This window comes from Schistocerca cancellata, chromosome 10 (genome assembly GCF_023864275.1).
Source record: "Schistocerca cancellata isolate TAMUIC-IGC-003103 chromosome 10, iqSchCanc2.1, whole genome shotgun sequence".
NCBI lineage: Eukaryota > Metazoa > Arthropoda > Insecta > Orthoptera > Acrididae > Schistocerca > Schistocerca cancellata.
Genome location: NC_064635.1, coordinates 71,882,247 through 72,025,057, shown reverse-complemented (window position 1 = coordinate 72,025,057; position 142,811 = coordinate 71,882,247). Strand labels below are relative to the sequence as shown.

Sequence of the window (142,811 nt, the reverse complement as noted above, 5' to 3'; positions counted from 1 at the left end):
CCGCACATGTTATAACTGGAATAAGCATTTGATGGTGTACAGCAACCAGCCACAAATTTGTTTTAGGTTACTTTATTTAAAAAGTTTCGAATTTTTCAAAATTCATCATCAGACTGTTTCTTTCGTGCTTTCATAAACACAAATTATATATTGGTTTCCTGTGAGATGCCTTTTTTTTTGGTCATCAGTCTACTGACGGGTTTGATGTGGCCCGCCACGAATTCCTTTCCTGTGCTAACCTCTTCATCTCAGAGTAGCACTTGCAACCTACGTCCTCACTTATTTGCTTGACGTATTCCAATCTCTGTCTTCCTCTACAGTTTTTGCCCTCTACAGCTCCTTCTAGTACCATGGAAGTCATTCCCTCATGTCTTAGCAGATGTTCTATCATCCTGTCCCTTCTCCTTATCAGTGTTTTCCACATATTCCTTTCCTCTCCGATTCTGCGCAGAACCTCCTCATTCCTTACCTTATCAGTCCACCTAATTTTCAACATTCGTCTATAGCACCACATCTCAAATGCTTCCATTCTCTTCTGTTCCGGTTTTCCCACAGTCCATGTTTCACTACCATACAATGCTGTACTCCAGACGTACATCCTCAGAAATTTCTTCCTCAAATTAAGGCCAGTATTTGATATTAGTAGACTTCTCTTGGCCAGAAATGCCTTTTTTGCCATAGCGAGTCTGCTTTTGATGTCCTCCTTGCTCCGTCCCTCATTGGTTATTTTACTGCCTAGGTAGCAGAATTCCTTAACTTCATTGACTTCGTGACCATCAATCCTGATGTTAAGTTTCTCGCTGTTCTCATTTCTACTACTTCTCATTACCTTCGTCTTTCTCCGATTTACTCTCAAACCATACTGCGTACTCATTAGACTGTTCATTCCGTTCAGCAGATCATTTAATTCTTTTTCACTTTCACTCAGGATAGCAATGTCATCAGCGAATCGTATCATTTATATCCTTTCACCTTGTATTTTAATTCCACTCCTGAAGCTTTCTTTTATTTCCATCATTGCTTCCTCGATGTACAGATTGAAGAGTAGGGGCGAAAGCCTACAGCCTTGTCTTACACCCTTCTTAATACGAGCACTTCGTTCTTGATCGTCCACTCTTATTATTCCCTCTTGGTTGTTGTACACATTGTACATGACCCGTCTCTCCCTATAGCTTACCCCTACTTTTTTCAGAATCTCGAACAGCTTGCACCATTTTATATTGTCAAACGCTTTTTTCAGGTCGACAAATCCTATGAAAGAGTCTTGATTTTTCTTTAGCCTTGCTTCCATTATTAGCCGTAACGTCAGAATTGCCTCTCTCGTCCCTTTACTTTTCCTAAAGCCAAACTGATCGTCACCTAGCGCATTCTCAATTTTCTTTTCCATTCTTCTGTATATTATTCTTGTAAGCACCTTCGATGCATGAACTGTTAAGCTGATTGTGCGATAATTCTCGAACTTGTCAGCTCTTGCCGTCTTCGGAATTGTGTGGATGATGCTTTTCCGAAAGTCAGATGGTATATCGCCAGACTCATATAGTCTACACACCAACGTGAATAGTCGTTTTGTTGCCCCTTCCCCCAATGATTTTAGAAATTCTGATGGAATGTTATCTATCCCTTCTGCCTTATTTGACCGTAAGTTCTCCAAAGCTCTTTTAAATTCCGATTCTAATACTGGATCCCCTATCTGTTCTAAATCGACTCCTGTTTCTTCATCTATCACACCAGACAAATCTTCACCCTCATAGAGGCTTTCAATGTATTCTTTCCACCTATCTGCTCTCTCCTCTGCATTTAACAGTGGAATTCCCGTTGCACTCTTAATGTCACCACCGTTGCTTTTAATGTCACCAAATGTTGTTCTGACTTTCCTGTATGCTGAGTCTGTCCTTCCGACAAACATATCTTTTTCGATGTCTTCACATTTTTCCTGCAGCCATTTCGTCTTAGCTTCCCTGCACTTCCTATTTATTTCATTCGTGAGCGACTTGTATTTCTGTATTCCTGATTATCCCATAGCATGTATGTACTTCCTCCTTTCATCAATCAACTGAAGTATTTCTTCTGTTACCCATGGTTTCTTCGCAGCTACCTTCTTTGTACCTATGTTTTCCTTCCCAAATTCTGTGATGGCCCTTTTTAGAGATGTCCATTCCTCTTCAATTGTACTGCCTACTGCGCTATTCCTTATTGCTGTATCTATAGCGTTAGAGAACTTCAAACGTATCTCGTCATCCTTAGTACTTCCGTATCCCACTTCTTTGCGTTTTGATTCTTCCTGACTAATGTCTTGAACTTCAGCCTACTCTTCATCACTACTATATTGTGATCTGAGTCTATATCTGCTCCTGGGTACGCCTTACAATCCAGTATCTGATTTCGGAATCTCTGTCTGACCATGATCTAATCTAATTGAAATCTTCCCGTATATCCCGGCCTTTTCCAAGTATACCTCCTCCTCTTGTGATTCTTGAACAGGGTATTCGCTATTACTAGCTGAAACTTGTTACAGAACTCAATTAGTCTTTCTCCTCTTTCATTCCTTGTCCCAATCCCATATTCTCCTGCAACCTTTTCTTCTACTCCTTCCCCTACAACTGCATTCCAGTCGCCCATGACTATTAGATTTTCGTCACCCTTTACATACTTCATTACCCTTTCAATATCCTCATACACTTTCTCTATCTGTTCATCTTCAGCTTGCGACGTCGGCATGTATACCTGAACTATCGTTGTCGGTGTTGGTCTGCTGTGGATTCTGATTAGAACAACCCGATCACTGAACTGTTCACAGTAACACACCCTCTGCCCTACCTTCCTATTCATAACGAATCCTACACCTGTTATACCATTTTCTGCTGCTGTTGATATTACCCGATACTCATCTGACCAGAAATCCCTGTCTTCCTTCCAGTAAAACACAAATAATTGTCGCAGTTATTAATTTATGACGTTTCGTTTCCAGTCAGCGCATTAGTGTATTACAAGTAATTACACTCTAACCCCTAAACCTAGTTACAGAATTGCGGATAAGACTCACTGACGTGTAGTGAGGATTTCCGGCCCTTGCCACCCACAACTTTGAGACGAAGCTATAGTCACTTCCGAGATTACTCACAGAACACATCAGCTGGTATCCTTAGTGGTAGTAGAATTGAAACTTGGCAACAAGGCATAATATGTTTGGCAACTCTGTGACTGGCGAGTTACTTCCTTGATGGCACAGAACTATCCCACTATTTTCTCTTCATGTTATCGTGTCATTTCAATTTTCTCTTGAGATGTGATATAAGGATATCAGTTAATACTTTTGAGTCAACGAAAATCGTACCACACGGGAAATACAGCTGCTCTCGTCTCTTATGTTGCGATTTATCTGTCATAGCGGCTACTGAGTTAATAAGTAAGAGAGATGGCCTGCACCTGTTCGCTAGCTCCGAGGTAATGTGCTAACCTACCACACGCAAGCTACTTTCGTTCGCCTTTTGAGACTCGCTGAAAGCCATTTCTTTCATTCTTTTATAGCAGACCTACTAGCAGTCAGATAGAAACTCAATAAGGGAATCGTAAGACAACGGTCGAGCAAAATTCGTCTTGTTACTTTCAGTACCCCTTAGTGTCAGAGCGGAAACCTTATGGTACTGCAAAATTCATAATGCCATTTTTGTTTTGCCGACATATTTTTTGTTGTTGTGAATGCATAATTTTATCTATGAACTGCCACATTTTCATAACACTTGAGTACGATACTTGAAGTAATACAGATCTATTTGAAGTCAAAAGTCGCTAACATCCTACTAATTGTCAAAGCTTCACCCTCCATTGCCGCTGGGACACAGCGTGTATCGAAAACCAACACACATGGACCGATACCTGCACAAACTGTCAAACCACCACCCAAGCCAGAAAAGAGGCATGATTAGTACGCTCGTAACGAGAGCAGGACGAATATGTGAGCTGCAACACCTCAAACGAGAAATGCAACTCCTGGAAACTGTCCTGAGGAGCAATGGGTACTCCAAAAATTATACAGGGTTATTACAAATGATTGAAGCGATTTCACAGCTCTACAATAACTTTATTATCTGAGATATTTTCACAATGCTTTACACACACATACAAAAACTCAAAAAGTTTTTTAGGCATTCACAAATGTTCGGTATGTGCCCCTTTAGTGATTCGGCAGACATCAAGCCGATAATCAAGTTCCTCCCACACCCGGCGCAGCATGTCCCCATCAATGAGTTCCAAAGCATCGTTGATGCGAGCTCACAGTTCTGGCACGTTTCTTGGTAGAGGAGGTTTAAACACTGAGTCTTTCACATAACCCCACAGAAAGAAATCGCATGGGGTTAAGTCGGGAGAGCGTGGAGGCCATGACATGAATTGCTGATCATGATCTCCACCACGACCGATCCATCGGTTTTCCAATCTCCAGTTTAAGAAATGCCGAACATCATGATGGAAGTGCGGTGGAGCACCATCCTGTTGAAAGATGAAGTCGGCGCTGTCGGTCTCCAGTTGTGGCATGTGCCAGTTTTCCAGCATGTCCAGATACACGTGTCCTGTAACGTTTTTTTTTCGCAGAAGAAAAAGGGGCTGTAAACTTTAAACCATGAGATTTCACAAAACACGTTAACTTTTGTTGAATTGCGAATTTGCTGCACGAATGTGTGAGGATTCTCCACCGCCCAGATTCGCACATTGTGTCTGTTCACTTCATCATTAAGAAAAAATGTTGCTTCATCACTGAAAACAAGTTTTGCACTGAACGCATCCTCTTCCATGAGCTGTTGCAACCGCGCCGAAAATTCAAAGCGTTTGACTTTGTCATCGGGTGTCAGGGCTTGTAGCAATTGTAAACGGTAAGGCTTCTGCTTTAGCCTTTCCCGTAAGATTTTCCAAACCGTCGCCTGTGGTACGTTTAGCTCCCTGCTTGCTTTATTCGTCGACTTCCGCGGCTACGCGTGAAACTGGCCCGCACGCGTTCAACCGTTTCTTCGCTCACTGCAGGCCGACCCGTTGATTTCCCCTTACAGATGCCTCCAGAAGCTTTAAACTGCGCATACCATCGCCAAATGGAGTTAGCAGTTGGTGGATCTTTGTTGAACTTCATCCTGAAGTGTCGTTGCACTGTTATGACTGACTGATGTGAGTGCATTTCAAGCACGACATACGCTTTCTCGGCTCCTGTCGCCATTTTGTCTCACTGCGCTTTCGAGCGCTCTGGCGGCAGAAACCTGAAGTGCGGCTTCAGCCGAACAAAACTTTATGAGTTTTTCTACGTATCTGTAGTGTGTCGTGACCATATGTCAATGAATGGAGCTACAGTGAATTTATGAAATCGCTTCAATCATTTGTAATAGCCCTGTATTAGAAGTGTAACAGCGCCAAACATTCGGCGAAGTAAGGAACCAGAAAAAGAAATGTCGGGTACGGCCTTTCTGCCATACATTCCCAGAGTGATGGACAGAATCGGCCGTATATTGCGCAAACATGGCGTAAAGACGATTTTAAAACCGACAAGGAAGATCAAAGAGTGTCTTAGATCGGCGAAGGAGAAAAGAGACCCACTTGCAATGTCGGGAATATACCGTATACCATGCACATGCGGAAAAGTTTATGTCGGAATGACTGGCCGATCCATCAACACCAGGATCAAAGAGCATAACCGACATTGCAGGTTGGGGCAGGTGGAGAAATCGGCCGTGGCAGAGCACGCACTGAATGAGACCGACCACGTAATAAAATTCGCCGACACGGAAGTTCTGGCTGTAGAGAAGCACTACCACACGCGCTTGTTCAGAGAAGCTGTAGAAATACATAAACACGCGAACGGTTTGAACAAGAAAGAGGAAAGCCTTAAGGTCAACGGATCCTGGCTTCCCATACTGCAGCGAACGACCGTCGCAGGTAGCAAGAGGAGAACCGCACCGGAAATGATCGCGGAGAAACCCTCGGACGTTGGCGCGCCAGGTACATATAGTCTGCGCCCGCGAGCTCGGCTCCAGTTCACCATCGGCAATGGAGGGTGAAGCTTTGACAATGCCAGCCACTCGTGCTGGCGAAACGTCGGAAAAATCATTAGATGAACGTCGGACGAAGAACCCGAGACAGAAGCCAATAGGCAGTTTGTCAATAAGTGGCCACGAAAGCCTTAACAATTTTCTATCCTATTAATTCGTGTTAAAATAGGCACAATCGTCTTACAGACACACAATGCTTTATTAAGACAGACCGCCGTCGTGATGTTTCTGTAGTAAGTTGAATTTAATTTGTATTGGCACACTGTTTTAATTGTGTTTTCCATTACTTCATTGAACTAAAGAGTAATCATCAAAGAGAAGTTAATCAGCAACAGTATATTCTTCCACAATATCTAAAACAATCTGACAATATTAAAGTAGTTCACAAATTCTATGCCTGTAGAAACCTACTGGCCCTAACGATGGAATTCAACCAGTGTAGTCTGAAGAGCAGTTTCGTCTAGAAATGAAATGTCTTGATGGTTGACCGATCAAGAGCGGCAAAGGTAAAAGTTTACGTGTATACGATCAGAGGGAGAAGTACCTGAGAGATGACTTCCCTGTCAATCTCCTGGATAGTTTTGTTTCTCAAATCAACAAAGTGCGTTATCATGCAGTAGCACAAGTGATTTGTCAGTCTATTTTCTTACACTGCAACCGAAAGGTGTCTCAAGCAAAACTGCTATAATAGTCTCTCCGTTAATTTTTTTTTTGTTTCAAATTAGACCATGCAGTGAGAGGCACCCACATGCCTTACTCATACTGTGGCATCAAGCAGTCAGGCCTGCAAGATGAGTGGTCTGCCAAGCGAGTGGATTCATTCTTATTTATCGAGTAACATGAACTCTCGTACTCACAATTAAGTTACAAATTATCCTCCTGTATGAATAATACGCAACGGAAACGCACATCTGACTATCAGTGATTTACAGAACTCAGACTGTTCACTACACACTGGCAATACCACATTTTCTTTATGTCTTTTATTTAACGGCTTTTATCAACACGTGGCCACCGCACTGAATATGAATGGCGCACACATTATAAATTCGGGACATCATGACAACAAACAATTCGAAGCAAAAGTCCACCAATCTTTTTCTTTTCATTATCTTATTTATTCCGATAAATTCTATAACCTAAACTCACAAATTCTATAACCTACAACAATAACACATGAGAAATTCCGCCCAGTGGGCATGACTTTACATTGGTGAATCTCTATATTATGGTCTCGTAATTATTTAACGCTACAGTGCACTTTCTGGATAGGATGGTGGATCTTTTATTATTTCTCACACTTCGACTCTCACAATCATCATCACGAAACTTTCCCTCAGACCGAGCGGTACAGAAGGAACAAGCATAACCCACTAATCTTTTGAAACTACCTCGCTACTCTCCCATGCAAACCACACATACCCAAATTACATGACATACACCACACTACAATATAAAATACTACACAGGTAATAGTCACAACATTATCACTTTCAGCTTTCCCACTTCAATTAATATTCATCCCAGTTTCACACGACACTGCCCCACTTCGTAATTCTACTTTCCTACTATGAACTCTGGAGATATATGCACGTCTTCCTGTGCAATGCAAGCCAAGTGGCGTTGCTGGATAGACATCGGACTCACCTTGCTTTTCTCTCAGAGTTTGAATCTAGCGTCACACGGAATCATATCACGCAAAGTAATATTAAAAACATATTCATCACACACGCGAGTCCTCAACTGATACCATGGATGAGTACTTCTCTTTATCTTTTGTCTCATACACAGTTTGAGACTCACACAGTACTCACCACGTGGAAGTACTCGTCTCTAATTTCAAGTCCCGCACACGCCATTTCTTAAATATTTCAACTTATGGTACACACTCTATTTCTTAAATATTTCAACTTATTGTACACACGCTAGTAATTCAGCTTAACTTAAGAACACGGAAGTATTTCAACTTATTGCTACACGTGGTTTCATTGTGACCGTTGGTCACTTCCGAAGATTACTACAATCCCATTAATATTACCTGCCTGACATTTAATTCTCCCCACAAAAGTTCCTGAAATAGAGAAATTATTATTTCAAACTACTCTTAAATATTCCACATGCATACCATGTCTCCACTCTTTCGTCATTACGGAGCACAACTATAACAGGTCATAACAGCACAAGATCCAGCGGCAGAGTGCCGAAACATGGCCGTTCTCGAGGTCCTCTCGCACCTCTGCTGAAGTGGGGGAGCACCTTGCTACCGTACTGGTCAGCCACATTTCAGGCGCTCAAAGCTCAGGTAAATTTCATCTCTTTGGTCCCACCAAAGGTGGCCAAAGGATCGACTCAGAGATGATCATATATTCACATTCACTATCTGCGGTTAGCAGACGACCATACATTCATTCATTTCAAAAGATCTCACCAAACTGGACGTAGGGATTTATTTTGTGGGAGTGCACATGTGATCAATTAAATAAATAAATTGTCATTCTTTCCCACACTGGCTTCGCTGTATTAATTGAAATTGAGTTATTTTACAAAAAAAAGTGTTCTTCTGACAAAAATAATGAAGTATGTTGTACCTATTTTCAGTGTCGGGTGGTACTGTACCCTTTCAGCAGTACTCCTACACCAGACTTCTGAAACTTGCCTGTTGAATGCAAATGTCGCGTGATGATTAAATGGGATCCCATCACTTATATAAGTAGTCGAGGCTTCCTTAATGTGGAAAATCGTTAATGCCAGAACGATCTTTATCGAAACAAGAATATCTTTTTCTGGCATATTTTTCCCAGAAGCACTCGCTCCACACACATTTCAAATCTTTGTAGCTGCCTCCTCTGCATACACCCCTCTATTATACCAAAAATAAATAATGAGTTGCAGATGATACAAGAAATCAAGTGGCTCTAAGCACTAAGGGACTTAACATCTGAGGTCATCGGTCCCCTAGATTTAGAACTACTTAAACCTAACTAACCTAATGACATCACACATATCCATGCCCGAGGCAGGATTCGAACCTGCAACCGTAGCAGTCGCGCGGTTCGGGGCTGAAGCGCCTATAACCGCTCGGCCACAGCGCCCGGCGCAGATGTTACACCTTTTTCCACTTGCGACCCAATTCTGCAACGCTTAATGGTAGTTCATGAATTTCAAGCATGCAAAATCCATTACTAAACTGCAAGATGATAACTACAGCTTAAAATTTGAAACTGACAGCAGATACATACACTGACAGCGTCGCGCCGCGTTCACTTGGGCTGCGCCGGATTTCAGGCGGCGGGTGGCGTCTGGCCGGTGGGCGGTAGCCGCTGCAGCGCGAGAAAACGCTCGAGCGTTAACTGTTCTCATCGCGACGTGGCCACGAGCTGTCCGGCAGAATGTTTTCTGGAAGTATTTGTTATTACTAGTGGGTAGAATGTTAAATGAATTATCTGCAATGTTCCAACAGATTCATTAGATGAGGGTCGAAATGTGGAAAAAAATAGTTTGAAAGAGAACACGTGACTAAGTTTAGACTGCACAACGATTACCACTAGACCACGGGCTCACACAACACAACGCCACCTTGGAGTTAGACAAAAATTCCTCCTGACTCTTCCGCATCTTACAATGTTGCCAGATTGTGCAGGTAGCTGGAGTTACCATTGTCAGAGGCGGTCGGTTTTATTGGACACCTCCAACCCAGTTCTAAGCAAAGAAGGGAAGGCAGAAAGGTGGAAGGAGTATATAGAGGGTTTATACAAGGGCGATGTGCCTGACGACAATATTATGGAGATGGAAGAGGATGTAGATGAAGACGAAATGGGAGATAAGATACTGCGTGAAGAGTTTGACAGAGCACTGAAAGACCTGAGTCGAAACAAGGCCCCGGGAGTAGACAACATTCCATTAGAACTACTGACAGCCTTGGGAGAGCCAGTTCTGACAAACCTCTACCATCTGGTGAGCAAGATGTATGAGACAGGCGAAAGACGAATATAATAATTCCAGTCCCAAAGAAAGCAGGTGTTGACAGATGTGAAAATTACCGAACTATCAGTTTAATAAGTCACAGCTGCAAAATACTAACGCGAATTCTTTACAGACGAATGGAAAAACTGGTAGAAGCGGACCTCGGGGAAGATCAGTTTGGATTCCGTAGAAATGTTGGAACACGTGAGGCAATACTAACCTTACGACTTATCTTAGAAGAACGATTAAGAAAAGGCAAACCTACGTTTCTAGCATTTGTAGACTTAGAGAAAGCTTTTGACAATGTTAACTGGAATACTCTCTTTCAAATTCTGAAGGTGATAGATGTAAAATACAGGGAGCGAAAGGCTATTTACAATTTGTACAGAAACCAGATGGCAGTTATAAGAGTCGAAGGACATGAAAGGGAAGCAGTGGTTGGGAAGGGAGTGAGACAGGGTTTCTGAAGAAGAGAAATTTGTTAACATAGAGTATAGATTTAAGTGTCAGGAAGTCGTTTCTGAAAGTATTTGTATGGAGTGTGGCCATGCATGGAAGTGAAACATGGACGATAACTAGTTTGACAAGAAGAGAATAGAAGCTTTCGAAATGTGGTGCTACAGAAGAATGCTGAAGATTAGATGGGTAGATCACATAACTAATGAGGAAGTATTGAATAGGATTGGGGAGAAGAGAAGTTTGTGGCACAACTTGACCAGAAGAAGGGATCGGTTGGTAGGACATGTTCTGAGGCATCAAGGGATCACCAATTTAGCATTGGAGGGCAGCGTGGAGGGTAAAAATGGTAGAGGGAGACCAAGAGATAAATACACTAAGCAGATTCAGAAGGATGTAGGTTGCAGTACGTACTGGGAGATGAAGAAGCTTGCACAGGATAGAGCAGCATGGAGAGCTGCATCAAACCAGTCTCAGGAGTGAAGACCACAACATCAACAACAACAAGTGAACGACTCGGACTTAGACTCTGTGGCGGCCGGCCGCTGGTCAGTTTTTATGTCTAAGACTGTACACTCGAGGATGCTGAAGGAAACATGCAGGAAAAAATGAAGAAGAAGAAATGGTAGCATTCAATTTATGTGTGCTGGTGTCTTTTACTAAAATTATAAAAAAATTATTCTGTGCAAGTAATATTTTTTCCACATCTGAAAAAATGTTCCAAAGCACAGCATTGTCATGTACGGTACCTAGGAACCAATATTCTATTCAAATCTGAAAGTGTTTCAGCTGAGAAAATCTTTCCAATAGTCAATAGTCTATGTGTTTTATTATTACTCTGCTACACATCAGTAATCAGTAAGCAAGATAAAACTAAGTGGAAATAGCATCTGAAACGCTTTGAAATAGAAGCAGTTGGCAACTAACAACGATTTCCATCTTTACACATGAAAAAGAAACTCAGTCCATTAGCAAATATCACATGTTCCACTGTAGAACACCTTCAGTTCCAAGGTAGTTGACGGTGCATTACTAACGAAGTACGGCTTGAAAAAAGAGACAGCATTGGTCGTATATTTTTTCCATTTTTTTTTTGTCGTATATTTTTTTCTATTGCAAAATCGATTTTCTGTCACTGAGTGACCATCTTCAGTGCTAGAAGTTAAAAATTTTTTCACATTACGATCAGAGAGTACAACATAGAAAATCACAATTACATCTGCATATGAACATAACACTTGTTAAAACAAACCTATATTGTATAACAATTTGTTATACAATATAGGTTTGTTTTAACAAGTGTTATGTTCATATGCAGATGTAATTGTGATTTTCTATGTTGTACTCTCTGATCGTAATGTGAAAAAAATTTTAACTTCTAGCACTGAAGATGGTCACTCAGTGACAGAAAATCGATTTTGCAATAGAAAAAAATATACGACCAAAAAAAATGCAATAGAAAAAAATATACGACCAATGCTGTCTCTTTTTTCAAGTATACCTGTTACCTGGTCGTAGTGCTCAAGACAACATGGAGTCGCCAATCAATGAAGTACGGCTTAACCGCCATTATTTTATGTAACTAGTTTTAACAATATATAGAATTATAGTTATCGTAAAACTGTACTTATGAATTAACAATGTCATCCAGCAACTTTGATACATCGTATAGCACTTAAATCTGAATAACTTGTAATATTTAATAACGCAGCCTCACGTTTTATAGCAATAATAACTTGAGAAGATGTAACAAACAGCTTTTGACTGCCTCTTGGTCGTGTTCCTTCACGTAATTCTGACTTCTGTCACTAGAATGAAACACCAACCAGAAAGCATCTTGTGTTCCTAGGCACACTATCCTCCAGGTACAACACTCTCCCGCGCTAGGTTGGAAATCATACAGCAGTAAAAATTTTCATTTAAATGATGCAATCCACATATAAATCGAACGAGTAATTTTGATTCGTATATTGTCCTGAAGATTGCCGAGCAGTAGAATTCAAGCGAGTACTACGTAGCCGTGTTTCACACTGCTCCGAAAACCGAGACGAGAAATGGGCGTGCAAGCAGCGGAGAATCTGCCGTGAGGGGAAGACGTATCAGGGGGAGGAGATTTATTGCAGCTTCTAGACGGACACACCTCCAGCAAAATCAAAAAGTAAGACGCAGTTTGAGTGGAGAGATTCTCCTTGGTCGCAGAGAAATAGACTCGTCCATGTCCCCGAAATGGGAGAGAGAGAAATTATTCAATCAGTAAGGAATTTATGTGAACAGGAAAGCATTCGTCGCGATCGGTATATTGTCAGTTACGTTTTGCTACGGCAGTTGACGTAACTGATATCACAGAAGGAGGGGAGGAGGGAAGTTTACAAATATCAGTAACGGCCACTTGTCTGAAGGAGGTCGTGAAAAAAATTGGACCACCTCAGATCGTATCACTGGTGGTTGTTAAATCTCTGTGGAGCCGAAGGCTAAAGTAATATTTTCTTTAATGTTGCCAAATAAAACATGTACAATGCATACCAACGGAGTTTAAATAGTCACCTAATGTTTCATTCTGAATGGCGACAATAATTAAAGACTTAGACGTGGCTAGAATGGCTGTACAAAACTTACAACACTCCACTGTGTCAGATGTACCAGTTGTGGCGAGAAGTAGAGCTATGCTAACTATCCTGCTGCGGATATTATCAGTGATGGTTTGGGTAATCGGGGATGACATCGTGGTCGCGATGGAATCGATAAATGTAAAACTGTGAAATATGAAAATATTAATATTCTGGCGTTCAGTGTATGAAATTTCGCGTGACAGAATATTTTATACAGGCGTCGTTGAACGTGTGTTGCCCGCCTAGCTGTTTCATCTTCCGACTACATAGCGAATTACTAGAGATACACTACTGGCCATTAAAATTGCTACACCACGAAGATGACGTACTACAGACTCGAAATTTAACCGACAGGAAAAAGATGCAAATGATTAGCTTTTCAGAGCATTCACACAAGACTGGCGCCGGTGGCGACACCTACAACGTGCTGACATGAGGAAAGATTCCAACCGATTTCTCATACACAAACAGCAGTTGACCGGCGTTGCCTGGTGAAACGTTGTTGTGATGCCTCGTGTAAGAAGGAGAATGGGTACCACCACGTTTCCGCCTTTGATAAAGGTCGGATTATAGCCTATCGCGATTGCGGTTTATCGTATCGCTACACTGCTGTTCGCCTTGGTCGACATCCAATGACTGTTAGCAGATTATGAAATCGGTGGGTTCAGAAGGGTAATACGGAACGCCGTGCTGGATCCCAACGGCCTCGTATCACTAGCAGTCGAGATGACAGGCATCTTATCCGAATGGCTGTAACGGATCGTGCAGGCACGTCCCGATCCCTGAGTTAATAGATGGGGACGTTTGCAAGACAACAACCATCTGCACGAACAGTTCGACGCATGAAGTATCAGCTCGGAGACCATGGCTGTGGCTACCCTTTACTCTGCATCACAGACAGGAGCGCCTGCGATGGTGTACTCAACGACGAACCCGGGTGCACGAATGGCAAAACGTCATTTTTTCGGATGAATCCAGGTTCTGTTTACAGCATCATGATGGTCGTATCCGTGTTTGACAACATCGCGGTAAACGCACATTGGAAGCGTGTATTCGTCATCACCATACTGGCGTATCACCCGGCGTGATGGTATGGGGTGCCATTGGTTACACGTCTCGGTCACCTCTTGTTCGCATTGACGGCACTTTGAACAGTGGGCGTTACATTTCAGATGTTTTACGACCTGTGGCTCTTCCCTTCAATCGATCCCTGCGAAACCCTACATTTGAGCAAGATAATGCACGACCGCACGTTGCAGGTCCTGTACGGGCCTTTCTGGATACAGAAAATGTTCGACTCCTGCCCTGGCCAGCACATTCTCCAGATCTGGCTCGTCACAATACGCCAGTCACTACTCTTGATGAACTGTGGTATCGTGTTGAAGCTGCATGGGCAGCTGTACCTGTACACGCCATCCACTCAAATCACAGGCGTATCAAGGCCGTTATTACGGCCAGAGGTGGTTGTTCTTGGTACTGATTTCTCAGGATCTATGCACCCAAATTGCTTGAAAATGTAATCACATGTCAGTTCTAGTATAATATATTTCTCCAATGAATACCCGTTTATCATCTGCATTTCTTCTTCGTGTAGCAATTTTAATGACCAGTAGTATATATTGGGAACACGATTACTCTGAATTAGTGGCCACTACGAAGTCTCCTTCAATTCTAGCGCTAGGTACGTTATGATACCTATGTGTACCAACTTAATAGGAAAACACAATGCCTCAGAACTATAATCTGTTTTTACGGTACGAGTTTGGTATTTATTTGTTGGCCAGCCAACCCATTCCCTGGCCTGCCATTTCATTGAAAACGTACGAATGTGCAACCAGAAGTTGTACAGCCTCAGAGGAGCTTGCACAGTGAAAGCTGAGTTTTGCAGTCAGCAGTGTCGTTGTAGTCGCCGACTCGTAGAAGCAAGCATGTGGGTGCGATTGAGTGCCTGGTTGCGTGTGCCTGTAGGTCGGCTAGCCACCAGTGAAGAGGTCCGTTCTCAAATGAGGTATTGTGTTTTTACTTTTCGCCTGACTGGTAGGATCCTTTGCAAATTTACGAAATAGGTGATCAAGCTATGCACCTATACACATATGTATAGGTACCAGAAATCTATCTTAGCCCTTCCTCAGGTAGGACAGAGCGACAAGTTGCGGATAGTTACCGAAGAAAGAGTTGGCCATTCAGAGCCTAAAATGAAAGGGAATCACCAATTGGTAGGACGGAGGGGAGGTAAAGATGTAACTTAAGTGCCGGAAACATACTCGTAGATGAATAGACAGCCGGAACAGTTTATCCTAAGTAGAAATCGCTGGGCAGTACTGTGCAGCAAAAGCTTGTTCTTCACATTTGTGTAAACTATTTCAGGTTCTCTTCGTCTCATCATTTCTCACTACATTACGCCAGTCCTTTTGTACCAGTGTATCTGTTATGTACACAGTTGTCGCGAAACTCTTCCCCACACAGTTCCCCAGACATTATGAGTTAACAAGCATTGCGCTCTCGTTTAAATATATAGTCGAAAGTGTCAGCCTTGAGGAATTGTGGAACGAACCCTGTCGTCCAGGACCGCGTGCCACAAAGGACGCAGATTCACCAGGAGGTGGGGAAACTCACAGGCGTCTATTGTCTAGTAAGGCCTAAGTGCTGTAGTGTGCAAGTGAGACAAGAACCTATGTCATAGGGAAACCCAGTAGAAGCCGTTTGTGGCCAAGGAGACGTAGCAGTGTTAAATATGGCAGATCTAAGATCTGTCATAAAGGGAAACATTTATGGAAACTATTTAATTAGTAATGCAGGGAATGAAGCCACAGTAATTTTAATCTGCCATCCTCCATAAATTTTCATAGTGATCCCAATAAAACTAGAATATTGATCATATTTATAATAGTTTAGGATTTACTTTTAAATTGAAGTTAATAAGTTTTGTAACAAAGACTTGAATGCTAAAATCTGAACACTTTGGTCAATCTTAACGATCGACATTTCATATAGAAGCGCATCATTAAAATGTCAAACGTTGTAAATATTAACTGTGTTACTGTATTTGTTTAAAAGATATACTACATTTAAATTATCAGTAGTTTCAGTTAAGCATCAGATCATAGTTTCCACCACACAAAACACATTGAACGAAGGCAGCATGACACCTTATTGAATCATTAAGTAATAGAATATTTGTTGTAAAGTTTAGTGCATAATAGTTACTTTTGTAGGCCGGCCGGAGTGGCCGAGCGGTTAAAGGCGCTACAGTCTGGAACCGCACGACCGCTACGGTCGCAGGTTCGAATCCTGCCTCGGGCATGGATGTGTGTGATGTCCTTATGTTAGTTAGGTTTAAGTAGTTCTAAGTTCTAGGGGACTTATGACGACAGCAGTTGAGTCCCATAGTGCTCAGAGCCATTTGAACCATTTTTTTAGTTACTTTTGTACTTTATTTATTTATCAGAAAGCACGTTGGTGCAAGACTACTGGCCGTGGCATCGAAAGCTAAGAAGGAAATTGTATTTATTTTATGTAAAAGAATTTAACGTTTATTACGCAATGGATGTTATTGTTACTTTATTTAGAACGTGAAAGTTGTCAAGGTTGGATTATTTAAATATGTTAAAACGTAAAATGATGTAGAATAAGCTGTAGCGAATCAGATGGACGGCTTCAGGAAAGGGAACTGCCCTAGTCAGTTGAGCGAAGACGTTCGGTGCGCGGGAAACGCGGCCGGAGACGGGCAGAGGGCAGTGCTGGTGCAGACGAGAAAGCAGATAGTTCGCCTGGAGACGCGGAAGCGGACTGTCGGTCTTCAGGCAGTGAGGGAGTGAAACGACTTAGAAAAATTCGGTGTGGTATCGCGGGACTTAGTCTCTGAGCGGTGAGCAGCCGCGCGCCTGGTGTGAACTCTTAACTTTTCGCGTAGATGACTTGTATTTCGCGATGAGATTGAGAATGATCGAACTGTGTCAAACGAATATGGGCTCGAGTGTAACAGTAACTCTAAATACGACCACTTTCGCTATTAGTTTGCTTTCTGAATAAACATTATTCTAACCAACTCGCAACTGTGTAGCCTACATCATTTATGGGTCGTTAATTTAGTTCCCAACATTATTATTCCTTGAAAAAAGAGACAGCATTGGTCGTATATTTTTTACTATCGCAAAATCGATTTTCTGTCACTGAGTGACCATCTTCAGTGCTATATTGTATAACTTAAATTACGATGCACTGTTGTCACAAAGCTTACGGCAATCACATAGACTCTATGAGTCTATAGACTCTATAGAGTCTATGTGATTGCCGTAAGCTTTGTGACAACAGTGCATCCTAATTTAAGTTATACAATATAGCACTGAAGATGGTCACTCAGTGACAGAAAATCGATTTTGCGATAGTAAAAAATATACGACCAAGGCTGTCTCTTTTTTCAAGTATACCTGTTATCTGGTCGTAGTGCACAAGACAACATGGAGTCGCCAATCAATACAATCATTATTCCTGTTATTATATGTTACATTAACTTTATATTTCGCAAACTTGCCATCAGCCAGACAATTTAACCAAAGGGTCAGAAGTGTCTAATTTAGGGCGTGTAATACGACACGTGCGGTTCAATCCCTAGACGAGTTTGAGCCAAGACATTTCGACGAAGAGGAACCGCAAGTGAGCCCGAACATGTTTGGGATGTTAGCTCGCAACATTCTGGAGCAATCAGCGTAATCACTATTAATCGAGTTGTTGCAGATAGTGATCAACAAGGTGACAGGTGAGAGACATGTCCACAAAATTAACTCAGTTGTTAAAAGATCAAAAACCCAAAACACAGAAATCCTTCCCTGATTTCAAACATACATATGGCAGAAAATTTTCTAGTGCTACATGTTGAAATTACATATGGTAACGCCTGCTCCAGGTTAAGTAACAACAAACGCAAAATCTCTATATTTCATAATGATGCAGGTAATAGTGTAAGTAGGCTGTTTAGATTTTTATATGGGTAATGCCACGTAGCGCTCTATATGAAAATCACTGGCTGTGCTGTGTGCAGTATGTGGCTAGTTTGCATTGTTGTCTGCCATTGTTGTCATGAACTGCTACAGCTGGATGTGAACAGCGCGTAGCATTGGGCAGTTGGAGGTGAGCCGCCAGCAGTGGTGGACGTGGGGAGAGAGATGGCGGAGTTTTGATAATTTGTAATACTGGATGTCAATTATGAATATTAAGGTAAATACATTGTTTGTTCTCTATTAATATCTTTCATTTGCTAACCATCCCTATCAGTAGTTAGTGCCTTCAGTAGTTTGAATCTTTTATTTAGCTGGCAGTAGTGGCGCTCGCTGTATTGCAGTAGTTCGAGCAACGAAGATTTTTGTGAGGTAAGTGATTTCTGAAAGGTATAGTTTAATGTTACTCAGGGCCATTCTTTTGCAGGGATTTTTGATAGTCAGATTGCGTTGCGCTAAAATTATTGTGTGTCAGGTTAAGCACAGTCTTGTACAATTGTTCTAAGGGGACGTTTCATATGGTACAAATTGTTCTAAGGGGACGTTTCATATGTATAAATTGTTCTAAGGGGACGTTTCATATGTCGACCCTTAGCCTAGGATACCTCACTGGAATCTTCTGATTTTTTCTTGTAGTTTGTGTATTTAGTGTAGCTTTAGCGCGTAATTGTAGAGAGAATCTCCTTGGTAGTTGCAGTCTTTCATTGTTGTACAGTAAAACAGTTGTGGCATGCATGTAGCTTTGCGCCAAGTATTTCGCTGCTGCAATTAACTAGATATTATTTTCAGTGCTATGTTAATGTGTTCTCTTATTTTTGCTATTCAAATTGTGCTTTTCTGTGTCATCGTGTGAAATATTGTGACAATAATGGCGTGTGAAAAACGTAACACTCGGCTCCAAAGTAAACTAAGAAATGACAGTGAAGACGAAAGCAGTGTGTTGGCCCCACCATGTAATGAGTTAACTAATATTCAAAGTAGTAATTTGGTAACTGTGCATAGGGAAATGGAGCGGGCGTCAGACAATGGCGTAGGCAGTGAAACAGGTAGTGAACAGGGAAGCATTGTCGATCGATCGGTCGGCAACAGCTCGCCTCAGGAATCCGAAATGATAGGACACAATTTTGCAAATACTGTAGATTCAGGTTTTGCGTCCTCACCGTTTTCTCAAATAAGTCAAGACACATTTTCAGCTTGTCAAAATGTGAATGTTGCCGGTGCAAATGCACTGCCGAAAAGAGTAGAGGAACAGATTCCAGACACTAATACATTATTATTGCAATTAATGCAACAAATGGAACAAAATCAGAGACAAACACAGCAAAAGCTTCAAAAGTTAGACACAGTGGAACAACACCAGAGACAAACACAGCAAAAGTTAGACACAATGGAACAAAATCTTCGGAAGTTAGACACCACACTTGAACAAACACGTGAAGATTTAACTACTGAGTTACATAACATCGAATCGAAATGTCAAAAAGTCTGTAATGACGTAAAAACACAAATTTGTGAGCATTTCCAACCTATTTTTTCGCGGCATGAAAATGCATTACAGAATCACGAAGCAGCCATAAAAGCGCTGCAAACCATTGTTCATGAAAATCATGAGACCTTGTGGGCTAAAATTGACTCAGTTGCATCTACCGATTCGGTTACGCAACTGGCAAAAACTCAGGAAAACTTAAAGAACACAGTAGATTCGATTTCAACACAATTGGACACTCTGAAACTTGGTTCAGAAAAACACACTGAGGAAATGTGTTCACTATCGGAGAAAGTAGCTGAACTTTCGGATCAGGTCACTAACTTATCTACAAAGGTAGATGATGATCTGAATGACACAAGACCCGTAGCCTTCACTGACACAGAAGAGTATGAACAAATAAGAAAATTCAAACAAAATCAGAATCAAATTAATACGCAATACAAAAGAGAAATGCGGGAAGTACAAGATCAGCTGACACAGGTAATACAAGAATTACGTATTTCAGAGGACACTCGCGCCCCAATAAGGGAAGAGGGACATAGAAATACGGAACAGCCACAAAATAATAACACAGGGCTTTTCGGTAATTATGAAAGAAATTGGCAAGGTACACCGAATTTTGAGATGGAATCGCCGACACGACGTAACAATGACCGATATGCTACTCGCCGACACGATGATTTTGATTATAAGCTGTTCATTACTACACGTAAATTCAAAACATTTAAGAATTCTGCCAACGACATTCATCCACAAGCGTGGCTCCATCAATTCTCTCATTGTTTTCCTCCCAACTGGTCATTGGAGCACAGGTTAGAATTTATGTGTGGCTACTTGGAGAATGAACCAGCTGTAAGAATGCGATCGGTCATTCACGATTGTCACAGTGAAGGAGAATTTTACCACACCTTCCTCTCAGCGTATTGGTCTCAAGCTACACAAGACAGCGTAAAACATAGCATCATGATGATGAAACACTTTGAACAATCTGAATTTTCCAGTCTTGTGAAATATTTTGAAGACATGTTGCACAAGAATCAATACCTGTCAAACCCATACAGCCCCTCAGAACTCATCCGCATTTGCTTAATCAAACTGCCTGAAAATTTACGACATATTATTTTAGCAGGACGTTGCAAAGACGACATTGAAGCTTTTCAGGGACTGTTACAAGAATTAGAAATTGACACAGACAGTCGCGGGATGCGAAAACAGGAAAACAATCACTACATGTCACATCAGTCACAATTCCGTGACGACAGAAACAATAACAGGACATGTCAATTCTATTCTTACAACGTAAATCGTGACCAAAAGAGACACCACCCATATGACAACCACTGGCAGAGTAACAGTTACAGAGAAAGATCGCATTCCCGTAGTAATGAATATGACAGAGATAACCATAGAAACAGACAATATGGTAATCAGAACTATTATTATCAAGGGAGACAGAATAATTTCAGACGCAACAGTTCAGCGCGCAGTTACGATTCCGTGAGAAATTCTCCACCACATGACCGACAAACAAGAAACTATGTAAACTACCGACAAAACGACAGACGTGAATTTCATCAGAACTGGCGGGTTTCTAACAGAGCTGGGCCCTCTGGGCAAGGCGAATTTGTGGAAGTTAGGCCTCCTAATCCCAGTAACGGCGCGCGCCAACAAAGAGACAGACAATGACTCGCACCACAGGCAGCCACCTGCGTCCGCTGGCTCAGGGAAAAATAACATTGACGCTAACCTTGAGCAAAATTGCCGTATTCTTTACGGACGAATACCGCATGATAATTGCATACAAGTTGAAACTCTGCGTACTGAGAAGAGGAAAAGGTTTTCACCACATTTCACATGTAAAACCGTTTATTGAAAGATAATCTGCTTTTAACTTTGTCTTTGCCATAAAACTTTTCACTTCACATTTCTAGTATGCTTTGTCAGACTTAAGAAACTGTTAACATGCAACATTTTGGTTTGCTTGAGAGTGGATTCTGGATTTGAGGTGCTTTCTGTGAAATGCCAGATGACACAGTGGTTAGTTTATGTGACAGCTACACGATTTTATCACGACGCTGCTAATGCGTGACAATTTACAATGTTGCTTTTGCGGTGTATCTGTTTTATATCTGCACAGTTTTTTCTGAATTCTTCTATAAAGTGAGACATGTTTTAGTGGTGACTTTTGTGGTATAGGTACAAGGAAACAGCCTTTTCTGTAGCACAACAATACGTTACAGCACAGTACTTTCTTCATCACGGCAATAAGCGTAATAACTAAGTTATCTATACGCAAAGCATTTCACTTTTGTGTATCATGAGGTAAGTACATTGACTTCTGCAGAACTTAGCTTTCGGAGGACAATAACTACGACACTTCCCAGAGATTATTTGACAGAAAGACGCATATTTAGCGCTAAAGGACACGTATTTGAGTGATTAATTTTGTACTTAAAACATTTATTTTTAAAGATTTTTGAATTACAAAGAAAGTTTTTCGTGATACATTTCATTCCATAGCTGTAATCTGTAACACCTGAGGGTGTAATTACAATAATCCTCAGGGGGGTACACGCCTACTTTGTGTACCATGTGTTTGGCAAGCACAAGGAGCCCTAGCTAATATGGTATTTGCTTATACAATTTAACACATCGGTACCATATTTCTCTAACACATAAATTACACAGCTATCTGATCATTTAACAGAGAAACAAACATCTTTTTACTACGTCAGTGACACATGTTTACGCAATTACAGAGTTGGATTACTTCACACTTAAGAAATTGTACTTTGTCTGTACTTTGTGAACTGTTCATATTTTTTCGGAACCATTGTGATATTATGAGAGCTTTGAATGATGTATTTGGTATGAGATCATGATTTTTAAAGTACGTTTGAGGTAGATGACACTGAAATGAGCAGAGAATTTTCTTTAGGTTTTGAAACAATTGCAGAAAGCTACGACGTTTTTGAGATTTGACTGAGGTGTTATGATGTTATTATTACGACGACGATGTGTATTATGCTGTTGAGGTATGTTTATGTCAATAAGATGATGCTACCATATATGAGGAAGGTGATTACCTGTTTATATGTATATGAATAATGAATAGAAGATAGGGACTCTTGACTTGTGAAAAAGGTTGTTGGAAACCAAGAATCGTACTTTAAGAGTTATGAAATGTGTGTGTAAATGCGTGAATGAGACTGTCACTGCAGCGGAAACTGCTGTCGTAAATATTTCCGTAAGAAAGTGACCACCTGCACGTGCGTCGTCGGCACACAGCTGTGTCAGACACCTGGAGAACAAGCCATTAGAGTGAGGGCCTTTCCGGAAGCACAGGTAGAAAAACAAAAAAGGGGTTAACCATGCTATTGACAATCCTTTGTAGAGGGCATCGCTAATGCGACACGCTCGTTACTTGAAAACATATGATTTTTGTAATGCGTTGTGGGTACACAGCTGCGTCAAACACCTGGAGAACAAGCCATTAGGGTGTGCCTTTCATCGCTAATGCGACACCCTCGTTACTTAAAAACATATGATTACTCGCACTTTGTGCTAATTATTGAAATGCTTATGAATTGATGGGAAATATTCGTACATCTGCACACCTGATTATGACAAGTGTCTTTCTCCGAGAGTTGAGTGCTACTGACTTACGAAATGCCACATGACTATTGATTGATATTTTTATGCTTTGCTTTTCATAGTTGTTTATTTCATTTAATATCTGGTTTCCAGCTGTGTTGCAGCATTAGTTTTATAAAATAAACTTAGATGCATTTGCTAATGTGAACTCTTTCTGTCAACAGATCTATTAAATAATTATTTTATGATCCACATTCTTTAAAAAAGGAGCACTTGGAAAGGAAAGAACAATAAGAAGGAACTAGTAACAGTAACACATAATTTTCTTTTCAAGTACATGGTAATATTTCTTTTTACAATCAGTTGTTGTGGTGCACCACTTAAATTACATAGACATTAAGATGTGAATATATATTTTACTTTTCTGCATTGTCGTTTTTACTGTAATGTTTTTTCTGCTTGAGCTATGTCATGTTTAGAGATAAGTTGCTGCTGCTGTTTGCCAGGCACAGTGCTACTAAATTTCACTTTGTATTACTCTGTTGAGCTAGTTTGACTATTGATTTATTTTTATTGTTGCTGCACATTGGCTCATATTATTTGTAATGTTGCATTGCTTGGTAATTTAGATTTACTGTAGCTTGCTTTGCGATTTTCCATTTTTTTTTTGTCATTGCTGTTTGTGATAATTTGTTATGTTCTGCTGCATTGCCTCGTCCCTTAGTTTAGCATCTGAGCTCAGTAGATTTAAGTTAGCTTAAGAGGGGTAGACTATATAAGAAACTGACTATGGAGAATAGGTAAAGAATGCAATGCGAAGTGATATGAAAAAGATTGGGCCCAAATGAGTATTGTACAATCAGAAATAATATGAATAGAATACAGGAAGGAGGTATAGATAGGACTTTTTGGGAATAATGATGAATGAAGGGAGATCTCCGAGAAGTAAAGAAAGTTTTGAAAATACTGCAGTAAAACAAACCCTGTCCTTTCCTTCTATTATTCCGCTATATGTTTGTGTACCCTTGTGTATTTGTGTTTTTCCTGTCTTTATGTGTTTAGCTGATGAGAGCTATGTTGTAGAATTTTTCTAATACTCTGTTATTTTCTTTGTAATGATGCTTAGACATTATTTATTCTGTTTTGTTTTAATGCTCATGTGTGAAATTGATGTTTCGAAAGTGATTCTGATCTTTTATTTTTGTACTCATGTCATCATTCCTGTAACACTGATGTATATGTTTATTTCTATTCTTTTGTAAAGCCCCTATTACTACAAATGTTATCTGTATTGTTATGTTTTTAATGATGTATTTTGTACCTTTGTAATTGTATTCTTACGTCATAAAATTGTAATTGACACCAGTTCATCATATTATTAACTTGTAAGCATTCATTTCACTGCACACTTTTCTGTTGGTCATACTATATGGACACTATGTGAGAAGTTGGGACTGTTAGTGTTTGCACGTGTGTTACTAATTCAGCAAGGGACTGGATAACAGCATTGCTGGTTCTAAGGACAATTCCAAAAACTTTGTGAGTGCACAAGTGGTGGTTATGGACTTGCTCTATTATCTGCAAGACTCTTCAATGGTGATTGTGCACCTGCACAGTCGCAACAGATGGCTGCTGGCCATCTCTACAAGGACTACAGTGGGTCTGCACCTCTGGTGGCCCACCAATACCACAATCTCTACCAGGACTACAGTGGGTCTACTCTGTGATGACCTACCTACCAATATTCTTCGAAACGTCGACTGACTCTGCTGTGGGTTTGCTCTGTTGTGGCCCATTACCTGTCAGCATGTCAAGAGTCAGCACTGTCTTACCGTTGGAAGGACAATACTACTTCTTCAAGACTGCATGGAAATCCACTACTTCCGTGTGCATTGTATTTTACTGCTCAGACTTTGAGCAAACAAACTGCAGGTTTACTCTTATGATGAATGATCAGGACTGTCTTTATTGACTGTGAAAAAAATTTTAGCTGTTGACCAACATTGTATCAATAAGTGTGTGCATTTGATATCTTTGTTATTGTAATTATGAAAAATTTTATCAAATCTTTATTGGCCACTGCCCAAAAATATTTTGTAAAATTTTTTGTGGGGAGCATGGGGGCTATGTAAGTAGGCTGTTTAGATTTTTATATGGGTAATGCCACGTAGCGCTCTATATGAAAATCACTGGCTGTGCTGTGTGCAGTATGTGGCTAGTTTGCATTGTTGTCTGCCATTGTTGTCATGAACTGCTACAGCTGGATGTGAACAGCGCGTAGCATTGGGCAGTTGGAGGTGAGCCGCCAGCAGTGGTGGACGTGGGGAGAGAGATGGCGGAGTTTTGATAATTTGTAATACTGGATGTCAATTATGAATATTAAGGTAAATACATTGTTTGTTCTCTATTAATATCTTTCATTTGCTAACCATCCCTATCAGTAGTTAGTGCCTTCAGTAGTTTGAATCTTTTATTTAGCTGGCAGTAGTGGCGCTCGCTGTATTGCAGTAGTTCGAGCAACGAAGATTTTTGTGAGGTAAGTGATTTCTGAAAGGTATAGTTTAATGTTACTCAGGGCCATTCTTTTGCAGGGATTTTTGATAGTCAGATTGCGTTGCGCTAAAATTATTGTGTGTCAGGTTAAGCACAGTCTTGTACAATTGTTCTAAGGGGACGTTTCATATGGTACAAATTGTTCTAAGGGGACGTTTCATATGTATAAATTGTTCTAAGGGGACGTTTCAATAGCATTGATTACTTGTAGCTGTTGGTACATTCCTCCAGAACCCAAATTTTTGTGTAGGTCGGCTCCTATCAGCCTTTTGCAACTATGACTCACTTTGGTAGTTCTGTAGTATTGACATCTGTTAGCTCCAAATAATGCGTTCTGTGCCACACAGCCTCCACGGTTTTCAGCAGTAAATGTGGATATTACGTTTCATTACAAGTAAAATTAATCGTTGAGGTCTGACTTCACTGTGGGAGATACATCGTATTTCTCAAATGTACCGTATTTACAGCTTCCACGAATGGACAAAACGGATAAGTACTGTAGTATTGACATCTGTTAGCGCTTGACTTTCCTTTGGAATATCAATTACCACATTATTACTTAAGTTTAAGCTGATTTTCCCTGTTCATATATCCCACATACCAAGTGGAACGTTTTGGTAAATGTTGGTTTTCCCAAGGATAGTAATAATTCTGTAGGAATGTCGCTTACTGCAGCTGCCTTTTTTTGGATTTTTTGATTTGATTACTTAAGCGTTGCTTCCGTCCACTATTTTTACTTCTCCCGCCCCCCCCCCCCCCCCCGCCGCGAACCCCGTGCCCATCACCTCTCTGTTATACTGAGCATTCCTTGTGAGACCTGAGTTTCTCCTGGCGTATACAACTTTCAAATAACTTCCGGGAATTCAGCCAGGTAACACTTTCAACGACCGCTGATATTTCGGCGGGAGAACACCCCGCCATTTCCAAGGCAAACTGCAACGGACGGGTGGCGTACATGCATATTTAAAACCTCGGTTCTCGGACTGAATCAGGAAAGATAACACACACACTGAACACTAGTGCCACCAAAGATGACCGAAGTCAGTGCTATCGACAGTGAGACAACGAATTCGCAGGTGAGGTAGCATTGAATCTGTCCCTTTGTTTTTTGACAAGGGAGAGAGCCGGATTCCAAACAGAGTTTAAACAGAAACCTCCATCCCTGTTAACAAGGTTGCTCGCTAATTTAATCTCAACTGCCTCCCTAATAACACTGTCCCAATAGCTGGACGTGCATGCCAATATCTCGGTGTTATTATATAACATGGGGTAACCAGTATCCAAGCAATGTTCGGCAATAGCAGATCTATTTGGCTGTTGTAATCGTGTGTGCCGTTTATGCTCAGTACATCGGTCCTCCACGGTCCTGATAGTTTGCCCAATATATGCCATGCCGCAGCTACAGGGAATACGATATACACCCGCCTTACGCAGTCCAAGATCATCCTTAACGGAACTCAAAAGTGCTCTAATTTTAGATGGAGGTCGGAAAAAACATTTCACATCGTATTTCCGTAAAATACGTCCGATCTTGTTGGACGTGTTTCCTACGTAAGGCAAAAAGGCAGTAGACGTAGGTGTTGAATCAGAATTATCATTAATCACACGATGTACAGTTGGTCGATAGCGCAACGCACATTCAATCTGTCTATCACTATAACCGTTTTGACGAAATGTAACTTCAAGATGGGACAGCTCAGGTGGCAAAGTCTCAGCGTCAGAAACGACATGTGCCCATATGTACCAAGGTACGAAGTACCGCTTCACGCTGAGCCGGATGGTGACAACTATTAGCCTGTAAGTACAAGTCGGTGTGAGTACGTTTCCTGTAGACTGCATGTCCCTCATTTGTTGTTGTATCTGTCCCTCTAATCTCCAGGATACGACTGTAGCACCGTATTACAAAAGTTCCTATTCTCTAGTACAAGGCCTGTCCAGAAAGTAAGTTCCGATTGATCGCGAAATGGGAACCACAGTGAATATCAGAAATGTTTTATTTGCAGCGGTTAGCTACACCTTCCAGCTACTTCTCTACGTAGTCGCCGTTCTGACTTAGACATCTGTCGTAGCGTTGTACCAACTTTTCAATACCCTCATCATAGAAGGCAGCCGCAAGTGCTTTCCGCCAATTCTCCACGCTGGCCTACAGCTCGTTGTATGTACCAAAATGTTGTCTTCATAGACAGCGGCTCATGTGAGCAGAGATGAAACTCAGGGCTCTATTGTGGGTAATCAAACACTTCCAGTTGAAAACGATGTAGGAGCATCTTCATTGCCCCTGCAGAATGCGGCTGAGAATTGTCTTGAAGAAGAAACAGCACGACAGTTACGTAATGTTGGTTGCATAGCTTCAGGCGAGCCGTAGTACTTGGCGGGAGACACTATTGTCTAGACATCTTTACGCGCTCACTGTGAGCTCAGAAATGACAAGAGCGACGTGATGCTATCTGGGGTCATACTAGAAACACTGCCCAACACATCTGAACAAAGCTTTATCGGATTTTCATAGTCGTTTCCATTTCGCGACCGATCGGAACTTACTTTCTGGACGCCCCTCGTATTGTTAACTGTTTAACCTCAACCTTTCACTTCTGTTCCAGCCTAAACGTCTGGCAGATACCTTTAGAATAGAATTCTTAACATAATTTTATCCTGAATGTGAGAAAATTTCTGTTCATCGGAGGCAATTTTCATTATGTTTTAGGTCTATATCCTCTCTATTTTCACCAACGTCATGACATATACCAAACACCAAAACTAATTTTTGCGTTTCAGTTCTGAATCTAAATGCCTCAGACTCGTTTGGTTCATTTTATTCTGTAATCCTTGCTTCACTGTTTACCTACGGATTTACGTCATAGGATAGTTTTCTTGTCCCTTAACTTTAATTCACTTCTCAAATTGCTCCTTGCTTTCCTTTACTGCTGACTCAATGTTCAGGTTGAATAACGTATGTGATACACTACAACTCTCTCCTCAATTCCTACCGCCCTTTTATGTTCTTTGACTCTTGTAACTTTAGTTTAGTTTTGGTACAAGTTGTACATAAGCCTCCACATAGTGCTGCCTTGAGCATTCCAAAAAGTACATTCCAGTGAACGTGGTCAAAAAGCTTTGTAAAGAAGGGCGAGAATTACCCTTTTGTTGTCCAATGAAACTGAATCCGAGCCGATATAGTGAGTTGATGTTACAGCAAGTCTGCTCAAGCGACAGCTTCGTCACATCAGCCTGTCTGAAGTAGCGGTGACGCAGCCTCTTCTGGTGCTGTGCTGTCACAGCGCCCACCCACACGTTCTCACACATTTCTCTCCTAATAAAGACGGCACACAAAGCTTTTTAGACAGCGAGAGCGGCTGTCGCGATGCTGCCATTACAGGCTCTAAACGTCGACATCTCTGCTGCGATCCCGCCCGCTGTATGCTGTGGCCTTGTGAGAAAACTAGACGGACCTGCTAGTCACCCGAAACGTTTCCAGCAGGCAGAGAAGCGCTCTTAATCCAGGTCTGTGGGTCGTAGCGAGCAGACCACCAGTCACTCAGAATCTGTTTACCTCATGGCCTTCTCACTCCACTTGCATGGCCAAATTTTGACCAACAAATTGTCAGTCTTCCAGTCGAAAAGAAATGAAAGCACAATATCGCAATAAAACACTATAACAGAATCTTCGCGCAAATGGGAGAGATATTGGTAAATACAGTATAATAGTAACAATTTTGCGCCCTCAAAGGTGCTTTGGTATTTAACTTTGTATGCGGATTGTCTGGTCATTATGACCTTGAGCTAGTTGTGGTTAATAAATTTATGAATTGAAATTTCGCGTCATTGGAGATTCTTTAATATACACTCCTGGAAATTGAAATAAGAACACCGTGAATTCATTGTCCCAGGAAGGGAAAACTTTATTGACACATTCCTGGGGTCATATAAATCACATGATCACACTGACAGAACCACAGGCACATAGACACAGGCAACAGAGCATGCACAATGTCGGCACTAGTACAGTGTATATCCACCTTTCGCAGCAATGCAGGCTGCTATTCTCCCATGGAGACGATCGTAGAGATGCTGGATGTAGTCCTGTGGAACGGCTTGCCATGCCATTTCCACCTGGCGCCTCAGTTGGACCAGCGTTCGTGCTGGACGTGCAGACCGCGTGAGACGACGCTTCATCCAGTCCCAAACATGCTCAATGGGGGACAGATCCGGAGATCTTGCTGGCCAGGGTAATTGACTTACACCTTCTAGAGCACGTTGGGTGGCACGGGATACATGCGGACGTGCATTGTCCTGTTGGAACAGCAAGTTCCCTTGCCGGTCTAGGAATGGTAGAACGATGGGTTCGATGACGGTTTGGATGTACCGTGCACTATTCAGTGTCCCCTCGACGATCACCAGTGGAGTACGGCCAGTGTAGGAGATCGCTCCCCACACCATGATGCCAGGTGTTGGCCCTGTGTGCCTCGGTCGTATGCAGTCCTGATTGTGGCGCTCACCTGCACGGCGCCAAACACGCATACGACCATCATTGGCACCAAGGCAGAAGCGACTCTCATCGCTGAAGACGACACGTCTCCATTCGTCCCTCCATTCACGCCTGTCGCGACACCACTGGAGGCGGGCTGCACGATGTTGGGGCGTGAGCGGAAGACGGCCTAACGGTGTGCGGGACCGTAGCCCGGCTTCATGGAGACGGTTGCGAATGGTCCTCGCCGATACCCCAGGAGCAACAGTGTCCCTAATTTGCTGGGAAGTGGCGGTGCGGTCCCCTACGGCACTGCGTAGGATCCTACGGTCTTGGCGTGCATCCGTGCGTCGCTGCGGTCCGGTCCCAGGTCGACGGGCACGTGCACCTTCCGCCGACCACTGGCGACAACATCGATGTACTGTGGAGACCTCACGCCCCACGTGTTGAGCAATTCGGCGGTACGTCCACCCGGCCTCCCGCATGCCCACTATACGCCCTCGCTCAAAGTCCGTCAACTGCACATACGGTTCACGTCCACGCTGTCGCGGCATGCTACCAGTGTTAAAGACTGCGATGGAGCTCCGTATGCCACGGCAAACTGGCTGACACTGACGGCGGCGGTGCACAAATGCTGCGCAGCTAGCGCCATTCGACGGCCAACACCGCGGTTCCTGGTGTGTCCGCTGTGCCGTGCGTGTAATCATTGCTTGTACAGCCCTCTCGCAGTGTCCGGAGCAAGTATGGTGGGTCTGACACACCGGTGTCAATGTGTTCTTTTTTCCATTTCCAGGAGTGTATAAAATAGTCAGGACGATTCAGTGCGTTCAGCTTACGGTAACGCCATCAGCTTTCACGTCACCTCTAAGGAAGAAATATGAGTCATAACTCTAGTATGAATAATGGTATCCTGAACTGGAAGGCACCATTGCTCTTTGTCGTATGATTCTCTATCGGACTGATAAGTCTCACCACCATTTTTCCATATGACAATTATGAGTAACACCTGAAATGACTGCTTCTTCCGAAATACCGGCGTCGCTGATAACATAGCACCACATAGTTTTCCCCTACCCCATATCATATTACTTGGCTTTAAAATTCTGTTTTTGTTTTTGAAGTGTGTTACCAGATCTGTGGGCCGCCCTAAGCTTCAAACGGCGTTTTTCTTGTGTCGCGTATCCAGCAAACGCCGAATCCCTAATGAGGAGCAACCCAACCACCATGGCATCTGTCAGGTAGCGGGAGCTGCAGTAGTCAGGCGCCTGACGAAATACCTACCCAAAATAGTGACTTCCAAAGCAGAGTAAATATTAGGGCATATAAATCGTCAAGCCTGATCAACGGCGTCGTAATTCAGAGAAAGTCGTTAGAGGTTGTGGACGTAATGTTTGAGTCACTAGAGAAGACAACAAGTAATGTGTTACCTGGGTATACCTCAAAATCCGTCACGATATATGTTTCGATCTGAAGGGGTATGACAACAGCAGAAATATTTGATAATTCAAGCATAATTAACATAGTAGATGTTCTTCTCTCAGTTTTCGATTTTCTAGTGCTACATGTTGAAATTACATATGGTAACGCCTGCTCCAGGTTAAGTAACAAGAAACGCAAAATCTCTATATTTCATAATGATGCAGGTAATAGCATTGATTACTTGTAGCTGTTGGTACATTCCTCCAGAACCCAAATGTTTTGTGTAGGTCGGCTTCTATCAGCCTTTTGCAACTATGACTCACTTTCGTAGTTCTGTAGTATTACCGCCTGTCAGCGCTTGACTTTCCTTTGGAATATCAATTACCAAATTATTACTTAAGTTTGAGTTGATTTTCCCTGGTCATATATCCCACATACCAAGTGGTACGTTTTGGTAAATGTTGGTTTTCCCAAGGATAGTAATAATTCTGTAGGAATGTCGCTTACTGCAGCTGCCTTTCTTGGATTTTTTGATTTGATTTCTTAAGCCTTGCTTCCGTCCACTATTCTTACTTCTCCTCCCCCCCCCCCCCCCCGAACCCCTTGCCCATCACCTTCCTGTCATACTGAGCATTCCTTGTGAGACCTGAGTTTCTCCTGGCGTATACAACTTTCAAATAACTTCCGGGAATTCAGCCAGGTAACACTTTCAGCGACCGCTGATATTTCGGCGGGAGAACACCCCGCCATTTTCAAGGCAAATTGCAACGGACAGGTGGCGTACATGCAAATTTAAAACCTCGGTTCTCGGACTGAATCAGGAAAGATAACACACACACTGAACACTAGTGCCACCAAAGATGACCGAAGTCAGTGCTATCGACAGTGAGACAACGAATTCGCAGGTGAGGTAGCATTGACTCTGTCCCTCTGTTTTTTGACAAGGGAGAGAGCCGGATTCCAAACAGAGTTTAAACAGAAACCTCCATCCTTGTTAACAAGGTTGATCGCTAATTTAATCTCAAATGTCTCCCTAATAACACTGTCCCAATAGCTGGACGTGCATGCCAATATCTCGGTGTTATTATATAACATGGAGTAACCAGTATCCAAGCAATGTTCGGCAATAGCAGATCTATTTGGCTGCTGTAATCGAGTGTGCCGTTTATGCTCAGTACATCGGTCCTCCACGGTCCTGATAGTTTGCCCAATATATGACATGCCCCAGCTACAAGGAATACGATATACACCCGCCTTACGCAGTCCAAGATCATCCTTAACGGAACTCAAAAGTGCTCTAATTTTAGATGGAGGTCGGAAAAAACATTTCACATCGTATTTCCGTAAAATACGACCTATCTTGTTGGACGTGTTTCCTACGTAAGGCAAAAAGGCAGTAGACGTAGGTGTTGAATCAGAATTATCATTAATCACACGATGTACAGTTGGTCGATAGCGCAACGCACATTCAATCTGTCTATCACTATAACCGTTTTGACGAAATGTAACTTCAAGATGGGACAGCTCAGCTGGAAAAGTCTCAGCGTCAGGAACGACATGTGCCCATATGTACCAAGGTACGAAGTACCGCTTGATGCTGAGCCGGATGGTGACAACTATTAGCCTGTAAGTACAAGTCGGTGTGAGTACGTTTCCTGTAGACTGCATGTCCCTCATTTGTTGTTCTATCTGTCCCTCTAATCTCCAGGATACGACTGTAGCACCGTATTACAAAAGTTCCTATTCTCTAGTACAAGGCCTGTCCAGAAAGTAAGTTCCGATTGATCGCGAAATGGGAACCACAGTGAATATCAGAAATGTTTTATTTGCAGTGGTTAGCTACACCTTCCAGCTACTTCTCTACGTAGTCGCCGTTCTGACTTAGACATCTGTCGTAGCGTTGTACCAACTTTTCAATACCCTCATCATAGAAGGCAGCCGCAAGTGCTTTCCGCCAATTCTCCACGCTGGCCTACAGCTCGTTGTCCGTGCCAAAATGTTGTCTTCGTAGACAGCGGCTCATGTGAGCAGAGATGAAACTCAGGGCTCTATTGGGGGTAATCAAACATTTCCAGTTGAAAACGATGCAGGAGCATCTTCATTGCCCCTGCAGAATGCGGCTGAGAATTATCTTGAAGAAGCAACAGCACGACAGTTACGTAATGTTGGTTGCATAGCTTCAGGCGAGCCGTAGTACTTGGCGGGAGACACTATTGTCTAGACATCTTTACGCGCTCACTGTGTGCTCAGAAATGAGAAGAGCGACGTGATGCTATCTGGGGTCATACTAGAAACACTGCCCAACACATCTGAACAAAACTTTATCGGATTTTCATAGTCGTTCCCATTTCGCGACCGATCGGAACTTACTTTCTGGACGCCCCTCGTAATGTTAACTGTTCAACCTCAACCTTTCACTTCTGTTCCATCCTAAACTTCTGGCAGATACCTTTAGAATAAAATTCTTAACATAATTTTATCCTAAATGTGAGAAAATTTCTGTTCATCGGAGGCAATTTTCATTATGTTTTAGGTCTATATCCTCTCTATTTTCACCAACGTCATGACATATACCAAACACCAAAACTAATTTTTGCGTTTCAGTTCTGAATCTAAATCCCTCAGACTCGTTTGGTTCATTTTATTCTGTAATCCTTGTTTCACTGTTTACCTACAGAATTACGTCATAAGATAATTTTCTTGACCCTTAACTTTAATTCACTTCTCAAATTGCTCCTTGCTTTCTTTTACTGCTTACTCAATGTTCAGGTTGAATAACGTCTGTGATACACTACAACTCTCTCCTCAATTCCTATCGCCCTGTTATGTTCTTTGACTCTTGTAACTTTAGTTTAGTTTTGGTACAAGTTGTACATAGCCCTCCACATAGTGCTGCCTTGACTATTCCAGAAAATACATTCCAGTGAATGTTCATCGGAGGCAATTTTCATTATGTTTTAGGTCTATATCCTCTCTATTTTCACCAACGTCATGACATATACCAAACACCAAAACTAATTTTTGCGTTTCAGTTCTGAATCTAAATCCCTCAGACTCGTTTGGTTCATTTTATTCTGTAATCCTTGTTTCACTGTTTATCTACAGAATTACGTCATAGGATAGTTTTCTTGACCCTTAACTTTAATTCACTTCTCAAATTGCTCCTTGTAAATGAGGACGAGAATTACCCTTTGTTGTCCAATGAAACTGAATCCGAGCCGATATAGTGAGTTGATGTTACAGCAAGTCTGCTCAAGCGACAGCTTCGTCACATCAGCCTGTCTGAAGTAGTGGAGGCGCAGCCTCTTCTGGTGCTGTGCTGTCACAGCGCCCACCCACACGTTCTCACACATTTCTCTCCTAATAAAGACGGCACACAAAGCTTTTTAGACAGCGAGAGCGGCTGTCGCGATGCTGCCATTACAGCCCCTAAACGTCGACATCTCTGCTGCGATCCCGGCCCGCTGTATGTTGTGACCTTGTGGGAAAACTAGACAGACCTGCTAGACACCCGAAACGTTTCCAGCAGGCAGAGAAGCGCTCGTAATCCAGGTCTGCGGGTCGTAGCGAGCAGACCACCAGTCACTCAGAATCTGTTTACCTCATGGCCTTCTCACACCACTTGCATGGCCAAATTTTGACCAACAAATTGTCAGTCTTCCAGTCGAAAAGAAATGAAAGCACAATATCGCAATAAACACTATAACAGCATCTTCGCGCAAATGGTAGAAAAATTGGTAAATACGGTATAATACACTCCTGGAAATGGAAAAAAGAACACATTGACACCGGTGTGTCAGACCCACCATACTTGCTCCGGACACTGCGAGAGGGCTGTACAAGCAATGATCACACGCACGGCACAGCGGACACACCAGGAACCGCGGTGTTGGCCGTCGAATGGCGCTAGCTGCGCAGCATTTGTGCACCGCCGCCGTCAGTGTGAGCCAGTTTGACGTGGCATACGGAGCTCCATCGCAGTCTTTAACACTGGTAGCATGCCGCGACATCGTGGACGTGAACCGTATGTGCAGTTGACGGACTTTGAGCGAGGGCGTATAGTGGGCATGCGGGAGGCCGGGTGGACGTACCGCCGAATTGCTCAACACGTGGGGCGTGAGGTCTCCACAGTACATCGATGTTGTCGCCAGTGGTCGGCGGAAGGTGCACGTGCCCGTCGACCTGGGACCGGACCGCAGCGACGCACGGATGCACGCCAAGACCGTAGGATCCTACGCAGTGCCGTAGGGGACCGCACCGCCACTTCCCAGCAAATTAGGGACACTGTTGCTCCTGGGGTATCGGCGAGGACCATTCGCAACCGTCTCCATGAAGCTGGGCTACGGTCCCGCACACCGTTAGGCCGTCTTCCGCTCACGCCCCAACATCGTGCAGCCCGCCTCCAGTGGTGTCGCGACAGGCGTGAATGGAGGGACGAATGGAGACGTGTCGTCTTCAGCGATGAGAGTCGCTTCTGCCTCGGTGCCAATGATGGTCGTATGCGTGTTTGGCGCCGTGCAGGTGAGCGCCACAATCAGGACTGCATACGACCGAGGCACACAGGGCCAACACCCGGCACCATGGTGTGGGGAGCGATCTCCTACACTGGCCGTACACCACTGGTGATCGTCGAGGGGACACTGAATAGTGCACGGTACATCCAAACCGTCATCGAACCCATCGTTCTACCATTCCTAGACCGGCAAGGGAACTTGCTGTTCCAACAGGACAATGCGTCCGCATGTATCCCGTGCCACCCAACGTGCTCTAGAAGGTGTAAGTCAACTACCCTGGCTAGCAAGATCTCCGGATCTGTCCCCCATTGAGCATGTTTGGGACTGGATGAAGCGTCGTCTCACGCGGTCTGCACGTCCAGCACGAACGCTGGTCCAGCTGAGGCGCCAGGTGGAAATGGCATGGCAAGCCGTTCCACAGGACTACATCCAGCATCTCTACGATCGTCTCCATGGGAGAATAGCAGCCTGCATTGCTGCGAAAGGTGGATGTACACTGTACTAGTGCCGACATTGTGCGTGCTATGTTGCCTGTGTCTATGTGCCTGTGGTTCTGTCAGTGTGATCATGTGATGTATCTGACCCCAGGAATGTGTCAATAAAGTTTCCCCTTCCTGGGACAATGAATTCACGGTGTTCTTATTTCAATTTCCAGGAGTGTAGTAACAATTTTGCGCCCTCAAAGGTGCTTTGGTATTTAACTTTGTATGCGGATTGTCTGGTCATTATGACCTTGAGCTAGTTGTGGTTAATAAATTTATGAATTGAAATTTCACGTCATTGGAGATTGTTTAATATATTATTGCTTTATAGTAACTGTGGTGGTTAACATTTCTTCCTGCATTTGGCGCTACCCAGTGCTGTTGGTTTTAGTATTTTAGTGAATATTTTAGAACTGTGTATTAAGGGGAGGCGGAAGGCAAGTGGGATTCAAAAACTCAGTTTTTACGTTTTAGCATTTTCAAATGCCTGGTCTTTCCTGCGTGAAACAGTTTTTCTTTTATATAAATAAGACAATTTTTTCGTGACATATGATGGTTTTCCTGACGCTCTGTGCAATCCGCCATTTAAATGCCGCGCCTTCCTATTTGCGCTTTGCAGAGCTAATGCACAGCATTCTTTTACTCCTTGTATATTATTTCATGCTTCTATTGTTTTATCGCTTCAATGTTTCCTACCCTGTATCTGCTATCAATATTCGTTTTTCCATTCGTGTTTTTTCTTGTTTTCGAACTTTAATGGTTGTACTTAGTGAAGTTTGTTGTGAGTGAAGTACGTGTTGATTTGTATTTTCTTTGGTTCCGTGAGTTTTCATAAAAATGACGCGAATAAAGAAATTCTAGCCTAAATTAAAATTCAGAGGAAATAAATACGTAAAGGTAAATGAGGTCAGTGAGTCAAAGGACCCAAGAATGTTAGACATAAAGAAAATCAGCACATCAAGAAAGAAACTGCAGTGTCTTGAAGGCATTTCCTCCCAGTCAGATTGTAGAGATGAACATTCGTTTGGAAATATTATGGTGAATCTTAGCATGCTCTGTGATTTCATTTCCAAAAATACTGTGTGCAGAGTATGTGGTGGTGATGTATCTTTGGGTGAGAATCAATGTCTTCGTAAAGGGATTGTGTCAAACCTGACATTGAGTTTTACAAAATGTGGTGCAGTTGCTACAACAATGACATCAAAAATGGCAAATAATAATATATATGAGAACAACATAAGGCTAGTTTATGGTCTCCGATATATTGGTAAAGGGATGGAGGCAGGCAAACTCGTATGTGCATTACTTGACATTCCAAATCCTCCTGCAAAATTCATGACTTACAATAATGTTATTGGTACTGCTGTTAATGGAGTTTGTAACATCTCAATGAAGGAAGCAGCTGAAGAAGCACTCAAGGAAAGTGATAACAGCGAAAGTGGCGATATTTGTGCATGTTTTGATGACAGCTTTCAGAATGCTGGACACACTTCGCTAAATGGTGTCGTGACAGCTACATCATTTGATACTGGCAAGGAAATTGATGTAGAGATTCTAAGCAAGTACTGTAAAACTTGTACCAGTGGAACTGCGAAAGAACATGAACATAACTGTCAGATGAATTGTACTGGTCCAAGTGGTGGGATGGAAGTAGCAGGAGTTCTCAGGATTTTTAATCGTTCAGTGGCAAACAGTATTTAGGGGACAGTGACAGCAAGGCTTATGACTGGGTGTGTGCAGAACAACCCTATTGTCCTAATGTCACAGCTTCTAAATTACAGTGCATTGGGCATGTCCACCAGAGAATGGGGTCTTGGTTGAGAAGATTATCGAAAGAAAAGTCAAAAAAAGTATTGGAAGATGGTAAGAAGATAGGTGGTAAACGTCGCCAGACAAATTTTGAAATAGATTACAGAATTATTATGGCTTGGCCATAAGAAGAAATGTAGGGAATTTAGAAAACATGAAAAAAACTGTATGGGCCATCTTTTTCCGTAAGACTTTCACAAATGAAAATCCAGTGCACGGTCTTTGCCCTAATGATCCTGACACTTGGTGCAAGTACAAGAGAAATGCCAAATATGACCACAAACATTCTTTACCTGCATCAGTAACGAATGAAATTAAACCCATATTTAGAGACCTTTGTAGAGATACCACGTTGAAGAAATGTCTTCATGGGAAAACCCAAAATTTAAATGAATGTGTGAATTCTGTCATTTGGAACCGGTTACCGAAAACTGTATTTGTTCAGCTTATAACCTTCAAACTTGGTTTTTTATGATGCTATTTTTTTCTTCAATGATGGTGTAATTAGAAAACTGGATGTTTTGGAATTATTTGGCAATAAATCTAGTGGAAATACTGCAAAATCCTTGGTGCAAATAGATAAAGAGAAAATCCACAAAGTAGATATTGCTAGTTTAAAATGCACAAAAGAAGCCAGACAGAAAAGAAGAGGGACCAGGAGAAGAAAAGAAGATCAGTATGATTCAGATGATGCTCAGTATGGTGCAGGAAAATATTTGTGGTAAGTAATTCTCATCAATAACTATGCTAGAATTGCAGTATTAAACTTTAAATGGATTTTTCTCAAAACTACATTTTTTTTTACTTTCATGTAGCATTATTTGATAAACTAATGGGATAGAAACATGAAATTTGGTCAATTTCTATTACAGATGGCAATAAGTTATTACAACTAAACTGCGAACCACCACACAATCAGAAACTGTTATATAATAATTAATGTAAAAAAAAAGATAAATTTTAGTAGTGAGAGAATAATTTTTTGTCTTCAAAACCAAAAGGGGTATTATATTCATTTTACTTGTAAATTGAGGTATATATATATATATATATATATATATATATATATATATATATATATATATATATACGCAGTAAAAATTTCATTGTTTTATCACTTATAGTTCTTTTGAAAAGTGTACCTATTCAGAGGGTAAAACAGCATTGGCAGAATAGGGATAAAAACTGCCTTCCGTCCCCCCTTAATACTGGGTTTTTGTGTTCTAGAAGCCTTTACTGGTATGTGCAGGCCCTCCTGCTTGTGGTCGCTTGAGCTCTTGAGCACGGAATTCAAACGCGCGGCCGATGTGAACGCCAAACGTCGAGAATGTGCCGATCGCTGTGCAGATCTTTCAGGCTATCATATCATATTGCCGAATGTTTTCCACAATAGTTAATTCACGTATTTATGAGATCTGGCTATTTGAGTATTTTTTTAAACCTAATAGCTGTCATAAATTGTTTTTGTTTTCATATTCACAGGGCTTAATAATTGACTAGTGAGTTCAGATCTGTAGCTATGTTAAAGTTATATTTGTCTAAAGTAAGTTTTTATTAATTTGAAATTGGGGCCATAAGGCTGTTTTTCTATTAATTTTTTAATTATTCTCATTGCTTTTATACAATTGAATAATAGGTACAGATCACCGCAATTTCAAATACTAATTAATCATTGTTTGGTTACCAGTGCTCTGTTTTTAATTAACGTGGTGAAAATAAATTTTTGCATACGCAAATGGGGTCAGCATCCCACTCCAGCAGCCCATGTGCCCTGCTTAGCAATCCTATACCTTCCCACATATGTTCTGGTCTTCAGTACTAAGACTTCTTAAGTAATAGAACCCATTACGTTGTCCTCGATGGTGAGTGTTCATAGGAGGTGAGGGTATCATCTGGAGTGCCCCAGGGAAGTGTGGTAGGTCCGCTGTTGTTTTCTACCTACATAAATGATCTTTTGGATAGGATGGATCGCAATGTGCGGCTGTTTGCTGATGATGCTGTGGTGTACGGGAAGGTGTCGTCGTTGAGTGACTACAGGAGGATACAAGATGACTTGGACAGAATTTGTAATTGGTGTAAAGAATGGCAGCTAACTCTAAATATAGATAAATATAAATTAATGCAGATGAATAGGAAAAGGAATCCTGTAATGTTTGAATACTCCATTAGTAGTGTAGCGCTTGACACAGTCACGTCGATTAAATATTTGCACGTAAAATTGCAGAGTGATATGAAGTGGGACAAGCATGTAATGGCAGTTGTGGAGAAGGCGGATGGTCGTCTTCGGTTCATTGGTAGAATTTTGGGAAGATGTGGTTCATCTGTAAAGAAGACCACTTATAAAACACTAATACGACCTATTCTTGAGTACTGCTCGAGCGTTTGGGATCCCTATCAGGTCGGATTGAGGGAGGACATAGAAGCAATTCAGAGACGGGCTGCTAGATCTGTTACAAGTAGGTTTGATCATCACGCGAGTGTTACGGAAATGGTTCAGGAACTCGGGTGGGAGGCTCTAGAGCAGGCTGTTCCAACCGAGCTCCAGGGAGCCGGAGCGCTCCGGAGCGCTCACTGCGGCAGCTCGGAGCCCGCGTGGAGGGGGAAAGTGAATTCACTGCCCCCTGGCCGGATACAGCCGCAACTGACGCAATAATCCGTGTTCAATGACAGCTATGACTAGCCGCGGGAGCCCTGTACTTCTATTGGAGGATACCTTTCTATTCATTGAGAGGGATGGTCGTCGGCAGTGTCTTGTATGTCATAAAGTATTTAATTCTGCGAAGAGGTACAATATACAACGACATTATACGCGTCTTCACGCAGCGCACTACGATCAGGTAGAAGGCGTTTCACACAGAGAACTTGTAGCCAGGCTTAATAACGACATACCAGGAGACGTAAGTTTAAAAACGGTTTCGTAATACGGAAAGTATCAAAATATGCAACATAGTTCGTGTTCTGTAATGCGTGTATAATTTTCAGGTGAATGAGAGCGGACAATGTCTCGTCGAATCCTGGACATGGCAGCGGATTATGAAACACAGATCAGGGAAAAGACGGAGAGCTTTGTTGAATTTTCGCTAGCGCTTGACGAAAGCACCGACATATCGGACTGTGCTCAGCTTGCAGTCTTTGTGCGTGGTGTCGACATGGAGCTGAAAGAAACTGAAGAACTCTTGGATGTGGTACCACTCGATGACACCGCAACAGGACGTGACATTTTTGAAGCTGTTTGTGAATCAGTGGACAATATGAATTTGCCGTGGGATAAGCTCCATTCTGTAGCGACATACGGTGCACCGCAAATGATTGGGCGTCACCAAGGATTTGCTTCTCGTTTGAAAAATAAACTCAGGGATGAATTCGGGAAAGACATTTTGACTCTTCATTGTTTTATTCACCAAGAGGCTCTGTGTGCTGCAACAGTAGAGCTAGGTGGCGTAATGAAAGATGTCGTGAAATGCGTGAATTTTGTGCGGCGTCACGGTATGAATCATCACCAATTCAAATGATTCCTGAAAGATATGGAAGCGGAGTATGGGGATATACCTTACCACAGTGCAGTTCGTTGGCTAAGTCGGGGAAAAGTTCTTGATGTTTTCTTTGCCGTTCGTGAGGAAATATCCCATTTTCTCGAAATGAAAGGGGAAGAAATGCGTTGTCTGAAAGATATAAAATGGATATCTGACCTGGCGTTCCTATCTGACATAACTATGCATCTGAATAAATTAAATCTGTCATTGCAGGGCAAAGGGCAGCTAATCGTTGACATGCACGGCGAGATCACAGCGTTCATGGAAAAGTTACGTTTATTTGAGAGGCAGATGAGTAATGAACATTTAACGTTCTTCAATCGTCTTGCTTCTTTAAAAATACCTGAAGGTACTACTTTCGGCGATTACCAAGCAAAGTTAAAGCAGCTCATCACGTCGTTTGAAACACGATTCCGAGACCTCACTAGTTTGGAAATGGAACTTAAGGTGTTCAGCACTCGTTTTTCAGTTTCCCCCGATGCTTGTCATTGTCACTTCAATTAGAGATTATTGATTTGCAAAGTTCAACTTTGTTGAAAGAGAGGTACTACAACACGTCGGATCTGTCATGATGGTATCGTTCATTACAGCAAAAAACATTTCCCAAGCTTCACAACAATGCCACTGAGATCATGTGCATGTTGGCACGTATTGTTGTGAGCAGCTTTACTCAGCAATGAAAAGAGTAAATAGTAAGGAACGATCGTTTCTTCAGGATGTAACAATGAAGCTCATCCTCCGCATTAACGCTGCGAACACTTTGACGCCTGATATTTCCGATCTTGTAATCAAAAGAAAGTATCAAGCTACAGAGGCCCAATAAATTTAGTATGCAATTTCTTATAAAACAGTTGTTTCTTATTTATTTCCCGAACATCGTATTTCCTGGTGTAGCATGTCATCACGTCTTATCAGCTAAGAGTATGAGGTTGTCGATCTTGTAAGACGCAGCTGGCACATCAAAACGCTTGCCTTGCCGCCTGCCTCAGGCAGCCGTGCCACGCGCCGGCGTGCCGGCCCACTCGAGTGGCCACAGCGAGCGACGCGGCTCCCTGGAGCAGGTAGCGCTCCGCAGCTCACACCGGAGCCGACCAGCTAGAACAGCCTGCTCTAGAGGAAAGGAGGCGTTCTTTTCGTGAATCGCTACTGCGGAAATTTAGACAACCAGCATTTGAAACTGACTGCAGTACAATTTTACTGCCGCCAACGTACATTTCGCGGAAAGACCACAAAGATAAGATAAGAGAGATTAGGGCTCGTACAGAGGCATATAGGCAGTCATTTTTCCCTCCACAATGAGTGGAACAAGATGCTAGTTGTGGTACGAGGTACCCTCCGCCACGCACCGGGTATGGTGGATTGCGGAGTATGTATGTAGATGTAGATGTAGATGTAGATTGGTCTGAAACAGTTCTCCATGCTAGTATATTCTGTGTGAGTGTCTTCATCTCTGCATAATGACTACAACCAACGTCCATCTGAACCTGCTCAGTGTATTCAACAGTACTTGGTTGCTGTTTATCGTTTTCACATGCCACACTTCCAAGACCACACTAATGCTTCCTTCACATCCGAAGATGGCTGATATCAATCAGTTCTTTCTTTAGTTAGGTTTCCCCACAAGTTTCCTTCTAGAATGAGATTTTCACTCTGCAGTGGAGTGTGCGCTGATGTGAAACTTCCTGGCAGATTAAATCTGTGTGCCGGACTGAGACTCGAACTGGGGAGTTCGAGTCTCGGTCCGGCACACAGTTTCAATCTGCCAGGAAGTTTCAAGTCTCCTTCTCCTCCATTTCGTGTCAATACTTCATTACATATTTGATTCATCTAATCTTTAGCGCTCTTTTGTAGCGTTCCATCCAAGATTGAACTCCATGCAAATAACTTCTGGAAAACTTTCTACAATATTGTGTTCAAGTTTGTTTCTCCTGTATTGGCATACCGTATATTCTGTCCATCTTTTGGCCTTCCCTTCTTTGCTTATTATTGATGCCATCTGAGCACTTAACGCTTCTGTTCTCTTCAGATCTTTATGACATGAGTTGGTTATAAATTTGATTTCTTATTATTTAAATACCAGTATAACATTGTGAAATTTTTCGACTGTAGATGCGTAAGGAAGATGTGTATAAAAGTATTTTAAAATATTTTAAGTAGTTGGTTAGATACCTTAATAATGGCATATATAATGTTCAGGTCAAAATTAGATTACTCTAACGTCAGTTTTTAGTTTTCTGTTACCCTATGAAGCAAGGACGATTTTCATCATTCCAAATTATTCCAAACAATAAACAAAACTTCAGCATTTACAGGAATGTGATTGTTTCCTGTGTTTCTTCCAAGAAATTATGTATCAGTTCTCACCGACTCTTTATTGGTTTCAATTAGTCTGAATTGTGAGACCATGGGAACTGGATCATTGACTGGCGCTGAGTTGGAAGAACTAGTAAATTCCCCAAAAGATGAAGGAAAACTTTCCAAGTTTAAGTATCATGGAAGTAATGCATCTGGAAGCAAGTGTTGTGATTACAGTGACGACAGTACACAGTTTCTATACAGCTGTGTACTGTCTTTTCCTTCTAAAAATGGGAATATGAAATGGCAGTTACACCCCCCCCCCCCCCCCCAGCACAACATGTTCGCCAAAGTTGTGTAAATGTGGCAAGTGTATCAGAATCAGTGACACCACGAATACATACTAAACATGCACACTGCAAGCTGTGTCCAGATAGCAATGACAGCAAAGCACATATTTTTCTGGAAAATTGAATCAATATGTTTGCACAACATACAGCATCTACTTATGTCGAAACTTCGATGTGTAAGAATAAAGTTACAAAATAAGTGTTAATACTTTCAAAACTCATTGCCTGTATTAAAAATGTTTGATATTGATGATTTTGTCGATATTTATCTGACAGTGTCCAATCTGCAATCAGTAATGTACAAATGTAGGTATGGAGAAACAATGCTGTGCTTTGTAACAAGGTTGGTCATTTGAAAATAATCTGTTATTCGAAATGTAACCTGTATGAATATTAAAATGAAATTTTCATAAATAAAGTTCTGAATATTAGTATTATTACATCCAAAATTATATTCGTATATAGGAACGTCAAGAACTGTACAAAAAATGTTCATTAGTAGTTTTGTGCAGTATTGTAATGTCACATTATAGTCTCCAGTACGTTCGTACAGTAAAAGTGAACAGAACAGCTGGCTAATAGTCACGCAGGCACTTCTCTTTTCTCCAAGGTCGCTTTAATTTTCGTGCAGCTGGTATCTATCTTTCCTCTTGTTGTGCACGCTTCCACAGCTTCGTATTTTTCGTCTAGCTGTTTCTGCTTACACATTCTGCACTTGCATTTCAGTACCACCTTTTTCATGACATTGTTATTCCGTTTTACCTACTCCTTTTCCTATATTTTTGTGTAGCCTCTTTGTATCAGTTAAATTCAACATGTCTTGTTTTACCCATGGATTTCTACTTGGTTCGTCTTTTTGCCTATTTGATCCTCCTCTGCAACCTCTCTGAAAACCACTCACATTCTCTTGCATTACACTCCCTGTTTCAGCCAATCGTTGCCTGGTACTATTTTTGAAACTCTCCGCAATCTCTGGTTGTTTCAATATATCTTGATCCCATCACTGAAATACACATTAACAACACTCCATGAAATTCCTTGTGGAGTCTTCCCACTACAACCCAACCATGTCCCTTGCATTCCTAAACTACATTGGTGTTCTGCAACGGCAATACCCAACTCATATTAACCCTGCAGGAGCTGAACGCTAGATGGCGGAAGCAATAGTACACTGGCTGCTGAGTATACTCAGTATGTTTGTAACGTCTTTGCCACTAATATTCTCACTAGTCTCCAAAGACTCAGAAACACAGTTAGCATTAAAGTTTGCTTTCCAAAGAATTAGATATTAGTTTCAACTTTTTGTTCGCCTGAGAAAAATCTACCAGCAAACCGTAGAAAACTAACTATTGGGCATTACAGCCCTTCTTGATTATTTTCTTTTTTACCTGACTTCGTTACATAAACCATAGTTAAAAATATATTTGGCAACAGCTTCACTTGTGACTGCCACATCTTACATCTTCTCATTTTTGTGGGTAAACTCTGTTCTTGTTCGAAGGAATAGTTTTCGGCTGCCTTTCTTAATGGCATAAAAATTCATGATCATTTTACTCGCTCACTTCAGCAATGAAAAGGACAACTAATTCAAAATTACAACAAACATGCGTTTTAAATCGATCACTAAATCAGAAACGACAAACTGTTTACATGTCCATTGTAGTGAAAGACAACACAACTGTCATCAGAGAAAGAAACCGTATATCAAATTTACGTACTTTGCTCAAATATCTCCCAGTGAATCACTTTTAGAAACAGCACAGAACAAAATGTTCATTGCCGAGCGGAGTGGCCTTGCGGTTCTAGGCGCTGCAGTATGGAACCGAGCGACCGCTACGGTCGCAGGTTCGAATCCTGCCTCGGGCATGGATGTGTGTGATGTCCTTAGGTTAGTTAGGTTTAATTAGTTCCAAATTCTAGGGGACTGATGACCTCATATGTTAAGTCCCATAGTGCTCAGAGCCATTTGAACCATTTTTTTGACACTTGTTACTCAATATCAAATATACTTCTATCTGACTGGTCTGTTTACGTACCAGGCGCAAGTAGGGGCCTAGATATTACGCATTGTGAGTAGCTATGACTAACTGAGTATACCAATTCAAACGGAATTCATAGTCCTCAGGCATTACTAAAATCTGAATGCTCTTTGAAAATGCTACCTTTTAGGATAAGAAAATTAAATATTTTCTAAACAGTGTCAGTTTTCATGTAACATCTTAAAATCTGACTGTTACCGTCACCCCAAAACTAGAGTTCAATCTACGCTACTGAGGATTGGGTCACCTCAACCAGTTCTTTGGCTTTCACATGTGTTAGCTTCATGAACACATGTAAAAACTGTCACCCCCCAACCTAACTTAGAGATTGGGTTGTGCTATAGGCCAGTCTGTCATCATACCTAGATCTTTTCCGTTCATACCAGCACTCACTGTTGCATGCTGCTCTACCACTGTTAGAATTAAACACAAGTTTATAAAATGCAAAATTTTCTAAGAACATCCACTATAACGGTGACAGTGTTTTAAAGCATCTTTTCAAGTCTCGTATTCCATACCACCTTATAGATTTCAGCCTAAATATATGAGACCACAAAAAAAGTAAAAATTTGAGTAGAAGTCTCATTTTAGGTAACGTATAATGTGTAGTGATGACCACTATAATGAAACACAAAACATCGTAAAGAAACTATTATTAATACATATGAAGTGTTTTCAGTTTTTATTAATTCATGAGAGTACAAATCTGAAGTCCTCTTTAATTTAAAATTTATTCCACTGGTCGTGCTTCGAAAACCTGTTGTCATGTATTATCGGCCCTGTATTCGCCATGAGTGCTACAGCCACATTGTTGACACCGAGATTTTGAAGTTGATATTTATTCCGCAAAAGGCACCACATACGTTTGCTTCTCTGAAGCTGAGTATTCAACCCACTAGTGGCATCGGAAAAGTAAAGTTGTTTTTCATGGATTAGTCTCAACATACAAGGTAATTGCCATCTATAAATACATGTCCTCAAGCTCACGTTGTTAACATACAATCCTTATTTTAGACTATATCATTTGTAACTTCTTAAACATAACAAACAACTGGCGAAATACAATAAATATGACATAGAAAAATGTGAAAGTTAATGTTTCAACCAGTCCCATGCTGGTCACTTTAGGCAATTTGTATTTTCCAGTGTGGATCCACTGACATATTCGTCCTTATTCTCTGCTGGCAGTTTGCCAGGTCACAATTGTAAAAGCAACAACGAAAGACTTTCCTGGTGTTGTGCGATTATTATTTTCATAAAACATCACCTAGTTTTCATCTTGTTAGGCCGTTGTCAGGTGACAACTGCATGTCACAGCTAAAAATAAAATTACGTGCGATTTGGACATATAGTAGTGAGTCATGTAGCGATACTACCTCTAAGGACCGGTTTGTGTTCGAACATATAGCATTTGCAAAGTACCAGGAAAGTTTTTCATTTTTATTCTACTGCTGTTTTCTATCAAGCACCGATGTAGAGTGTGGCACTGACCTGTCTCCTACTCCCTCCCCCCCCCCCCTCCCTGTGGAACATGTATAGTCTTTTGCAATTATATATTATGTTTAAATAGTTATTGAAGATATTATCTGAAATATGGATTATTTGTTGGTGGCATGTGCGTGAGCACATGTATTTTGAGATGATAATTACCTGGTTGATTGATTTTATATTGTTTCACATTCATTTATTTTGAACCTATTAGGGTGAAGAGTTGTAAGCTTATACATAGGACAACCCCCAGACCACCCACATAGTAAGTGACTGCAGAGGAAATTAAATTAGAGTGAGGTGTGAGACAAAACCCTAATACAAAGTGCTACATTACATAAAATCAGCTTCACTCACTCTTTCCAAGCATTAATCCTGACTTGCTGGGTCCGCTGTTATGGTTAACCGGATTTGGCGTGGTAATTGTAAAGGGTGGCCGCCACTGCCCGCACCAAAACTAGGTTTATTGTGCGGTATCGCTCCCTGTATATCTAGTAAAGGCAACCAGCTCCCTTAAATAGTGCAAGGAGTCCCTCTACCAGTTTTTTGTTAGACACAATTTCTTCAGGTCTAGTTGTCCAGAAGATTATGTATATTTTACTCTCCAGTGCCATGCATTCGAAGATTAGGTGTAATGCAGTTTCTTCACTTTCATCACATGAAACGTCACACAGCACAGTCAGTGATTTTCATATAGAGCGCTACGTGGCATTACCAACATAAAAACCTAAACAGACTACTTACACGCAGATCCTACATTTAGGGTCCTCTTCCGTTATGCCCATTGTGTGTAGCTGTTTATTGAAATTCTTATGGCCGGTCATCAGTCCAGTCATGAGTTTGATCCCTTTCCTCTTCAATCCCAGGGTTTCAGAGCTTCTTTTAAAACATGGCTTGGGCATTATTACCTTACCATGTTTTAGTTTATGGACCTTGATCCAATATCTTACGTGCTATTTCCTAATCCAGTTCCGTAGTTCTAATTTGATCATAGGCTTGGTCATTGTCAGGACAGGTTCCGGTCCAATAAATGGAGTTGTTGCCCCCATCCTAGCCAATTTGTCGGCTTGTTCTTGCCACAGATCCCTGAGTGGCCAGGGATCCACACTAGGTTTACCCTATTGCTTCCCCTTAGCTCCACCAGAGCCCTGTGGCATTCTGCAACAATCATAGATCTTGTTGCAGGAGCTGCCAATGATTTCAGGGCTGCCTGGCTGTCTGAATAGATGTAGATGCTATGTCATTGTAGCACCTACGCATATTCTCCTCCACACATGCCCTGATTGCAGTAATTTCGCCTTGGAATACAGAGGCCCGTTTCCCTAGAGAAATGATGCTTTCCAGTCTTGTCTGAACCCCGTACAACCCTGCCCCAACGCCTTTGTCTGTTTTCGACCCATCGGTGAACCAAACGACGTCCCCCGTACGGCGTCGAACTGTTTTCTCCCACTGCTCCCTACTTCCAATTATTATGTTGTAAGGCTTGTCGAATCAGTTGGGAGTTATTATATAGTCGTCAGAAATTTCCCCAGCCATACCCATATTTGCCTCACTCACAACGTTAGTGTGTGATTCTGGATATCCGAATGAAACCCAGTTTTAAATCTGTGTGCCTCAGCTGCCGCCTCCAGCTGCCGCAAGTGGAGGCATATCCAGCATGGGTTCCATTTCAGCGGTTGGTGTGTGGCTAATACCGCCCATCATGGCTAAGTAGGCCAATCTCTGCACCTTAGCAAGCTCCTTAGCAGCAACCCGCTGTTCTACCTTCTTCCACCACACTACGGCCCCATAGGAAATCCTAGGTCTAACCTCTGTGGTGTATATCCAGTGCATACCCCTGGGGTTTAGGCCCCAGTTTTTGCTACAAGCCCTTCTAGTACTCACTAAAGTCGCACATTAGTGATGTCGATACAATCATCACTGCACACAGCTTTCATTATTCTATGGATTTCAATGGGGGCACGTTTTCTGCGGTTAGAAACTGGATTGCAGCAGCTACATTTCGCAGCTTTCTAGAGGCAGAGGGTTGCAATTTGCGTCATTGAAGTGGGAGAGTCAACCATGTAATGTGCAGTTGATACTAACAACAAAGTAAAGGATTTGGAGGTATTATTTTTCCGCATGCCCTCGTATATGGTTGTATTATTCTGAAGACATTTGTGATAAGTTAGGATATGTCAGCATATTATACGATATTCTAAACGTTTTCGTGTCAAAAATTACTAAGCAAAAACTGAAATTAACTTTATTTCTCGAAGTAAACATTTTTCTTCAACCAAATGGTGCCACTGAAACTTCATTATTTAAATGTGTGTGTCTGTGATAAAGTTGCAGAATGACTGAGAAGAAGAAACATTTACGTTATTTGATTCTGAAACAGCTAAGTAAAACGGAACGTACTGAGCCTACTTTCTCTTTACTTTTTCTTATCATGTCAACACTGACCCACAATATTCTAGCGCTCAAAAAAATTACAACCTGACTTCAAATAATTAATTCAAAAGAAATCTTAACAATAACCTATACATTTCATTAAGCACTTACCTTACAAAAATCTTCATTACGCGAACTACTGCAATACAGCGAGCGTCAGTACTGCCAGCTAAATAAAAGATTCTAACTACTAAAGCCACTAACTACTAATAGGCACGTGGTTAGCAAAGGAAAGATTTTGTTGTAAACCAAATAATGTGTTTTTTACCTTAATAATGTGACATCCAGTTCAAACACGAATATAAATCGTCATTGACATCTAGTACAATCATGAATAATATTCACTCTCCAAGTCGAACATGTACAGATCGTTAGCCTACGCTAACACTTCAGACCTCTACCCCCCATCCGTGCTAACTTCTCACATCTAACATCCATCACTGCTGGCTGTTCACCTACAACTGCCCAACAGTACTTCCATCACTGCTGGCGACTAACTCCCAACTGCCCAACACTAGTGGCGATTAACTTCCAAGAACGAGTCCGACCAGCCACAGAGTCTCATACAAAGAAAGCACAGTCAGAGATCCAATGCAAAGCGCCACACAGCGCTGCCAACACAGAAGCAGCCCACTTACTCCACCTACTAATAACATGGAGGAACGAGAACCAATGGCCGGCCGGAGTGGCCGTGCGGTTCTAGGCGCTACAGGCATGGATGTGTGTGATGTCCTTAGGTTAGTTAGGTTTAATTAGTTCTAAGTTCTAGGCGACTGATGACCTCCGAAGTTAAGTCGCATAGTGCTCAGAGCCATTTATTTGAGAACCAATGATGCACAGGAAGCACAAGGCGTAAGTATACGCTGTAAACACTCATCGAGAGTCAATTTTATTTCGTGCGGCATGAAAAAAGTAAAAGTTGGTGTATCATATACAAGCTGTTCGGAAATCCCGTTAGGAACTTATAGGACGTGTAGAGGGGAGTGAGTAATATTTTGAAAAGGATTCGGTTTCAGTTACAATATGTAACACGTTGTAATATTATTGGGATTTCCGTAGTATGAAAGCTGTGAGTACCCTTGGAAAGGCATTCACCTACTTGTATATTAAATGATCAACTTATGAGACATATTCTTTGAAAGACATTTGTTTTATATAATTTACATAACTGTAAAGATGCGCATATAGCGCCGACGCTAATACATCGATTGCGCAGTCAAAGAGACATTTTAACAGAAGCTGAACTGACGTTCCGCTTCGATCTAAATAAAAGCTGACGGTAGCAAACTTTTGTAGATCTTCAGATTTTAATATACTTCTGCTTGTAATGTGAAAGCGTAAAGAAGGTCGACTTTAAGCTAGAAAAGTGAGCGGTCTTGCCAGCGTGCAGACAACATTATTAATTAATAAAATTAAAGTAATTTGTGTTTGAAACTGTAAATCGGCAAGTTATTGTTATGAAGGTGTTGGACAGTGCAAGAATTGTCTTTAACGAAGGAGAAAAGTAATGACTGTAATTTGTGACAGAAACGTGAACCAAGGAAACAGCACGGGGCAGGCTGAAATCTGATCGCACCATACAGTATGAAAAGTACTTATGTAAGTTATACTGTTCATAAATAAGCCCTAATTGCTTGTGAGAATTGTTTGAATATATTAAGTGTTTACCAGATTTCTTATTATATTCTTTTCCTTTATACTTTTTTAACCTCCATGCCATATTATTTTTATAAATGTCAAACAGCCTTTAGCACAGCAGAGAATACTGCGGCATCCTGGTCGTGAACAGAAGGCCGTCTCTTGTTTTCTATACAACTCATAGCTGCCCCATTTATTAATGATTTCATTTGCAAATGCAATTTTTTTTACTGTTCATTGTTAAAGGTCCCTTAGGTAATTATAAAATTCATATTGATTACGTAAAGAAATCCGGGTTGTTCTTTTCCAAATAATAGAAGTCTTTGCGTAATCAAAAACTAGCCTCCTTCTGACAACGATCAGGAGCCGACCAGAAGACGGACGTCTTCGAACGCTTCCGTGTCTCCTGTGGCAAAGCTGTCCCAGACTGGGAACACGACATTCTAGTATGAAACACAGATTTAAATTGAAAGAATTGAAATATATCTAACCCAATAATAATATTTTTTTTATCATACTACAACGTCTGCTGAGGGAGAGAGAGGAATGTCTCGGAGTTGCTTGTCCTGCTGTGCAATAGGTTAGACAGGATGGTGCCGCACTGAATGTCCGCCAGGAAATGTGGTTTCAGCATGGTGGTGCGGTTCAGAGACATCTTATCAGACGATATGGCGAAACGTGGATAGGCCGAGGTGGTCCAACCGCGTGGCCGCCGAGGGCACAGGATTTAACTCCTAAGGATTACTTCTTGTGGGGCTGCATGAGAAGTTTAATTTACGAGACTCCTGTAGAGACAGAGGAAGATCTGCTGGCACGAGTTCTAGCCCTCCACTAGAAACTGAAGAGACACCAGGCGGGATGGAGAGTGTGTACCATAGCATTCTTCGGAGGTACAGTGTCCGTAACAACATTGCGGTCGCCACATCGAGGCACTGTTGTAAAGCATCAATACTGTTGTATATTGCAGAATGCTGTGTTCTTTTATGTTCTGGAATAATCTAAACATGTACTATTCAACAGTTAACCCAAAAAAAATGTGCTTCAGTGGTAAACGGATGGTTCGTTACGTTTCCTTTCGAATTATTACCATGCAGAGGCGGATGAATTAACCGTGGAACGGAAATGGTACGTTTCCGGACATGAGATCCTATTCCAAATAATATGTACTCATTCCCCTGTGCAAGCCCCAGAAGTTTGTAACAGGAACTTCCAAACACCCTTTATGCTACATAAGGATTGAGGAAAATAGAGGTCGGAGACCATGTGCTTTGGCAATAACTAGATATTCACTCATGATTTTCTTTATTTCAGTTAATATTCTTATACAGTGCGATTACTAGAATTGTGATAAAACAGAAACAGAAGTACATTAGGAGCAAATGCTTTTGAAATGAACTAAACAGTGAGGTGGCGCCAGAACAGAACCACGTCCCAGGCAACACCGACTCCTCACTGAAAGTTGGTTGCGGTGATGGTGGCGAGCCAGTCGAGAACGGAGGTGACCCTGACGAAGCCAGCAGGCACCCCTGTGACGCAGCCGTCGGTCGGAAGGAAGCCGGCCACTCCGATCTGCTTGAAACCTCCTTCAGTCTCCAGAACCAGGGGAGTACCGAGGTCCGCCTGCAACGTAGACAGTTATTTCCTTACAGATATCTATTACACTTCTGCTGCAATTATTCAAGAAATCTTACGAACGATAATACGCCCTGACCTATATAAAGCACACCCCACGAGCTTTGGAGCACTATTCAAGAACTGCGTGTTCACCAATGACATAAGTTGTTGTTGTTGTGGTCTTCAGTCCTGAGACTGGTTTGATGCAGCTCTCCATGCTACTCTATCCTGTGCAAGCCTCTTCATCTCCCAGTACCCACTGCAACCTACATCCTTCTGAATATACTTAGTGTATTCATCTCTTGGTCTCCCTCTACGACTTTTACCCTCCACGCTGCCCTCCAGTACTAAATTGGTGATCCCTTGATGCCTCAGAACATGTCCTACCAACCGATCCCTTCTTCTAGTCAAGTTGTGCCACAAACTCCCCTTCTCCTCAATTCTATTCAATATCTCCTCATTAGTTATGTGATTTACCCATCTAATCTTCAGCATTCTTCTGTAGCACCACATTTCGAAAGCTTCTATTCTCTTCTTGTCTAAACTATTTATCGTCCATGTTTCACTTCCATACATGGCGACACTCCATACAAATACTTTCAAAAACGACTTCCTGACACTTAAATCTATACGCGATATTAACAAATTTCTCTTCTTCAGAAACGCTTTCCTTGCCATTGCCAGTCTACATTTATATCCTCTCTACTTCGACCATCATCAGTTATTTTGCTCCCCAAATAGCAAAACTCCTTTACTACTTTAAGTGTCTCATTTCCTAATCTAATACCCTCAGCATCACCCGACTTAATTCGACTACATTCCATTATCCTCGTTTTGCTTTTGTTCATGTTCATCTTATACCCTCCTTTCAAGACACTGTCCATTCCGTTCAACCGCTCTTCCAAGTCCTTTGCTGTCTCTGGCAGAATTGCAATGTCATCGGCGAACCTCAAAGTTTTTATTTCTTCTCCATGGATTTTAATACCTACCCCGAAATTTTCCTTTTTTTTCCTTTACTGCTTGCTCAATATACAGATTGAATAGCATCGGGGACAGGATACAACCCTGTCTCACTCCCTTCCCAACCACTGCTTCCCTTTCATGTCCCTCGACTCTTATAACTGCCATCTGCTTTCTGTACAAATTGTAAATAGCCTTTCGCTCCCTGTATTTTACCCCTGCCACCTTCAGAATTTGAGAGTATTCCAGTCGACATTGTCGAAAGCTTTCTCCAAATCTACAAATGCTAGAAACGTAGGTTTCCCTTTCCTTAATCTTTCTTCTAAGATAAGTCGTAGGGTCAGTATTGCCTCACGTGTTCCAACATTTCTACGGAATCCAAACTGATCTTCCCCGAGGTCGGCTTCTGCCAGCTTTTCCATTCGTCTGTAAAGAATTCGCGTGAGTATTTTGCAGCTGTGACTTATTAAACTGATAGTTCGGTAATTTTCACATCTGTCAACACCTGCTTTCTTTGGGATTGGAATTATTATATTCGTCTTTCGCCTGTCTCATACATCTTGCTCACCAGATGGTAGAGGTTTGTCAGAACTGGCTCTCCCAAGGCTGTCAGTATTTCTAATGGAATGTTGTCTATTCCCGGGGCCTTGTTTCCACTTAGGTCTTTCAGTGCTCTGTCAAACTCTTCGCGCAGTATCATCTCTCCCATTTCATCTTCATCTACCTCCTCCTCCATTTCCATAATATTGTCCTCGAGAACATCGCCCCTCTATAGACCCTCTATATACTCCTTCCGCATAAGCATGCTAATGAAAGGCACAAACACGTCAATACAGAGGCAGGCAGAGGAGTTGAGTAGCAGGCTCACAACTGCTTCCCGACAGACAACTTTCCCTTCTTACGAAAATCCGTATTGTGAGACTGCAGGTACCGTAAGTAAAGATCAATGGGTGCACACATCAAGGAGAACCATCTGCAACGTACCGTGGCATCGAGATGGTAACAAACTGAGGTGGCACTCCAAGTGGACTTGTTAACCAAGAAGCTCGTTTATTGTGCTCTGCACTTTCAAATCTCTCTCTGAGGTCATATGCATACGAGATTGGTACCACACACTCCGTATGTTCACTCAGTTCTCACCCAGTGCATAGTTATTGTAGCGTCATGCTGCTAAGATAAAAGAAACATGCTTTTACAAATATGTCAGTAAGATTTACGAAAAGTTGCTGAACGAAAATCTTAGAGAAATATCTTAGAGGACTTTTAAACTTAAGAGCCAGTACATACACTCCTGGAAATGGAAAAAAGAACACATTGACACCGGTGTGTCAGACCCACCATACTTGCTCCGGACACTGCGAGAGGGCTGTACAAGCAATGATCACACGCACGGCACAGCGGACACACCAGGATCCGCGGTGTTGGCCGTCGAATGGCGCTAGCTGCGCAGCATTTGTGCACCGCCGCCGTCAGTGTCAGCCAGTTTGCCGTGGCATACGGAGCTCCATCGCAGTCTTTAACACTGGTAGCATGCCGCGACAGCGTGGACGTGAACCGTATGTGCAGTTGACGGACTTTGAGCGAGGGCGTATAGTGGGCATGCGGGAGGCCGGGTGGACGTACCGCCGAATTGCTCAACACGTGGGGCGTGAGGTCTCCACAGTACATCGATGTTGTCGCCAGTGGTCGGCGGAAGGTGCACGTGCCCGTCGACCTGGGACCGGACCGCAGCGACGCACGGATGCACGCCAAGACCGTAGGATCCTACGCAGTACCGTAGGGGACCGCACCGCCACTTCCCAGCAAATTAGGGACACTGTTGCTCCTGGGGTATCGGCGAGGACCATTCGCAACCGTCTCCATGAAGCTGGGCTACGGTCCCGCACACCGTTAGGCCGTCTTCCGCTCACGCCCCAACATCGTGCAGCCCGCCTCCAGTGGTGTCGCGACAGGCGTGAATGGAGGGACGAATGGAGACGTGTCGTCTTCAGCGATGAGAGTCGCTTCTGCCTTGGTGCCAATGATGGTCGTATGCGTGTTTGGCGCCGTGCAGGTGAGCGCCACAATCAGGACTGCATACGACCGAGGCACACAGGGCCAACACCCGGCATCATGGTGTGGGGAGCGATCTCCTACACTGGCCGTACACCACTGGTGATCGTCGAGGGGACACTGAATAGTGCACGGTACATCCAAACCGTCATCGAACCCCCATCGTTCTACCATTCCTAGACCGGCAAGGGAACTTGCTGTTCCAACAGGACAATGCACGTCCGCATGTATCCCGTGCCACCCAACGTGCTCTAGAAGGTGTAAGTCAACTACCCTGGCCAGCAAGATCTCCGGATCTGTCCCCCATTGAGCATGTTTGGGACTGGATGAAGCGTCGTCTCACGCGGTCTGCACGTCCAGCACGAACGCTGGTCCAACTGAGGCGCCAGGTGGAAATGGCATGGCAAGCCGTTCCACAGGACTACATCCAGCATCTCTACGATCGTCTCCATGGGAGAATAGCAGCCTGCATTGCTGCGAAAGGTGGATATACACTGTACTAGTGCCGACATTGTGCATGCTCTGTTGCCTGTGTCTATGTGCCTGTGGTTCTGTCAGTGTGATCATGTGATGTATCTGACCCCAGGAATGTGTCAATAAAGTTTCCCCTTCCTGGGACAATGAATTCGCGGTGTTCTTATTTCAATTTCCAGGAGTGTATATCCCCTACTCATACTTGATGTTATTAGCAAGGGCGAGAAGGAAAGGAAATGATCGTTTGGCATTTTGGCTGAGACGTCCCATCCGGGGACCTATAGCTGCCCGGTTGCAAGTCATATTTGAGGTAACACCACGTGGGGTGACTTGGGTGTCGGTGATGATGAGGATCATGAGGACAACACAATACCCAGTTAATGGCCGGAGAAAATCTCCTACTCAGATGGGAATCGAATCCAAGTGCGATGCATAGTAGGCAAACACGTTACTACTCAGCTAAGCAGGTGGACAGCAAAAAAGAAATTCACAACAGAAGCGCACCTGCAGCAGCCTCATTGGAGAACTCCTGACAATGTAAGCTTCTCTTACCTCTGTCGATATCTACTAGCATATTCTGATTCCAGTCCAGTCTTGGTCAAGCTATTACTTGGGTCATTCGGCGAAAGTTTGAAACCATGCCTTACGGAATCCCCAAACACGTGTGTTCCAAAGCTAAAAAATGGTTCAAATGGCTCTGAGCACTATGGGACAACATCTGGGGTCATAAGTCCCCTAGAACTTAGAACTACTTAAACCTAACTAACCTAAGGACATCACACACATCCATGCCCGAGGCAGGATTCGAACCTGCGACCGTAGCGAAAGCTAAAAGTATCTGAATAAAAAAGCGAGCATCAGCACAGTCAAGTTGAATTACATTTTGCTGATGCTGAATGTCTTGCGAAACTACACACTGGAAAATAATGAATCTTGTCCACCAATGCAAAGTTATATGTCAGTCAAAACAATGAAAGCAATCAGACCTTCGTGAATTTAAAAACGTAAACTTGTAGCGACTCCTCTGTATTGTCCAGCAAGTTTGTGCCAGTGCACATAAATACACACATCAAAAAAAGTTTTGCATCACTTCAAGTCCGAGAGTTCCGGAACCTGTACAGAAAATTGGAATAGAGCCCTTTTTATTGCTCATGAAGACCACACATTGCATGTTGTACCACGATACAGCGAGGCCTTCAGAGGTGGTGGTCCAAATTTCTGTACACACCGGTGCCTCTAATACCCAGTAGCACGTCATCTTGCATTGATGCATGCCTGTATTCGTCGTGGCATGCTACCCACAAGTTCATCAAGGCACCGTTCATCCAGATTGTCCCACTCCTCAACGGCGATTCGGCGTTGCCTTAGATCGGCGTTGTCAATAAACAGCCCTTTTCAATCTTTCCCAGTCATGTTCGATAGGATTCATGTCTGGAGAACATGCTGGCAACTCTAGTCAACCGATGTCGTTATCCCGAAGGAAGTCATTAACAAGATGTGCACGATGGGAACGCGAATTGTCGTTCATGAAGACGAATGCCTCGCCAATATGTTGCCGATATGGTACCACTATCGGTCAGAGGATGGCATTCACATATCGTTCGGCCGTTACGGCGCCTTCCATGACCACTAGCGGCGTACGTCGGCCCCAATAATGCCACCCCAAAACAGCAGGGAACCTCCACCTTGGTGCACTTACTGGACAATGTGTCTAAGGCGTTCAGCCTGACCGGTTACCTCCAAACACGTCTCCGACGATTCTCTGGTTGAAGGCATATGCGACACTCATCGTTGAGGAGAACGTGATGCCAGTCCTGAGCGGTCCATTCGGCATGTTGCTGGGCACAACTGTATCGCGCTGCATGGTGTCGTGGTTGCAAAGATGGACCTCGCCATGGACGTCAGGAGCCTTGCGCACAGTTTGAGTCGTAACACGACGTCCTGTGGCTGCCCGAAAAGCATTATTCAACATGGTGGCATTGCTGTCAGGGTTCCTCCGAGCCGTAATCCGTAGGCAGCGGTCATCCACTGCAGTAGTAGCCAATGGGCGGCCTGAGCGAGGCATGCCATCGACAATTCCTGTCTTTCTATATTTCCTCCATGTACGAACAACACCACTTTGGTTCCCTCCTAGACCCCTAGACACTTCTCTTGTTGAGAGCCCTTCCTGGCACTAAGTAACAATGAGGACGCGATCAAACCGCGGTATTCACCATGTAGGCATGGTTGAACTACAGACAACACGAGCCGTGTACCTCCTCCTTGGTGGAAGACTGGAACTTACAGTCTGTTGGACCCCCTCCATCTAATAGGCGCTATTCATGCATGGTTGTTTACATCTTTGGGCGAGTTTAGTGAAATCTCTGAACAGTCAGACGGACTGTGTCTGTGATACAAAACCCACAGTCGACGTCTATTTTCAGGAGTTCTGGGAGCCGGGGTGATGCACAACGTTTTTTGATGTCTGTAGTCACTAACTGTTACCTGAGGCTTCGCTCACATGTCAGTACCTTTATAATGGTGAATGATGATTACTAAGTCATCTACTGAACGTACAATAACGTCAGCTGCCCTCATGTGTCTGCCGGTTTTGTTAAGAGCTGCCTGTGATGTGCGCCCCACGCTACCCTCTCTCAAGTTCTTCCAATGCACGGTGCGCCAACGTGCACAGAATCGCTGCTAAGCAGCCCGTACAGAGACGGATGTACACTACTGGCCATTAAGATTGCTACACCAAGAACAAAAGCAGATGATAAACGGGTATCCATTGGACAAATACATTATGCTATAACTGACATTTGATTCCATTTTCACGCAATTTGGGTGCATAGATCCTGAGAAATCAGTACCCAGAACAACCACCTCTGGCCGTAATAACGGCCTTGATACGCCTGGGCATTGAGTGAAACAGAGCTTGGATGGCGTGTACGGGTACAGCTACCCATGCAGCTTCAACACGATACCACGGTTCATCAAGAGTAGTGACTGGCGTATTGTGACGAGCCAGGTGATCGGCCACCATTGACCGGACGTTTTCAATTGCTGCGAGATCTGGAGAATGTGATGGCCAGGGCAGCAGTCGAACATTTTCTGTATTCAGAAAGGCCCGTACAAGACCTGCAACGTGCGGTCGTGCATTATCTTGCTCAAATGTAGGGTTTCGCAGGGATCGATTGAAGGGTAGAGCCACGGGACATAACACATCTGAAATGTAACGCCCACTGTTCAAAGTGCCGTCAATGCGAACAAGAGGTGACTGAGACGTGTAACCAATGGCACCCCATACCGTCACGCTGGGTGATACGCCAGTATGGCGATGACGAATACACGCTTCCAATGTGCGTTTACCGCGATGTTGTTAAACACGGATACGACCATCATGATGCTGTAAACAGAACCTGGATTCATCCGAAAAAATGACGTTTTGCCATTCGTGCACCCATGTTCGTCGTTGAGTACACCATCGCAGGCGCTCCTGTCTGTGATGCAGCGTAAAGGGTAACCGCAGCCATGGTCTCCGAACTGATACTTCATGCGTCGAACTATTGGTGGAGATGGTTGTTGTCTTGCAAACGTCCCCATCTGTTGACTCAGGGATCGGGACGTGCCTGCACGATCCGTTACAGACATGCGGATAAGATGCCTGTCATCTCGACTGCTAGTGATACGAGGCCGTTAGGATCCAGCACGGCGTTACATATTACCATCCTGAACCCACGGATTACATATTCTGCTAGCATTTATTGGATCTCAACCAACGCGAGCAGCAATGTCGCGATACGATAAACAGCAATCGCGAAAGGCTACAATCGGACCTTTATCAAAGTCGGAAACGTGATGGTACGCATTTCTCCTCCTTACACGAGACATCACAACAACGTTTCACCAGACATCGCCAGTCAACTGGCGTTTTGTGTATGAGAAATCGGTTGGAAACTTTCCTCGTGTCAGTACGTTGTAGGTGTCGCCCTCGGCGTCAACCTTGTGTGAATGCTCTGAAAAGCTAATCATTTGCGTATCACAGAATCTTCTTCCTGTCGTTTAAATTTCGCGTCTGTAGCATGTCATCTTCTTGGTGTAGCAATTTTAATGACCAGTAGTGTAATCATTAATGAATAATCACTCGACTTCAAAGTATGAAACTTCCTCACAATACCTGCTTCAACTTGTACTGCGTCCGATCGCCATCTTTACGTACCAACACTGGCAGGTCTCGGAACCAACCTATTCGCGTTCCTGCTCATTATGTACTGAAACAGAGATGCAACGGTTCGACGAGGTTCCCACTGCTGGTAAATTTGCCTAGTGTACCAGAGGTTCCAGAATATCAGGTTCTCTGGCTAGTGCATGCTAGCCAAAGAATGCGACTGTACAAGAAATGGTTTGTTAAGTCGTGTGGGTGATCCCTGGTAGTCAGCCAGTCACAGTCGACCCAGGTGCCACACTGGTGCCTTCCCAGCTGCTGCTCAGAAACTCTGCTGCCTCAGACGCCCCACGACACGAGTCCCACGGTGTCGAATCACCCTGCAGCACTCCAGCGAAAAGTCTGTATGTACTGCCATCGAGATAAGTGCTCCTGAGGTAACGACTAAAGCAGTGCGCGTATTACTGCTCTCTTTATAGAGTGTGCAGTGTGATGGAAATATGTTAATTACATTAGACAAACCTTTTATGGAAATGGAATTACTGTATTACCATCAGTTTATGTTCCTCAGACTGATGAACCTAGTATTTTTATCTCTTACTGATCACAAATGCCACATTCGGGTATATTTTTTTATAATTAACATTTATTAGTTTCGGAACGTTTAGTTCTACATGATTCTGTGACCACCTAAATTGCTTGCCGGTGTTCAAATGGCTCTGAGCACTATGGAACATAACATCTGAGGTCATCAGTCCCCGCCTGCCGGTGTGGTTATCAACGAAACTACCAATCTGCCTACAGAAGAAATCCAGTTCATGTCCCTCCAAACTGATATCTGCTGACGGTAACTTATTAATAAAAAAAGAATAACTCGGGACGCTGGCCGGCCGTTGTGGCCGAGCTGTTCTAGGCGCTTTAGTCCGGAACCGCGCTGCTGCTACGGTCGCAGGTTCGAATCCTGCCTCGGGCATAGATGTGTGTGATGTCCTTAAGTTAGTTAGGTTTAAGTACTTCTAAGTCTAGCGTACTGATGACCACATATGTTAAGTCGCATAGTGCTCAGAGCCATTTTAACCATTTTTTGGAACTCGGGAGACTAACTGTCACTGATAATTATATTACACATGTCGATAGGCTATCAATGCAGGGAGACTGCGTGACTTAACTAATAACATAGAAGAAATACATTGATACAATATTAATTAATTATAGGTATACTTTGTAACAAGAATTTACGTTTTCCCAACTAATACAGAATTTCGAAAGTCACACAGTAGTTCGTTTTCTAGAAGTAAGTGGTTGTGTGATGAACAACACTCTATACTCACCCAGCATACGCCAGTGTACGTGTTCGCAGCGCACATAATATTGTCAGTAATGGCACCTGCTTCGTGGAGCTCCGAGCATACTGAGTTGGGAACAACCGTCACCTGACTCCATATAAGAACTTCTGTCTCTCCCGCTGTAACCAAAAGAATTAAATCACGTTAATTTCGTGGCTCTTTACCAATGTGAACATTTAGTTACTGAACTCCTTACTAGTAATACAACATAAATAATATCATTTCTAAGGTTTCGCAATATAAGGACCCCTGAGTAGCTAAGTACTAAAATCATGCTAGTAATTTTTGCTACAGTTAGTGCATGCTATCAGATTACTTTGTGAACTTCATTTGCATAAATTTTTCATTACGATACAGACTGAATCAGTTTCCATGTCACGAACAAATCATATGTTTATCTGTATAGTTACACACTGGCTATTGTCAGATGAATGAACATTTCTCAGCAAGCAACAAATTAAAAACGGTTATTAGATACATACCTATTAGTTTTCAGCAAATGACGTGATACAGGTGAGACTTACCGAAATTGAACAAAGAAACTGTGGTGTAAATTGGCTTCGTCACTGTGATAAAATAAGTTGCCAAAACGAGCAACTGGAGATTAAGTGGAAGTTGTCTTTCGTGATTCTTGACACCTCTTGTTACTTCGAATGAATTATTGTCACTGTTCTATGTCCTCTTTGCGTGACTTCATAGAGTATTCTTGAAGAATATTGAAGTAAACATTTTTTTGCTATATTGTGTTTGTTAGTACGATCCTTTTTAAAATTCAAGATGAATTATTTATAACAAATTTTATCAGAAATTATATATGATAAAGAAGGTGTAGCTATATTTCTCTAACTCTTTTTGCTGCAAGCTTCAATATCGAAGTAAACGAACACTTATTTTTACCATCAGTATCCATTTTGAACACACTTTCAGTCATCGCAATGATTTACGTAAATGCATATTACCAAAGGACACTAGCGAAGTATAAATCTAAAATACAGTGAAACAATGAATTCTTTCCGCGACTAACAATGATATAAAATGCGAAAATTGCTGTAGCATTTCGTTAAGAAGCTCAAAGCAGTATTTATGAGAAAGGGATCCTTTATATCCGTATTTCTTTCATAACCAGCCGTACCGCCCTTTTTAAAAGCGCTTTCTTCGACTGGCTGTGTAGAATCCCGCGCAAATTTTTCTAGAACCTTCTGTGACATTTTGTTGATCGGAGAGAGCCTAAGAGCAAAGGCTACCCCCACCTCTTCGGCAGCCCTGGTTGACTCAGTGGCCAACGCTTTTTAACAGACCTTAGGGATTGGCCTTTTACCGTCCCTCCTTAAGGACCTAACCAAGGACTATGAGTCCAGGGGAGCTGATGAAAATTTGCTCATAGGCACTAGGAGACGGGCAACTAATGAATACGTGCGTTTCTGGTAAAATGTCGTGATAGCTATGAAGTCGGTTCGATATTATATAAGTTAGATCACGTACAAACTTATTGGTATCAGTAGCTTCAGGTGTAGGGAGTTATTCACTCTACTCAGTCATGTTACATATAAAGATTAATTTCTTCCAAGTGGAACTTACAATGTTTAATTAATGCTCGTGATTGCTAGGAAAGTGATGAACAGTTTTGTAGGAGTTCTTTCTCGCAATCCTCAGATGCAGATATTTGTCTGTAGTACCCATTCAGTCTGGTTTAAAATCGTTACTGTTCAAGTTCTATGCCAATTGAAACTGTCCCGTATCCTTTCCCTCAAAGAGTTTTGGGACATATCCCAGAAACTGTAGTAAATAATGGACCCTGAATACAAATAAATAGTTTGTCGCTGCATTGTATTGCTGTTGGCAACACTAACTTTTGTAATGTTTTGCAGGTATGCTTCTTGTTTCCAGATGGAAATACCATGCATCTGGTATACATTGTATTCTGTTCTTAGTGACTGATCGTTTCCTCCACAGATGGCAACACAGTCATTATTTGAGGAGAAATGTAACAAAGCAGCGGCGTGAATTTTACTCGCAGTTGGGCATTAAATTCCACAATGTTCTTACATGTTGATATGATTTTTATCAATTAAAGGAATAATATAGTGTCACTGGCATATAATAGGAATAGAAAGCAAAGTAGAGATTAACAATTTCCCTGTAAGTAAGTTTCTTTCTCAATAAAATTATTTATATCCATTTGGTACCATCATGCATTCAGTCATGGCATTGCTTTGCATGTGTATAGTTATTTGGTGCTCATCACTCATGGATTTTGTCCGATTTCAATAGTTTTATGCCGTTTCCGTTATCAAATAACTTGACATGAGTACTGAAAAGGTTTATTTTATGGATAATGATGGGCAGTTAAAAGAGTTGACGTAGGAAATTTGGTTCTCAATATCAGTTCCGATTGAGTGTGAATATGAAAGTGGCGATGAAGATGAAATCTGCGACAGTGGCAATAAATTCGTGAAATCCAGTGTGAAAATGTTAATCTTACTGTTATTGTAGTGAAAGCCAAATAAACCAAATACATATGGCTATAAATTATTTTTACTGTGTGGTATCTGGATATGCCTACAAAATGGTAATGTATACAGGACATGAACCTGAAGGAGACAAGAATGATGCAGGTCATGACCTTGGAGCCAGCAGCTATGTGCTTGTTAGGTTGTGCAAGAATGTACTCGAGAATGTAAATGATAAAGTTTACTTTGATAATTATTTTAAGGGAAGTGGCATTTTACGTTTAAGGATAGTGAGAAGAAATAGAGTTCGCAATTAGAAACTACCAGATGACAAGCCCCCCAATAAAGAACAAAGAGGTGCAATACTTTAGTTGGAAATTATTAAGGAACAGAAACGTCAGATGTACTTTGGACAGACAATATGATAGTCATGTTGTTATCTAGTTTTGTAGATGTGACTTTGTAAGCAAAGTAAAGACTTATGACAGAAGTAGGAAGGAACACGTTTTTGTACCTTGTACAAAGATTGTAGAAATTTGTAATAAGTGTCTCTTCTGGACAATCACATTCATAGATACAGAATCATAATGGGCAGTAAGAAGAGGCACTTCAGACTGTTTTACCACCTTGTTGATACAGCTGTAGTCAACAACTGGATTCTGTATTGCAGAATTAATAGCATCCATATTCCAGTGCCTACAGCAAAGGAGCTCCAATTAGCAAATTTTAGAACTGGATTGGTCGAAACATTGCTCAAAATTGGTTTCAGTACGATACTAAAGTTATATGAGTGAATCACACGAGTCCACACCACCCAAGTAAGAAGTCAGATTCTACCACGTTGGACACAGGCCTGTTCATTTAGATAAAAAAACAGAGGTACAAAAGTGAAAACTGCAAAGATATACCATTGTTGAATGCAAAATGTAAGATGGAGCTGTGCTTTAAAAGAATATTATCTGTTTCTCTGTAGAGTGATAGTAGTATCTTCAGATTTATTGCTAACGAATATGTGGCTTTAGAAGTTACTGCAAATCAGTAATACGAAATTTAAGTTCATAACTGACTATCTCACAAAATGGTTGATACATAAAAAGTATTTGTTCCAAGATTTTCTTGTTTGATGCACTCTTGAAAAAGTGTTGTTTGTTGAACTATGAGTTATATCTGAATGCAAGTAGTTGCCAAAAGCCAACAAGAAATAAATAATGAATTTCAGACGGTAGAATGAGCGATATATTTTTTCTATATTTTTACTTGTCACTAGTAAACCGTTGCAACCACTTTTTTCAAGGTGTAGAGCTAGCATCCCAAATGTGTTACTTAGGCATTTCATGTCACTTTACATTAGATCAGTTAGTAAATGTAGGTCCTAGATGTATTACTTTAATAGTATCTAGGACGATCCTTGCTCGTTAACTGAACAATTTATCCACTTTTGTGTTACACTGTGTATCTTTCTGGAGGGACTCTGTCAGTTTCTCTCCTGTGTCAAAATTCCCGGGAGTGCAGGTTATCATGGCTTTACTAAGTACTAAATTGGGGCCTCCGTTATATTCTTCTGGGTAGCAGAATTTTCCATCGTGTTGTGAAAGTCATGATCTCTGCGACACACTCGCATACCAGAAGTTGATCTGGGTTGTGTAGTGGAGAAGGCGACATGGCAGAGATTCACACATTTCTCAGTATTCTCCAGTTGTTAGGGTAGGAATGAGCTGAACCCTCTTTGAAACTAACAGCCGCAGGGCTCTTGGACCAGAATGGAGCACGTCTGTGCTGACTGTTAGGGAAGAAACATACTGCAGACGGCAGAACGACACGCTCCCAGACCCGACCCAAACTTCCATATGTCGTCAACCATGAATCTACAAACTGCACTCGTACATCCATTAAGTGTATTCCCGTGCAGTGGGGACACGGTAATTGAAAGTCGATTGCATGCATGCATGCTCGGAGGAATATTGCATCGCACTTCTGGATAACATAGGCACACTGCAACGTCGTGTTTATCCTCCGACTCAGGGCAAGCGACTTTCAATTGTTCAGGCCCTTAGAAGCCAAAGTGTCTAAGTCACAAATTTTTAATTTTGGAGATAGGTTTGGATTTCAATAGTTTAAGCACACATAAATCTGCGTGGCCGTTAGATACAAGTAACAAGCAGTCTGCAACTGATGTCTAGAGGCTGAAAACAAAACCGCTAAGGCAATCTCACATTCCCTTTGGAAGTCAAAGGGTACACATGAACTTGTTTCTCTCGGCTACCAAGTGACCGCAAACAGCTTGTCCTGGCTGAGTCTTTAACAGAAGATATTAAATTTAAAATTATTTTATTCATTCTTCGTGATTTGTTGTTATTTTATTTCCTACACAATTTGTTATGCTGTAGCTGTTTTTAAGCTATAAAAAATAAGTACACATATGTGGAATATTTGTGAGCTCTATAAAGAGTTTTGTGCAGAAAATAATTTACCACCTATTAAGAGTTACTATAGACTTATTTTCAATATGGCCTTCAATCTGAGTTTCCACACACCTTGCGACGAGTGACAGACTGCAGAATTTGATAGTTCATGGAGACCCAAAAATATTCAGACACTGACTCGTCAAAAAGGAGGCACAAGCATCTAGAGATAAAAAAGACAGGGAGAAAGAACATTCAAATTATGAGAGTTCGCAAATAGCAATATGTTTTGATGTACAGAAGACACTCCCTACACCGGTGGTTTCTTGCACCACAGCGTATTCTCCAGCACAGCTATGGACTTACAATTATGTGTACACGATTTTGGCTCTGGAGTTGCTACAAAGTACATTTGGTATGAGGGTCGAACTGCTCATTGATGCAAAGAAATTGCTTCAGTTATTCTACGCTATGTAAGTAGATTGCCTAAGTTAGTTAAACACATGACAGCTATTAGTGACAACGCTGGGGATCAAAATAAAATTAAATACACTGTAAAGTTCTGGCATTGCTTTACCCAGAATACGCACACAGAAACTGTAGATCACAGATTCATGATTTCTGGTCTTTCCTATACGGAATGCGACCAAGATTTTGGAATTATTGAGGAGTGTGCCAGGGAAAGTTCTTGGATTTTTGTGCCTCATTTCCACGGCCAGTAGGCTATTAAGGTAATCCGCATGACTGACAATGATTTAATCACACTAAGTGAAATTAATAATCATCTCCATGAACTATCAAATTCTGCAGTCTGTCACACGTCGCAAGGTGTGTGGAAACTCAGATTGAAGGACTCAGTGAAAGGCTTGAGGAAAATGGAGTGGTTGCGTTTTCAAAAGAAGTCGCCGTTCACCTTCTTCTACAAAGAATCTCTCAACGAAGAGCTGGAAGATTTCCAAAATGTTAATAACCAGAAATCACGTCGCTGCGGCAGAAATATGAGTGTCTTCACTGCTTTACAAATAAATAATAAAAACCGTAAGTTAAATCAGCTGAAGTACAGAGCTCTACAGACTCTACTTCCCTTAGTGCCACCATAACATCATGAATTTTACCAGACACTTCCACACCGTGAGGCTGCAAGCAGACTGAAGCCAGTTAGTCAAAATCATGAAGAAATTGGTTCTTTTTCAGAAAATGAACATGACAGGACGTTGGGAACAGACTCTGAGCCGATTGGAAAAAATTGTAGAGAGAGAACACAGCTTGACTGCTGTAAGCACATTCAACTGGATGTGGATCGCAGTAGTTACACAGAGACGGACAGGCTGAACCCATTTTCAACAGCTGTGGTGGCAGGCCACCCTACGGACTGGAGAAGACCACATCATCGCTGCTTTCACCACGCGAAATCAGCTCAATCACATTTCTTGAAGTAGTGATACCAAGCTAACAAAATTGCCACTGTTTATAACTTTTCTCTATTAACTAAAGTCTGAATCAGATTTTCAGCCATAAATGAAGTTGTTAAAAGTGACATTTCAACCCTGACTGATTTTTGTAGGCTCTGCTAAAATTAAATACACACGCTTTGGATGGAAATGGAAGTTATCGTCAAGTTCTCGAAGACATCACACGTGTACCTGTAGATGTTTCTTTTTATACACTACTGGCCATTAAAACTGCTACACCACGAAGATGACGTGCTACAGACGCGAAATTTAACCGACAGGAAGAAGATGCTGAGATATGCAAAGGATTAGTTTTTCACAGAATTCACACAAGGTTGGCGCCGGTGGCGACACCTACAACATTCTGACATGAGGAAACTTTCCAACCGATTTCTGATGCACAAACAGCAGTTGACTGGCGTTGCCTGGTAAAACGTTGTTGTGATGCCTCGTGTAAGGAGAAGAAATGCGTACCATCCCGTTTCCGACTTTGATAAAGGTCGGATTGTAGCCTATCGCGATTGCGGTTTATCGCATCGCGACATTGCTGCTTGCGTTGGTCGAGATCCAATGAGTTAGCAGAATATGGAATCGGTGGGTTCAGGAGGATAATACGGAACGCCGTGCTGGATCCCAACGGCCTCGTATCACTAGCAGTCGAGATGACAGGCGTCTTATCCGCATGACTGTAAAGGATCGTGCAGCCACGTCTCGATCCCTGAGTCAATAGATGAGGACGTTTGCAAGACAACAACCATCTGCACGAACAGTTCGACGACGTTTGCAGCAGCATGGACTATCAGCTCGGAGACTGTGGCTGCGGCTACTTTTGACGCCGCATCACAGACAGGAGCGCCTGCGATGGTGTGCTCGACGACGAACTTGGGTGCACGAATTGCAAAACGTCATTTTGTCGGATGAATCCAGGTTCTGTTTACAGCATCATGATGGTCGCATCAGTGTTTGGCGACATCGCGGTGAACGCACATTGCAAGCGTGTATTCGTCATCGCCATACTGGTGTATCACCCGGCGTGATGGTATGGGGTGCCATTGCTTACACGTCTCGATCACCTCTTGTTCGCATTGACGGCACTTTGAACAGTGGACGTTACATTTCAGATGTGTTACGACCCGTGTTGCTACCCTTCATTCTATCCTTCCGAAACCCTACATTTCAGCAGGATAATGCACGACTGCATGTTGCAGGTCCTGTACGGGCCTTTCTGGATACAGAAAATGTTCGACTGTTGCCCTGGCCAGCACAGTCTCCAGATCTCTCACCAACTGAAAACGTCTGGTCAATGGTGGCCGAGCAACTGGCTCGTCATAATACGCCACTCAATACTCTCGATGTACTGTGGTATCGTGTTGAAGCTCCATGGGCAGCTGTACTTGTACACTCCATCCAAGCTCTGTTTGACTCAGTGCCCAGGCGTATCAAGGCCGTTATTACGGCCAGTGGTGGTTGTTCTGGGTACTGATTTCTCAGGATCTATGCACCCAAATTGCATGAAAATGTAATCACATGTCAGTTCTAGTATAACACATTTGTCCAATGAATACCCGTTTATCATTTGCATTTCTTCTTGGTGCAGCAATTTTAATGTCCAGTAGTGTATATTTTCAGTTGGATAGTATGCCAGGCATCTTGAGTTGTGATGTAAGCGTGATACCTTCGCTTGTAAAACATATAAGTGTTGACGTGACAGTATTTCTTTACAGTAGTTACATCTAATTACCAAGTAACTCCACAGAAAGTGAACTTTGGAGAATTCAGCACTGGGTAACGCTGCTGATCAAAATGTGAATGATTTCATTAACGCTCAGATGCTCATTTCTGAACTTAAGGCATTTGCTGGCCATTCATGAAAGTGGGTACCAAATGTCCAGCAGTGTCCTACTTGCCAGGGTGTGCACATACACAATGAAAAATCTCCCTCCACCAAGGAACACAGAAGCTTCCAAAGCATAGAAAACACAGTTAATTATGTAGATGAGAGTGCTGTATGATAGAACACATATCAGACTTTCGCCTCTTGCCACTGCTGTAGTAGAAGTTCAATATAATTACTTATTCTATTTTCTAAGTGATGTCATTAACGTTTTCTGCTGCGCTGTATTTTTCTGAAATTACCGAAAGAACTCCAGAAAATTAATTTTTTTTTAGCGTGGAAATCAGTTCCAAGGGACAACAAGGTCATTCTACTGAAATTTAAAAGCATTGCAGTGGAAAAATATTTGCCGTCGGTCTGGTTCATTATTATTCTCCCCTAAACCTATGATCAGTAAGTGAAATCAGTTTAAGGAGAATTACTATCAAAAGCCAATTACAAGCCAAATACATTTTGATATTAAAGCTATTAGAAGCTAACACTGATTTCAACTTTTCTAGATAAGTGAAATTGTTAAGACATTAATGAACCTCAGTTATCATGTCAGTGTCACGTGTTCCACGGTAGAACACCTTCTGTTTCAAGGTACAACGTGATGCATGTCCGACGAATAATAGCTTAACCATTCATACGTTACGTTACTAGTTTGAAAAATATATAGTATTTTACTTGTCATAAGTTTCTGTAACTGAAGAATTTACAATATGTTCCAAATATATTTAATATAAAAAACAGCAGTTACATATTTACAAATGCACCAAACACAGCCTCCAGTCTAGCAACAACAGAGACTGAACAAAATAGTGGAAACTGCTTATAGCGGTCTCTATTCCTGTGCATATTAGTTTAAGACCAGTCACTAGTCTTAAAGTAGCAAAAATCATCTTATGTTCCTAGATACAGTTTCCTGTAGGTGCTACACTTTTCTTTACAGCATTTAGATAGGTGTCTCAAAGTGAACTAAGTCAGTGCACTATACCTTCAGTGATACCCCAGCCTGCGATCACACCAGTTTGGCCCTCATAGGTGTCATCGACCTATAGTGAAGAAGGCAACGTCACCAGCTGGATGTATCCTTGAGGACAAAAAGAAACAAATCATACTTACAATATGTTGTATCTGGATTCTCTAAATGTGAAATACTGTATCTAACTAAGGACACTGAATGAAACTCTTCAACTCCATAATCTGCATGTTGGTTTCACAAAATGTCATAACCAGCAATACCGTGAGACAGTACCACAGGTGGCTATGATAATAATAGTGGCAAACCTTACAAGATAGACGCCAAAGAAACCATACTTAGTAAGTAGTATTGTTATTAACAATACATTCGAATACACTACAGCCACCTATGTGCCTCCTACTGCTAGGTCATATTTTGACCAGGCTTGCATATTGGCTAGCTACTTTCTTTCCTTCTTCCCTGACGACCTGCTCTTGACAGTTTTAGTAATATAGAAAGGAGAATGCGAACGAATGTATGTCAGCACAGGAAATAAGATTCTAAAGCTTTTTTTTTCTAACATAAATGCCGTGCCCTGAGGCGATTGCTGTGAATGCTGAGGCAAAACAGAATGCAAAAGACAGTCACAATATTTTACGACAGAGCAAAACTCTTGACCTACAGACGACAAGTTATACAGGCAGATTCTCTGATAGAATCGCACGATGTTATGAAAAAGACTAAGAAATTATATCTAAGACACTACGTGTATACTTCAGTCTGAAGACAATGAACTTTCGTAAATCCTTTATGAATGTGGTTGAAAAGAAATGAATTTTAAAAGCAATTTAAGAGTATCACTCTCTGAAAAATTACGAACTTTCAAAATGGCTCTTGAAAGTAAATTCAAGAGCGGAATCTGCAGAAAGAAGGAAAAAGCATGGACACTGGTGAGCTAGTTAAGAATATTGTCTAAAAAGAGGTACCTTATGGCTTAAGCTAAGGAGTTATTTGGCCACAAACCAGAGAAACATTCATATTAATTACGGAAAAAATGTGCATCTCAGTTTCAGTTATTTAATTACTGAAGAACTATTCTAGCTCAATAGTTAAATGTGCAATAAATATCTCAGTCCTTCAAAATCTTGTTTAAATTCAGAGCTACACCATCAGCATAGTGCTGAGTGCAGTGAAACGTCCTTTTCAAGTTCCATTAACAGTATTTATTTTTCTGTGCACGAGTCTGATATATAGATGTTTGCTTCAAAGGGCACATTTATAAGTACATGTGCTCTGGTAGCAAATGTACGAACTCAGTACTAGTGTGGCCATAATTCTATTCATAGGCAACGTAATAAGGGACTGAGCTGTATTAGAATAATACGTGGTTCTGGGAGGTAGGCTACTGGAGAATGTCGCCAAATGGCTTGGACAGCGTGCATCCTATCAAAGATAGCAGACTCATTAGTAGATTAGCAGAAAAGCTTAACCAACCATCACAAATCATATTGAAATGGCAACTGTGAAGTCCGTAACTTCATTGGAGCTTTTCCATAAAACGTTTGGCCGAAACTGCAAATTCAGACCTGAGAAGAAAGCAATACAACAGAACATCTGCTTGATTACTTTAAAAACAGAAAGAGATAGTCTTAATACCTTACTTACAAATCTGTATTTAGACAAATCGGTTACTGCCCAGACTGTTCAACTTCCAGTTAAGCTGAGCAACCATTGAAGGTTGAACGGACCGAAGATAAGGACTGTTCTAATTAGATGGAACTGAGGCAGAACAAAACTAAATGGGACATGGAGTTGAGAGAGACAAGTTAAACCAATGTCGATGTTTTCTGTGACTGTAATGCGTATATAGGAACAAGATATTTAGCTAGTTGTGTGACAGTATTTTATGTAGTGGCTCTGATAATGGCAATGTAACAGAGTGTGTAAAAGAAATGCATAGAGGGCAATGACTGTAGAAACAGATCAGTTACGTGCAAAAGTCATTCAGCTGTTGTGGTGTTTGTTTGTTACAGCAATTGGGTTTGTTTCTAAGACAATACCTTAAAACATTGAAGATACATGTAACATTCATTTAGCACAACGTGGAACCCTAATCGTAGAGATATTCAACAATCCCCAAACGACACTGGTAGCTGAAGTAAGAAATCGACTAAATGTAATCACTCAGCAGCGAGTCATAGGAGACTCTGGCTTCCTTATGCGTAAGCACGCAAGAGATAACTATGAACGGCCTCTGAAATATTGTCACAGGAATTCGGTTTCTCCTTGTTCTTTTTTGTGCAGTTAGTAGAACATATCGAGTACTATGTTCCAACAGGCTATGTGGAAACTTCATTTTAGTATACAATTGATATTAATAAATAACTTGGCATCGTCGAATAATCAGATAATATATACAAAATAACAGCGTAAAATTATATTAAGTAAACCAAAAACTGAAAGAAACGCCAGTGACTGGTGTGTTAAAAATTAATTATGAGTCTCAGATGACAAACACTGCTATAGCAGACTGCCATCACGTTACATACTTCGTTGAAGCACTAATCTCTCTCTCCCCCCCTCTCTCTCCCCCTCCCTCTCTCCCCCCTCCCTCTCTCCCCCTCCCTCTCTCCCCCTCCCTCTCTCCCCCCTCTCTCTCCCCCCTCTCTCTCACCCCTCTCTCTCTCCCCCCTCTCTCTCCCCCCTCTCTCCCCCCCTCTCTCACTCCCCCCCTCTCTCTCCCCCTCTCTCTCCCCCTCTCTCTCTCCCCCTCTCTCTGAAAACCTCTCTCTCAAAACCTCTCTCTCAAAACCTCTCTCTCAAAACCTCTCTCTCAAAACCTCTCTCTCAAAACCTCTCTCTCTCAAAACCTCTCTCTCTCAAAACCTCACTCTCTCTCTCTCTCAAAACCTCACTCTCTCTCTCTCTCTCTCTCAAAACCTCACTCTCTCTCTCTCTCTACTCTCTCTCTCTCAAATTCTCTTTCAAACTCTCTGTATCCCTATGAAGCAAGGACACCACGTTCTTTTTGCCCCACTCACGGTTCAGAGGAGCTTCGCTGGGCAGGAATATCACACCCACGTCATAACTGGCTGCCCAGGCTACCATCGCAGTGGACTCAGGGCGCGACTGGGCATAACTGGATTCCACAATCCAGGCGGTGGATTCGTCCTGACTTCTGTGGATGCCTCCCAAGCGGACGGTCCACGTTTGGTACCTGTGAAAGTAATGTTCCTACTTACAGTTGCGAAACAGACGAACGACTCTTAATTTTTTTCGTACAGCTGATGCTAATCACTTCCAGGGACTCTCAAAAGCAGATGAAAAGTCAACTATTCCCTGTCAAGGTGTATTAGCAGGTATTTTATGTATCTACATATGCGCTCAAACAGAATAAAATACCAAGAAAGCTACTTGAGCAGTTTCCTAAGTTTCGTAACATGTAAGTTTTTTTTTAATCAGTCATAGTATTAATATGTGGAAGTTAAGCCTCCACGTAAGAACGGAAACACAGAAATATTGCCAAATTTTCGTCGGGTTTCTCTTCTGCCAGAATTCTCTAAAATTTTGGGAAAGGTAATATATACTAGGCTTTTCAACAACCTAACTACGAATAATATATTGTCAACGTCAGAGTTCGTATTTCTAAAGGATTAGGAAACTGAGGAGGCTTTTAACATACATAATGAGAATATACATAATTCATTAGATAATAACGCAAATGGAATTAAAGTTTATGAAGGAGTAAAATAATAATCATTATAATCTCGTCTTTCTGAATAGCCTGGTGCAAGTCTTTCAATTGGACACCACTCTGTCAAATTGCGTGTCACTTACCCACCACAGTAATCCTACTGTAGAAAGGGAACCTGCAAATTGAAGGGGAATCAGAACCATGTGTCGTTGTTGGCCAATCTTCACATCGCTGAGAGATGAATATTAGGTTATGGGCTTCATACATGATTCGATCCTACAATCTCTAAGTTTCAGTTCATGTGCCTCACCGCTAGACCACCAAGCTTGACTTTAAGAAATGAAATGCAAAATTTACAGTGATTAAAGCGATTAACATGAAAATGTCTCTATGAGGAGAGTTATGATTGTCCATAAAGTTGATAACCAGAAGTTGGTAAGAATTTATGACACTTGTGAAATTACTTATATTTTCTCATTGTATGCGTATGAGGTATGCCATTAAGTGATTTTTCACGTTATCTATTGTTTATTACTGTGTTATCTACGTTAATTTTGTTTGTAAAAAAGAACAGAGCAGTTAACAGATCGAGTTTTGAGAGAAGTCCTGTAACATAAAAAGTGTAATGACTGTATTAATTTTCTCATGTTTGTGTTAGTAACTGTACATGCCTACATTTAGTAGATCATTACATTTTCATACTATAGCCAGAAGTTTGGTGTATGGTTCCAATAATGAATTTATTTTCTATTGGAATGCTCTACGGATACATTTTGTCATTATTATTGATGTTATGATTGAAATGGAAAAGTATCAAGACAAAAAGGGAGGGTATTTGGAAAATGCTGGTAGTCAGGTATTAAATTGTGAAATCAATGCTTAGTAGTACATTGGTTAAAGAAGAAATACAATCAGATGTGGTGAGTCTTATGTATAGGAAAAGCACCCTATAACTCGTTTCAGTCAGAGTTAGCAGGAATTGGTGTGTATCTAGGAATGGCATAAGATTTGCATAGAGAGAGAACAGATAATGAAGAGGTACAAAACTTCGTGATTTAAACTGGTGATAAAGCAGAAAAAGTATGCTATCTTTTGTGAAGGTATCATGTACCAAATGTTATAGTAAACGAGTCAGGTCTAATTATGATGTAACACAGTGAATTGTTAGGAAGTAACGAGAATTATTGTGAAATGAAAAAATGATTACTTAGTGATAGGATTACTAGTTAATAAAGATTATAAACATACTGATGATGTTAATGATAATGATAATGGTAATTTATTAGGTATTTTTTGCGGAAAGAAATTAGGTATTGTGGAAAGTAGAGTGATGAAGTTATATCTTGGGTTAATGGTATCTTGAAATACAGTAAAGTAAATGAATCGAAAGGAAATGTTTAAATCTGAATAAAACAGATTTTCGGAATCATCAGGAGGTAGTTATGTTTGTGGTGCTTTGTAAACTTGACTCCAAGGAATGATGAGTAAAATAATAATAATGATTTACTAAGTCAACTATTTTGCTTATGGAAATGTGCTAATTAAATAGTGTGTGTAATAATACACACACTGAACTGTGTAAAAACATGATACTGTACGTATAACTGATACGAATCGATGGTAAATTGTTCACAAGCATGGGAAAAAGTAATTGATGTGTATTACAGTAAGGGATGTAGAGAACCTGGTATAAAAAGCAAGGCTTGAAAGTATTATTTTTATCATTGCACATTTAAAACATCCATGCAGCTGTCTGCTTCAACATGTACACAAATGTTTAAAATTAATTATAAATTATTTATGCACTTGATAATATATTAACCAAATAATTTCTTTCAGTTCTGTGAGGATGAGAGTAGTGCTGAATTCCACAAGAATGTAACTCTGTTGCAAATAACAGAAATAATTTTGCCATTTTAGTATTTATATGAGTAATTTAGTCTAACATTTTGCGTTTTCCTAGCACCCATGCATCTAATTTACTACTTACTCCTGTACATATATATACTGAGCAATTAAGGATTTAAAATAAATGGTATGTATATGTGTCAGAACTCGTAAATATTGACAAGTAAAAATATTGAGTGTAAAGTTTATTTCATTTTTCGCTCTAAGCTTCCTGTATTTACAGTCCCGAAACGATCGAGCAGAGCGTTTTCACTTGCTTTTTACACCCTTAGATTTTTACATATCTTACATACTATTTCAGAAAATACTGACTACAAATTGTACCTGGTGGTACAGTCCAAAATGGAACTCGATGATGAAATCAGAAATATAAAGATCAGAACTACAACACTAACTGAGACATAAACTCTTTTTAATTTATAAAAAAAATTAAAGCAATTTATAAATACTAAAATTGTTGTATAAGAATGAGAAGAAAACGTAGATACTAGACTAGTGCAAAAAAAATATAAGTCTTCCTCTTACTAGTTTTCTTTAAAAACAGGGAATTCTAATACATCAATGTAATCCTTGGATTTTGTTAATACTAATGATTGTAATTATGTTTCGATGTAGGCAAGGTAACTGCAGCAGCTGTAGAGAAATATCTGTTGGTTGGAATCTGGTTTTAATCATCATGAAGAAAAAATAATGTTACGTAATTTATCTTTGTTTCTTTGCATGTAGACCATAATGAAAACTGTATGATTACCGTCCATACCGGGTATTTTTCAGTGTTTACGTTCTAAGATCTTTGGTTTTCCTGACTTTTGCCCTACTATAAAATAAATAACGGTTTTGCTCACGTAAATTTCCATACTAAATATCAGTTTTTCGCAAGTGATTTTTCTATGCATGTGTGTCGTTATTCATTGACGAATGACTGTTGGAAACAGAATGTATTTTCAAAACCTGTCCAGAACTTTAATAACAAAATGTTCGTGTAGTTTCAGAGCAAAAACAGCGTCATTATTTACCGTAAGTGGACCAGCTTGCTAGAGTCAGACAATAGCTTTTCCAAAGAACCGTGGGTTGACCCACAGTGGGCCATTGGATTGTTTTTGTCACTTTTCGGTTCCTGCATCGGTGCTCACGGCTCTGAATGGCTTGTTAATGTGGAAAATGAAAGGCTTTATCAGGGCTCAGCATCCACGTTAAACATAAACATTAATTACCACTGTTGATGGCTCCGTAGTCCGTTCAAATGTTGAAAGGAAACAAGTCGGATATTACCTAGAATAACACCACACCTACTAATGCACTGTTGTCTTCGAAGCAATCTTCAAGTTGAGGATCAAATTTCTTCACTATATAAATCTGGATTCCTTTATTTAAAAAGTCTTTTTTAATTTTAACCAACTTGATTATGGGTTCATAACGAAATGTAAAGAACGACCTCAAATTATACACAGTTTTTGGAGACTTAGAAAATTTCATTTTACATTAGATGATTTGGTTTTGCAATCTTTGCCAGTTCTCCTGCGTTACTGCTACAAAGATATTACGCTTAATTTCTATTGCGCTAGTCAAAGAGTGAACAACGACCGCAGAAATGATGTGGTAATTCGAAATGGGTCAGTATCTTACGAAGAAATTGAAGTAATGGTTTAAGATTATCATTAGATCACTTCATCGATATCTCGTTATTCTGTTGTTGCAGGTTCTTTGTTTCATAGAACACCACAAGACAATAACGATCTCTTTGAAACCGTAACACTAGAAAAGCCACTAGAAAAGGAGTTTGAAAACCGAAATCTATGTGCTGTCATGGCGCTACTTGTATAAAAGTGCACCAGTACCGCATTAGTGCTGTTTGTGAGGTGTAACCTGAAGACAATGGGAGATGTGTATCTCTCTGTGAATCTGATATTTAATGATAGACGAGGAAGAACTCGATGCTTGGTTTTGGTGTTTTATCTTTCCATCTTGCACAGAATGCATGCATTTGAGGGACGAAACATCCACTCCAGCCCTGCAATTCCACTATGCAGGCACAAAAAGTATGAGTAGTTTGATGTGCAATATCGTACAGGCGATTATTTTTCAGATTTGTCCGACGATCACTGAACAGTATGCGCTACACACACATGTTGCAAGATTTATAAACACCATTCTTGAACAACAGTTCAGTACACGTGATTTCAACAGGCAAACGCTACAACTCATACAGCTAAAAACATCATGACTTTCATTGACCACTGTTTTGATGGAAAACTAATTTTGAAAGGGTAGTGATCTTCTCTAATCCTGTATTTATTCTGACGTGATGTTTTCTTGCTGTAATACCTTCATATTGCTGCTTACAAATTCGCATTAGTCTCGAGGTTTAGGTAGAAAGTGTATGACGTTTCTATAATCAATAAATGGTACATTTTTTAAGAAATGTAACAACCAGTTCAATAATATCAATTGCATAATGGGAATTTTTTCCAAGAGGTTAAGTCAGTGAACACCAGGTAATTAACTGGACGTGAGCCGTCTGACTTTATTTACTTGAATTTGCTGATATATTGTTTCCTTGCGATCCGTTCGTACAGACGTTTCAGATATGTGTAATCGTCTTAATAACAATTGATACTGTATGTGTCAAGTGCTGAAATGTAGGAGGAAGTTGGCAAAGGTTTTGAAATTATTCTCTTATCACTAGCAACCCTTAACTCACGCGTTGTGGTCTCTCAAACCGGGCGAGAGTTGCCGAACTCACTCTCGTAGGTAAATCGTGGCCTTCATTTTCCCTCCTTAAATCGTCATCTCTGTAACGTTTGATTAGCGGTTGCATTATCGCCCTCTTTGTTTGTTGTTGACACGTGTTGCTGACACATGCTGGGGTCTATTACACCACGCGTTGTAAACTACATATCTGTTTTCTTAGTAAAGCAATGGTCATCTTAATTTTAAAGAAGTAGAAGTCGCTGAACAAAGGAACACGTCAGAATATGTTAGCTATGTAAAGGAAGAAATAGACGAAAAAACACGACGATTTTACAATAGCTTGTGATCTGCTGGCGAACAAGAGTATTATTCAGAGGAAGAAATTCAGGATAGTAGTGCGTGCGGGCAGCTTACTGTTAAAAAAAAAAAAAAACAAAACAAAACTTGAATCGTTAGTTAACATCAAATGTGTTCTGAGTGGTGGCAAAGGAAAATGTGGATTCCTGCAGTGCATGTCAGTTTTTATGCTTTCTTTTTGTCCTATCGAGTGCAATTTTTCTATGCGTATTAAACACTGGAATTTTGTTTTATGTTAAAATTTACCAGCTACAGAAAGATATTAATTTTCCAGAATGTAAAATTCAGTTCTCTAACTGTATGTTTACGAGCAACACTTAAAAAACCGCGCGAAAGTGTGTGCTTTTGTGAGATAAAATGTAATACACTGCAGGCTTTATTTAGTACTTAAACAACAGTGAAGTAATTATAAAAGAACGCTACACTGAACATCAACGTTACACCCGCCTTTTGCAGCCAAGCAATTCCGCTATTGCTGAACATTGTATTTCTACTGGACATTCAATGGAGTATGAGAAAACAATGATTTTGTCCACAGCAACGTCTTTCTGGGACTCCATTATTAAAGAATCCGTAGAAATACGACTGGCGGAAAATCTGTTAAACCGTGACAGCGGCTACCAGCTGGACAGTGCATGGAATCCCATCATCTCCACGATTTGCTCAATTGGAAGACCGAGAAGTGCGCTGACGGCCGCGGCACACAGCAACGCAGAGGGCGACTGAGTTCTGCTATTCCACCAGAGAGGGCGCTGCCGGCGGGCAGTGTGGTTCATCTATCAAGTTTTCGACGCATGCGCAGAATAGTTACAGTACGCTATATATTGCGGAACGGAGGATGTTTTCGCGTGGAAGACCTCCCGCATCCTATTATTCCTCAAACCCTACAAACCCCCTTCTGCCGCCTCTTCCTATCGTCCCATCTGCCTCACCTCCGTCTTCAGTAAGGTCTTTGAATCCATCCTCTCCCGCCGTATCCATCAGCACCTTGCTCAACACCACCTACTCCCCCTTACCCAGTGTGGCTTCCGACCCTCCTTCTCTGCTGAAGACCAACTCCTTAATCTTGTTCACCTTCTGTCCCTCCAGCTCAACTCCCGTCGCTCCGCCTTTTTTGTTTCCCTTGACCTCCAAAATGCCTATGACCGTGTATGGCATCCCAGTCTCCTCTTTAAACGCCAAACCTATGCCCTGCCTATCAATTTTATCCGTCTGGTCGCTTCCTTCCTCTCGCACCGTCCTTCTTATGTCACCCTCCACAACACCAACTCTGGTATCTTTTATCCCACGGCTGGTGTTCCCCAGGGTTCTGTCCTCTCCCCTCTCCTTTATCTCTTGTATACAGCTGATATGCTCAAGCCACCCCCCACCAGTCCACCTCCTCCAGTATGCTGATGACACCGCCTTCCTGGCTCTCTATCCTACCCTTCAACGGTCTCAACGTACCCTCCAAACCCACCTTCACCAGTTCACCACTTGGTGTAACCAGTGGTTCCTCCATCTCAACCACTCCAAAACCCAGGCAATCATCATAGGCCGCACCACCCACTCCTTTTGAATCCATGATTTCTGCCTCACTCTTTATGGTCGCCCCATCCAGCTCACCCCCACCCTGAAATACCTTGGCCTCACCCTTGACCGACACCTCACCTGGACCCCTCATCTCCAGACCGTCCAGCAGAAAGCCCATTCCCACCTCCACCTTCTGAAACTCCTGTCTGGCCGGACATGGGGATTGCATCCTTCTACCATCCTCCACACCTACAAATCCCTCATCCGTCCTATCCTCTGTTATGCCAGCGTTGCCTGGATCTCTGCCCCCACCCGCTTTTACAAGGCCCTCCAAATCCTTGAACGCCATGCGCTCCGCCTTGCCTTCCGTATTCGCCTTCCTTCCCCCACATGGCTCCTGTATGAACTGATCCCCTTCCCCCACCTCCTCCTGTTCCTCCAACATCTCCACATCCTTTACATTGTCCGCAGGCTTGATCCCCCCCACCCTCTGGTTTCCTCCTTCCTCTTCTCCCCCCACCCATTGCCGCACCTCTATCGCTGTATCCCACCCTCTCTCCACCTCCACACCCTCCATCTCCTTCATGAGGACAATTTCCAACACCTCCCCCTCCCGGATGATGAGCTTCGCCGTGACATCTACCCTTCCTTCCAACTATAACCTGGCCTTGTCCCCCCCCCCTCCCCAGGGCCCCCTTTTTCCTCTTCCCTCCTTCTCCCAGAGCAGATTTTCCTTGTATCCCCCCACCTCCCCTAAGACCCTGCACCCCGTACATGCTTCTTTCCTGCCCACATCCCTCCCTACCTGGCCCTCCTCAGCGCGCCCCCCGCTTTCTCCCCCATCTCTTCCTCTCCCTCCCTTCTTCCAGTCTCCCTCATCTCCTTGCGCCTGGCAGATCCTCTGTTTTGATCATCGTCGGTGTGTGCCACATCAGTGTTGTGTTTAGTGCCGTTTCTTCTGTGCGTCAAGAGGTGTGATTTTAATTGTGTACTGCCTTGAGGTTCGCACTCAGTGTTTGTTATGTGCTACGCCATCCGTCGATGCATTTTATGCTCCAGTCATATTGTGCCTTGTGCTCTTTTAATTGTCGCAGTGTGTGGCTTTTTGTGTGTGCTACTTTTAAACAGTTTTTTATCTCCATTTTAGAGTCACCCCGTTTTTTTTTTGTCTATTGCCTTCCATGATGTTCCCCCTTTTTTTTATATCTATGTCACTATATTCTCTCCTGTGTTATTTTTAAATGTCTTCTATTGTTTGTTCTATGTCTTTCGGCTGAAGAGCAGCGCATATGCTGCTGCCAGCCCGCTCCGATGGGGAATTGAAATACAAGAAAGGAAAAAAAAAAGCTTTCGCGCGGCGCCACCGGCAACTCCAGAGACACACCGGTAACTTGCTCGGTGGTCTAGCGGTAGCGTCTTTGATTCATAATCAAAACGTCTTCGGTCCCGGAATCGATCCCCGCCACTGCCTAAATTTTGATAAATAATCGGCATTGGCGGCCGAAGACTTCCGGCAAAAGAAGTCAGCCTCATTCTGCCAACGTCCTTGTCAAAGAAGGCGGAGAAGCGGATAGAGGTTCAGGGCACTCTCTTGTCCTAGGGGTGGGAAATTGCTCCTAAAGATGGAAGAATCAGCAATGATCGACATGAGGATGCAGAAGGCAATGGAAACCACTGCATTAAAGACACGTAACGTGTATCCACTGGACATGTGGCCTGTATTTGAAGAAGTGTCATGATGATCTCTCCATTGGCAAAAGATTCCGGAATAGTCCCCCATTCGGATCTCCGGGAGGGGACTGCCAAGGGGGAGGTTACCATGGGAAAAAGATTGAATAATCAACGAAAGGATAACGTTCTTCGAGTCGGGGCGTGGAATGTGGTAGGGAAACTAGAAAATCTGAAAAGGGAAATGCAAAGGCTCAATCTAGATATAGTAGGGGTCAGTGAAGTGCAGTGGAAGGAAGTCAAGGATTTCTGGTCAGATGAGTATCGGGTAATATCAACAGCAGCAGAAAATGGAATAACAGTTGTAGGATTCGTTATGAGTAGGAAGGTAGGGCAGAGGGTGTGTTACTGTCAACAGTTCAGTGACAGGGTTGTTCTAATCAGAATCGACAGCAGACCAACACCGACAACGATAGTTCAGGTATACATGCCGACGTCGCAAGCTGAAGATGAACAGATAGAGAAAGTGTATGAGGATATTGAAAGGGTAATGCAGTATGTAAAGGGGGACGAAAATCTAATAGTCATGGGCGACTGGAATGCAGTTGTAGGGGAAGGAGTAGAAGAAAAGGTTACAGGAGAATATGGGCTTGGGACAAGGAATGAAAGAGGAGAAAGACTAATTGAGTTCTGTAACAAGTTTCAGCTAGTAATAGCGAATACCCTGTTCAAGAATCACAAGAGGAGGAGGTATACTTGGAAAAGGCGGGGAGATACGGGAAGATTTCAATTAGATTACGTCATGGTCAGACAGAGATTCCGAAATCAGATACTGGATTGTAAGGCGTACCTAGGAGCAGATATAGATTCAGATCACAATATAGTAGTGATGAAGAGTAGGCTGAAGTTCAAGACATTAGTCAGGAAGAATCAATACGCAAAGAAGTGGGATACGGAAGTACTAAAGAATGACGAGATACGTTTGAAGTTCTCTAACGCTATAGATACAGCAATAAGGAATAGCGCAGTAGGCAGTACAGTTGAAGAGGAATGGACATATCTAAAAAGGGCCATCACAGAAGTTGGGAAGGAAAACATAGGTACAAAGAAGGTAGCTGCGAAGAAACCATGGGTAACAGAAGAAATACTTCAGTTGATTGATGAAAGGAGGAAGTACAAACATGTTCCGGGAAAATCAGGAATACAGAAATACAAGTCGCTGAGGAATGAAATAAATAGGAAGTGCAGGGAAGCTAAGACGAAATGGCTGCAGGAAAAATGTGAAGACATCGAAAAAGATATGATTGTCGGAAGGACAGACTCAGCATACAGGAAAGTCAAAACAACATTAAAAGCAACAGTGGTAACATTAAGAGTGCAACGGGAATTCCACTGTTAAATGCACAGGAGAGAGCAGATAGGTGGAAAGAATACATTGAAAGCCTCTATGAGGGTCAAGATTTGTCTGATGTGATAGAAGAAGAAACAGGAGTCGATTTAGAAGAGATAGGGGACCCAGTATTATAATCGGAATTTAAAAGAGCTTTGGAGGACTTACAGTCAAATAAGGCAGAAGGGATAGATAACATTCCATCAGAATTTTTTAAAATCATTGGAGGAAGTGGCAACAAAACGACTATTCACGATGGTGTGTAGAATATATGAGTCTGGCGATATACCATCTGACTTTCGGAAAAGCATCATCCACAGAATTCCTAAGACGGCAAGAGCTGACAAGTGTGAGAATTATCGCACAATCAGCTTAACAGTTAATGCATCGAAGCTGCTTACAAGAATAATATACAGAAGAATGGAAGAGAAAATTGAGAATGCGCTAGGTGACGATCAGTTTGGCTTTAGGAAAAGTAAAGGGACGAGAGAGGTAATTCTGACGTTACGGCTAACAATGGAAGCAAGGCTGAAGAAAAATCAAGACACTTTCATAGGATTTGTCGATCTGGAAAAAGCGTTCGACAATATAAGATGGTGCAAGCTGTTCGAGATTCTGAAAAAAGTAGGGGTAAGCTATAGGGAGAGACGGATCATATACAATATGTGCTACAACCAAGAGGGAATAATAAGAGTGGATGATCAAGAACGAAGTGCTCGTATTAAGAAGGGTGTAAGTCAAGGCTGTAGCCTTTCGCCCCTACTCTTGAATCTGTACATCGAGGAAGCAATGATGGAAATTAAAGAAAGGTTCAGGAGTGGAATTAAATTACAAGGTGAAAGGATATCAATGATACGATTCGCTGATGACTTTGCTATCCTGAGTGAAAGTGAAGAAAAATTAAATGATCTGCTGAACGGAATGAACAGTCTAATGAGTACACAGTATGGTTTGAGAGTAAATCGGAGAAAGATGAAGGTAATGAGAAGTAGTAGAAATGAGAACAGCCAGAAACTTAACATCAGGATTGATGGTCACGAAGTCAATTAAGTTAAGGAATTTTGTTACCTAGGCAGTAAAATAACCAATGACGGACGGAGCAAGGAGGACATCAAAAGCAGACTCGCTATGGCATAAAAGGCATTTCTGGCCAAGAGAAGTCTACTAATATCAAATACCGGCCTTAATTTGAGAAAGAAATTTCTGAGGATGGACGTCTGGAGTACAGCATTGTATGGTAGTGAAACATGGACTGTGGGAAAACCGGAACAGAAGAGAATCGAAGCATTTGAGATGTGGTGCTATAGACGAATGTTGAAAATTAGGTGGACTGATGAGGTAAGGAATGAGGAGGTTCTACGCAGAATCGGAGAGGAAAGGAATATGTGGAAAACACTGATAAGGAGAAGGGACAGGATGATAGGACATCTGCTAAGACATGAGGGAATGAGTTCCATGGTACTAGAGGGAGCTGTAGAGGGCAAAAACTGTAAAGGAAGACAGAGATTGGAATACGTCAAGCAAATAATTGAGGGCGTAGGTTGCAAGTGCTACTCTGAGATGAAGAGGTTAGCACAGGAAAGGAATTCGTGGCGGGCCGCATCAAACCAGTCAGTAGACTGATGACAAAAAAAAAAAACGCCGGGACTGGCGACAGACATGCACCTGTTTAAACGCTACACTTCCTATCAACTCGTCCAAGTACTGGTCAGCCGTCCGCCGCCTTACCGTATCTAAACCCTCCCCCTACTATCCTCTCCTTCATGACAACCAACCCTTCCCTGACAACAGTAGTAAGGCCAGTCACTTTGCCTCCTACCTCTCTGATGTCTTTACCATCCCTGACGATCCCCAGTTCGATTACTCCCTCTTCCCAGATGTCCGCGATCGAACTGATACCTCTGTACCTCCCCACGCACCTGGTTTCCAGTACTTGGACAACATTGCACACGCAGAACTCAATGCCCCAAACACTACACCTATCGCCACCTTCGTGAAGCTCCTGCCTCTTTCCTCTTCACCCTGGCCAGGCTCTACAATGTAGTCCTGTCCACCGGCTACAACCCCGACCTGTGGAAAACCTCCCATATAATGATGTCCCTTAAACCCAGTAAACCGCCATCCGCTGTCTCCTCCTACTGTCCCATCAGCCTTACCTCAGTCTTCAGCAAGGTCCTGGAATCCATTCTCACCCGACGCATCCACCAGCATCTCCGCCAGCACCGCCTCCTTCCCATTACCCAGTGTGGCTTTTGGCCGTCCTTCTCTTCCAATGACCTTCTCCTTCACCTCACTCATTTCCTCTCTGAACAGCTTAATTCCCGTCGCTCCGCTATCTTCCTCTCCCTTGACCTTGAACAAGCCTATGACCACATGTGGCATTCTGGTCTCCTCTTCAAGCTCCAAACCTTCGCCCTTCCTATTAACTACGTCTGTCTGATCGGCACCTTTCTTTCCCAACGTCCTTCCTACGTCACCATCCACAACATGGCTTCCTACACCTTCTTCCCCTCCGCCAGTGTGCCCCAGGATTCCGTCCTCTCCCCTCTTCTATACCTCCTGTATACAGCAGACATGCTGCCGCCTTCACCCCACATCAACCTTCTCCAGTACGCTGATGACACCGCCTTCCTTGCCCTTGCCCCCACACTGCAGCGCTCGCAACACCTTCTCCAATCCCATCTTGACCAGTTCACCGCTTGGTGCAAGCAATGGTTGCTTAAGGTCAATCCTTCCAAAACCCAGGCGATCATTGTAGGCAAAACCACCCCTCCCTTCCGCCTCCTCGATTTCTACATCACCATCTATGGCCATCCTATCACCCTCACCCCCACCCTTAAGTACCCTGGTGTCACTCTCGATCGTCGCCTCTCCTGGACCTCCCAGCTCCGGAAGATCCAAGCCAAGGCACGCTGCCAGTTCTGTCCCCTCAAGCTCCTTTCCGGCCGTACTTGGGGTCTGGACCCCTCCACCATTCTCCATACCTATAAATCCCACCCTGCCTGGATCTCCACTCCCCCCACCTTTTACAAATCCCTCCAGATCCTAGAACACCATGCTCTTCACCTCGCCTATCGCATCTGTCTCCCCTCCCCCACCCGGATCTTGTATGACCTAATTCCCTTCCCCCACCTCCTCATTTTCCTCAAACAGATACAGATTCTCTACACCTCCCGTAAACTAGACCCTCCGCACCCGCTGGTCTCTCCCATCCTCTCCCTCCCCTATCCACTGCCGCGCCTGTACTTCCACGTCCCACCAGCTCTCCATCTCTCCACTATCCATACCCTCTCCCAAGGCGGCTTCTGCCAGCTCCCCCTCCATGATGATGACCTCCTCCCCTCCATCTACCCCTCCTACCAACTTTGATCCTCCCTCCCTCTTCCTGTGTTTGTTTCCTTTGGGCACCCTCTCTCCCTTCTCTCCCCATTCCCTCCCTCCTCCCTTTCTCCCCACTCCTCCCCCGGGCTTCCTCTACCACTGTCCCTCCACTCCTCCTCCCATCTCCTCTGCCATTGGCATCTTTGCTCTCCCCTCTCCCTCCCCCTCATCCTTCTTCCCCTCTTGGCAGGTCCCTGGACTCACACACGTTACTTGGACATTCATGTGCTGGAGATCATCGCCATCCGTTTCTCGTGTGTGCCATCGTGTTTTGTGTTCTGTGTTCACTGTCACGCTCCATCATTCACATGTGTCATCTAAATCATCAGTGTTTGTGCCTCGTGTCAACAGTTTGTAGTGTGGATTATCGTCAAGTGTGAATGGCTCCATGTTTTGTATTGTATGTCTACTGTTTTTTACCCGCCATTATGTCAATTGTGGGTATTCTTTCTGTTTTCATCATTGTCTCCTCTAAGGCTGAAGAGCGGCGTAGAATGCTGCTGCCAGCCTACCTGTTGTTTGTACAGGTATGAAATTACAATAAAGGAAAAAAAAGACGTTTTCGCCTGTCTGCGACGGCTCACCTGAAGATGACTGGCAGGTGCCCAGTTGAAATATCGTGCGAAGTGTTGAACGACGACCGGCTGCAAGCCCGAAATTTGTTTGAACAGTCAACTCGCCGGGAAAATTTTAAAATTCACAACATTAAATACTGATTGTGCGTTTCACTGTTGTATGTAAGTCTGGCTATGCGTGTGGCCAACGGCTTCTAAGTGTATATAACTGGTTTCTCCGATAGATAGTTGTCAGTTTTAAGTCTTGTCGGTTTTTATCTTAATAGATTTTGCTTGCGTTATAATTTCGGGTCGTCCTTTGTGTGATCTCCATACTGTCCTTGGTGAGCAGGAAGTCGTGCATCAACTCAAGGTTATTTTAACCATACTCAACACGCGCTTTTTTTTTCGAAAAGCATGTCTTTCTACGGATTCTGATTCTTTAATACGAGCCTAAAATAAAATACGCCGAAACGGAATATTTGTCGTCGTAAAAAGCGCTTGAATATAGCAATTTTTCACAAAATTCGACATCTCCATTTTTCAAGATTCCCCAAAACTCAACTAATCCTCCTTTTTTACAGTGTGGTTGAAACTTGGAACATTAAATTTCAAACCTAGATTTAATATATTTGTACTCGCATGTGTTAACTGTCAGGGAGTAGCACAATAGCGTAGATGATAAACCAACAGTTTGCTAATCGTTTGCTGGACAATGTTTCTTTCATGTTTAGCCACTGCTTTACTACAAGATCAGTAGCTATTGTAGTAAGATGTTAAGTAAGATGTTAGAAGCCAGAATACTCTGAAACATCTCAGGAGTTGAAAAGTGCAATATAAAGGAGGAGTCGTCACCGTCGAAATGGTGCTATTGCCCCCCCCCCCCCCCCTCCCCAAATTAAGACCTGAATACAGAATACCACCATTTTGAAAGGGCAAAGGAAACAGTAGTGGAAAGCAGGGTGTTTGTATTTCGATTATCTTAACCATTTTAGAACCATCCTCTGTGTGAATAAAACAAAAGTTGAACTGGGTGATTGCTTACTACGATTAGTGTACACACATTAGACTTTTGCTCGCCAATAAATAAACACAAGCTGGAAATGATATTAATCGACGTTAGCCATCCCATATATGAATTAAATGAGTTTGCGACTATTTCTGGTTTGTGCCCAACTTCTGAGGCCCGAAAAACTAGGGAAATTTTGCACTTAGTTCAGTTTTACACTTACAATACACGAACGATACATCCTGCAAAAAAATTCCAAAACAGCAGAATAAAATAGCATAAAATTTAGCGTAGAATGACCCACTTAAGAATTAATAACGGTTCAGCCTTTTAGCAACAATCGATCGTCAAAAATCGACAATTTTTACCATATTGTTCGTAAAAGCAAATTGTGCTCATGTTCCGATGTCTATAACTGAAAAACGGCTACTCAAAAGTAATGGAACTTAATAGGAATATAAAAGAAGGGAGGAAGGTTTATCTGTTTAGCAAGAGTAATAGAAGGCAGATTTCAGACTACCTAACAGATCAAAACGAAAATTTCTGTTCCGACACTGACAATGTTGAGTGTTTATGGAAAAAGTTCAAGGCAATCGTAAAATGCGTTTTAGACAGGTACGTGCCGAGTAAAACTGTGAGGGACGAGAAAAACCCACCGTGGTTCAACAACAAAGTTAGGAAACTACTGCGAAAGCAAAGAGAGCTTCACTCCAAGTGTAAACGCAGCCAAAACCTCTCAGACAAACAGAGGCTAAACGATGTCAAAGTTAGCGTAAGGAGGGCTATGCGTGAAGCGTTCAGTGAATTCGAAAGTAAAATTCTATGTACCGACTTGACAGAAAATCCTAGGAAGTTCTGGTCTTACGTTAAATCAGTAAGTGGCTCGAAACAGCATAGCCAGACACTCCGGGATGATGATGGCATTGAAACAGAGGATGACACGCGTAAAGCTGAAATACTAAACACCTTTTTCCAAAGCTGTTTCACAGAGGACGACCGCACTGCAGTTCCCTCTCTACATCCTCGCACAAACGAAAAAATGGGTGACATCGATATAAGTGTCCAAGGAATAGAAAAGCAACTGGAATCACTCAACAGAGGAAAGTCCACTGGACCTGACGGGATACCAATTCGATTCTACACAGAGTACGCGAAAGAACTTGCCCCCCCATCTAACAGCCGTGTACCGCAAGTCTCTAGAGGAACGGAAGGTTCCAAATGACTGGAAAAGAGCACAGGTAGTCCCAGTCTTCAAGAAGGGTCGTCGAGTAGATGCGCAAAACTATAGACCTATATCTCTGACGTCGATCTGTTGTAGAATTTTAGAACATGTTTTTTGCTCGCGTGTCATGTCGTTTTTGGAAACCCAGACTCTACTCTGTAGGATTCCGGAAACAGCGATCGTGTGAGACCCAACTCGCTTTATTTGTTCATGAGACCCAGAAAATATTAGATACTGGCTCCCAGGTAGATGCTATTTTCCTTGACTTCCGGAAGGCGTTCCGCACTGTCGCCTGATAAACAAAGTAAGAGCCTACGGAATATCAGACCAGCTGTGTGGCTGGATTGAAGAGTTTTTAGCAAACAGAACACAGCATGTTGTTATCAATGGGGAGACGTCTACAGACGTTAAACTAACCTCTGGCGTGCCACAGGGGAGTGTTATGGGACCATTGCTTTTCACAATATATATAAATGACCTAGTAGATAGTGTCGGAAGTTCCATGCGGCTTTTCGCGGATGATGCTGTAGTATACAGAGAAGTTGCAGCATTAGAAAATTGTAGCGAAATGCAGGAAGATCTGCAGCGGATAGGCACTTGGTGCAGGGAGTGGCAACTGACCCTTAACATAGACAAATGTAATGTATTGCGAATACATAGAAAGAAGGATCCCTTATTGTATGATTATATGATAGCGGAACAAACACTGGTAGCAGTTACTTCTGTAAAATATCTGGGAGTATGCGTGCGGAACGATTTGAAGTGGAATGATCATATAAAATTAATTGTTGGTAAGGCGGGTGCCAGGTTGAGATTCATTGGGAGAGTCCTTAGAAAATGTAGTCCATCAACAAAGGAGGTGGCTTACAAAACACTCGTTCGACCTATACTTGAGTATTGCTCATCAGTGTGGGATCCGTACCAGATCGGGTTGACGGAGGAGATAGAGAAGATCCAAAGAAGAGTGGCGCGTTTCGTCACAGGGTTATTTGGTAACCGTGATAGCGTTACGGAGATGATTAGCAAACTTAAGTGGCAGACTCTGCAAGAGAGGCGCTCTGCATCGCGGTGTAGCTTGCTCGCCAGGTTTCGAGAGGGTGCGTTTCTGGATGAGGTATCGAATATATTGCTTCCCCCTACTTATACCTCCGGAGGAGATCACGAATGTAAAATCAGAGAGATTCGAGCGCGTACGGAGGTTTTCAGACAGTCGTTCTTCCCGCGAACCATACGCGACTGGAACAGAAATGGGAGGTAATGACCGTGGCACGTAAAGTGCCCTCCGCCACACACTGTTGGGTGGCTTGCGGAGTATAAATGTATATGTAGATGTAGATGTAAAAACTGAGAGTGCCATACATCACAGTTGTAGATCATCAATTTCTGCATAAAAAGAGCTCCTACATTTTAAAGTTCACTCATTCATTTGCAAAGATATAAATGAAAATGTAAAAGTATTCGTAGCGAAACAGAAAAAAAAACGTGCATGGAAATGCGGATATGTTGAGTTTTGCAAAAATTTGAAATTTCTGATTTTCTCAATAAAGGAGCTTAATGATGAACTTCAGTTATTCCTTCATCAGTCCCTATCTACTTGGATGACGAACATTATATTTATACAGTAATATTCTTTGAATCAGCAATATTGACTATCACTAAAATATATCTCCTGTAAAATTCTTTAATTGGTGTTTGTTGAGTTTTGTTAAAACGACCTCAATTTACACGTTATTTTGCACTTCCATTTCTCAACACGAACAGTAAAATAACACACTTAAGAATTAATAACGGTTCGGCCAATTAGCCACAATCGATCGTCAAAAATAGATAATTTTTACCATATTGTTCGTAAAAGCGAATTATGCTCATGTTCTAATGCCTGTAACTCAAAAACGGCTGCTCAAAACTGAGAGTGCCATGCGTCAAAGTTGTAGATCATCAATTTCTGCATAAAAAGAGCTCCTACATTTTAAGATTGACTCACTCATTTGCAAAGATATAATTAAAAATCTAAGGTATTCGTAGCGAAAAAGAAAAAAAAACGTGCGTAGAAATGTGGATATGTTGAGTTTTGTAAAAGGTTTTAATTTCTTATTTTCTCAATAAAGGCGGTTAATGATGAAGTTCAATTATTCCTTCACCAAACCCTACCTGCATGGCTGATCAGGATTATATTTCTAATATTTTTTGAATCATCAATATTGAGTATCACTAAAATATATCACCTGTAAAATTCTTTAATTGGTGTTTGTCGAGTTTTGTTAAAAAGACCCTCAATTTACACTTTACTTTGCACTTCCGTTTCTCAAGACGAACATTGGAAACATTAAAATACTAAGCTTATCAGAATCATATCTCTTAGTACTGGAAACAATAATTTGTTAAAGTGTAACACATGACATAATACATCCAAATTGTTCTATCACTGCAGCACCCAAACTTAGTCATTGCCCAATAAATCTACATTACTTTCTGAGCAGCCTCTACAGATGGTGTGTTGGCAGCTGTTTCAACTCACTGGGCCGTGCAGTAGGAAGCGGTGAGGACTGCTCTGGTGGTGATGAGCGATCCACCCCATATATCTCCACCGTCAGCAATGATGAGGGCCTGGTATGGGAACTGGCCCACTCCTGCAGGGTGGCCATCAGTGATGCGACCATTTCCCTCTTTAGGTGCGGTCCTCTTTTCTGAAACAAGAGGTACAACTGTGGCACAGCTCTGTTGAATTCTCTGCTCTTTTCATCAGCCTGAGATCAACTACAAACACCAGATCTACAACTAATCAACAGGATCACACAGAAGGCACTTTACCCACCACAACCAAAACTTTCAGGTTTTTGAATTACATTAGACACACTTTTAGTTGCAATCGATCCATGTTGAGGAGAACCTACACAATGCAAAACAGGTCATGAAAGCAATATTAGGCAATAAATGTTTCCGACAAAAAACAAATACGATTATATGCCTTCCACAGCTCCCAAGTGAGATGATCTTCATGAATGTGGAATGAGTCAAAAAATGTGTACATATTTTCGTTCAAAAGATAAAAAAATCAATACAAAAACAGATTAAAACTGTGTGCCCGACCGAAACTCGAACTCGGGACCTTTGCCTTTCGCGGGCAAGTGCTCTACCATCTGAGCTACCGAAGCTCGACTCACGCCCGGTACTCACAACTTTACTTCTGCCAGTATCTCGTCTCCTACCTTCCAAACTTTACAGAAGCTCTCCTGCGAACCTTGCAGCCTGGGGGATGTTTCCAGAATGAGATTTTCACTCTGCAGCGGAGTGTGCGCTGATATGAAACTTCCTGGCAGATTAAAACTGTGTGCCCGACCGAGACTCGAACTCGGGACCTTTGCCTTTCGCGGGCAAGTGCTCTACCATCTGTGTGGCTGTGGCTAAGCCATGTGTCCGCTATATCCTTTCTTTCAGGAGTGCTAGTTCTGCAAGGTTCGCAGGAGAGCTTCTGTAAAGTTTGGAAGGTAGGAGACGAGATACTGCCAGAAGTAAAGCTGTGAGTACGGGGCGTGAGTCGAGCTTCGGGCACACAGTTTTAATCTGCCAGGAAGTTTCATATCAGCGCACACTCCGGTGCAGAGTGAAAATCTCATTCTGAGTACAAAAACAGTTTATAATACTTATTTACAGTAGCTTATTATTGCACTGAATTTGTTCGGAAGTCAGATTGTACTGATACTCGCATTATTTGATAGAATTAGCAACGCACGCTCATCAGTTGCTTAGTAGGTAGCGTGTCATATTTGGGGGATTTTCGTAGTTATATCTGCAGATGACGAAAATATGCGGTTTAACTGATACACTGCACTAAAGATGTTTCCAAAGTGCATCAATTTTAGGATGATTTGTTGTGGGAAGGTGTCACAAAATGTGACGTCGGTAGCTAAACAAGCTATACATCTTATCTTGGAGCTAGTTCTTGGCAGTATTTAGTAGATGGTTATAAAATTGAAAGGAGAGTCTTCGCGCACTGGCTGATCCTCTCCAGACATGAAGTGAAAAAAGACAAAAAAAAAAAAAAAAGAAAGGCACGTCAAAGGAATTGTCCGAATGGGACGGGAACCGGTAGATGTGATGTACATGTGCAGACAAAGAAATGATTACAGTTTTAGAAAAATTGGATGATTTATTCAAGAGAAAGATCTTTTCTAGTTGAGCAATCAGTTAAAGTGTTGGCCCACTTCTGGCCCTCAAGCAAGCGGTTATTCAGCTTAGCATTCTCTGGCAGAGTTGTTCAACTCCCTCCTGAGAGATACCGTGTCGACTTATGTCGTCAGAATCCTGAGCAGGGTGGAAGGCCCTGTCCGTAATGCTCCTAACGTTCTCAATTGTGGAGAGACCTGCCTAAGGTGGGGTTTGGCAGGCACGAAGGCAAGCACTAGAAACTTTCGCCGCGTGCGGGCGGCCATTATCTTGCTGAAACGTAAGCCTGGGATGGCTAGCCTTGAACGGCAACAAACCGGGACGTAGAATATCGCCGACGTACCGCTGTGCTGTGAGCGTCCGGCCGGCCGTTGTGGCCGAGTGGTTCTAGGCGCTTCAGTCCGGGACCGCGCTGCTGCTACGGACGCAGGTTCGAATCCTGCCTCGGGCATGGCTGTGTGTGACGTCCTTAGGTTAGTTAGGTTTAAGGGGCTCCGGAAAGGCTCAAAATCATGAAAAGTTCAATTTTTACTTTTTTGCGTTTTCTGAATCTGCAGACTATTACCTTTTAATAGATATATAATTTATTCAATTCCGAAGACTACAACTATTTTTGAATTTTTTTTAAATGTGTTCTACATGGGCGTGACCCACTGTGGAGCTGTTAAACTGCTGTCAAATGGTGTTATTATTAACGTCCGTATTCATCAGGTACATTTTAGTGATGTGAGATAAAGTATGTGTTGTGGCTAACCTGTGATGGTTCAATATATATCGCTGGTGTGATTGTCGATTGTTTCATGTTTATTTACTCTGTCGTTATCTCGAAAATATTCGTAATTAATTCCCCAAGACTGTATTTGTAGGAATAGAAACACTTCACTTTGGTGTGTATGATGCTGTTGCGACTTTCAATGATGGCAACATTGTAAGGTGCTAGGTATTTAGAAATATGGGAATGAAGATAGGTTCTAACATGGTGCGAGCGATGCTTGCTTTAGACAAGGAACGCCTTCGGGCTGCAGACAGGGCTGTAAAGAGTCTAGAAATACAAGCAAGAGTAAACAGGAGGAGGAACAAGAGGAAGCTGGAGGAGGAGTTTGCAGAGGATGAAGATAATCCATCCTATGGACCTGGAATGCACTAAAAAGTTAATCCAATCTTTGTCGCTCGATTCCCAAAACTTTTATTTTCTCATACTAATTACATGTTTTCTAAGGATCTTGCAAACATATTTGTTTCAAACTTTCAGTAAATGTTACACAGTACCTTCTGCATAATTTAACACAGCCTTTTTCCAAAAAACTGTATATTTTTGAATATCTAAATAAAAAATTGCAAAAATATGTTGTGAATTTTCATTCCAATTGAAAAAAAAAATCATCTTTAATAACTAAACTAAAATTTTGTAAAATCCCTGTGTTAAGTTGTAGCCCATATTCCAATAAATAATCTGTAAAAGGTTCAACTTCCTACCTCCAATACTTTGTGAGGAAAGATATAATTTATAAGCGTTATTATAACATTGCAAGTATAGGGCGTTCCGGAGCCCCTTAAGTAGTTCTAAGTCTAGGGGACTGCTGACCTCAGATGTTAAGTCCCATAGTGCTTAGAGCCATTTGATTCGTAAGCGTCCGTTTACACCTGTGCCCACTACGGGTCGACACCATGCAGCTGTAACTCGCCCCACAGGGAAGTAGAGGCTCCCAGTGCGAAGTATGAATGGAATCCGTCACACGCACATGTTCAGGAAGAAGCATGCAGTGGGAATTAAATTGGATGATTTTCAGGGAATTATGTTCGGAAATGAGATACTAAAAGTTGTAGATGAGTACAGTGTGCTCTCGATTACCTGTGGTAATTGGGAATTTGAAAGTCTAATATATAAGAAACTATCAGCAATCGAAGCTGATAGTTTCTTATATATTAATGGAGAGATTGTTGTGTTCCTATTTGGACAGCAAAATAACTGATGGTGGACAAAGTAGAGAAGGTACGAAATGTAGATTGGCAAGACCAAGAAAATCAGTTTAATAAAGGGAAATTTGTTAGTATGTAATATAAATTTAAATATTGGTAAGCATTTTCTGAACGTATTTATTTGGAGGGTACAGAAATTTGGAGGGTACAGGGTGGACGATAAACTGTTGAGAATAGCTCCAAAGATTAGATTGGGAAGAGTGAGTAAATACTGAACCGACTTGAGAAAAAAAGAAAATATTGAATTTTACATTCATTGGGGAAAGTGACATCTACCACTATCAAGGGGACCATCAGACCCGTTAACCACAGATTTTGATGAATCTTAGGTACGTTGTAGAAGATGTTGCCGTGAATACACGTCTAGCGACTTTTCATGCGATGGCGCCTAGTTTCAGAGAAAATCGATGTTGATATTTTCCGCGTACCTCCTATACCTGTATATTATTCATGTTACGACCACGCGGAAGAACGGCAGTGGGTAATGTTCCTGGTTATCACGCTAACGTTTTGATTCAAACCATACCTGTCTATCTTCTTTTTTTCAGTTTCATTCTACAGAATACCATCAAACAGTATATTCCATACAAAATAGTCATTTTCGGTGGAGTAATTCACCTGCTGTTCTAGAGCGGAAATCCTGATGGGTGTTGTAGAAGCAACCGGAACAAAAATTCGTAGAACACAATTCTCAGTGAACGGAAGCAACTGCCTTGCAGGTACTCCGATTTCTCAGAGCTGAGATCGTATTCGTTTAAATTGAAAAAGATTGTTATTTCTTGAATCAACTTCAATGCAAACCACGCATATTTGAATATTCCTTGGAAAACAGGTGCACTAAATTGAGACAGCATTAAGGATTTTATTTGTTATTATCTCTCCTCGAAGCGACTTCTCTATTACTCTTTAGCAAACAGGGAGAACGTTGAAATTTTTACGTGAAAATAAAAATTAAAGTCTTAAGAAAGTGGAATTATTTAGATGCGATAGTGTCTACAGTGCAGATGGATGACTTTCTTTCCTCTACAAAGATTCGATTGCATACCGTCTGATAACTCTGTCCTCCCCACGAATCGAGAGACCATTGTTCAAATACTTGGAATTCTAGTAGAGAACCACCAACGGAATCCACATTTTAACAAAGTTTGCTGTAATGATTGATTTGTTAATGAAATTACTAAAGCGAAAATGACTATTTTTGAATAATTTTGCATAACATATACTATTTAATGATACTCTGTATGATGAAATAAAAAATAAATAAACAGATGAATACTTGGGGAGGATTTGGATCTGCAGCGCCAGCGTGATGGTCGTAAGCCTTAACCGCTGCAGTGTTACCGCGTGGCCGAAAAGGTACTAACGTTGCGGTTATAAAAGGTACGCCTAAAACTTTAGAACCAATTTTCTCGGAAACTAGGAGTCATCGCATTAAAAGCTGCTAGCCAGGTACTCAGGATAACTTTTTCTACGTCATACCTCAGATTTATCAAAATCCGTGGTTCATAGGTCTGACGACTCCCTTGTTAGTAGTGCATATAAGTTTCTGCAGTGACCATCACATTCAATATTTTCAGGTTCCAGGAATTTTCTTTCAAATCAGTTCTCTTTAAAAAGTATGTTGTGAGCGAAAGTTAACAACAGTTAACGGAATCTGCGTTTTTTATATCTCTGTAGCGTGGGCATAAAGTAGCTCCTCCCCCTTTGGTATTACATCTTACCGAAAGTGTGTTGATGTTGCCAAGAATGTGGTACAACATATTTTCATGTTCTGTACCCTGCTAAAACATCGGTACCTCTTTAAAATCTATGTTGTTGGTATAAGTCCACAACGACTGACGATTTTTTTAATTTTTAGGCCCTGTCCTTACTAATGCGCATTATGGAAACTGACTTGATATTGCTAGCGTTAACATCCTTTTTTTGATTGCATGCCACTTTGAGGCTACTATCTCCTGTGGCACTAAGTTGAACATCTTGCGTTGTGTAAAGCTGACTAGTAAGCGTAAAACTGGGTCTTTTTTTGACGCAAACACCTTGAGTGCGAGTGCTAAAAGGCACTGTAATAGGAGTGAAACATTGTATGTTTTGAAAATTAGCCTAAATCTTCAATTGCCTTCAGATTTAACTCAGTCTTAGAACTTTACCTCTTTTAATTTACTGAAATAAACGAGAATGAGGTTAGCTGTAATATCGCAAAGCAAATGAACTTTGCATGAATTCAGCTGCGTTTTGATTTCTCTTGATCTTCAATATAATGTTACACGGCGATGGCTTTGTTGCACTGTGGAGGATGCTCTGTGCCAAAGTTAGTTGGGAGGAGGGGGGCTTCGTACCAGTTTCGTGTATTGGAGGCTGCTTCGTAACAGTGTGAGGTGGTCGAGGGTGCTTCCTATCAGCATGGCATTGTGGTGGCCTCTTTGTACCATTGTGGCTTGGTAGAGGGTGAATCGTATCAGTGTGATGTAGTGGGCGTTGCTTTGTGACAATGTCAAGTGGCTAGGGCGTTTTGTAGCAATCTGACATTGTGGGGAGCGCTTTGTATCAATGTTATATGGCAGAGGGTGCTTCGTCGCAGTCTTGCTTGGCGGAGGGTACTTTTTAGCAATGTTAAATGTGAAATGTGGAGGGTGCTTCGTATCAGTTTATGTGGTAGAGGGTTATTCCTACTAATGTTACGTGACCGAAGCTTTGTTCCAATGTGACATGGAAGAGGGTGCTTCGGTCCAATGTTATGTGCCTAAGTTTGCTTTATACCTATGTTATGAGGTGGAGGACGATTCATGCTAATGTTGTGTGGTAGAGTGTACTTCAAACCAACATTACACAGCTGAGTATGATTCATACCAGTGTTGCATCATGGAGATGGCTTTGTGCCCATGTAATCTAGGGTACTTCCTAAAAATGTGAGGAGGTGGAGAACTCTTTGTAGCAGTGTTATGTGGCGTAGGTTCATCACTACCAATGTTGCGTGGCAAGTGGTGCTACTTACGAATGTTGCATTTTGGAGGGTGCTTCATCCCATTTTTATATGCCATTGGATGCATTGTACTAATGTTATACGGCGAACTGCTTTCCACCGTTTGGATATAGTGGTGAATGCTACATACCAATATGACAGAGGGTGCTTCTTAATATTGTCCTGCTTCATGCCAGTGTTTTGTGGTAGAGGTTGTATCATACGAATATGTTGTCGTGAGGGTTCTTTGTCTCAAAGTTGCATTTCAGGTGACACTTTGTACCAGTGCTACACAGAAGAAAGTGCGTCATACCAGTGCTGCTTGACAGAGGGTCCTTTGTGCAAATTTGACAAGGTGGGTATGGATTTTACCTATGTGATTTAGTTACGGTCTCTTTGTACGATTATTATGTGATGGAATGTATCTAGCAACAATGTTGTATGGTGGAGGTTGCTTTGTATCAGTGTGACATGATGGAGGGTGTTTCTTAGGAATTTTTGGATTCAGAGGGTGTTTTACACCAAATTTTTGTGATGGAAGGTGCCCTGTACCAAGGCGAAATGGTAAAGAGTGTTTCGTACCAACTTTACAGGTTCAAAGACGATTTGTACCTACGTAACGTGACGGAGGGTGCTTTGTGCCAATGTTGCATACCAGAGAGTGTTGCTGTATACATGTGTACAGTCAACGTTCTGGAAAGTTTGCACTAATGACATTTTGGGTTGCATACAGGTGTCTGGCTTTGTGCGGATTCCTGTGAGGCAGGCTCGCATTACCACACAAACTGTACCACAATTATCGAAATCACGCAGGTTGTGCTTTGGTTTCAGCCAAACTTAGACGAGTTTATTGATAAATAATGCAGGCAATTTCTACAGGGAAATGACGTTATTCACTTGATTTTAAGATCTGCCTCGCCTTGAAACTGATGGGTAGAAACGTCGTTCAATAGTCAGTGCCAAGCGACCTTAAACTATAGCTTTGATCAGCGCCAGTTACTCTCATGCGTTTTGTACCGCAACAGAAGATACATATACGTATTCTGATAAATAATACGCAGAATTTATAGTTTCTTTAATGCTCGATTTTACTTTTCATGCAAACATCCAATTTTTATCCAGGATCAGAGATCGAACATTCTTCTGAATAGAATCATGTCCAAAGACGTTACTGCTTCTAGTATGTGTAGTGGTAGAGCAATGTCAAATCCAGCTTCCACCATGTTAGCCTTAGGCCTTACGAAGGTAGCATGTCACATTTTGGGGTTTTTGTAGCTATGATTGCGTGTTACGGAAGTATACAGTTTAACTCATACACTGCATCAAAGGTGTCTCCAATATGCATCAATTCTAAAAAGCTTTATTGTAGTGAAGTGTCGCAAAGTTATTATCTTCTCTTCACTTTTCTCCTTGGACGACAATCTCCGAGATACCACGACGCTCTTTAAATCTTGTTTTCAGCCGGAAGAAGCGTTAAAATCTCATACAGTCCGCAACATTTTGAAGAAAAACTGGGCCTATTAGGCGAATATTGGGCCAGATATTTGGGTGATTTCTGCTGTTTTCTGCTGAAACCATTTCGACACGTATTAGCTGCAGCGGTTATAAAGATACGTACTGTCAAAGTTGTTTGTGCACTGTATTCGAATATTAAATTTAATAGTTTTTACTCGTTCATCCAAATACTAACAGTGTGTTTGAATTTCGCTGCGTGCAGTTGCAGCTGTTACAGTTCTTAAGTTCTGACAAAATTGTTTGTGCACTGTTACACAATTATTAAATTTAGTAATCTTCAACGGTGTCTAATGCTGTTTGTGGCGAAAGAACGGTTTAATAATCTTTTGGAAACATTTGCTCACGGTGTTTTTTAGGGTTATGTGTGCGTTGAAGTCGTTCAGTAAATTTGGTGTGGTGGTTTCCAGCTGCCGTTTTTTGCTTTTTTGTTTTTTTTGTTTCTAGTGAAATATTACAGTAAAATTACATTCACTGTTTTAACTTCATCGTGTGTTCCAGTGGCCGCTTGAATTTTTGGTTTTAGCTAAGAATATTGTGTGAAGTTTTGAAGCTATTGGTGTTAGTTGTGGTTTAGTGGTATAAATCAAATTTGTTGCTTTCTTAGTAGAGAGAGAATTTCGAGACCACTATTGTTAGTTCTTTAAATAGTTCTGCTGATGAAATTAAACTTAGGTAATGTAGACGTTTACTTTTTCCAGTAACTGTAAAACTTAATCATGAATGAGAAGTGTGGGATTTGTCGTAGGTTTGTGAGTAGGGAGTTACAGTGTGGGATTTGTTGAAAGTATTTTCATTGGGGGACTCCAGTGAGGAATCTAGTGGGCATTTTAGCTAGGTCCTCTCCTGGGAGTGTAGAATTTGAGGCAGAAATAATTTGGTAGAGGAGTAGAAGCGTAAGATCTGTGCCCTTTAGGTACAGTTACAATACCCAAAGGACGAACTAGATAAGTTGAGGAGGGTGAAGGGTGCTGGGGAATGAGAAATAGCAGCTTGCAAGAACGCAGCTAAGAGGAGGAGGTATTCAGTTGTATTTTACATATATGCAATAGATTTTACACCTGTCAGAGTTGAGTGAAGAGAAGCCTCTTGTAGCTGTAGGTGTAGGAAACACGCAGCAGCGCTCAGCAGTTAGGAAACCTAAGTTAGCTTCAAAGTCTAACAGAAAGAAGAAGGTTCTGTTGCTAGGTAGTTCACAAGGTATAGGTGTAGGCCAGAAGTTGCAGCGTCCGGGAGTGAATATCAGGTCACCAGCATTGTGAAGCCTAGTGAGGATTGGCTCAGGTGACTGACAGCATAGGGGAGTTGTGCAGGAATTTTACGAAACAGAATCAGGTAATGAGTGTCGGTGAAACAGGGAATAGTCGTGATAGGGATGGGGAATATGATGTAGGCGGAGACCTGGTAAAGACAGCTACTCAAATTGGTGGCACTAACATGCACTTCGTGCAGCTGTTTCAGCATCAGGATCGGCCTCACGTTAATGCTGCTGTTAGACGTGTTAAAACGGGGCTGGAGAAGTCACTGATGCCACAGGCCACGCCTCACACTGCAGTGGTGCCAGTTGAGTATATCGATACATCGGATTTCACTGGACATGGCCTGCACCTCAGTAAATATGGCAAGGGGAGGCTGGCAAAACTTGTAGGTATCTCAAATTGGATGGTAGTGGGATCACTCATGGAAAAATTCTTGTAGTAGTTGGTGTTAAAGTTGAACCTTTCTAAACTGAAGTCAGCTGATATACCTGATTAAAGGAAGTCCCTCTAAGAAAGGAATCGCCTTCAGAGGAGGTCAGGCATCAAAATAGAGAAATAATTAGCGTATTTCATCAAAATATAAAAGATATTAGAGATGAAGTTAGTGAACTGCTTGTAAATGTTGACTCTGACCTTATTGGTATATCAGAGCACCACTTAAATAATTTGAAAATTCAGAGGCTTCCTTTACCAGAATACAGATTAGCTGGCTGTTTTTCAAGAAGTTACTTGTGGACTGGGGAAGTGGCCATGTATGTAAAAAACAGTATTCCATTTGAGTCTGTAGACGTATCACGGCAAAGCACTGAACAGATATTTGAATAATCAAAATATCCACGGGTATGCTGCCGGTCTATAGTGTCCAACGGGCACAATATTTCGGCGATCAAACATGTCGCCATCATCAGGTGAACTGACGGACTGAGCTCCTGTGAACGTGCCGGCACGGAGATCCGTACGCTATGGCTGCTCAGAGGGAACTGGGTTTGGTCGCGGCGGCGGTCGATTTAAATACCCTCCGCCCGCGGCGCGCTCCCTCCGCCGTCCGCGCCCCGCGCCACGGTCGCGCGGTGGAACAGATTGCGACGGCGTCTGAGATGACGTCGGTGTGATGGCTCTGTCCGCCGTGGTCGTCACAACTATACGTCTGCTCGATTTACTCTTGATTAACCCGATCGCTGGTTCCCAAGCCTTGCTAAGATTATAGCCACAGTCCCGGTTTATGAGGTCGTCATTGGTGCGAATTTCGATGGCCTCTCTAACAACGCTGTCCCAGTATCTCGACGTCTGTACCAGAATCCTCGTGTCGCCACTGGAGTATGACCGCACGAGGATTCAGTGCTCTGTCAAACTCTTCACACAGTACCCGACTCCTATTTCATCTTCGTCTACATTTCCTTCCATTTCTATAATATTGTCCTCAAGAACATCGCCCTTTTATATGCCATATATATATATATATATATATATATATATATATATATATATATATATATATATATATATATAAAAACTCCGACCTTTCTACTTTCCCTTCTTTGCTTAGAACTGGGCTTCCATCTGAGCTCTTGATATTCATGCAAGTGGTTCTCTTTTCTCCAAAGGTCTCTCTAATTTTTCTGTAGGCAGTATCTATCTTACCCCTAGTGAGATAAGCCTCTACATCCTTACATTTGTCCTCTAGCCGTCCCTGCCCAGCCATTTTGCACTTCCTGTCGATCTCATTTTTGAGACGTTTGTATTCCTTTTTGCCTGCTTCATTTACTGCATTTTTATATTTTCTCCTTTCATCGATTAAATTCAGTATCTCTTCTGTTACCCAAGTATTTCTGTTACCCCTCGTCTTTTTACCTACTTAATCCTCTGCTACCTTCACTATTTCTTCTCTCAAAGCTACCCATTCTTCTTCTGCTGTATTTCTTTCCCCCATTCTTGTCAATCGTTCCCTAATGCTCTCCCAGAAGTTCTCTACGACCTCTGATTCTTTCAGTTTATCCAAGTCACATCTACTCAGATTTTCTCCTTTTTGCAGTTTCTTCAGTTTTTATCTACAGCTCATAACCAATAGATTGCGCTCATAGTCCACATCTGCCCCTGGAAATGTCTTACAATTTAAAACCTGGTTCCTGAGTCTGTCTTAGCATTATACAATCTGAAACCTTCCAGTATCTCCAGGCTTCTTCCATGTATAAAACCTTCTTTTATGATTCTTGAACCAAGTGTCAGCTATGATTACGTTATGGCAATTGGTTAAAATGGCTCTGAGCACTATGGGACTTAACTGCTGAGGTCATCAGTGCCCTAAAACTTAGAACTACTTAAACTTAACTAACCTAAGGACATCACACATATCCATGCCCGAGGCAGGATTCGAAGCTGCGACCGTAGCGGTCGCGCGGTTCCAGACTGTAGCGCCTAGAACCGCTTGGCCACTCCGGCCGGCTATTAAGTTATGCTCTGTATAAAATTCTTCCAGGCGGCTTCCTCTTTCGTTCCTTATCCCCATTCCATATTCACCTACTAAGTTTCCTTTTCTTCCTTTTCCTACTATCGAGTTCCAGTCACCCATGACTATTAAATTTTCGTCTCCCTTCACTATCTGAACAATTTCTTTTATCTCATCATACATTTCATCAATCTCTTCGTCATCTGCGGAGCTAGTTGGCATATAAACTTGTACTACTGTGGTAGGCGTGGGCTTTGTATCTGACTTGGCCACATGAACAGGCTACTAGCAGTAAAATGTAGCCCGGATGGCTGACGAGGGATAGGGTTATCATGTAGAACAAAGTGGGAATTATGTCAAAATGTTAGAAGAAGCCACAATCAAGCTACAGTACCCCTTAGAGACAGTAGTGTAAGGTGCTTAAAATGTTATTAGGAAGGTAAAGAGTATGTGGTACGCAAATAGAATATCTAATACACAGGATAAAATTAAGACCAGATGTTCAGTTGTAAAGGAAGTGTCTGGCCAGCAGCACAAGGTCGACGATATAAAACCAGTTCATAGTAAAAAAAAAATCTGTTGCTGGTAAGTCAGATATATGTACAGTATTTGACAATCATTTTCTAAGAATTGCTAGTGAACTAAATAACAGCTTATTTTTTCCAGGCAATCATACAACTCACTTGGAAAATGTCTTTCTACGATTGATGTCTGAAATACCTCTTTGTGATATTGACAAGGGGGAGATTGAGTCAATAATTAAATCACTGGACTCTGGTGAATATGATGGAGTACCTAGGAGAAAATTACTGTGCGGCTCATGTTAGCCATGTACTTAGCCATATTTATAATTTTTTCTATAGAATGGTCAGTTTCCTGAACGATTAAAGTAATCAGTAGTAATGCCACTTTCTAAAAAGGGAGAAAGGAATAATGTAGACAATTTTAGACCTATCTCTATGCCATCAGTGTTTGCTAAAGTTGTCAAAAAGACTGTGCATTAAGGATAATTGATCATTTTCTATCATATAATTTGTTATTACAGTTCGGCTTTAGATGCCGTTTAACAACTGAAAATGCTTTATTCTCTTTTCTCTGTGAGGTACTGGATAGATTAAAGAAAAGATTTAGAACGTGTAACGTCTATCAGCAAAAGACATATTATGTAGTAACGAGAAAATCTTGTGTATCATATTTTGTTATTGTATAAAATTGTGTATTTTTTTATTATTTATTTTAGATAATATCTGTGTCGGCGAGTACTGAAACCGCCACAGACGATAAATATCAAACAAAGATGAGAATGTGCAACTAGTATAAATAATACAGAGCGAACATTAATTTCTCTGTCTTCTTTTTGGAGTTAAGCGAGTAGGATAGCCTGTGACGTTGTATTGTACGCTAGCGTAGCCTTCTTTTGTCAAGACTGAGATGTACGCCATTACGTACTCATTTTAAAGGTGTGTAATAGTTAACATATTTAAATGTTTTGAATAGAGTTATTTAAATGAAACCTTGCATTATTATTTGTAATAGCTTGTTTGGCATATTATCCCATCCTTTTGAGACATTTTCAGTTATTTAAATAATATCCGTGGTGCCGAGCTGCGCTACGAACGAACGAGCCGCTGCCGCGGCGTATTCAAACTACATTAAATGAAATCTATCATACCGCAAAGAAGCGGGAAGGTAATAGTGAAATAAAATTATTTCTTTCAGCTTCCGGACTTGCAGAGCAGAGCAGCAGATTTTATGATGTGTTGCAGGTTGACGCGGGCCGCTGATGATATATACACTCCTGGAAATGGAAAAAAGAACACATTGACGCCGGTGTGTCAGACCCACCATACTTGCACCGGACACTGCGAGAGGGCTGTACAAGCAATGATCACACGCACGGCACAGCGGACACACCAGGAACCGCGGTGTTGGCCGTCGAATGGCGCTAGCTGCGCAGCATTTGTGCACCGCCGCCGTCAGTGTCAGCCAGTTTGCCGTGGCATACGGAGCTCCATCGCAGTCTTTTAACACTGGTAGCATGCCGCGACAGCGTGGACGTGAACCGTATGTGCAGTTGACGGACTTTGAGCGAGGGCGTATAGTGGGCATGCGGGAGGCCGGGTGGACGTACCGCCGAATTGCTCAACACGTGGGGCGTGAGGTCTCCACAGTACATCGATGTTGTCGCCAGTGGTCGGCGGAAGGTGCACGTGCCCGTCGACCTGGGACCGGACCGCAGCGACGCACGGATGCACGCCAAGACCGTAGGATCCTACGCAGTGCCGTAGGGGACCGCACCGCCACTTCCCAGCAAATTAGGGACACTGTTGCTCCTGGGGTATCGGCGAGGACCATTCGCAACCGTCTCCATGAAGCTGGGCTACGGTCCCGCACACCGTTAGGCCGTCTTCCGCTCACGCCCCAACATCGTGCAGCCCGCCTCCAGTGGTGTCGCGACAGGCGTGAATGGAGGGACGAATGGAGACGTGTCGTCTTCAGCGATGAGAGTCGCTTCTGCCTTGGTGCCAATGATGGTCGTATGCGTGTTTGGCGCCGTGCAGGTGAGCGCCACAATCAGGACTGCATACGACCGAGGCACACAGGGCCAACACCCGGCATCATGGTGTGGGGAGCGATCTCCTACACTGGCCGTACACCACTGGTGATCGTCGAGGGGACACTGAATAGTGCACGGTACATCCAAACCGTCATCGAACCCATCGTTCTACCATTCCTAGACCGGCAAGGGAACTTGCTGTTCCAACAGGACAATGCATGTCCGCATGTATCCCGTGCCACCCAACGTGCTCTAGAAGGTGTAAGTCAACTACCCTGGCCAGCAAGATCTCCGGATCTGTCCCCCATTGAGCATGTTTGGGACTGGATGAAGCGTCGTCTCACGCGGTCTGCACGTCCAGCACGAACGCTGGTCCAACTGAGGCGCCAGGTGGAAATGGCATGGCAAGCCGTTCCACAGGACTACATCCAGCATCTCTACGATCGTCTCCATGGGAGAATAGCAGCCTGCAATGCTGCGAAAGGTGGATATACACTGTACTAGTGCCGACATTGTGCATGCTCTGTTACCTGTGTCTATGTGCCTGTGGTTCTGTCAGTGTGATCATGTGATGTATCTGACCCCAGGAATGTGTCAATAAAGTTTCCCCTTCCTGGGACAATGAATTCACGGTGTTCTTATTTCAATTTCCAGGAGTGTATAACTAACAGTACAAAAAGATAATTTACCTTCGTAATATAATAGGAATCTTGCTGTGCTTGGTTCTGGTCTGGCAAACCTTATAGTGAAAACGTATTTTTCTCCGATAATAGTCTCATGTTCTTGTGCTAGTCGTGGTACTGAATGGTGTTTTACTGATAACCAAAATCCACTGCAAAATTTTGTTGTTGAACAATCATGCGAACTGTAACAGCAGTATTCATAACAAAGTAATTTTCATTTTCAATAACTGTAAAGTAGGGAAGATATGTTGACTTTTAGAGTGAGTTACAGTAACGAAAAATGTTCCTTTAATAGAAAGCCAGATACAGAACAATAAGAACCCAATATATTCTGTTGTTTTGAAAATTAATGATTATAAAGAAATTCATAGCACAGCATTACTAAAAGGTATTTCGCGGCTCTTTTCATATATGCGTTGTTACGCAAATAATAATAATAATAGTAAAACAAAACAAAGTAAATAATAGAAAAGAGCATACGAAGCGAAAAACGCTAGGTGAATTTTTTGATTTAACCAATGCTTTTGTGTTGATCACAAAATATTGCTCCAGAAGATGGACCATTATGGAATACGACGAGTAGCTTACCATTGGTCCACCTCTTACTCTGACAACAGACATCAAAAGGTCATTATTCACTGTGTTGAGAATGATGTGGGGTCTGAGTGGGGTGCGGGCAAATGGGGGGGTGCCCTAGAGATCAGTATCTGGGATACTCCTGTTCCTTATTTATATAAATAATATGCTTTCTAGTATTACAGGTAACTCTAAAGTATTCCTGTTTGCTGATGACACTGTCGTGGTAGTAAAGAATGTTGTGTGCAACGTTGGGACTGTTTCAAATAGTGCAGTTCAAGACGAAATTTCATGTCTTGTAGAAAGTAAACTAAAGTTAAATCACAGTAAGACTCAGTTTTTACAGTTTCTAACACGCAATTAAACAAAATCTGACGTTTTAATTTCACAGAATCGGCAGTTTTCTTATTTCTAGGTGTTGAGATAGACAGTTAACTGTCTTGTTCAAAGACTTAATGCTACTATTTTTACTATTCGAATGGTATCTGAAGCAAGTGATCGTTCGATACGAATATTAGTCTACTTTGCTTATTTTCATTCGCTTTTGTCGTATAATATTACATTTTGGGGTAACTCTTCCCATTCTCAAAGGATTTATTTGGCTCAGAAACGCTCAGTTCGGGAAATAAGTGGTGTAAGTTCACGAGCCTCTTGTCAAGCCCTGTTCACTAATCTGGGAATCCTGACATTGACCTCTCAAGATATATATTCTTTGCTGTCGTTTCTTGTCAACAATATCAGCTTATTCCCTAGAGTTAGCAGTTTTCACTCAGTTATTACTAGGCAGAAATACAGTCTGCATTTGGATCGCACTTCATTAACTCTTGTGCAGAAAGGTATGTAGTATACTGCTGCATCCATTTTCAATAAGTTACCACAAGAATTCAAAAATCTTAACAGTAATCCAAGCACTTTCAAATCGAAACTGAAGAGTTTCCTCTTAGGTCACTTCTTCCACTCTGTTGAGGATTTCCTTGAAAAATTAAGCTGATTCCTATGTTATATTGTGGATTGCATTTACTTAACCTTACGGCTTGACTTTTGTTTGGGTTGATAAACATTTTATTTTATCTGTTATTACTTTTATGTCGTGATTTCATGTACTGACAAGTTCCATGACCTTGGAGATTTGTTCCTCAATTTGGTCCTATGGAACTAAACGTGTAAATAAATAAATAAAATAAATTTATACAGTTCTGCGTATGTAGACATTTTCATAATCTTTCGCACTGAAAGAGCTTTAGGTCAGTCAGAACTGCTAGCAAATTGAATTATTTTGTCACTTTTACGAATATCACGGATCGTAATTCACCCAAATTGCAAATCAGTGCCACATCCCGCGTATCGATACTGCCTTCTTCGAGTTTGTGTACTACTTCAAGTTTAACACGTTTCGCTTTTCAGAAGTCGTTTGCCACTAACAGAAACCACATGACTACAGTATTCACCACAACAATGTAGTCCAGCGCTTGAGGTGTTCGAGCGGCACATTGTTTACTACACCCCTGTTGTAGCCTGACATTATTTCTTACCTGCGGCCCACTCCTCGATAAAAGAAAAACTTTCAGCAGCTCAACAAACAAGAAAAGGGAGAAATAGGGCGCGGCAAATCCACAACGCGGATAATCGCTCACGGGTAATGGAGCGTTTGCTGTTTTCCCATTTGTACAGTAAAATAACTGATGGTGGACGAGATAAGGTTCTAAATGTGATTTTAAGACCAAGAAAATCGCCTTAATAAAGGGAAATTTGTTAGTATGTAATATAAATTTAAATATTTGTAAGTCTTTTTTCTGAATGTATCTATTTGGAGTGTACAGAAACGAAACGTGGACGATAAACTTTTAAGAAGAGGTCTAAAGGTTGGATGGGAAGAATGAGTACCTAGTGAGGATGTAATAAACCGATTTGAGGTAAAAAGAAATTTACTTAAGAGCTTATGTAAAAATGGAATCAGTTGAAATAGCATGTTTTGGACCGAAATCATTTTTGGTAACGGAGGGAAATGTGGGGAGTAAAAACGTAGAGGGAGACCAAGGCATACAGGAATACAGTGAAAAGGTTCAAAAGGATCCAGGTTGCGATAGTTATTCGTAAATGAGGAGTCTTGTCAAGGATAGACCAGTGAGAAGAGTTGCATCAAAACAGTCTATGGATTGAAAACCTAACAATAACAAGAAGGTATGGATGCTGTATGCCTCGCTCACACATTTAACCTGTGTGATTAAAAAGCGAAAAATTAAAGGGAAGAATCGTTTGTAAGTTGGACTAAAATTTAAGATGAAAAATCATAGCCTTCTTAGATACCATTAAGAGTTCACTATTTTCTTTTAAAGTGAAGAAGAAATACATCACATGTTGAATGGAACTAACAGTTTTATAAGCATAAAATACGGATTCAGGGTAAACCAAATGAAGAGGAAGGTGTTCGTGGTACAGCGAAAAACCTAAAATGAGAAGTCGGGACCACCCAGTTGATGAAGCAAAAGGTTGTCACTACCTTGAAGGAAAACTAAAGGATGACCGATGAAATAAGGAGCATGTAAAGCACAGCATTATATTTGTTAATATGTACACCTGGAGAACAGGAATTATGTGGGTCATGAACTGTGGGGAAAATGGAAAACAAGAGAATTGAGATGTGGTGTTACAAAAAGGGAATGAGTATTGGGGAAGAGAGGCAGGAGGTCTGCATATCCATTCTAGGCGAGGTCATAGCGGAGGTGGTTTGCGTTGCCTTCCTCAGAGCTGGTATGGTATGAAGTGTCGGGTGTGTATCTCTAACGTGTGGAGGAGCGTGACTGATGCTTGTACAGTGTAGTGTTGCATCAATATTGCTACGGATGAAGGGAAGAGAAAGGGCGAGACATAGTGCCATCACACAGAGTACTGCTTTGGAATAGCATGATGCGGGCCACAGAGATAAGCGTTGCCATCCGATGGATGGATCACCGTGGCACGCCTCACGTCATGAATCACTGCATTGCGGTTTGCGATGTGACCTAGAATATTCACGCAGACTCGTGCTTTGAGTCTTCGTCCTGCCACCTGTCTGCCGCCTGCAGAACAAATACTGTCACTGAAAATTTTCCACTGCGAGTATTCGTACCGGCACACCCCCAAGTAGAAAGCGGCATCACAAGCGCACGACCGTGACATCGGCTAAGGAGATGAGCGTTGATACAGAAAATTGTAGAAAATAAAGTGAATTGATCAGATAAGAATTGTGAAAATTCTCTGCAGATTCGTCATGTAGACGGATATGTAGAAAACCCTGACTAAGGGACGCGTTGACAAGGAAAATGCTAAGATATTAGGAAATAGCTTCAGTATTAGTATGGAAAACAACTCCATTCAAAAATAGTAAAGGAAAACAGATTGCAAGACAGTCTTTTATACATAAACGCCATACATATGAAGGGCTTATTTCAATAGTTGTACAAGTACGAGTTGTAGAAAATAAAGTGAATTGATCAGATAAGAATTGCGAAAATTCTCTGCAGATTCGTCATGTAGACGGATATGTAGAAAACCCTGACTAAGGGACGCGTTGACAAGGAGAATGCTAAGATATTAGGAAATAGCTTCAGTATTAGTATGGAAAACAACTCCATTCAAAAATAGTAAAGGAAAACAGATTGCAAGACAGTCTTTTATATAGAAACGCCATACATATGAAGGGCTTATTTCAATAGTTGTACAAGTACATTACCTCCACTTTTCTGCCGATAATGCTTCTGAAGTTAATGATCCAAACAAACAGAAAGAAAGGTTCATCTCTAGCAAGAAGCCATATGCTTGAATATTCTGGTATCTCAACTACACATTTTTCAGCGCTCATTTAACTTTAGGACTCTGTATCTCAAAATGAACAAAAATGGACTTGTACCACTATTGAAATAATCCCTTCATATAACCCTTGAACTATAAATTAGTCTTCGTTCTGCATCAAACAGTTTCATTGCAAACAGCTATATGAAATAACAACAATGTTTATGTTTTCTTAAAGAAATCTCATAATCTCCATTAACTATATTCAGCAAATAATGGAGGATGTGGTGACTATGTAGACTTTCCCGGCGTGTTAGTATATCAAATTCTTGTCGGGTTTCCAGGCGGATCAGACTGTCATTTGGGCACAATATTTCAGCGGTCCACCTATCCGCCATCATCAGGTGAGAAAAGCTATGCTGCTCTCCCCGGTAACTGATTCCACTCGCAAATGACTGCATATACATCGGAAGTACAATAATAGCGCATGGACTAGATGGTGAATACTGTTTTATCAGACATGAAGAAACAACGACATCTGAATCGGCCAGCTACGAATAATCATTTGTAACGCTATATTGTTTTCAACAGTACTCACTACCGGAGGCGTTGCAACTCTCCTTCCGCCAGGGGCAGCAGGAATGATTGAGCGCGTGCGCTATGTATCTAGCGCATGCTTTGTTGTACATCCGATGTACGAGGGCAGTTCAATAAGTAATGCAACACATTTTTTTCTGAAACAGGGGTTGTTTTATTCAGCATTGAAATACACCAGGTTATTCCCCAATCTTTTAGCTACACAACACTATTTTTCAACGTAATCACCATTCAATGCTACGGCCTTACGCCACCTTGAAATGAGGGCCTGTATGCCTGCACGGTACCATTCCACTGGTCGATGTCGGAGCCAACGTCGTACTGCATCAATAACTTCTTCATCATCCGCGTAGTGCCTCCCACGGATTGCGTCCTTCATTGGGCCAAACATATGGAAATCCGACGGTGCGAGATCGGGGCTGTAGGGTGCATGAGGAAGAACAGTCCACTGAAGGTTTGTGAGCTCCTCTCGGGTGCGAAGATTTGTGTGAGGTCTTGCGTTGTCATGAAGAAGGAGAAGTTCGTTCAGATTTTTGTGCCTACGAACACGCTGAAGTCGTTTCTTCAATTTCTGAAGAGTAGCACAATACACTTCAGAACACATCTCGAACGAGTGTGTTCGCACGCTCCGCCATTGCAGGAGTCACAGCTGTGCACGGCCGGCCCGCACGCGGGAGATCAGACAGTCTTGCTTGACCTTGCGGCGATAATGACACACGCTTTGCCCAACGACTCACCGTGCTTTTGTCCACTGCCAGATCACCGTAGACATTCTGCAAGCGCCTATGAATATCTGAGATGCCCTGGTTTTCCGCCAAAAGAAACTCGATCACTGCCCGTTGTTTGCAACGCACATCCATTACAGACGCCATTTTAACAGCTCCGTACAGCGCTGCCACCTGTCGGAAGTCAATGAAACTATACGAGACGAAGCGGGAATGTTTGAAACTATTTCACAAGAAATTTCCGTTTTTTTCAACCAAAATTGACCGAGAAAAAAAATGTGTTGCATTACTTATTGAACTGCCCTCGTATATAAAGGCGCAGTCATTTGCGAGTGGTATCAGTTATAGGCGAGAGCAGCGTAGCTTTTCTCACCTGATGATGGCTGCCAGGTGGACCGCTGAAATATTGTGACCATATGACAGTCTAATCCGCCGGGAAACGCGACAAGAATTTGATAATGGAGGATGTTGTGCATGAACGGTAATCTACGATGAAGAGATTGACAGAGGAGAGGAAATCGTATCAGTATGTTATAAACTAGACAAAAACAAAAAGAAAAATTAAATGCTGCATAAATTCTTTCCAATATCAGCAGAAGCTACAAAAATTTTAGTAAAATTTTTGGCCCTTTTACGCTTTTCATTGTGAAATTTAATCTTTACCAGAGGAACACTCACCCCATTTGCTGGTACTCGGCTTCGCCGTAACTACCAGCAGAACTACCAGCAGAACAGATACCAACAGGAATAGGACGCGTGCAGCCATTGCTCCTGGTGCAGTTCCCGGTGCTAATTGTAGTCTCCAGGCATAGCGCCGCGCCTTATATAGCGTCTTATCAGATCACCAGATCTTGACGTGTCTGTCGTATCTTTGTGACGAAATCGGTGTCACTATCGTGCAGTTCAACTGAAATGTCCATAAAGTCCAGCTGTCATTTCAAAACATCTTGACTTGGAATTAATTAGAGATAAAGAACCAATGTTTGTTCTGAAACATTTATCAGCTGTCAGAGTTATTTTTATTTTTCCTTTGTTGCAGATTTGACTTGGATTCCATCAAAATTGCGGTAGATCTTGAGAAGGTGCGACTTGTCGCCTGGTATAGAGAATTCAAATCCTTGATAACGGTAGTGCAATATCATAGCCACTGTAAGGGAGGGCACCACCGGCAAAAAAAAGAAGCATAATGATGTGGTTGAAAAACCTTAAAATTGTACGCAGTGTCAAAGACCTTCATAAAAATGGACGCTTCTCCCCTTCCCTGTATCTCTAATACGTTTTGATAGAGTGCATGATGCCAACGTAATGGTGTCCAGAAATGATTGTCCCTGGGGAACGAAGATAAACTGACAGTCTGGGAGTTAGGTCAAAAATAATAAAGGAATATGGAATGTTAGCGGTTATCGTTTGTGTGGCTGGTGAGTGACGAGTAAGGCCAGGCGAAAGGCGGGAACTGTCTGGGTGAGAGAAGCAGCTGCCGTCTGAGCTCCAGCAACATCCAGCGACCACAAACTTGACTCTGCGTGTCTGAACGGTGATGTGGGATTCCAGTTTCTTCAGCAAAGACATCAGAAATCATGCTGCCTTCAGCAGCATTTACTGGAATCAACTGCTTCTGGCCTGTAAGGTAGGCAGACTTAGCACGTAGGGACTGGTGAAGTTACACTGGGAGAGCACTTAGATCCAATAGGAAACGAAGTCAAATAAAGTTTTGCAGATAAATCCTATATACTTCTAGACTGGTTGGCCACCACGTACATTCTTCCCCCTTCCACATGAAGTGATAGCTCACAGTGTTTCTAAAATGTTTGGCATTCACTTTCTCCAAAAATAGGCTGCCAAGATCAGAGACCGATAGGCTATGGAAGGGCTCTGTTACAATTGATTTTCTGTAAGTTGTAAAAAGAGACACATAAGACATAGAATTCAGCCAGTGGCAGAGTCGGTGATTGGGGAGTAGCAGGGAGGTTTCCAGCCCAGGCGGTCAACAGCAGATCACATCTTCAATCTCCGGCAGCTCACTGAGAAACAACGGAGTTAGAAAACTGCTAAGGAAGCAAAGGGAACTTCACAGCAAACACAAATATAGCCAAAGCCTTGCAGACAAACAAAAATTACTCGAAGCGAAATGTAGTGTGAGGAGGGCTATGCGAGAGACGTATGATGAATTAGAAAGTAAAGTTCTATGTACTGACTTGGCAGAAAATCCTAAGAAATTTTGGTCTTATGTCAAAGCGGTAGGTGGATCAAAACAAAATGTCAAGACACTCTGTGACCAAGATGGTGCTGAAACAGAGGATGACAGACTAAAGGCCAAAATACTAAATGTCTTTTTCCAAAGCTGTTTCACAGTGGAAGACTGCACTGTAGTTCCTTCTCCAGATTGTCGCACAGATGACTAAATGGCAGATATCGAAATAGATGACAGAGGGATATAAAAACAATTAAAATCGCTCAAATCAGGAAAGGCCGCTGGACCTGATGGGATACCAGTTCGATTTTACACAGAGTACGCGAAGGAACTTGTCCCCATTCCTGCAGTGGTGTACCGTAGGTCTCTAGAAGAGCGTAGCGTTCCAAAAGACTGGAAAAGGGCACAGGTCATCCCCGTTTTCAAGAAGGGACGTGAACAGATGAGCAGAACTATAGACCTATATCTCTAACGTCGATCAGTTGTAGAATTTTGGAACACGTATTATTATGTTCCAGTATAATGACTTTTCTGAAGACTAGAAATCTACTCTGTAGGAATCAGCATGGGTTTCGAAAAAGACGATCGTGTCAAACCCAGCTCGCGCTATTCGTCCACTAGACTCAGAGGACCATAGAAAAGGGGATCGGAGATAGATGCCGTGTTTCTTGACTTCCGCAAGGCGTTTTATACAGTTCGCCACAGTCGTTTAATGAAGAAAGTAAGAGCATACGGACTATCAGACCAATTGTGTGATTGGATTGAAGAGTTCCTAGACAACAGAACGCAGCATGTCATTCTCAATGGAGAGAAGTCTTCCAAAGTAAAAGTAATTTCAGGTGTGCCGCAGGGGAGCGTCGTAGGACCGTTGCTGTTCATAATATGTATAAATGACCTTGCGGATATACATCGGAAATTCACTGAGGTTTTTTGCGGATGATGCTGTAGTATATCGAGAGGTTGTAACAATGGAAAATTGTACTGAAATGCAGGAGTATCTGCAACGTATTGACGCATGGTCCAGGAATAGCAATTGAACCTCAATGCAGACAAGTGTAGTGTGCTGCGAATACATAGAAAGAAAGATTCTTTATCATTTAGCTACAATATAGCAGGTCAGCAACTGGAAGCAGTTAATTCCATAAAAAATCTGGGACATTAGGAGTGATTTAAAATGGAATGGCCATATAAAATTAATCGTCAGTAAAGCAGATGCCAGGCTGAGATTCATCGGAAGAATCCTAAGGAAATGCAATCCAAAAACAAAGGAAGGAGGTAACAGTACACTTGTTCGTCCACTGCTTGAATTCTGCTCACTGGTGTGGTATCCGTACCAGATAGGGTTGATAGAAGAGATAGAGAAGATCCAACGGAGAGCAGCGCGCTTCGTTACAGGATCATTTAGTAAGCGCGAAAGCGTTACGGAGATAATAGATAAACTCCAGTGGAAGACTCTGTAAGAGAGACGCTCAGTAGCTCGGTACGGGCTTCTGTTGATGTTTTGAGAACATACCTTCACCGAGGAGTCAAGCAGTATATTGCTCCCACCTACGTATATCTCGCGAAAAGACCACACAGAGGCATACCGACAATCTTTCTTTCCACGAAGAGTACGAGTCTGGAATAGAAGGGAGAACCGATAGAGGTACTCAAAGTACCCTCCGCCACACACCGTCAGGTGGCTTGCGGAGTATGGGTCTAGATGTAGATGTAGATGGGTGAATATGGTAAAGATCTGCATATTTTATTCGTAGATTCTAAGAAGGCCTATGACTATACATCGCAAGAGCCTGCTCAGCTGTTTAAGGAAGTTTGGCATGGCAGAGAAACTCATCAGTCTGATAAAGATCTGTCTGAGCGAAACACGTGCAAATGTGAAGATAGGAAATCGCGTAACTGAGGAATTGGAAATTGTGACAGGACACAGGCAAGGAGATGGGTGTCCCCTATCCTGTTCAACTTTGCCCTCGAGAAGATCATACGCAAGACCTTTCAAGAGGACGAAGGGACGAAAATCAAAAGAAAGAGACTGGCATACTTAGTCTATGCAGACGACATCTGTTTACTCTCTAGGTCTGAAGAGGAGTTGGAGCAAATGACCAGAGCACTAAATAAGGCTGCTAGCAAATTTGGGCTAAACATAAACGAAGCCAAGACAAAGTACTTCGTTATGACGTGTGGTCATTGTCAGACTGCTGATCATCTACAATCACTGCAGGTGGGAGACAAGTCCTTCAAGAGAGTGCATGAATTCAAATACCTAGGGGCACTTTTCACTGGCCATATGAAGCAGAGATCAATGCCAGAATACAAGCAGGAAACCGATTTTACCATGGCCTAGCACAACTGCTTCGGTCCAGATATCTCTCCAGACAGTTCAAGATCAGACTATACAAAACACTGATCCAGCCTGTTGTCCTATATGGCTGTGAAACAGGACTTCCATAAGCTCCTCGTTTTTGGGAGAAAAAGGCTTCGGAAGATCTTCGGTCTGGTTCTGGATGCAGACACAGAGCAATTGAGCATGGTACACGACAAAAGAGCGTGAGGAACCGTGCCAGCAGCCGAACATAGCAGGAACTGTCAAAGCCAAACAAAAGCCATGTGGCCCAGATGGAAGATCACAGAATGCCTCGAAAGCTCCTGGATTTCACACCTACAGGAAAGAGAACCCCAGGGACCCCAAGAATCGTTGGAGGGATGGCCCCCATGAAGATTTAAACCAAGCATCAGTAGATGTGGACGGATGGCGGATAGCAGCAATGGACAGAATACAGTGGAGGAAACTTGTAGCAGCGTGCAGTCCACAGGGCCTGATCACGTAGAAGAAGAACAAGAAGAAGAAGAAGATTTGAAAAAAGAGGCTTATTGCTAAGGGTCCCAAGAATTTTGTTGATCTCCACTGTCGATATGTCATACTGTGGTTCCAAAATGCTGTAATCTTCCAATATATGTTAATAGCGTCAACGACCTTGCCGCAGTGGCTACACCGGTTCCCATGAGATCACCCAAGTTAAGCGCTGTCGGGCGTGGTCGGCACTTGGATGGGTGACCATCCAGGCCGCCATGCGCTGTTGTCATTTTTAGGGGTGCACTCAGCCTCGTGATGGCAATTGAGGAGCTACTCGACCGAATAGTAGTGGCGTCGGTCAAGAATACCATCATATCGACCGGGAGAGCGGTGTGCTGACCCCACGCCCCTCCTATCCGCATCCTTCTCTGAGGATGACACGGCGGTCGGATGGTCCCGGTAGGCCACTCGTGGCCTGAAGGCGGAGTGCTATATATGTTAATAGTAACAATGTAGCGGTTACACAGCGGGTGTTTACACCAGAAATAGATAGGGCCTACTGCTCACAAATAGCTTTAGAATTATTGGCAGGCAGGAATCCTAAATTCACTGATACTTATTTAATCACAACCAAAATTTACACACTATCTCCATTACCAACATTTCATTATAACAGTTACTGTCTGCTAAATATTGTGATATCCAAGAAGATAAAATAATCAGCTCACTCTAATAGGACTGAATTATTCACATAACACTAATCATTCCGTGAAGTAAGACACTTCAGTGTTTGTTTAAATTCACATTATCATGATTCGCTGCTTAGTCCGAAACCTATACCCTAGATTTACGTCATCAAAGTTTTAATATCAACATTCCTGGTAAATACCCAAACATAGAAGTACAAGTACTATGAAAATTATATCTCTGTCATTGCTTGCCTAATACAACGATGAAAAAGGAACCTTACATATCAAAATACTACATTACTGAGTAAGTGGAAGGAATGAATTCCTAATGGCAGAGCCGCAGGTCAGGAACTATACTCTGTTCATCATAAGAATAAAGCTGATGTAAACATTAGCCATGTATTCTTCCGTGTTTGCTTGAATCTCATTGGATTTCGTTTCACGTGGAGCGGAAGCAAGTTGTGACCAGTGCAGTGAAGTAGGACCATAAGGATACGTTTTTTGCTGTTTTACTCGCACATAGGCCGAGCGTTAATGTGCGGGACAACAGCTTTACCCGCCCATTAAACTTGGACAGCACTGGCCAACTAGCGGTCCAACTAGCCTGTAATGATGTGAGCAGTTGCAGTTCAGACGTAAAAAGAGACGAGCAAAGAAACAATATTGCCTCGAATGTCATTTAATTTTTAGAGAGAATGAAATAACATTCGGCAAACCTCCAACACTACCACGCGCTTCTTAGGTGACCAGACGGAAAGCATTAAATTCTCTCGTTCTCACTTGACGCAGTATTATAATCACAAACAAGAGTGATGAAAATTCCTAACTTAAACACAGCGTAATATTTCTGATCGGGTTATGTGTGATACAAAGTTGTACTGCAGTGATTTCTCCATACTGTTGAATACCGAAGCCACTGAAGGTATTAATTACAGTCAGTCGTCTGCTAATCTCTTAGCTCCTTCCTTATCCAAATCCGAGAAATACATCTCAGTACTGGAACTGTCATCTGCTACGTTGATAACGAGTTGGTCAACAACAGAATGCACGAAGCCACCCAGGCGCCCAATCTTTTCCTCTTCTTTTATGACGTCAACGTTCAGCAGTGACATGAAAAAGCTGCGTGCGTTATATCCAGCAAGTCTGGCAGCTTAACAGTCTTGTAATTTCTCGTGTCAAATCCCTTAACTCCGCTCCATATCAGTTCTGTTGGGTTCATATTGTAATGGTACTGTGGCAAATGTAAAAATGCAGCATTTGTATGGTGTGCTCGATGCTGTGAAAATGATTTTTTTTTCACGTTTCTACGACACATCTGTGTTATAAAACAATGGACGTAGTCCAAATAAAGAGCATTTAGTCTCTCATTTTTGCCTTAAAAATTAAATTGTTATGTTTTCTTAATTTAAGGAACCTTTGTTAACAGGATTTCACAAAATATCGATAATTGAGAATTTATAGCCGGCCGATGTGGCCGAGCCGTTCTAGGCGCTTCAGTCTGGAACCGCGCGACCGCTACGGTCGCGGGTTCGAATCCTGCCTCGGGCATGGATGTGTATGATGTCCTTAGGTTAGTTAGGATTAAGTAGTTCTAACTTCTAGGGGACTGATGACCGCAGATGTTAAGGCCCATAATGCTCAGAGCTATTTGAACCATTTTTTGAGAATTTATATTTGAAATGAAAAAAGGAATGTTCCGGACAATATGTAACTAAAAACAAGAAGACGTGCATTATTCATAGAAAACGATGATGAATTTTACAATTACGAGATGTAGGTAATTCAAATTGAACGAGGAAAAAAATTAACTGAAGCGAGACTTCACCCAGCAAACCATGTGCTGCAGTACGTCACCAAGCTATTACGCAACTGATTCTGCTGTACACTAACTAGCATTTCTGTTCCTACAGTATCTAATACAGTCACTCGGAAAACTTCGAAGCCGATTATTTCTCCAAATTTTTGACAAACATTAAGAACAACCTATTTCTCAGGACTTTTTAACCATGCGCCACACGCTTGTTTCACTACGGAACAGGAAGCAGCCATTTTCATATAGCGTATTAAAAGCGCGACAATTAGAGAACAACATTGCAGAGGCTGTAACTGTACACGATTTTTGAAATAAAAACTATGTAACCAAAGCGTAATTAGAAAAACGGTCATGGGTGTTAATACTTAACTTAGTAATAATATATCTAATGCATAACTAAGACCTACTTCCAAGAGCGTAGCAACACCAGGGTTCGTGTGCTATTGCTTCTAACCAATGATCGTGTTTGTGTTTGTTTACACCAGGTTTATTCTTATGATGAACGGAGTATAGTCGAATGCAGCAAGAAGGGAAGCGTGAGGGCTCAGTAATTGGCTGACTCTGAGCACTATGCGACTTAACTTCTGAGGTCATCAGTCGCCTAGAACTTAGAACTAATTAAACCTAACTAACCTAAGGACATCACACACATCCATGCCCGAGGCAGGATTCGAACCTGCGACCGTAGCGGTCGCTCGGTTCCAGACCGTAGCGCCTAGAACCGCACGGCCACTCCGGCCGGCGGCTCAGTAATTCATCGCTGGAAAAGACGGGATAGTGAACCGAAACTCCCAGAAGGATTTAACATGAGCTACCCTTCCTTGGCAGAAGGAGAAACGGAGAATAGCCTTAATGGCTCAGTAAGAGGGTGAGAAATGAACTGTGAAGGGCGAAAACTGTCTGGGCTACGGGTAAACAACTTAAGGGGGTTGGGGGGGGGGGGCAGTATCACTTGTGGTAAACTACCAACGGTTACGAGTGACAGAACAGCACCTTTTTTTAGGGTAGGGAGGGCAGAAGCAAAAAATGTTCAGACACAAGTTGAAAATGACGTTCACACTGATAAAACAGACAGACAGAAAGCAAATTTCAATCTACACAATTCATGCAAACACCACTGATTGAAGCTATAGATAGGCCCTATTCAAAAATTGACAAACAAATTATGTTCATCCAGTGGTAATTCAGCCAGTGCACAAAATCGTCCGAAGAGTGAGGGGTAGACTTAATGAGGTGCTTTTTCGTGTTGAAGTTGAGAAAACCACTTGATATAATCTGCCTCTCTGAACTTTATGTGAGCATTGGTATAGATACGTTAAATGTTGCAGGATTCATGTTAGCTTTTAACTTCTATAGAGATGGAAAGGAGGAGTTGCCACATTTGTCAGAAAGTGTTTTAATTTGAAAAGTATTGATGTTAATGAATTTTGGTCAGAGCAGCACTTAGATGCTCGTGCAACAGATGTAGTTTTTCATAATAAGTTCTTTATTCGGCGATTATGTAAAGGCTTTAGATAAAGTAAATAGACAGCTATTGTGGGAAATTTTAATAATAAGAGGTATACCAATACATTGTACAGGTCGTTCAAAAGATATATCCTAATACAAGAATCCAAATAACTGGCGATGAATGAAGAAACAACAAAGCTTATTAATTTAGGAGTTCGACAAGGTTGCAGCCTCTCTCCACTTCTTCTTAAAATATACATTGACGACACTATACGGCAATGGAGAATGAGACTGAAGAACTATACATATAACTTCAACCAAAATGATTACGTTAAGACTCCGTTATTCGCAGATGACCAAGTGTTAATATCCAACAATGATGATGGACTGCGGAGAGCTGCCTACGAACTGTACCAAACATGTCAGGTACATAATACGTCAATATCAATACAAAAAACAAAAGCTGTGGCTTTCAGTGGAAAAAATCCAGTAAGAACGAAAAATAATCACAGACAACACGACTATAGAGCAAGTAGATAGATTCAAACTTCTAGCAACGATGATTTCGTACATGGAAGACCTACATCAAACAGACAAATCTGAGAAATTTAACTACTTAAACGGCTCTATCAGAAGAGCCCTTCAACGTAAAATAAGAACAGAAACATATCTAAAATTTTACAATGTTTTGTCACTACCAACATTACTATCTGGAAGTGAATCTTGGGTAATGAAAAATAAAAATAAAATAAGATTACAAGGCAATGAAATGAAATTTCTCAGGTACACAGCAGGATGCACCAAGCTAGACTACAAAAGAAATACAGACATCAGGGAGAAATTAAATATTTTCGATATAAACAGTAAGGTTGACGAATACCGACAAAAAAGGATATCCCATCTATTACGAATGGACAAATCAAGATTGCCACTACATCTTTGGCCCACGACTCTTCACAGAACGTGCGATCCCGAGGCACGTGTGCTCTGTAGAGTAGGACAGGTGCCACTGCCCAGCGGTATCAGCACAGCAGGCGGTGGTGACCTCGCCACCTCAGCAGCACGGAAAACTGCGCCTCTGAAAGTTTGTCTGAACGAGCCCCGGGATGCTGTGGGAAAGGACAAGGCAGCTGTACAGAGTAAAATAAAATTCATAAACAATAAAAGCAATCATTGCAGAATTTTGACTCTAAGCTGATCCCACTCCCTCGGACCACCAGCACATACGTACACATAGAGATGGATGTGAAGATCAGTGCTTGCCATAATAACACAAATTGTAGAAAGGTTGGGTAGCGACAGAAATTACTCGTACAGTTCAAGATTAAAATCTATGGGGACATATGACTAGAGAAAACGCATAGATACCCAGATGCATGTGATAGCTTGCAATAGCTGTTGGTACTTGTTACAATCAAGAGTCCAAATCATCTTTTTAGTTCATGAAGAATTACATGTCATTTATTTTCACAAAATTCCATCATCATAAAAAAATGAAATATCGAGAAAAAGTAGCCCATAACAAAGAGTACTCTAAGGTGTTTTAAAATGTTACTAGGATGGCAAAGAGTATGTAGTATGCAAATGAAGTAGCTAAGTCATAGGACAGAATTAAAACCACGAAGAAAGTGGCTGGTCAGCAGCACAAAGTCGAGGATATAAAGTCAGTATGTAATAAAAGTGTTTCTGTTACTGATGACTCAAATATATGTACAGCATTTAACGGTCACATTCTGAACAGTGCTGGTGAATTAAATGAGAGCTTAGTGCCTACAGGGAATTATACAACTCTCTTGGAAAACGCCTTTTCGAGAATCACTGAAGACTAAGGACTCTCATGGATATGTTGGAGTATCTAGTACAACACGTGCCGCACATGTTAGTCCTGTTCCTAGTCATATTTGTAATTTTTCCTTTAGGAATCGATAGTTTCCTGAACGATTAAAGTATTCAGTAGTGTAGCCACTTCATAAAATTGAAGGGAGGGATAATATAGACAGTCTTATACTTATTTCTGTGCCATCAGTGTTTGCTAAAGTTATTGAAAAGGCTGTGCATTTGAGGAGAATTGATCATTTTATTTCCCGTAATTTGTTCTAAAATGTACAGTTTGGTTTTTGAAGTAATTTAACAAATGAAAGTGTCATATTCCCTTTTCTCTGTGGGTTACTGGATGGATTAAAGAAAAGGTGTCAAGCGCTAGGCATCTTTCCTTTTATTTAACTAAGGACTTTGATTGTCTTAATCACAAAATTTTGCTCCAGAAGTTGGACCATATGGAATATGGGGAGTAGATCACAACTGGTTCACCTCTTTCTCTGAGAACAGACAGTAAATGTTCATTCTCCACAGTACTTAGAATGTCTATGACGTGAGGTCCGTGTGGGACACAGTTCAATTGGGGTGGGCGGGGGAGACCCACCAGTTCCTTATTTATATAAATTATATGCCTCCTAGTGTTACAGGTAATTCTAAAACATATAGAATGTTGAGTGCAGCGTTGGCACTGCTTCAAATAGTGCAGTTCAGGACATACGTTCATGGCTTGTAGAAATTAAACTAACGTTAAATCGCAGTGAGATTAAGATTTTACGATCTGTAACACAAAATTTAATAGCACCGGTAGTTTTAATTTCCCAGAATGTACATGTGATTAGTGAAACTGAAGAGTTCACATTTATGGGTGTTCATATAGATACTAAAGTGTCGTGGAAATCCCATGTTCACGACCTTGTTCAAAGACTTAATGCTGCCATTACTACTATTAGAACGGTATCTGAACTAAGCGATAGTTCGACACGAAAGGTAGTATACTTTGCTTATGTTAATTCGCTAAAAAAATGTCGTGTGAGTAGGGCCTCCGGTCGGGTAGACCGTTCGCCGGGTGCAAGTCTTTCGATTTGAGGCCACTTCGGCGACTTTCGCGTCGATGGGGATGAAATAATGATGACAACACAACACCCATTCCCTGAGCGGAGAAAAATCCCCGACCCAGCCGGGAATCGAACCGGGGTCCTTATGATTGACATTCTGTCGCGCTGACCACTCAGCTACTGGGGGCGGACGATTATGCGCTTATGACATATGATATTACATTTTGGGGTAACTCTTCCCATTCTCAAAGGATATTTTTGGCTCAGAAAAAGCGGGCCAGACAGTGAGTGCTGTAAGTTCACGAACCTCTTGTCGACCCCTATTCACTAGCCTGAGTGTTCTGACATTGGCCTTCTTGTTAACAATATCAGCTTATTCCCCAGAATTAGCAGCTCCCACTCAGTTAACTCTAGACATAAATCCAATCAGCATTTGGAGCGCACTTCCTTGACTCTTGTGAAAATAGGCGTGCAGTATTCTAAGCATGCATTTTCAATAAGCTACCACAATAATTCAAAAATCTTATCAGTAATTCACGCGCTTTCAAATCTAAACTGTAGAGTATCCTCATGGATCAGTGCCCCTATTCCGTCTAGGAGTTCCTTTAAAAATAAAGCTGATTCCTGTGTTGTATTGCTGATCGCATTTACGTAAACTTGTAGTTTGACGTCTTTTTAGGATCCATAAACATTTTATTTTATCTGTTATTACTTTTCTATTGTAATGTCATGTACTGACACATTCCATGAACATGGAGATTTGCTCCTCTGTTTTGGTCCTACGGAACTAGGCGTGTAGAATAAAAAATAAAAATAAAAGTACACGCCCTTCATACTATACATGATACCCAGAAAAACTACACAAAACACGTAGAAAAATTACCTTAAAAAGCAATGCAACTGAAGTATAATAAACATTCATAAAAAAACAATTGTGAATAGCTCGTTCATGACGATTTCTAAATATCTATAACATGAAAACCATTATACTAACATTCCATCAACTATTTGACGGCACTACCTCTTTTTGATTTTTTTGTATTTCCCAGTTTTTATGTTATAAAGAAATGGCATACTAAAGATTTATCACAACAATGTCACCATCAGCTCGATTTCTTATAATGAAACGTCAACAATCGGCGGGAAAAGCCTCAAGAGAAGGTAAAAACTACCTGAGATCCAAGTTTCAAGTAGTCCGTGCAGCGTACCGGTAGCGTTCACAGTCGTGGATTATGGGGAGTAGGAATGTTGGTTCGCTTCCTGCCATATGCAGATATCTTTTCTCATCTTAGGGTTTGTAACACATTCTGGGACTCTCGTATTCATGTAACAGTAATATGTTCTTCAGTATTCAATGTTAGTTATGTATAAAAGCGAGTTGTAGGACACTGGCTTTTCTGGCAAGGAAGGCTCATTCACCAGCTGTCAACACCTTTACTCAAAAAAAAAAAAAAAAAACGTTGCGGATAGGAGGGGCGTGTGATCAGCACAACGCTCTCCCGGTCGTTACGACGGTTTTCTGTGTCCGGAGCCGCTACTATTCGGTCGAATAGCTCCTCAATTGGCATCACGAGGCTGAGTGCACCCTGGAAAACGGCAACAGCGCATGGCTGCCGGGATGGTCACCCATCCAAGCGCTGGCCACGCCCGACAGCGCTTAACTTCGGTGATCTGACGGGAACCGGTGGATCCACTGCGGCAAGGCAGCTGCCCTCAAGAATTATGACGTTCTTGGAAAATGAAAATTTCCTCTGTAAAAATCAACATGGATTCCGCAAACAGACATCCTGCAAAACTCGGCTCGCTCTGTTCCTTCATGAGATCCACAGCGCAGTGGACAATGGCGCTCAGGTTGATGCCGTGTTCCTTGATTTCAGTAAGGCATTTGACACCGTCCAACATTGCCGTTTAATGAAAAAACTACGAGCTTACGGAGTATCGGAGCAGACCTGCGATTGGATTCAAGATTTTATTGCAGACAGAACACAACACGTCGCTCTTAACGGAACTAAATCGACAGATGTAAAGATAATATCCGGAATACCACAGGGAAATATGATAGGACCGTTCCTATTTACAATACGTATAAATGATCCAGTAGAAAGCGTCGGATGCTCTTTAAGGCTATTCGCAAATGATGCAGTTGTTTATACCAAAGTAGCAACGCCAGAAGATAGTAAGAACTTGCAGAACGACCTGCAGAGAATTGATGAATGGTGCAGACTCTGGCAGTTGGCCCTGAACGCAAATAAATGTAACATATTGCGCATACATAGGAAGAGAAATCCACTACTCTACAGCTACACTATTGACGACAAACAGCTGGAGATAGCGTCTGCAGTAAAATATCTAGGCGTAACTATCCAGAGAGACCTTAAGTGGAATGGCCATATAAAACAGACAGTGGGAAAAGCAGACACCAGGCTCAGATTTATCGGAAGAATCTTATGAGATGTAACTCATCCACGATAAAAGTGGCTTATGAGGCGCTTGTTGGCCCGATTCTTGAGTACTGTTCATCCATCTGGGATCCCTATTAAGTAGGACTGATAGATTAGATAGAGAAGATCCTACGAAGAGCGGCGCGTTTCGTCACGGGATCGTTTAGCTGGCGAGAGAGCGTTACGGAGATGCTAAACAAACTCCACTGGTAGATGTTACAAGGAAGGCGCTGTCCATTACGGAAAGATTTGCTATTGAAATTTTGGGACAGCGCTTTTCTGGAGGATTCAGGGGACGTGTTACTTCCCCCCACATACATCTTGATTATTAACCACGAGGAGAAAATTAGAGCCAATATAGAGGCTTACTGACAATCACTCTTCCCAAGCACTACTCGCAAGTGGAACGGGGTTGGAGGGATCAGGTAGTGCCAACGAAAGTACCCTCCGCCACACACCATTAGGTGGCTTGCGGAGTATAATGTGGATGTAATTTCTGCATTTTCTGGGCTGTCAGTCAATGGTTCATTAGTTGAGGCAAATGCTGCCATAACTCAAGCAGTGTAGGATGCAAAAAACGCTGAGAAGTAGCTGGAAAAAGTTAAAAGGCATAATATGGTCATGGAGACCATAGATATCAGTAAAGGGCTATATTTAATACCATACAGGAACCCCCCCCCCCATGAACCATGGACCTTGCCGTTGGTGGGAAGGCTTGCGTGCCTCAGCGATACAGATAGCCGTACTGTATGTGCAACCACAATGGAGGGGTATCTGTTGAGAGGCCAGACAAACGTATGGTTCCTGAAGAGGGGCAGCAGCCTTTTCAGTAGTTGCAGGGGCAACAGTCTGGATGATTGACTGATCTGGCCTTGTAAGACTAACCAAAACGGCCTTGCTGTGCTGGTACTGCAAACGGTCGAAAGCAAGGGGAAACTACAGCCGTAATTTTTCCCGAGGGCATGCAGCTCTACTGTATGGTTAATGATGATGGCATCCTCTTGGGTAAAATATTCCGGAGGTAAAATAGTCCCCCATTCGGATTTCCGGGTGGGGACTACTCAAGAGGACGTCGTTATCAGGAGAAAGGAAACTGGCGTTCTACGGATCGGTGCGTGGAATGTCAGATCCCTTAATCGGGCAGGTAGGTTAGAAAATTTAAAAAGGGAAATGGATAGGTTAAAGTTAGATATAGTGGGAATTAGTGAAGTTCGGTGGCACGAGGAACAAGACTTTTGGTCAGGCGAATAGAGGGTTATAAATACAAAGTCAAATAGGGGTAATGCAGGAGTAGGTTTAATAATGAATAAAAAAAATAGGAATGCGGGTAAGCTACTACAAACAGCATAGTGAACGCATTATTGTGGCCAAGATAGACACGAAGCCCATGCCGAGTACAGTAGTACAAGTGTATACGACAACTATCTCTGCAGATGAAGAAGAAATTGAAGAAATGTATGATGAAATAAAAGAAATTATTCAGAGAGTGAAGGGAGACGAAAATTTAATAATCATGGGTGACTGGAATTCGGTAGCAGGAAAAGGGAGAGAAGGAAACGTAGTAGGTGAATATGGATTGGGGCTAAGAAATGAAAGAGGAAGCCGCCTGGTAGAATTTTGCACAGAGCATAACTTAATCATAGCTAACACTTGGTTCAAGAATCATAAAAGATGGTTGTATACATGGAAGAAGCCGGGAGATACTGACAGGTTTCAGATAGGTTATACAATGGTAAGACAGAGATTTAGGAACCAGTTTTTAAATTGTAAGACATTTCCAGGGGCAGATGTGGACTCTGACCACAATCTATTAGTTATGAACTGTAGATTAAAACTGAAGAAACTGCAAAAAGGTGGGAATTTAAGGAGATGGGACCTGGATAAACTGACTAAACCAGAGGCTGTACAGAGTTTCAGGGAGAGCATAAGGGAACAATTGACAGGAATGTGGGAAAGAAATACAGTAGAAGAAAAATGGGTAGCTTTGAGGGATGAAGTAGTGAAGGCAGCAGAGGATCAAGTAGATAAAAAGACGAGGGCTAGTAGAAATCCTTGGGTAACAGAAGAAATATTTATTTTAATTGATGAAAGGAGAAAATATAAAAATGCAGTAAATGAAGCAGGCAAAAAGGAATACAAACGTCTCAAAAATGAGATCGACAGGAAGTGCAAAATGGCTAAGCAGGGATGGCTAGAGGACAAATGTAAGGATGTAGAAGCTTATCTCACTAGGGGTAAGATAGATACAGCTTACACTAAAATTAAAGAGACCTTTGGAGAAAAGAGAACGACTTGTATGAATATCAAGAGCTCAGATGGAAACCCAGTTCTAAGTAAAGAAGGGAAAGCAGAAAGGTTCGAAGGAGTATATAGAGGGTCTATACAAGGGCGATGTATTTGAGGACAATATTATGGAAATGGAAGAGGATGTAGATGAAGATGAAATGGGAGATATGATACTGCGTGAAGAGTTTGACATAGCACTGAAAGACCTGGGTCGAAACAAGGCCCCGGGAGTAGATAACATTCCATTAGAACTACTGACAGCCTTGGGAGAGCCAGTCCTGACAAAACTCTACAATCTGGTGAGCAAGATGTATGAGACAGGCGAAATACCCTCAGACTTCAAGAAGAATATAATAATTCCAATCCCAAAGAAAGCAGGTATTGACAGATGTGGAAATTACCGAACTATCGGTTTAATAAGTCACGGCTGCAAAATACTAACGCGAATTCTTTACAGACGAATGGAAAAACTAGTAGAAGCCGACCTCGGGGAAGATCAGTTTGGATTCCGTATGAATATTGGAACACGTGAGGCAATACTGACCCTACGACTTATCTTGGAAGTTAGATTAAGGAAAGGCAAACCTACGTTTCTAACATTTGTAGACTTAGAGAAAGCTTTTGACAATGTTGACTGGAATACTCTCTTTCAGATTCTGAAGGTGGCAGGGATAAAATACAGGGAACGAAAGGCTATTTACAATTTGTACAGAAACCAAATGGCAGTTATAAGAGTTGAGGGGCATGAAAGGGAAGCAGTGGTTGGGAAGGGAGTGAGACAGGGTTGTAGCCTCCCCCCAATGTTATTCAATCTGTATATTGAGCAAGCAGTGAAGGAAACAAAAGAAAAATTACGTATTAAAATCCATGGAGAAGAAATAAAAACTTTGAGGTTCGCCGATGACATAGTACTTCTGTCAGAGACAGCAAAGGACTTGGAAGAGTAGTTGAACGGAATGGATAGCGTCTTGAAAGGAGGATATAAGATGAACATCAACAAAAGCAAAACGAGGATAATGAAATGTAGTCGAATTAAGTCGGGAGATGCTGAGGGTATTAGATTAGGAAATGAGACACTTAAAGTAGTAAAGGAGTTTTGCTATTTTGGTAGCAAAATAACTGAAGATGGTCGAAGTAGGGAGGATATAAAATGTAGACTGGCAATGGCAAAGAATGCGTTTCTGAAGTAGAGAAATTTGTTAACATCGAGTATAGATTTAAGTGTCAGGAAGTCATTTCTGAAAGTATTTGTATGGAGTGTAGCCATGTATGGAAGTGAAACATGGACGATAAATAGTTTGGACAAGATGAGAATAGAAGCTTTCGAAATGTGGTGCTACAGAAGAATACTGAAGATTAGATGGGTAGATCACATAATTAATGAGGAGGTATTGAATAGGATTGGGGAGAAGAGAAGTTTGTGGCACAACTTGACTAGAAGAAGGGATCGGTTGGTAGGACATGTTCTGAGGCATCAAAGGATCACCAATTTAGCATTGGAGGGTAGCGTGGAGGTAAAAATCGTAGAGGGAGACCAAGAGGGGAGATGAAGAAGCTAGCACAAGATAGAGTAGCATGGAGAGCTGCATCAAACCAGTCTCAGGACTGTGGACCACAACAACAACAACAACAACAACAACAGGAGAGGGCTTAGCCTGTAGATAAATAAGAAGAAACCCACAGCGAAACTACCGGACAGACCACAAACAATCATACATTTACTTAAACTCGTCAGAAAACTCAAAATCCTTCAATTTCGCGGAGCGTTTATACGTGATACATTGCGTACTCTGCCGTCAGGAGTCACACTGCACCGGATATAGAACGTGATAACACGCGAGAATGAGGTTCTTAAATCCACTGGACTGAAACCTCGCAATTACGAAACTCGTAACAACTCCTGCTCAGTATCACCAGCGTGTCATTAGCCAGAAATATTTTACCCACAAAGCGTTTGCCTCAGGAATGTTTAATAATAATGACTGGGTACGAATTATTATTCAGTAACACAATGGACTGAATGTCCAAGCAAGAGCCTCCTATATTTGGAGGGGAAATTTACACCTAAGAAAGCCGCGGAAATATCAGCAAGATCACGCCAAGTAACTCGCCTTCCTGTTTCAAGAAATAAGATACGATATTAACGAGGCGGAAATCGATACCTCCAAAATCCTGGGATCACATCGACACTCAAGACATACGCCTCCTCATCGTCATCCACCATGTGACTAGTGCAACTTCTCACTCTCAATCTAACGGCGGCACTGAACAGTCCGCCGAAACCTTCAAAAGTCACGTGGAGAAATTCTGTTCCTCTACACACACTAGGGCAAGCCCTAAAAATGTATCTGTCTTCCAACTGCTCCTCGCCAAACCACGGGAAGTCGCTTGCAGACTTGTTACATAGTCATAGACACGGTATCCTGTTGCATCTTCTATAGCCGCCGCAGGAACATTTCGTTCCACCTTGTCAAAGTTCCAGGTTTCGTGACTACCCTCAACTGCTCAAGGCAAATGCCAGAATGGTTTCTACGAAAGAGCACGGCCGCTTTCCTTCTCCACCCTTCCCTAATCCGAGCTTGTGCTCCGCCTCTATTAACCTCGTTGTCAACGGACGTTGAACACTAATGTCCTCCTCCTCCTCCTCCTCCAGTAGCCACTTCCAGCTGTTTCATGGAATGACGTCAATGGGAAGGCATGAATCATGTGGACTCGAACCCTGATTTCCCACTCTAGGCGGCGGTCGCCTTAACCCCTCCCTCTATCCGACCAAGACCCACGAACAGACAGAAACTTTGATATGTCGTCGTCCATGTGTCATACTCGTATATCCCATCAATATCATTTGGGTACAGAGCAGATGGTTGGTGGGTTTGTGGGATTAAAGGGACCAGACTACAAAGCAGACATTTTACACAAATCAAAAAACGTTTTGCATCACCCCGATTCCCAGAACTCCTGAAAACACATTTTGACTATGGACATTGTATCACAGTCCCTTTGACTGTGCAGAGATGTCGCTAAACCCGCCCAAAGATGTAAACAACCATGCATGAGCAGCGCTTATTAGGCGGAGGAGGTCTGACAGCCGATCAGTTCCAGTCATTCTACCAGGTACACGGCTCGTGTTGTCTGTAGTTCAACCACGCCTAGACGGTCAATACCGCGGTTCGATTGCGTCCGCATTGTTACTTTGTGCCAGGAAGGGCTCTCAACAAGGGAAGTGTCGAAGCGTGACGGAGTGAACCAAAGTGATGTTGTTCGGACATGGAGGAGATACAGGGGGACGAACTGTCGATGACGTGCCTCGCTCAGGCCGCCCAAGGGCTACTGTCGCAGTGGATGACCGCTACCTGCTGATTATGTCTCAGAGGAACCCTGTGTTGAGTGGTACTTAAGTAAATAAATCAGTGAAATCAAAGTGAAGTAGAAATTAGAATATAAATGAAAAACTTGGTTTAGTTTAGAGAGTTACATACTGGCATTCAGCGGGCGGAACAGCAGAGACAATGACCGTGAAGTCAGCAAGTTCCACATAAGCGGGCGCTGTCGATTCAGCCGTCAGGGCATCGCCCGACCGGCTCACGTGTTTCTCAGTTGTCGCATGTGAGCAAAGGCCCTCGCCTACATCCCAAGAGCCAATGACCGACGTTAAGAAGATTCTTCGAGAAGCTTTTCAACGTGACAGAAGAGGCAATGACCGGCTCACGTGTTTCTCAGTTGTCGCATGTGAGCAAAGGCCCTCGTCTACATTCCAAGAGCCAATGACCGACGTTAAGAAGAATCTTCGAGAATATTTTCAACGTGACAGAAGAGGCAATGGCCGTGAAGTCGTTCACCTCCAGTAAACTGAAGTGAATAAATACGCGAGACGCAGTGGGCCCGACAGATGAAGACGAGAGGAAGACGAAGGCGAAGACGGAGACGAGCGACGAAGAAGACGAAAAAGAAGTGAAGAAGCGTAGCAGTTGTTTTAAGTTAGTTTCGGTGCTGAAGACCGTCATGCAAGAAGAGACTACATCATGCACAGACGCACGAAGTCCGCCGCTGTAATGGAATAGCAAGCAGCAGCCTCGGCGCCAGAAGACAGAAGTTAAAAGGTATTTGAAGTCTGATCTTTACGTACCCGGGTGACTCGTGAGGACGGGAAGGAGACGGCCTCACATCAGCAGTCACCTGTGAGCTGGGATGAAGACCTGACAGCCGAAGACTGGCAAGCGGGAGTCCGTGGTTCGAGTCCGGGACACTGGCCTTCCCCCGCCGCGCCGCTCTGCTGGCCGACGCACAACACACGCGGCCGCTTAGAGAAGAGAAACATTGGGACGCCACATTCAAGGTATCACTATCCGATGCACGACGTCGCTCGCAATAATTAAACGGGCCACCTCGCGCTGCGCGTCTCCGGTCAGCTGGGCGAGACGGCGACACGAGATACACACCGCTACGCGTAATCAGACGCCGCCGCCGCCGCTGCCGCAGCAGAAGGCTACGCAAACGACACAGCTGCCGCCGCTCTCCGAACCAGAACATCCCGTAAGATACAGTTGTACAAATCTTCAATAAAAGTTATCTTATGTAAAAATGATGTTTCATTCGACCTCATACCCGAGCCAAGGAAGAACCCACCCTGCCCACATGTTGTTAAGAGAGAAAAGTTTATTTATTTAATATTTTCGCCCTGAGAGAATGCTTGAGAATGCTCATCCTGACAATTGACAGCGTCAAGGAGAAAACCCAGTTACATTTAGTGACAGAAGTGTTACATTTAGTAACACAACTGTTACACCCTGACAGCTACGCCACCATGTTGAATAATGCTTTTCGTGCAGCAGCAAGGACGTCGTGCGCAAGGCTGCATGATGCGCAACTTCAATTGCGACGTCCATAGCGAGGTCCATTTTTTCAATCACGACATCATGCTTCGCGGTACAAAAATGGTTCAAATGGCTCTGAGCACTATGCGACTTAACTTCTGAGGGTATCAGTCGCCTAGATCTTGGAACTAATTAGACCTATTAACATAAGGACATCACACGCATCCCTGCCCGAGGCAGGTTTCGAACCTGCGACCGTAGCGGTCGCTTGGCTCCAGACTGTAGCGCCTAGAACCTCACGGCCACTCCGGCCGGCATTTAGCGCTGTACACATGGACCCAACAACATGCCGAATGGACCGCTCAGGATTGGCATCAACTACTCTTCACCGATGAGAGTCGCATATTCCTTCAACCAGACAATCGTCGGAGACGTGTTTGAAGGAACCCAGTCAGGTTGAACGCCTTAGACACACTGTCCAGTGAGTGCATTTTGCGGGGCCGACATACGCCGTTGGTGGTCGTGGAAGGCGCCGTAACTTCTGTACGATAAGCGGATGCCATCCTCCGACCGATAGTGCAACCATATCGGCAGCATATTGGCGAGGCTTTCGTTTTCATCGATGACAATTCGCACCCCCATCGTGCACATCTTGTGAATGACTTCCTTCAGGGTAATTACATCGCTCGACTAGAGTGGCCAGCATGTTCTCCAGAAATGAACCCTATTGAACATGCCTGGGATAGATTGAAAAGTGCTGTTTATGGACGACGTGACCCACCAAACACTCTGAGGGATCTACGCCGAATCGCCGTTGATGAGTGGAACAATCTGGACCAACAGTGTCTTGATGAACTTTTGAATAGTATGCCACGACGAATACAGGCATGCATCACTGCAAGAAGACGTGCTACTGGGTATTAGACGTGCCAGTATGTACAGCAATCTGGACCACCACCTATGAATGTCTTGCTGTATGGTGGTACAACATGCAATGTGTGGTTTTCATGAGCAATAAAATGGGAGGAAATGATGTTTATGTTTATCTCTATTCCAATTTTCTGTACAGGTTCCGGAGCTCTCGGAACCGTGATGATGCAAAACATTTTTTGATATATTTGCAAGTCGCAGGCCCAGTAAAGGAAGAGTTGGCAAAATTAATTAATAGGGAATTGGAATCTGCTAAAGAGCATTTCCGTTTCTTAATATTTTTACTACAAGCTACCCACCCACTAACAACAGTGATGTTGTGACCACTAAGAGAAAATGATGCTATTTCTGCAATTGTAACAGTACTGTCGAACATGGGGAGGCTAAACCGCAGGTGATGAAGAACCCTTATGTTCTGATCGTCCTAACTTATCGGTACTGGCAGTTGCGCGAGCAAACCACTGCTGTCGTGGCTGGTTATCACCAAGTGTCTATTTAGAATCGTCCTGCTGTGAATTCGAACGCTGGACTGTCACTCTCAAAGGAGGTGCCTTCCACTGTTGCCGGCCCAATTGAAAACGAAGCCAACCGATTCAAAGACCCAAATTCCATTTTGGGGGTTGGACCGAAGACTGTCTGCGTTTGGCGCCTACACTCATGCTCATAAATGGTGAACAACACTCTGGTGGGCGGGTTGCGGATTTAAATTACCTCGGAGTTTGACCATGGGGTGCACTTGACCTGCGGTTGTCACACGGTGGCGCTGGCGGCAGTCAACATACGCAGATGGTGCATGTCAGAGTACGGTGCAGCGAGTAAATGTACAGACGTTTTCAGAGGTGCTAATGGTGACTGTGTGTTGAAAATGGCTCAAATAACACATATTGATGACGTTATGAGTGGTAGAATAGTAGGGTGACTGGAGGCTGGTCAAACACAGCAGGTCGTAGCATGGGCCTTCTGTGTGCTACAAAGTGTGATCTCAAGATTATGGCAACGATTCCAGCAGACAGGAAACGTGTCCAGGCGCTACAGTACGGGACGTCCACAGTGTACAACACCACAAGAATACCGATATCTCACCATCAGTGATCGCAGACGGCCACGGAGTGCTGCAGGTAGCCTTGCTAGCGACCTTACCGCAGCCACTGGAACAGTTGTCTCCAGACACACAGTCTACACACGAACATATATGGTTTATTGGCCTGGAGACCTGGAAGGTGCATTCCACTGACCCCTGGTCACGGGAGAGACCGTAAAGCCTGGTGTCAAGAACATAGTACACGGTCATTGGAACAGTGGTCTGAGGTTATGTTCACAGACGAGTCCAGGTATAGTCTGAACAGTGATTCTCGCCGGGTTTTCATATGGCGTGAACCAGGAACCAGATACCAACCCCTTAATGTCCTTGAAAGGGACCTGTATGGAGGTCGTGGTTTGATGGTGCGGGGTGGGATTATGATTGGTGCACATAGACCCCTGCATATCTTTGACACAGGAACTGTAACAGGTCAGGTGTATCGGGACGTGATTTCGCATCAGTATGTCCGCCTTTTCAGGAGTGCAGTGGGTCCCACCTTCCGCCTGATGGATGATAACACACGACCCCACCGAGCTGCCGTCGTGGAGGAGCACCTTGAAACAGAAGATATCAGGCGAATGTAGTGGCCTGCCCGTTTTCCAGACCTAAACCCCATCGAGCACGTCTCGGATGCTCTCGGTCGATGTATCCGTGCACGTCTTCAAACCACTACGACACTTCAGGAGCTCCGACAGGCACTGGTGCAAGAATGGGAGGCTATACCCCAGCAACTGCTCGACCACCTGATCCATAGTATGCCAACCCGTTGTGCGGCCTGTGTATATGTGCATGGTTATCATATCATATATTGATGTCGGGGTACATGCGCAGGAAACAGTGGCGTTTTGAAGCACATGTGTTTCGGGACGTTTTTCTCAACTTAATACCGTGGACTTACAGATCTGTGTCGTGTGTGTTCCCCATGTGTCTATGCTGTTAGCGTCAGTTATGTGTAGTGCCACGTTATGTGGCACCATAGTCTGCAATTATCCTTAATTTATGAGCATGAGTGTAGTTAATTACGTCTACCAAGAGTTAAAAGGTTACGGTATACATCAGATTCTTGTCGAGCGCGCGCCAGCGCTGCGGTCCATAACGTGGATTCTTCAGACGTGGTACACAGCGAACACACGGTCGAAGGAATTATTCTCAAGAAAGCCAGGTAGTGTACTCAATTTTTCGGTCGCGTGTCGAGGGAATATTCAACAGTAATACACAAGTAGAGAACATCGTCAACGCCTGAATTATTGTTGAAAGTTCATGTGTTATGCCTCTTTTTACTATAATTGAACGAAATCTTTGGACAAACGATGTAATGAAGTAATAGTGCCACCTCCATCCACTGAGCGTAATGAAATTTGCACAACCGATCATCAAATAACACTGATGATGTTACAACCCATTTTTGACCAGCGGAATGGTAATTTCCAGCGAGGAGAGCAATGACCGGGAAAATATGACAGTTCGTACCCACTGCGTATTTGTTAAACGGCTAAGTCCGCTGCGCATCTCTTGTTGACGCGCGATGGACTGTCCGCTAATTTTCCTCCTTGCACTTGAGACTTATTATGTAGCAGTTAGATGGGCGACACGCCCTCAAGATACGGATGTGCTGCGATTGGCCCGCTGTCGAGGTTACACAGGAGGAAAGAAAGCGCCGCACAGAAGCGTGGCGATGGCCTCACCGCCTCCAGTGCGCAGTGGAAGTGACCACCTGCTGTTAGCTACGCTTGTTCACGCCCACCTCTGCTCCGTGCAGGCCACCTCACAGTAAATGGCGGAGAGTACTTCTCGAACCATTCGCGAATGTCGTGCCGATCTACATCTACATCTACAGGGATACTTGCAAATCACATTCAAGTGCCTGGCAGAGGGTTCATCGAACCACCTTCACAATTCTCTATATTCGAATCTCGTATAGCGCGCAGAAAGAATGAACACCTATATATTTCCGTACGAGCTCTGATTTCCCTTATCGTGGTGATAGTTCCTCCCTACGTAGATCGAGCTCAACAAAATATTTTCGCATTCGGAGGAGAAAGCTGGTGATTGGAATTTCGTGAGAAGATTCCCTCGCAATGAAAAACGCCTTTCTTTTAATGATTTCCAGCCCAAATCCTGTATCATTTCTGAGACACTCTCTCCCATATTTCGCGATAAAACAAAACGTGCTGCCTTTCTTTGAACTTTTTCGATGTACTCCGTCAGTCCTATCTGGTAAGGATCCCAAACCGCGTAGTAGTAATCTAAAAGGGGACGGACAAGCGTAGTGTAGCCAGTCTCCTTAGTAGCTCTGTTACATTTTCTAAGTGTCCTGCCAATAAAACGCAGTCTTTGGTTAGTCTTACTCACAATATTTTCTATGTGTTCCTTCCAATTTAAGTTGTTTGTAATTGTAATACCAAGGTATTTAAAAATTTTTGTACATGGCTGCACGTTCAGAGACCGTAAATAGTTACAATTAAAAGAAAAACACCCCTCTTTCACTAATTTACTAACGAATTAACCGGGTTTCGACACTTCTAGGAGTGTCTTCCTCAGAATTTAAACCAAAGAATAGTCTATAACATGGTCACAGAATTATGACTAAAAAGTATGATAAAAATTATAAGTACGGAATTATCGTGAAAGACTGGCAGCACTTATATGTCATTTATAAAATAATAAATATGCCAAAAGGGTATTAGTCACAAAGAAATTTAAGATAAAAATACTGATGGGGAGCCACCTATGTATTTAGTTGAATTTACGGCTTTTAGATTAGACTGATTTATCGTGCAACCGAAGTTTAACGAGTTCCTTTTAGCACTCATGTGGATGACCTCACACTTTTCGTTATTTAGAATCAACTGCCACTTTTCGTACCAAATGGTTCAAATGGCTCTGAGCACTATGGGACTTAACATCTATGGTCATCAGTCCCCTAGAACTTAGAACTACTTAAACCTAACTAACCTAAGGACAGCACACAACACCCAGTCATCACGAGGCAGAGAAAATCCCTGACCCCGCCGGGAATCGAACCCGGGCGCGGGAAGCGAGAACGCTACCGCACGACCACGAGCTGCAGACACTTTTCGTACCATTCAGATATCTTCTCTAAACTTACATATTAGCTCTAACCCCTCACACTTGTACTTATTCTGCGAGACATATCCCGGAACAAGTAACATGTTTCCCGACTCTTTTACCTGAACCTTCTCTCTCGGAATTTCAATAGTAAACCGTTCCCCTGATGCACAACGCCCCTCTTGCAGCGTCTGCCACTGCCGTAACGTCTGCGATAACGCTCTTGTCCTGTGATGACAAACGCCGGTCTTCGTTGGATCTATGCTATGGCTTACATTAATCCTTCTTGCTAAGACACCCAGCCTGATAAGTAATACGAGTAATAATCAGCGAAGCGTTCACGAGGGCAACATTAAGTTGCTTCTTATCCACAGCTAGTCTCAGGGACGAATTTCGCAGTAGATACCGTCTAGTAGTCGACGTTGTAATTAACCGCTCGCTCACCGATAGATCTGTACCTACAGATTGGAAAATTGCGCAGGTCGCACCAGTGTTTAAGAAGGGTAGTAGGAGTAATCCATCGAACTACAGACCTATTTCATTGACGTTAGTTTGAAGTAGGGTTTTGGAGCATATACTGTATTCAAACATTATGAATCACCTAGAAGGGAACGATCTATTGATACGTAATCAGCATGGTTTCAGAAAACATCGTTCTTGTGCAACGCAGCTAGCTGTTTATTCGCACGAAGTAATGGCCGCTATCGACAGGGGATCTCAAGTTGATTCCGTATTTCTAGATTTCCGGAAAGCTTTTGACACCGTTCCTCACAAGCGACTTCTAATCAAGCTGCGGGCCTATGGGGTATCGTCTCAGTTGTGCGACTGGATTCGTGATTTCCTGTCAGGAAGCTCGCAGTAATAGACGGCAAATCATCGAGTAAAACTGAAGTGATATCAGGTGTTCCCAGGGAAGCGTCCTGGGACCTCTGCTGTTCCTGATCCATATAAATGACCTGGGTGACAATCTGAGCAGTTCTCTTAGGTTGTTCGCAGATGATGCTGTAATTTACCGTCTAGTGAGGTCATCCGAAGACCAGTATCAATCGCAAAGCGATTTAGAAAAGATTGCTGTATGGTGTGGCAGGTGGCAGTTGACGCTAAATAACGAAAAGTGTGAGGTGATCCACATGAGTTCCAAAAGAAATCCGTTGGAATTCGATTACTCGATAAATAGTACAATTCTCAAGGCTGTCAATTCAACCAAGTACCTGGGTGTTAAAATTACGAACAACTTCAGTTGGAAAGATCACATAGGTAATATTGTGGGGAAGGCGAGCCAAAGGTTGCGTTTCATTGGCAGGACACTAAAGAGACAGCTTACACTACACGTGGGATTGACGAAGGACATCGAAAGGGTGCAAAAAAGGGCAGCTCGTTTTGTATTATCACGTAATAGGGGAGAGAGTGTGGCAGATATGATACGCGAGTTGGGATGGAAGTCATTAAAGCAAAGACATTTTTCGTCGCGGCGAGATCTATTTACGAAATTTCAGTCACCAACTTTCTCTTCCGAATGCGAAAATATTTTGTTGAGCCCAACCTACATAGGTAGGAATGATCATCAAAATAAAATAAGAGAAATCAGAGCTCGAACAGAAAGGTTTAGGTGTTCGTTTTTCCCGTGCGCTGTTCGGGAGTGGAATGGTAGAGAGATAGTATGATTGTGGTTCGATGAACCATCTGCCAAGCACTTAAATGTGATTTGCAGAGTAATCATGTACATGTAGATATAGATGTAGTAGTCAACAAGTGGACAAACTGCATCTTCATATGTAAGTAGGCTGTTTATGTTTTCTTTATGTAAGTTTGCTGTTTATGTTTTTTATTGGCAACGTTACGTAGCGCTCTCTATATGAAAATCACTGGCTGTGCTGT

At 42.3% G+C, this 142,811-nt stretch overlaps 2 protein-coding genes and 1 pseudogene across 3 annotated transcripts; all 3 read right to left on the bottom strand.

Annotated features, from left to right (window-relative positions):
- Positions 1 to 53,440: 53,440 nt before the first annotated feature.
- On the bottom strand, positions 53,441 to 115,297 carry LOC126106607 (chymotrypsin-like elastase family member 1). 2 transcript variants are annotated; one of them, XM_049912950.1, is made up of 6 exons: positions 115,185 to 115,297; positions 93,793 to 93,961; positions 74,930 to 75,105; positions 71,922 to 72,017; positions 62,731 to 62,864; positions 53,441 to 53,775 (listed from the first exon to the last, which is right to left on the bottom strand). In XM_049912950.1, exons 1-4 carry the CDS (start codon positions 115,270 to 115,272, stop codon positions 71,980 to 71,982), a joined length of 471 nt encoding a protein of 156 aa, XP_049768907.1. In that variant the 5' UTR covers positions 115,273 to 115,297; the 3' UTR covers positions 53,441 to 53,775; positions 62,731 to 62,864; positions 71,922 to 71,979. The 2 variants fall into 2 exon arrangements, with proteins under 2 accessions (XP_049768907.1, XP_049768906.1); XM_049912949.1 differs by having other exon boundaries at positions 93,793 to 93,979; positions 115,185 to 115,286.
- Positions 53,605 to 65,881, bottom strand: LOC126106126 (collagenase-like). The gene is made up of 3 exons (XM_049912371.1): positions 65,710 to 65,881; positions 62,731 to 62,864; positions 53,605 to 53,775 (listed from the first exon to the last, which is right to left on the bottom strand). Exons 1-3 carry the CDS (start codon positions 65,879 to 65,881, stop codon positions 53,605 to 53,607), a joined length of 477 nt encoding a protein of 158 aa, XP_049768328.1.
- A 12,609-nt stretch (positions 115,298 to 127,906) lies between the features above and the next one.
- Positions 127,907 to 128,024, bottom strand: LOC126107149 (5S ribosomal RNA; annotated as a pseudogene).
- Between the last annotated feature and the right edge of the window lie 14,787 nt (positions 128,025 to 142,811).

Coding starts and splice junctions, on each gene's coding strand:
- LOC126106126 (XM_049912371.1), bottom strand. CDS start 65,881: ATGGATGCTATTAATTCTGCAATACAGAATCCAGTTGTTGACTACAGC. Junction 62,865..65,709: donor TTCTACAATCTTTGTACAAG/GTACAAAAACGT, acceptor TTTTGGTTACAG/CGGGAGAGACAGAAGTTCTT. Junction 53,776..62,730: donor CGTACACTGGCGTATGCTGG/GTGAGTATAGAG, acceptor TCTACGTTGCAG/GCGGACCTCGGTACTCCCCT.
- LOC126106607 (XM_049912949.1), bottom strand. CDS start 115,272: ATGGCTGCACGCGTCCTATTCCTGTTGGTATCTGTTCTGCTGGTAGTT. Junction 75,106..93,792: donor GCTTCCTACTGCACGGCCCA/GTGAGTTGAAAC, acceptor TTACTTTCACAG/GTACCAAACGTGGACCGTCC. Junction 72,018..74,929: donor CAGCGAAGCTCCTCTGAACC/GTGAGTGGGGCA, acceptor TTTGTCCTCAAG/GATACATCCAGCTGGTGACG.